At 42.1% G+C, this 106543-nt stretch overlaps 2 protein-coding genes and 1 long non-coding RNA gene across 12 annotated transcripts; 1 reads left to right on the forward strand and 2 right to left on the reverse strand.

Annotated features, from left to right (window-relative positions):
• Nucleotides 1-12265: 12265 nt before the first annotated feature.
• On the reverse strand, nucleotides 12266-17360 carry LOC115598145. Its single transcript, XR_003987424.1, has 3 exons — nucleotides 16714-17360; nucleotides 14038-14176; nucleotides 12266-12454 (listed from the first exon to the last, which is right to left on the reverse strand). It is a non-coding gene; the product is annotated as an uncharacterized LOC115598145 (long non-coding RNA).
• Nucleotides 17361-17502: 142 nt separating this feature from the next.
• UGP2 (UDP-glucose pyrophosphorylase 2) lies at nucleotides 17503-44099 on the forward strand. 2 transcript variants are annotated; one of them, XM_030448455.1, is made up of 10 exons: nucleotides 17503-17604; nucleotides 23940-24067; nucleotides 24598-24705; nucleotides 37256-37441; nucleotides 38899-39032; nucleotides 39659-39956; nucleotides 40945-41142; nucleotides 41296-41538; nucleotides 41952-42056; nucleotides 42997-44099. In XM_030448455.1, exons 2-10 carry the CDS (start codon nucleotides 23954-23956, stop codon nucleotides 43102-43104), a joined length of 1494 nt encoding a protein of 497 aa, XP_030304315.1. In that variant the 5' UTR covers nucleotides 17503-17604; nucleotides 23940-23953; the 3' UTR covers nucleotides 43105-44099. The 2 variants fall into 2 exon arrangements, with proteins under 2 accessions (XP_030304315.1, XP_030304314.1); XM_030448454.1 differs by lacking the exon at nucleotides 17503-17604 and adding an exon at nucleotides 17996-18301.
• On the reverse strand, nucleotides 44009-94929 carry VPS54 (VPS54 subunit of GARP complex). 9 transcript variants are annotated; one of them, XM_030448450.1, is made up of 25 exons: nucleotides 94843-94928; nucleotides 94252-94361; nucleotides 83072-83177; nucleotides 82936-82980; nucleotides 82389-82461; nucleotides 81399-81477; nucleotides 78409-78443; nucleotides 76719-76776; nucleotides 73716-74101; nucleotides 70679-70805; nucleotides 69509-69616; nucleotides 66543-66598; nucleotides 64645-64741; nucleotides 63849-64186; nucleotides 62296-62425; nucleotides 61682-61863; nucleotides 60758-60870; nucleotides 59635-59698; nucleotides 57723-57828; nucleotides 54748-54835; nucleotides 52980-53101; nucleotides 52788-52868; nucleotides 49063-49170; nucleotides 48033-48127; nucleotides 44009-45384 (listed from the first exon to the last, which is right to left on the reverse strand). In XM_030448450.1, exons 3-25 carry the CDS (start codon nucleotides 83079-83081, stop codon nucleotides 45279-45281), a joined length of 2607 nt encoding a protein of 868 aa, XP_030304310.1. In that variant the 5' UTR covers nucleotides 83082-83177; nucleotides 94252-94361; nucleotides 94843-94928; the 3' UTR covers nucleotides 44009-45278. The 9 variants fall into 9 exon arrangements, with proteins under 9 accessions (XP_030304310.1, XP_030304308.1, XP_030304304.1 ...); XM_030448448.1 differs by lacking the exon at nucleotides 82389-82461 and adding an exon at nucleotides 83997-84158; XM_030448444.1 differs by lacking the exon at nucleotides 82389-82461 and adding an exon at nucleotides 83997-84158 and having other exon boundaries at nucleotides 76719-76850; nucleotides 82936-83177.
• Between the last annotated feature and the right edge of the window lie 11614 nt (nucleotides 94930-106543).

Below are 106543 nucleotides of genomic sequence, written 5' to 3' on the forward strand. Positions count from 1 at the left end.
ATCCTCTGCAAGGTGTAATCCAGACAGCATGAGGACAATGAGGGAGGCTTTTCTGCTTTTCTCAAAAGTGTTGCATTTTTTAGAGAACTCTAGCTGTGGCACACATGGTGACCACAGCCCACGCACTGATTCAACAGGGCTGGTGTTGAAATTCAAGCACATCATTGCTCATAAAACAGAGAACCACATCACCCAAGCAGTGATCCATCTCTCTAGTGATGACCTTTGCAGCCAAGCTACATCATGTCTGGAAGCAGCCCTGGAGTTGCTCATGGTCCAAAATGCTCCTCTTGCATCTGGGACAAAGGATGGGTTCAGGAGTCTCCTCTTTCTAGCTGGTCCAGAGGAAACAGAGGCAAGAGGCGTTGCAGTTGAAAAGTATGGAGCCATCTGGGGGAAACAGAGGAGAGTAGCAGAAAAAAAACATCATGGCAGAAGACAGTGGTTGGAGAAAAAGGAGGCTAAGAGTGGGAAATGTCTGCAGAGAGAAGTCTTAGAAGAAAAAGTGAGGGAAGAATGAGAGAAAGTAGGAAATCATATACCACCAAAATTATAACAGGAAGGTGTGTTGATGTATATTTTCATATCTGCTGCAATTAGGACATGATCCAAAAGTGTTTTGAGCTCTGGCTGTGCCAGTCCTTTGCCCCACCCTGCCTCTCCCTACCAGATCCTGGCAGAGCATCTTTTCTGGATCAGACATTTAGACATGTGAGGACAGCAGGAAAGTTTCAGGACATGAAGAAACCTTTACATCCATTTATTTGTTTTAATATGAGATCGCAAAACCATGTAAACACATGTCTCTTTAAATCAGAAAATGCTTATATGGATACATACATATATTTATTTATACATAAGTATCACTTTCCCCATGCAGAAACAGGTCGGTTCTCTGTTCTGCATCATATTTAACCCACAATTTCTTCTAAAGGAGCTATGGCAGCAATCCAAGCCCTAGTTTTATTGATGGAGGGATCCACTCTGACTCCATCCCCTCTCCTACCTCACCAGATGTGGGACTGCCACCGTATTATCCCACAGTTCATGACTGCCGCCTAGCAAAACCTCCCACTGTAGGAGAAAAGTCCTTCCTAAGATCTCTTATTTGCCAACAAGCAAAAGTCACTGCAGGGGTTTTCTGCACCCCACTTTGCCCAAACCATGTGTGCTGGGGAAGAGCAGGACTCCTGGGCAGAAGTTCCGGTTTCCACCAGCCAGGGTCGAGCTGTTCTCCCCGATACCACCAGCTGGGCATACTGGTTCAGCTGGATTTTCATGTTCTTTTACTTATCACAGGTTACTCTGCACATGAGTGGACAGATCTGCCCTGGGAAGTGAGTAAGAGGGAACCTGTAATATTCTGGCTCCTCTGCACAGCCCCCAGCACGCACGTCAATGCTGGTACCCCGGATTTTGCGGTGCAGAAGATGAATGTAGATGTTGCTCCTGTGAGTTAAAATGCAGAAGCTACCTCCCTTCCTCTCTGCTCAGGAAGCTGCTAGGCTTGAATGGAGTATGCTTCCCCATGAAATGCTTTTCCTGCGTTATTTTACTCTCAGAGAAATCTAAACCATTGGCTGTACCTATCTGCTGACTCAAAGCCGAGAGAGATGATGCTGTAATCCAAATGTCACCATGACAGTAACCTTACACCAAGTGACTGGGGTCACAGGTCTCATGACTATTGTCATATTTTTGGAGCTGTGCTTAGCTCAGAGATAAGGCTTCCCTTTGCAGCTTCCTTCCTCTGCCAAGTTTACTGCCGTGCACACTCAGTCCTCCAGCCTGGGACACACCATTGGTGTCTTCTGGGAGGATGCTGCAGGTGGATACAGAGCAGCTTTTGGGCTGCTGGGGCTGGCAGGGTGCTCTCCATTTTGGAGTGACTGATTCTTCCCCATCTCGGGCAAGGATTGGCACCTTCTCCCCAGATGGTTACATGCCATGCATACCTGGCACTTTCAGTTCAAAAGTTGATCCGTGGCCAGTGGACTGATATCTATTGCTGAGTTACTTTGAAACAACATAGGTGGCTCTTTTCCTTTCTCTGTATCAGTAATGTGGAAAAGTTGAGTTCTTCTTTTCAGGTTTGTACCAAGTTTAAAATATGCTTGAAGTTTAGGGAGAGTCCACCCATGGAAGTGACTGCAGTATTGACTCAGAGGGGGCTTTTACTGTCTTGTTAAGGTCTTAAGATAAGCCTGGAGGCACCCACAAATGCACTCCAAAAGGTTTTGTTCTGCTTTTAGTAGATCAATATCAGTCAGATCTTCAGGTAGTTGCCCTCATATACTTTTTTTAATTTTAATTTGTTGTGAAACACCTGTCCCTCTGTGACCAGAAAGATGCTTTGACCTCACTTAAGGGCAGATGGAGCCTTTAAAAGTCCCATCAGCCTCAGATGCTGGTGGTCTGTGACGCTAATCGGTCCCTCCAAGTGGAGATGGACTCATCCCATTTGCTCCAAGAGCACTTTGCAGCATCGCAGGGTATTTTAAGACCAGGTCAGTGTAAAGTGGCTTTTGCATTAAGGAGTATCAGGTCCAAAGATTTTGTAACTCCACTACTGGAATCCTGATAATCAGTTTGAAGTCTCTAATTAGCTGCAGTAATGACTCAGCCCTGTAGACAAAGCTTAAAGGTGAGGGCTGACACACTAGAGTTGCTCCTTTATCTGGGAAAAGATGAGATGTATTGCGCCTTTTTTTTTTTTTTTTTTTTTAAAGAGAGCCAAACAGTGAAGAAATTTACCCTCTCCTCTGGTTTCATTAGCAGCATTGAAAAGCCATGCTTAAAAGCCATATCACTCTTCCTTCTGACCAGATTGTGAGTTTCTCTAAATCAGTTTTTAAAAAAACCTAATTACCCAGCAGTCAGGTTTTCTGAAGGCCACTTCTTATGTCATCCTTTGGGACACGTCAGGTGAGGTCTCATTTTGATGAGGATTGCAGTTTTGTCCAGGGAACCATGATGCCTGGTGACCACTGGGTAACCCAGCCTCCCTGTCCAGCTCCCTCCAGCTCTGGTTCATGAAGAAGTGGGCCTGGGAAAGAAAATATGCCCATCCTGGGCAAATTTAATTAAGACTTGACAAGAGAGAGGAGGAAGTCATTGACAAAGGGGATTATGAAATTTGAAGGGAAGGCTACATTGCCAGCTCTTGTTAAAGTGCTGGAGTTGCCTGAGTTCTCATAAATAGCTATGATTTGCTTTTCAGCAGCATCTACTAATGATTTTGCAGAAGTATCTCATTAAAGTTTATGGGAGATTCCAATCTTCTGGGCCTCTAAAAAAAAGGCAAAATTTACTCCGTGCCTTCAGCTGAATTAATAAGCAGATCTCACCAAACCTCTGCCCCAGGTAATAAGGCCCAGGCTTGTTTCCTGACAAGCTGTCATATTCCCAGCTGTATGGTTTTGTGTCCCTACCTCCCAGCCATTCAGGTGAAATCTGCTGTAGTTGGGCTTGCAAACAACAGATAATGATGGGGATGCTGGGAGAGACTCAAGAAGCTGATGAAGTTCAGTACAATTCTTGAGGTATTGGCCACTTTAGTACTTTGCATTTTAATGCCTGTGGCAAGGTCCTCTGCTGCTGGGTCCTATGCTGAGGAGGTAAAAAAAGGATCTGCAGCAGCAAAGGTGTTGCTGTGCTCAGCCCTACTCAGTTTTTGTCCTGCAGCACCACATCAAACATCCCTGGGGGACTGTGAGGGGCTGCAGGGAGCTTGGGGGGGCTCCACACACTCACTTTCAATAAATAATGCACTCACTATATTAAATGCAGAACTCATGGAAGACCTCTGGAAGACAGACCCCAGCCACACAGAAGCACAGGCTTGTACTCCAGCAGTCCTGCAGGATGCTTTGACCAGCTCTGGATTTGCCCTACAGGGTTTTGGGATCTCTATCCCTGGGAGAGATGGTCCTTGAAGGATCTGGCATGTGGATATTTGCAGGCTGGGGGATTTGCAGCACCTTGCTGAGTGCCCACATGGTGAGAGCCAGGAAAGTATGAGCTACCTGCTAGCCCAGAGCTGGTGGCTGTGGTGAGGTTGGGTGGTGGCTCCACAGCTGGAGGCAGGGTTTGGCCATGCCATGAGGCTGCTGGAGCAGAGGCACCTTTGCATTCCCACAGGTACAGAGGCCCGTGGGGATAAACTGGCACCTGCACTGAGCTGGGAGGAGGTGCCACAAGCTGCCACCAGCAGAATGGGGAGCAGCCCCTGGAGCTTCAGGCTCAGCAGGAACAGCACTGAGGAAAAATGGCACATGCTCTGAAGAGGCAGCATCTGGCAGTTTAATCTCTTCCACTTACTTGTGGCTTTTTGGTCTTGACTTTTTCAGCCTATATACCTTTAAATTAAAAAAATGCCTTTTGAATGCTTTTTTCTTAATTTTTTTCAGTTTCAAACATTCTATGATTCTATGATTCTATGATTCTGAAGCGCTGCCTTAAGGCCCAGCTTGGTGATACATGGACAAGAGATGCACAGGTCAGGCTAGCTTGGCCATACTGTGCATATAGCCCTTGTAGAGTGCTTTCAGCTGCTGCCTGGCCCAGCAGTGGGTCAAATCTGTGCAGCTGACAAAGACAACAGCATAGTCCTCTTGCTGCTAACAGAGGAATGTGGACCAGCGTGTTCACCATTGCAGTAAATCAACTTGTTCCTTTCCTTATTTGAGGCTTCCAGCTGGCAACACCTCATGGTTTGCTGTTCCTAACGAATCAGTTTCCAAGCTTTTTTCACTGAAAGCTGTAGGATTTGGCTCCTCCGTGCAATTTGTATTCAGTGAGAGCCTCTTGCTTCTGCCTGCTCCTCACTGTCCCTTTGCAGTCTCTCTGGAGCCTGATTTTTGGTGGCATGTGAGGTTGTTTCCCACAGCTACAGATAAAGCTTGGGGATCCTGAAGGGATAAACTGTCTGTGTGGTAAAGATAGTCCTCGCCAGTACAGCCAAACTCTTGTAAGTCTTTTCATTTTATCAGAGAATATCTATTGCCCTTGATAAGCATGTGAAACATATCTGGTTGTTTCTGGGTTTATCCAGTGCAGTTATGTTGTGGATAATTAAGCTCACTCATGTTTCACCACATAGCTGAAGGAAAACAGGGTAAAAAACCAGAAAGTGTTTTTGGACAGGTCAGGTGTGGCTGAAGTGGGAAGACTGGCTTTGAAGCAACCATGCTCATATAGTCAAGACCCAAATGCAGAATAGCAAAGGCTGTTGGTTTTTAGCAGCTGCTGATGGGGCAAAATACAGCTCTTGGAGCATGTTGCATTATAAGCTCTCACAATAGGTATAGCCCAAGACAGCAGAGACACCCTGCCAGGTCTCCTTTCCTTCAATAGCTCTGACTCTTTCTGGTGCCCACCATGAGGTTGTTGGCTCATGCTGCTCACTGGCTCCATCTTGTCCAGAAGTCATATCATCATAGACCAGGCTTCCAATCTTGCCCTTTGTTTCTGAGGTACTGAGTGATGATCCCTAGCAATCACTGATTGTGCTTGCCTTGACAAGGGACTTTTGGATTCTCTGGGACAAGGAATACTTCTTCTGGGCTTGTTGTGTGCCTACACTGGGGAAGGTTTAGAGTGGAAGTTAGGGAAAAATTATTCACTCAATCGGTCATCAAGCTCTAGAACAGGCTGCCCAGAGAAACATCATTGGAGGTATTTAAAAGATGTGTAGAGGTGGTTCTTAATGAACATGTTCTAGTGGTGGACATGGTAGAGCAAGGTTAGTGGCTGGACTTGATGATCTTAAAGGTCTTTTCACACCTAAATGATTTTATGATTCTACCACAATAGCAACTTGGACAGGGTTGAGAATTTTAGGAGCCTCCATGAAAATGGAGGGACAGAAAAATCTGACATTTGTGGTATTCAGTCTTTGCAGTTTCTCCCAAAGCACAATTTTACTGCTGGGTAAGAAGCTTAGTCAGGCCCTCAGCACTTAGCCCTCATTGCTGCAAATCCATTCTCCATAAGGACCTCCCTGTGGACACCCACTCCCAAATCTGGGCCATGGAGGTGTGGATAGCTTTGGAGAGGACTCTTGCAAAGTTTCTCACAAGCTGCCGGAGGTCTGCTGCAGCAAAATGAGAAAGATCTGCCTGAGACAGACTATCCCGGACACAGAGGAAGCAGAATAGAGCACAAACCTCATCTCTGCCTGGCTGGGTTTTAGTGCCTCCTACTCACACGCTACGTTAGGCAGCAAATCACTTGGGAGCCTTACGGAAAACCAAAACATGTGTGTGCTGGGATCATCCGCTTCTGCAGAAGAAAACAACTCAGTGTGGTAAATGATTAATGGGAAAAATATTGCACTGCTCCCCTCCAAGCCTCCTCCAGCAGCGCTGATGCCCTCCCAGACATGACGTCTCTCAGCAAACAGGGTGCAGACGTGGTCCCCTCCTTCGCTGCCCAGCTGCAGGCAACGCAGACAAGCATGGGAGGGACTCACAAGCCTTGGAGTCACTATTTCTGATCAAGAAATGGAAATCCCCTTCTCTGTGGAGGTGCCATCATGTCCTCTCAAGACATTTTGAGGTGCAACCATGGTTTCGCCTCACCCATTTTTGCTGGAGACCTCCAGTATGGCTTTGGTTTGGAGAAGAGACTCCCTCTGTGGCATGAGGCTGCTTGATGGCCTCTGCAGTCCTTTTCTCCACCAGTGCTTTGTCCTACAATCATCACCTGGCCCACCAGGAGGGACCACAGTTCCCCTCAGGAAGGTTTTAGGGCCTCACCAAAAGTATGGGTTGCACTTTGGTAAGCATCTCCTTGAAAAAGTCTAAAACACAGTAAATGTGGTTTACAATCAACAGATTTATCACCCACCAGATTTATCATCCAACATTTAAAGAACAGTACTACAGGCAAATTTTAACTCATACCACCCCAAGACTGGGTGGAAAGGACAGTAGCTGATAGTTCCACTGATTTGTGCTGCCACCAGCAAAACCTGAGCAGCTGTAACACATCATCTGAATGCACCTGATACTTCAGGTTTGTCATCAAAGTGAGATTATGGTGGCAATATACAGTGTGGGCATTAGGAATTAATTGTCTGGTGACTTTTCATATGACTTCTCTGTGACTATTTAATCACGTGAAGAAAACCTTTTTGCAGGGGTTGCAGCTGAAACCTTTTGTTCCACTGTAACCAAGGGATGGAAAAGTGGCCTTAATTAAAAGGATTTACAAAGTGCTCTTTCTAGGGAGAGCCTGTGAAATGGATTGTTTCAGTGGAAACGGCAGGGAAATCCAGTGCAGAGCAGGTGAGAACTAAATGAAGGAAATCTCCAGATTTCCATCAGAGAAGGGGGAAAAGAGCAGGGCAGGCTTTGTTGGGGAGTCACTGACCCACCACAAAAATCCTCCTGAGTGTAACCCAGGGACTCTGGGGAGCTTGCCTGGTGATGGACAGCTTGCCAAAAATGCAAGACAGGGAAGAGATGAGAAACATGCTCATTTGTAGCAATAAAGATGTGATCTTCTCCTTTGTCATGTAGACTTCTTTTACAGAGAATGTGCCAATACCCAGCAGATTTAAAGTTAAAACAAAACAGAAGCAGTAAGTAACCAGTAACAATGCTTTTTTTGGAAATGAGCTAGCAGCTGACATTTCTTGCCTTCCTCCTACATCTCCTTAAATAAAAGCACCCAACGGGACACTGGGGACCCAAAGGGACCACATGTCCTTTGCATTTTTCTCCCAGGGGCACAACCTCCTTGTCAAGTGGTGACTCCAGGCTTGAGGCCATCCTGACTTTTGGTCCAGCAAGAGCCTGCCAAATCTCCTTGAGGACACCTCATTCCTCTGCTGTTAAATTGTTGCAGTGTGACCTCATGGAAGTGGTATTTACACCACGTGTTATGTCTATGAGAAGCAGCTGTGGAGAGTCATTCAGCTGTTGGGAAGCCTCATGTTGTTGATGAAATTTAGAGGTGTAGCAGCTTTGGTTGTGTCTTTCTGTTGGATCCCCCAGCCTTCCCAATCCTGTCACCCTCACCTGCAACCACTAACACAAAGCAAACCAGCAGATTCACAGTTTCTCAGCTGGCTGCCCCAAAGGCAGCACTGAGGACAAGGCACAGCTGAAAACCTGGAGATCATCACTTGCACTTAGGGCTGCTCCAGGCCCCAGGGCTCTTGGCACCACCGCCACCATGGGATACGCCAGTCCAACTACAGGGGTCCAGAGTAGATAGGTGGCCTGGAGGATTTGTTACATGCTTGAGAATGAGTGATATTTGGTTCCTTACCCCAGCAGTGGGTATGGTGTACAACCCTGTACCTGCCAGGGAAGGCTGCTGCTGATGTGTCAGTAAGGTAGTGGCTTGGTGCAACCACTGCAAGAGATAAAAGGTACATGGATTCATTTTATGAATTTCAGGAGGAAAAAAGATTGCTTGGATGTACTGTGCTGGTCTTCTGGTTGGTTTTGCAATGTTGCAGGTCTAGGTTTTGGCTGATGAGCACCATTCCCTCTCTGGGACAAACTTCACTGTGCTTCTGCACATAGGCTTGTGAGCACAGGCTACATTTTCTCTCAGAAACAAGCTGCCTGGGTGATCATGAAAAAAAATATATTAAAAATGTGCTGTTTTTGTGGGAAACCAGTTGTGCAGAGCTGGGGCTGGCACAGAAGGCTGGGGCACAGTCCCCAGTGTGCTGGAGGGCAGGGCTGCTGTGCACATGTGGGCTGCTACACAAACACGTTGTTAAATGATGCAAGCAGGTCTTTCCCAAGTATTTATTTTCCTTATTTAATTTGAGGCTTATTGTTTGCATTATGAAACCTGGCAGCAGTTAGAGGAAGCTAGGATCTTGGTTTGGTTTGTTTTTTCCTCTTCAAATTTGACAGCACGTGGTTAATATGGTATCGCAGATGGAAGAAAGAGATACAGAGGTAGTTGTTGAGTAAGTATACAACCAAAGTATGTTTTAGTGATGGGTGGGGATAGAAGATGGACATTTGTAGTATGGATAAATTTACCATCCTAATCTGTGTTTATATATCCCTGTAAATAAGGATTATCCATCTGTTTCACCTTAAGCCTCTGCTTCTTCCCAGCTCCATGAGAATATTGTGCATTTCCTTTCTCATTCAGATTCTAATGTTACCTTAAATTAAACTTACTTTTAAAATACATACTGAAATTCTGTGCACTGCATTGCATGAAGACTAAACTACTGTATTTAGTCACATATGTCTCAACTACTTTAAGGCCATCCCTGTTGTCATAATCTGGGATTCTGTATTAAAATATTTCATTAGTTTCAGTATGCCTTTCATGAATGAAAATAGGAGCTACCTAGAGAGGAGACCAGGCAACTTCAGACCCGATGTGGGTCAGCAGGAATAGCATGAAGCCCAGCAAAGGCAAATGCCTTATCAGAGATGGAGAGGGAGCCATGATTCTCTCAGAGGTTGCACGGGGGAAGGACAAAGGCCAAGAAGCACAAGGTGGAAAGTGGGAAATGCCAGTTGTGGGTTAGGAAAAAACATGTTCTCCATGCAAGTGATCCAACTGGAGTCCAGTGGGGCTGTGAGATCTCTGTCCTGGGAAATGCAAACTTTGGCCCTAATCAACTTGATCTCACAGGGGCTGGAGGAGGGACCTCAGGGGTCCTTGCTGGCCTCTGCTCTTCTTGCCAATCTATGAATCAAAGGAAAACCCATGGTCTATTGGTGGAAAAACTGGAGATGGTATAATCCCTCCTTTAGTCTTATTCTTAACTAACATATTTGTTTTTTCATTGCCAGGTTCACCATGCCCCAGTGCATGTCCTTTCTTTCTGTAGGTTCAACATTTAAGACCAAATTACTTGTCAGTCAAACATCTCTTCATGCTCTGCTTGACCAGGTGGAGCAAGAGAGGACTGGGTAACCATCTCTCTCCCCTTGCCTCTGGCTGCTGGTCTGTCACCAAAATCCTCCTGAGATGTTTCCCCAAATCCACAGGAGGAGTTGCCAGCAGGTCTTGTTCCAGTTATCTGGGCTAGGACTTTTATTAAAGTTTATACGCTGACCTGATTAAGCCAGTGGGCTCATCATTAGAAAGGACAAGTTATAGCTTGTGATGACCAAGGCTGATAAAGCCACTCTTTATTTAGGGGACCCGTGAGGCCACTGCAACTTCATGGATACAGTTACATTGGTCCAGGGGGTGTCATGCCCAGCCTTGGGCTTATCAGGCCACCTGGGGCTCCAGGACAAACCGTGCTTGGCCACGGCTGTGCAATTTCCCATCTTGAACAAGGTTTGTGCTCCCTGCTGTATCCCTTGAGCCCCTGGAGCAGGTCTACTGGTGTGGAGGAAGAGGCTACAGCCACCAAGTGTGGACACAGGTCAGGGAGGCAGCTGCCTCCTTTGCTCCTCCCCATCCTGATGTTTGAAGGGTTCATGGTATTTACTTTTCTTCCCTGTTGCATCCCTCTTGCTGGCATGGGAATTCCAACAGCCTGGTCTTGGTGCCTCTTTGGCAGAGCCTCCTTGCACACTTGGCTTCACCATCAACCCCAGAGCAAGACATTTTGGTGTTGGCATCCCCAGCCAGCCTCAACAGGGATTCTAGGGGTTATCAGAGAGACTCACCATCCAGTGGTTCAGCCCCATCCTTTGCAGACACAAAGTGTTACTGTCACCTCCAGGCCCATGTCAGCCCCTGCAGCACCAGCATGACATCACTGTGCCAAGGTCCCCCACGCATCGGTTGCAGGGAACCTGCCTGACACAGAGATGTGACTGAGCCCACCACTGCACTGGGCGGCTTTTCCCACATGGCATTACTGGGTTTGCACACAGATGTCCAACCACAGCCACCTTCTCTGAACTAGGTCCTGGGTCCAGCCTGGAGGAAAACAGGGGGGGGAAGCGGTGAAGGGCTGACCCGGCTGCAGCCGTAACGATCCTGTTTTCCTCCCAGCTCTCCAGAACTTGGCTTCCAGCCCCAAAAGGAAGAGCACCATGCCAAGAATTTCTACGGCCCTGTCCAACAGAGCGAGCTGACACCTGATTTGCCCTTAATTACAGCGGTGGGAATATGCCCAGGAGCAAATGTGAAAGGGTGACAACCGGCTGGTGATAAGGACAAGAGCTGGCTCCCCTTTGCTGCAAGGACTTGTCCTCAGCACTTGATCTTCTATGAAAAACTAGCAGGAAGACTTTCAGTGTGCGGAGAAGGAGCTCACAGGGTGGGACATATAGAAACCCTGCCTTCACCTCTGCCACGACAAGATCTCCAGACCAGAAAAGGCTTTGTTATTCCAAGGGAAGGCCCCTCGCAGTGCAGCCTTGCACCGAGAGTCACATGTGAGCAGTTCACATGCCGACGTGCCACGAGGCGCCAGGCAACGCAATATTATTGCAAGAAGAGAGTTAAAAATAGACACTGAATTATTCCAGACTTTTTGTCCAGCCTTACTTGCGGAAAAAATAACCCCCATTACCTTGTGAACCCCTGAGGAGCTCCAGCCATTCCCACTGCCACTGAAACCGCCCTGAAAACAGGAGACCCTGCCCTTGCTGCCTCTGTTGTGCTCCTGGGTTGCTATGTTACAAAAACACTTGGAAAGAGTGCTGCAGCTCCAAGCTGGAGCACCCAAAACGTCCAGATGGTCCCCACTGAGGTTGTTAACGGGGGATTTTTAGGGGTGGCCAGGCTTGTTTTCTGATCCAATGGCTTTCACCTGTTGTCCAAAACATGCGCTGTGTGTCCTTGCTTTAAACATGTAAAAGAAAGAGAAAGCCATAGAAATAATAATTTAAAAATTATTTTATTATGTTCTAATTTTATTTTACTTTAGTTTTTCTTCTAATTTGACTTTTTTAAAAATTAAAAGGAAAAGCACACATGATGATTGGCTGAAGAACCTCAACATTTGCCTGGGATGCTCAGCCATGCTTCCAGGAGTCTCCTGTGACAGGAAATCCTGCCTGGTTCAAAGCTGGAGCAGCCTTTCTCTGCTGACCACAGACCACTGATTTTTATACTTTTCTAAATGCTTGGGAAAGATTTCTGGAAAATGTAGTGGCAGGTTTCTGCACCCCATGTTGCAGTCCTTTGATCTCTTTGGGGGTATTAAATTTGTTAATGCAATGCTTAACATCCTTCTTGCCTTATGTTCAGCATGTGCTGTTTTAATTCAACTGCTCCCCAGCCAGCAGAGGCAGTTTGAAGGGGAAATCAGAGCCAGACCAGTGGTGCTCACTGATAAGCTTCTTCTCATTTATGAAATATTGCAGACGGGTGTTGGCCACTGGAAATGAGACCCCGGAGCAACCTGGGATTCTGTCAGATTGGTGTTTGCATTGGCTGGACAAAGAGAAGGCAGTGGAGCCCAGGTGGAATGTGCTCCCCCCTGCCCCAGTCAAGGGGGCTGAGAGGTGGATTTTTATTGTTTCCCAACCATGCACTGTCTCTTCGTGTCAGAAACCTAATTTAAAATAAAAATTAATTATATATTACTACATACAATTATGTAAATATTCTACATTTTATAGATTCATGTATAATAAAATTTACTTACATATGCACACTTATAACCACATATATGCTATGTAAAATCTATAAATTCTAGAATATATAATTACATATAGTAATATGTATTTAATGGCAATTATATAAATATATATTTATATAAAAATATAGAACCTCACAATTGTTTTGGTTGGGAAAGACCTTTAAAATCATCGAGTGCAACTGTTAACCCAGCAGTCCCAAATCAAGTAAACCATGCCTCTAAGCACCATTTTTTGTATTTCAGTTAAAATGCTTTTAGTTCTGTACTTTGTGATTAAAAATATTAGCTTCTATATATAAGATTCAGATTGGGTATTAGGAAAAAGAGTGGTGAAGCATTGGAACAGGTTGCCCAGGGAGGTGGTGAATTTGCCATCCCTGGGGGTATTGAAACACCAGGTAGAAGTGGTGCTTCAGGACACAATTTAGTGGTTACAGTGATGCAGAACAGGTGGTTGGACTTGATGATCCTGAAGGTCCTTTCTAACCATGATCATTCTATGATTCTATGTTTTTAAAATACCTCCAGGGATGGTGACTCCGCCACTTTGCTGGGCAGCCTGTTCCAGGACCTGACAACCCTTTTGGTGTAGAATTTTTTTCCTAATATCCAATCTAAACCTCTCCTGGCACCTGAGGCCATTTCTACTCATTCTATTACTTGTACCTTGGGAGAAGAGACTGACCTTCACCTCGCTACACCCTTGTTTCAGGTGGTTGTAGTGAGTGGAAAGGTCTCCCCTCAGCCTCCTTTTCTCCTTTTCTATATCCCTTCTGCTTTGTTGGATGTCTACACACATTACCTGGGATTAAGAAAACTTCATGATTGTGCTTTCTTTAGTTAGTACTCCAGTCTTGAATTTTTAACTATTACATTAACTTAAATTAACATTTTAACTATTCACATTAATGATTACATGTGAATTACTGGGTGATGAATTAGTTGCAAAATACCAGTATGGGCACTCTTCCATGATAGAATTCTTGGATTTATGTTTATATTTATATTATAGATAAATGTCTAAACATTAAAATATTTAAATAATATAGAAAAATACATATCATATATATATAATAGATATATTTATTTTTACATACACACACATACATATCAGGAATATTAAACAGTGCTTTTACTAAGTGCAAGACCCAGAGACAACAAAACTGGGAATAGACCATTTCAGAGGGCAGCCTTATAAAATCAGGAAAAATATCAAATGCTTGCCCTCAAACCAGGCCCTTTCAGGGTGGCCAGGACTTTCTCCTGGCAGACCCAAGCCCTCAGGCTGCTCCTGCTCTACCCTTATGCCACAAATTAGGCTGCTTCACCTTGAAGGCAAAAAAAAAAGAAACTTAGCTGGGACACCATCTTTCAGTGTGATGCAGAAACTGTTGTAAAGCATCTGCATTACTACTTATATTATGTTGAGAGAAAAAAAAAAAACAACCTATATTTTTTTCTACTATTTCCCAGTCAGTAAATTAAAACGTTCATACCTTGGCTTTCCAGCTACCTCCTGGGCACATTTCCCTGGCATTTGTGCTGTGTCTTTTCCTCCATATACACCCAGATTTTCATTATCTGCTGATCCTGCTCAGCTTGGCTGAGTCATTTAATTGGAAATAGATGAAGTGGCTGAAAAAACAGAGGATAGATGGGAAAATAAATGTCCTCATTGGGAATCTTAATCGGGAGAGCTAAGGAAGAAATAAATGAGAGGGAGATGAAGGGATGATTCTGGGTACCCATGAGAGCTGTTTCACCCCCCCTTGCCATTGTCTGCTTGCCTGCCAGAAATGAGCCCATCCAAAAGCCAACTGTCCCAGCCAAAACCCACCAGCTGAGCCAAAAGCAGGATGGGGAGAAAGGCTGGAGTAAAGGGAGGATGGGACAGCACTTCTAGCTGCATCTCATGTTGGCATTGGCTTCTCAGGTTATGAAGCCAAAGCAAATCACTATTATTGTATGTATTTATTTTATTCATGAGGCGTATTTACAAGGCATTATGTTTCTTAGGCATAAAGACCAGGCACAAGTTCAGGTCTGATGCATTTTTCCAGTTGTTGCTCACTATTATGTTCACAGTGCAGTCCAGTCTGATGTCCCTTAAAGCTGCTAAACCCCGTGTGTGATGGTGACATCAGGCACGGGGAGAGCAAAATCGTATTTTTTTTAAATTTGGGCCATTTCAACCTTCTGTTGTTGGTGTTTCTATGGCTACATAACCTGAAATGTTGGCACAGACAGATCAGCTGTCAGCACGTTGCTCTCTGTGCACCCCAGGTAGGTGTTTTTGGTAGCATTGGCATTAGGAGGCTATATGCATCAGTTTGCACATGTCCTGCAAGAAAAAACTCTCTTGTATTTTCATCTACCTCTTGGGGAATTAAGTTTTTTAAAATAAGGACAGGGACACAGATGACACCAGCCAAAGGTGTCAGGAAGGATTGCTGGGGGTGGACAGCTGGGTACCAGCCCAAACATCTTGATTTATTTCACATTCTTAAAAAAACACCACCAGAGATCTGGGCACTCAGAGTTTTACCAAGATTTGCTGGGTTTGGACGAGCAGATTCCAGTTACTTCCATTCTAAGCAGCATGGTGACCTGACTGACAAGATCAGTGCTTGGTCTTGATTTTTTCCTTTCTTCCATAAAATTCAGTTGAAGAAGGGAGGATTTTCTCCCAAATCCACCAGAGTGACACAAATCACTGGGATTAATTTTATTGCAGGCAGATAAAACGTTATCCTTGTTTATTACCCTGTAAGTTATGCCTGTAATTATCCTGGGAAAGGATGGCTGTAAAAAGGTTTTTTGGTACTATCTGGAGATCATCCAGCTTGAGTTTTTGGCTTGCAGGAGTTGGATGCAGGATCGCAGCAGAGCTGAGCTGTAGGAATGGAGTGCCAGATTTAAAAGCAAAGCACTTTAATTAACAGCACAAGGACAGCAGAGGGGCTGCTCTTGCATTTAATGTAACAGCAAGCTCCCATCTGTGTTTGGACAGAAGGACCAGGATTTTGCTGAAGTCCTGGAGCAAATCAAGGACTTCCCTGCTGGTGGATCTGGGGCAGAAGAGATCCGCTGGGGAGAAGGCAGCAGACACCCATCTGATGGGACAAAATGCAAAGGGATGGTCTGATGTCAAGTGGATTGGGATATAAAATTAATGGAGTGCTTTAGGTCTGGCATGTTTGGTTTTCTTTAAAGCTGAGAGGCAGCAATGGGCAGATCGAGATGGGACCCCTCCAGATGGCTGAACAGATGGGCTCATCCTGGGCACTGCCTGGTTTTCCCCAGACTTTAGTGGGAGCCTCGAGTACCTGGATGAGCCTTTGTACCTGCAGCCATGAGGAATGAAGCCCACACTGCCCATCCCAGGCAAGGCTGCTTGTGTCTCCCATCCATGAACCTCATGGAAACTGGGGTTCAGCTGTACCCCACCAATTTCCATACCCTTCTCCTTGTGGTCATGTGGCACTGGTCTATCTGCAGTTTGACTCGGTGTGGATATAAGGGGCTGTCCAAGCATGTCTTGGTTCCCTTATTATTGTCATAAAGGGTTGTGCTGAAGGGTTCAACCATATATTACACATGGTTTTATATACAAACACATATATACAAGCCCATGCAGAGCTAGTGAGAGGGAAGGAGCATCCTTGCCCACAAAAAAACACAGCAAAGTTGAGTGCACTGCCCACACCACTGGTGAAAGTGGGCTTGGGCCACCACACTGGTTTGCAGAGGGGCACTGGAGGCATTCCCCTTCTGTGAGCACTGCTGTGGGGTCATGCTCCAGCATGGAGCAGCCAGGCCCTACTGCACTTTAACCCCTCCCAGCGAGGCTGCTGATCTAGTTTCTTGGATTCCAGTTTCTTTTTCTCAAATCTAGGAGCTGGTATCTGCTCCCAGCCCTTTTGGGCTGCTAGACTCCAAGCTCACATCTTTCTCCAATGATAAAAAAAACAGGCTGCTACCATGTACCTGCAGAGTGCTCTGTTTATACAGTGGTCAAGGGCACAGGCTTTTCTGCCATAACTGGCTGTCAGCACCTTAAAGGGGGAAATCCAGCCACTGCTGAGAAGCGTGTTCAAGCTAAAATGGGGAAAATATTAAAAGAAAGAGGGAAATACCAGCCAAGGTCTATAGCAATGCTCTGCCTTCAGTACCTCCTTGCTTGCTAAAGACACTCCACCAGTGCAGCACCTCCCCAGCGTTAGATGTTGCAGAGCATCTGGGGCTGAAGGGCTGTTCAGCCGTGGGTGGAGGTGCTTCAGTTCACAGGCAGGTTGATAGATGATTATTATTTACCAACGTCTTCCACTGAATTTTCTTTAACGTTGGCTTCAGGTCCTGCTTTTTGAAGCTCCCACCCTGGAACTGCAGCCGCCCTGCTAGAGCAGCGATGGCTTTAAACTGGAAGGGGGCAGATTTAAGTCAGACATCAGGAAGAAAATCTTCAGTGTGAAGATGGTGAGACACAGACCCTGTGAGGCTGCGGTTGCCTCCTCCCTGGAAGCGTTCAAGCCCAGGTTGGATGCGGCTTTGGTGTCCCTGCCGTGCAGGGGGGTTGGAAGGAGATGACCTTCAAGGCCCCTTCCAACCCAAACCGTTCTGTGACTCCGGGACTTATTCCCAGGTGGCTCCGGTGGGGCTGGAGACCCTCAGGAGAGCACCCACGCCTCGCTCCAGAGCGGGGGGAAGCCGCGCTACCAACCCACTACTGCCAAATCCGAAGGGAGCCACCACGTCCCGCTGCCCCACGGGGACGGTGCCCGCTGGCCGGCTGAAGGCGGCGGACCGGGACCGGGGACCGGGGACGAGAAGCGAAGCAAAGACACCTTTACACCGACCCCGCACCGCCCACTTCCGCCGCCGCCGCGAGGGGCCCGCCGGGAAAACGGCAGAACCCCGCCCTCCGCCGGCGGAGAAGCGGGGAAGGGGGGGGGGAGGGGGAGTGCGGGGGGTGTGGGCGGGGGCACACGCGAGGCACGCGGGTCTCCGCGCCGCCGCCCCGCCCCTCCCCGCCCCCCGCCGCCCGCGGTGCCGGCAGCGACGAGGTGGGTACGGCAGGGCCGCCGCCCCCCCCTTCCCTCCTTCTCCCCCTCCTCTCCCCCCTCCGCCCCCCATCTCCTCCCCGGGGCGGCGTGAGGGGGCGGTGGCGGCGGGGAGGCCCCTCGCGGCCCACCCGCCGCCCGAGGGGGAGGCGGGGCCGCCCTCAGGCCTAACGGCCGCGCAAGGCAGGCGGAGCGGGGGGCGGCTGATCCGACCCGGCCTGTCCCGTCCGGGAGCTGGGAGGAGCCGTGCGGGGAGCCCCGGAGAGGCGGTCGGCCCAGCCCGGCGGGGAGGGGAGAGGAGGGGAGGGCTGGGGGGGGGTGTGAGTAGTGAGGGGGGTGGCGAAACCCGGGGCGCGGCGGGTCCGCCTCTTTCATTGATGAAATTTAAATTCCTCGGGGTTTGCCTCCCGCCCGCCGGCCCGGGAGGGACTGCTCGGCTGAGGGGCCAGCGCGGCGGGCGGGCTGCTCCCAGAGGGGACCGGGGCCGCCGTCTCTCCCTGTTTCCCCGTTTCCCTCCGCCCCGCAGCTGCTCGACTGCCGGCGGCCGCCAAGCTCCGCAGGGGCGCGGGGAGGCAGCCTGCCTGCCCTCCTGGCCCTTCCCTCCCCTGCCTGAGGGGAAAAACACCCTAAACAATCCACTCTGTATTTATAAGAGCAAAGTGTTTGTTTTATTAAAGAGCCAAAATGTCTTTTATAGCAGGTAAGCTGACGTGCTTTGTAATTCTTTTTTTTTTTTTTTGACTTTTCAGCTGTGTGTACATATATCTGGGTTTTTTTTTTTATTATTTTTCGTTGTTTGCTTGGGGTTTTTCTGGGGGGAGGGCTTCTTTTTTGTTTGTTTGGTTGGGTTTGTTTTTTAATCTTCTTTTCAGCAGTCCGCGGTAGAGCTCGGGCAGCCGTAGGTGCAGCAGCCCGATCGGCAGCCGAGTTGCGATATGCCAAAGGGCTCTCCCTCGGAGTGTTACCGGTTATTTTGGCAGCGGGGCCTCTGCCGGTTCTGATCCACTCGGTTCGCTTGTCTCGGTGGCTGGGTGGCCCTCCCGTGCCGTGTAGGCGCACGGTGGAACCTTGAAGCGGCAAGGTTCCTACCCACGGCTGATGCTCCGGCAGGAGCTGGAGTATACGGGGGGATCTTGCACGTGCCAATCTCCCCTCTTCGCTAACCCATCTGATAAAGTGGGGGGGAATAGCACGGAGGTCGAACATCTCCACATTTTGTTTCCCCGCCCCCCCCCTCCCTGCAGAGGCTTGAGTGTATTTTGGCATTTTGTGATCCCGATTGGCTCCGGTGCTCTCCTTTAACTCTCTGTATGTGTGAGTGTGTGCGTACGTGGTCTGAGTTTCAGATTCCTGTATTGCGAAACAGGGAGCCAGCCCACAAGAGGTCATTTGGGGAAGAAAAATTACTTTGGTTAATTTCTCTGGCAGTTTTCTTTCCCTCCTCTCTCACGTTCCTAATGATGCATGTGTGCTTTTTTGTAATGAAACCCGTGCTTGTAGGTTTCGTCAATATAAATCCATGCAGGCCTGTCAACAAATGTATTTCTGCTTGTAGAAAGAAGGAGAGTAGGTCCTTTGCTACTTGAACTTGGACGTTGCAGGCAGCTGAGGGCCTTTGCAGGCTTAGGGAAATTGCTGTCACTCACCTGGTGTGTGTAGAGGACTGTACAACATTTGATGTGTGAATGCATCAACTGTCTGCAAACATCCTGAGGCACCTGGGCAAAACGCAGAGAGCCAGAGGGGAGAAGTGTTGAAGCCACATTGCTCAGCCAACAGTCCTGAAAGCTATCAAGCCACTTCTTGCTGTGAAATTACAAAAATACATTCGGAATTGTTCTTTTTTAATGGAATTTGCTTGTCTCAGCCTATTGCTGAAGGTAGCCATCTTGCAGACAAGTGATATTCTTTATGAAACTGAAAGCTGGAGAAACCTATGTGAAGATCATAACCAGTTTTTAAAAATATTACTTAAGATTAGGCAGTCTTAAAAGCTTTTCTTAGAATTATCTGCGATTTGAGTACTATTTAAGGCAAATAGTACCAAAATATGTTGCCAATGTCTAGTGATATTTTTAGCATGAGGATCAGCTCCTAGAGTTAGAAATCCAGCTGTGTCTGGCTGTAACACCTAAATTCTTGGTGCCACAGCTGGCAGAAACTTTTTTCTGGTTGAAACTTCTGAGTTTGCTCAGGTTAATGTGCTCATCCATTAAGGACAGAGAGAGAGAGCATGTAGGTTTCACTTTACCTGTCCTTCAGTCCAACATAGGCTGACAAAGTTTGACTCAAGTAGCAGGAAAAGAAAAATGTTTGCAAAGGCAGAGTGGGTGTGTTTTGTTCTAGAAATCAAAGTAAGTAATATTTATTAGCATTGTGTATTATATTATGGGTATTTAAGGAGGGTTTTATCCACATCAAGGATAAAAATTGCCTTGAACTTTCAGTGGCATTGGTGGCAGTTAAGGCATTCAATCTGTACCCTCAGCACAGAGTTCAGGGATAGAGCTTTTAAAGTTCAGCCACGTGTTTTAGCTTACTGGCCACCCTTCTTTATTTTTATGCAAGCAGGCTGGCTCCTGTGAGACCTAAATAATTTTCTGCTGCAGGTCTTTCTGTATGGTTATTTGGATTGCAAAAGTAATTACAATTCATAACCCTCAGCCCAAAAGATTCCAAATCTTTTCATGAGAGGCGAGACTTCTTGCTTGATTTGTCCCATGACTTCTTCCTTTTCTGGGTCCTTGTATACTGAGTACCAAGACAGTGAATGAATTACTGAATAGAGCTAATAAATCTTAATGCATTCTGTGCTGTTAATGTAAAATAAGAGGAGGGATGGCAGAAAAGAAATACATTCAAACCCCTAAATAAGGGATCGCTTATGTTCTGTCCTTGTGTAGTTTTCGTGAGGGTGTCCCTTATTTGGTTTCTGACAATGTACAAAGGCCTAGTTTTCATTACCTTGGTCTGATTGATTATGTTTTGTTTTTTCATATGTCAGTTATAAAGCTGTGTATCATGAACCTGCAAATGCTCTGCCATATACTGTAGTTCATGCTGTGAGGGCAGGGGGCAGATTAGCAGTGAGAGCAGAGCACAAAAGCGTGCTAGAAATAACTGGGGGCAGGAGGGTTTGAGTGAAACTCTCCACGTGTCAGACACCACTGTGAACTTGATAAAAGAGCACTCCTTTCTCTACTACTTGAAGAAGTGCTTTTACTGAAGATGGGAAGATAGGATATCCTGGGTGGTCATTTGTGCAAAGTCCAGGGAAACCTCAACTGTTTAGTCTTGTTTCTCTCTTCCTTGATAATTTCCCGCATGAGCTGGTCCCCCCAGAGTCTTCCACCGCTTTATCCTGCTGTTTTCTTTCTTCAAATGAGTGTTCAAGAATATTGGTCCCATTAAAGTGGGTTTACCTTGAAATCTGAGGCATTGGTTGCAAAAGAGATTGGAAGAGGCATTTATTTTTAAAAAATAATTTGGGAGTTTATGGCTGCATGTACCCTTGGAAATCTTCTCTGACCTGACACCCCTGCCTCCCATCCGATTTTTAGAGGTGCAATAACTGCTTTTCATTATAGCCCTAGGAAATATTACTTTCCTGTAGGAAATAACTGGTTTCAGATCTGTAGTTGCACTGGCTTTCCTGCTTCTTCGTTGCTATTAGGGGGGGAAGGAAAATCAACTTTCACTTGGGCTGTTAAGTTTAACAGAAGCTCCTCTTAAAGCACTGCAGTTGTCCTGCTTGCGATAGGCTCAGGTGAATAAATACTTTCTTCCCAAAAAATCTGAGGGGCAGCAACACAGGAACAACTACTGCTGCATTCCTTTGGTTGGAGTGGATGCTGCGGTTGTAGTCTTGCTTTGGGAAGGCTTTGGAGAGTGCCATAGGTTCCCCTCCAGTCCAAATCCCAGTGGAGTTAAGACAAATGCTTAAAAGCCTCTGCCTTGCAATGGCATGTTAAAAGCAGAAAAGCTCTAAGTAGCTATTTCTCTTGGCTGCTTAGTTACAGTATTCAAATTGTTACATATGCAGAATAGATACTTTTCCTGCATCAAGCAAACACCTCTTTGTGGTCTCCAGCTATGTTTTTCTCTTTCCCCCAAATAATAATAGCAACCTTACTAATAATGGTCTCCCCAAGCAACCATGCCCTGGCATATTGAATCTATTGAGTGGTCAACATAAAACCTGAATATTCTCTGTTGCCAAGGAAGAGTGCAACTGTTCTGAGCTGACAGTTCTGGGAGCTTTGGCTAGCTGGGCTTTGGCAAGAAATGTCCCATCTAGCTGGCTGGGCTGTGTGTTCAACACTTGGTGTTTGGAGAAAGCAACAAGTTTGCTTTGCTTCTGTGCAAGGATGTTGGTGATCAGAGGTGTTTAGCATTTGCTCATTAAGTCTTGGAGAATATATTGTATTATAAAAAACTGAAGAAACTAGGATATTATCACGCAGTTACTTTTATGATCCCCTTTTTCTTCTGATTTGCTTGTGATGTTACTTAATCTCTGAATGCTTTTATCTGGTAGACTCAAGTCTTTTTGGCTTTTATGAGCGAGCAAGGTTTTCCTAATTACATGGCAACCTGGGAAAGTTGCTAGCTGGCTCTTCCTTACTTAGCCTCCATGTGTTTAACAGCACAAATGACAGTCTCAGCTGAATACTTGATATTTGCAGAGCTTCTTGTGAGATGCCTTGCATCATATTGGGAGGTTCAAATGTTTTGCAGGCTGATGAACTGTGACAAAGGACCACTCTTGGTGTAACAGACATCCTGTATTGCAACAGGATGCAAGGGGGCATTACAAACCTATCAAAGTATCTCCTAGCAGTTGTTTTTCTGGAAGTTGTTTAAACAGTAGCATCAACCCAAATGTGTGACTAAAAAGTAGCAGTTCGATGTGAAGGTGTTGGACTGGTATAGACCTTCTCATTTCGCAGTAGGAGGAGGTGCTTCCTAATGAAGAGTTGTTCATGTTTTTGAACATTTGACCCGGAAAGATACACCTAGCAAGCTTTCAAGTATTACCTGTTTTTTACTACTAAACGAAGCATTTAGTAAAAGAAAAGATCCTATTGTGCATTGTAGTGTTCATCTTGAGCTGGCGTTTCCCCGTGGTGCACCACACACTGTATGTGCACTGCAGCACTTATCTGTCCTTTTTTTTTTTTTTTTTTTTTTTTTTCCTCCCCTACCTGCAAAACAGTGCAGTCAGGAAAATGGCTTCTGTGGGCTTCAAAGCAAGGATTACACACTGTCACTGAGGCTGAAGCTGTGAAATACTTTGCTTAAAAAAACTAAAATAAAATCAGAATTGCATTAAAATTAACTGCCTCTGGCTTTCTTAGATGTTCTTAATCAAATAGCCTTTTAATGCGTGTTTTAAATAAGTAAACTTTAAACACGGGTTCCTCTTCTAACAATATTTTCTGGCACTGTCACTCTGTTCACTTGCAAAGTTTTCTCCTGTCCCCTTTTTGTACTACTATTCAGGGTGTTTCTAAAATTCAGCTATATTTGGCAATACATCACTCTCTGTTACAGAGAAGTGATTACTCAAGGGATTTGGCAGGAATTAAATTAACTGAGGTCTTTAGAGAATATACTCAGAATGTCTTTTGAGAGTGCTCTCACTACAAATGCTTTCTGTTGGAAAAATAAAGTCATGTTATCTCCCCTTTCTTTCTGCAATGTGGACTTTTTAGAACATTTGTGTATTTACTCTTTTTTACGTTTATGGAGCTTATCACTTTCAACAGCAAAACAAATGCTGAAGTGATAGACTAATTTTCTAGGTTGCTTAGTAACTGAGTTGCATGCTGTAGTGTGAAAATACTCATACAATAAGGTAAGATAAGGGAATATTTACTGGGACAAAATTAAGATGGTGTGAAAGTGCACTGTATAAATAATTAAAGCATATGTGTTTATTTGCTTGTGTGAACAGATGTTCCACATAAAAGATTTTTTTTTAGTGAAAAGTTTTTTCACACTTTTACTTGCTACAGTATATTGATATGGTAGGATGTGGATTCTTGTGTGCACTTTCTGGACACTTCTTGAGATTGATTGGTCTTCTGGGACTTTTTTGAGTTTTGAGAGAAGGGTTGATGTTTTTTGACCCAAACTTAAGGTGTGTTCACCAAGTTACTAAAAACAGAAACTCCAGATTCCTGAAGTGCTAGCACAGTAATAAAATGTGACTAGTTTTATATCAATTTATTAATTTTTAAGACAAAAATTAAGGTTATTTGTAATCTAATTAAGCTTTTTTTTTTTTTTTTTTTTTTTTTTTTCCCCTTTAACCAGTGCTTCTGTTTTTATTTCAGATTTGAGCAAAGCAATGTCTCAAGCTGGCAGTTCACAGTTTCAGGAAGTCATTCGACAGGAGTTGGAGTATTCAATGAAAATAGAGCTTGATAAGATACTTGAGACTGCACCTTCAAATGGGCTAGAGGTAAGGAGCATGATGTGTATTGTAACAGGAGAAACTGCATGTAGGAAATTGAGGCAAATATTATACAGGGAGGCAAATGACAATATCACAATCCTGATTTTTAGGATGTGTTCTGATCATGTGTGGAAGAGTAGCCTGGATAGAATGTCATCAGAAGTTCTATATAAACTGGGTGACAGAGTTATCACTCTCTTTAATCATCTTTAGCAATTAAAGTTTCTATGTAATCTTTAATGGGTTGCAGAAAGGAAGGGTAAAGCTGTTGACCTAAACATTGGGCCAAATTCTAATGATTATGGTTTTGACTGAAGATTTGTCTTTTAGGTATCTATGTTGGTTTTGTACTTATAGTTGTAGTGGAAACGAGCTTTTGGTTTGTTTTAGAATTTTACTTACATATCAGAATGTCTCTACTTCAGGGCTGATAAAGTTACTTTTGTGAATAGATATGTACATCAGTTTTGTAGAGATGGTTCTGTGATTGAATAGGTATGCATTAAATACCAGCATTAACTATTTCTTTTTTGCAGCACACTAAGAAGGACCTGGAAGGATTTAAGAAGCTATTTCATAGATTCCTACAAGAGAAGGGACCATCTGTGGACTGGGGGAAGATTCAGAGACCTCCAGAAGATTCTGTAAGTTGTGAGGAAGTGACAGTCTGTAGGGACCATAAAACTTAGAAATGTTTACTTGTAGCAAATGATGTAGCCACCCATGGAATGGTTACAACTGCTGTGGTTCTGTAAAATCATGTAGGACAACACTCTTTCTTCTAACTGAAAAGTAATTACTTATTGACATATGTTGTGTGTGGCATATGTTAAGCAGGTCCTGCTTAACATATGTATCAAGTTCTTTGGTGCTATTTTGTTAGCAGTTCTTTGAGCAGGAGAGCAAAATGGGGCAGATGCCATTTTACCACTTGGTAGCTCTACTGGAGTAAATAGTAACTTGTGTTAGAGGGGGCCATAGGTAGGACCCTTGTTGTTCTCCTTTCCCTCCTGCCCATGAAAGAAGTGTATGTGTATCAGATGAGACTATTTCCAGCAGTCCATTCTGCTAAATAATTTGAAAGGGACATATGGCAAGTGGGCTGGGTTATATAGCTCATTTAGCAACTTCTGTAATCTGCAGCAGCTCAGTAAAAGCAAGGAATCTGAAAGAAGTAGTTGACTGCGGGGGTTTTTCGAGCTTAATTTTCTATGTTGTTATAACTTCTAACCTGCCACTTGAGCTGCTGCTGAAAAAGCTCTCAATATTTTTTCAGCACTGTTTAGTACTGAAATAAACACTTCCTGTTAAACCTAAACTCATTTTATTGATTCATCAGTAGCCCGAGGCTGTCTTTTGACTCTTGCGTAACTAGCGGTATAGTTGCGTTAGGAATTCTTGCCTTTCCCAGTGTACTGATCTTGGCATATTGCAGGACTTCTGTGTCCTCACACATTTGTGGTTTCTCTTAGCCTCTCTGTGGGGATTCAATTGAGGCTCTGTTTGCAACTGAAAGGCAGGCTGTCCAGTTACTTCCAGAAGAGATGCAGTACTGCTCTCTAAAGTGTTGAAGAATGATGCTGCTTTAGAGCAAGTCCAGGGTTTTTCCAAGACTGAGTGTTTTAACTTCAGAAGCATGTGATGTCTGTCTCTTCTGTCCTGTAACACTGAAGGAAGTGTTGCTCTGGGGAGAAAAACACCCCTTGACTAAAGAGGCGAAGGTAAGAAATTTGAATTCTAGATAAAATGACTTACAAGGAAGGCTGAAGAAAAAGAGGTTGTTTTTAGTCTGGAGGGGGTGAGACTCTGGGGAATGATAAGTCCTTTAAATATGTAAAATGGTAGTTGCAACAATGAAGGGAATAAACTGTTCTCTGTGTCAAGATAAATCCTGGTATTAAATGACAGCAATTTGATGCAAGTGAATGGGCTGCTTTGTGGCAAGGGAGAGCTATTGTCTATTTTATAAGTTTTGCACACCTTTAGTACTAAAACTTTCAGTTTCTTTTAAGGACTGAAAATTACCAAATAGGACAGGAGGGTTGGGATAAGATATTGAAATAGACTGTTGGAAGATTCTCCGGCTAGGCAAGTTGTTTAAATAGAATAGAAGTTAGACAATGGCCTAACTTAAGGTCACAAAGGGCTGAAAAGAGGGCAATATTAGAAAAAGTATCTTACCTCTTCCTCATGGCCTCCACTGGCTCATTCTCATCTGTGTCCCATAGCTATGTAGCAACTTGACCAAAAATGAAAAAAAAAAAAAAAACCCAAACCAAGAAACCCACAAAACCAGAATGGTAAGACTCGAGCAAAATGGCCTCACTTTGGCTTAGGTGACATGAATGCATGATCTTGGAGGAAATTTTGCTTTCTAGCATGAACTCTAAATCAAATAATGATACTTGGTAAGTGTCAACAGAAAAAAGCTAGGGAAAAAGACCTGCAAATGAAAATTCTCTATACCTTCTTCACTTAATAATACATACCTTGTTTTCATATTCCTTGGAAAGTTGATAGAGACTTCCTCATCTGACAGGAGGTTTGCTAAGTGCTTTTAAAAACTGCGAGTAAACTTAATGTGCTTGAAATTTTGTGTATTGTCTTTGTTTTGGGTTGTGGGTTTTCATGTTTGGTGCTGGGGTTTTTTGGTTTTCTTTTGGGTTGTTTTTGCCAACCTCAAACCCTGCTTGTATATTTCCTACCTCCATCAACTTTTTAATATGTACAGTAAGCATACAGTGGAAAGTGAAAGTGTCTTACATGAAACATTTTTCATGTGACCTGCAGTGCAGCTTGTCCCAGATTGTTCTTTGCTGGGAATCATAAAATGACTGGGTAGTTTAGGTTGCTCAAGGCCCCATCCAACCTAGCCTTGAACACTTTCAGGGAGCAGGCATCTACAGCATCTCTGGGCAACCTATTCTGGTGTTTTACCACCCTTATAGTAAAGAATTTCCTCCCAATATCTAATCTAAATCTTCCCTGTTCAAGTTTTAAACCATTGCTCTTGTCCTATAGTTACGCTATAGCTATAAGTTGTGGAGCTATTAGATAAATTTTCATTTATTTGAGACCAGAATTCCAGAATTATCAGTGTAACTAGTATCAGAAAGAGCAGTAGGAGCTTTTATAAGGTGTAAAGAGGGATAATTTAAATGGGCTTCATAATAAAGACTGCAGTACTGAGTTATTTGAAACAGGTATCCATCCAGTGTTATTTTATGAGATGGTGTGATGTTTTGCTGCTTTTGAGAATCTTGCACTGCAAGTGTCATGGCCTAGGAAGAAATTACCTCCCCGTGGTGTGAATTTATTTGCCTGTGATTGTTTTGGAGAGTTTGCTTGCTGCTTGCTCAGTCCAAAGCACTGGGAATTCTGGTATGAGTAATCTTCAGCTGATATCTAGTAGAGCTCTAAGTATCTGTTTAGGTATGTATGCCATGCATGTATCTATGTGTATATATATACAAATATACATGTATGTGTGTATATAATTTTTTATATACTTATTTATATATATATTTACATATATATATATATGTATGTATATATATAAAAGATAAAAGCATCAGAAAATGTGCCAAGCTTGGTTGTGGGTGTTTTAACAGCTAAAAAGAAGTTCATTGCTAGTTTATTGCATTTATAATTTTTGACTTTTAATTTTCTATTTTATGTAAAGTACTTCTGAGTTTCAGGTTAGGTGGGAAAGGTCTTTCATGCCAATACCATGGACTGTACTATGAGGGAGGAGAATTTCTGATCAGGCTTCCATGGATCAGCTAATGTGTTATGCCTTGTACTTTGAATGTAGCTTTTTGTTCTTTCCTGAAGCATCTACTGACAAGCAAAGGTTCTTGTCAGTAAGTTGAAACAGAAATTATGGTCTTGTAGTATTCCTCCATTTTTCTCTTCAATGGGAGATTTCATGCCCGACCTCCATGTTTTTGGCATAGCAATTAATATCAATGTGCAAGCAAATTGTAAACTCCAGACAACAGTAAGAGAAGATTGAACCCATTTCACTCTGTATCCTTAAGCTTTTGACTTGATTTTTCCATCCAGATACTTTGCTTCCATGTGTCCAAAGGCTTACAATGATAGCTGGCTTAGTTAGGACCCATTACTCTTACAGTCTTCAGAGAAGAAAGTATACTTATTCAGGATGCTGGTTAACAAGAAGACAAGGTAAAGAATGTGGACATGGCAAGTGTAATTTAATCTTGTTGATGTAGATTGCAGTGATCTGATTGAGCTGGAAGCAATAGCTGAGTCCTGCTAGGAGTCCTCTGAGGGAACTGCAGTAATCAAGTTAATCTCAGAATAGCAATGCAGAACCTCATGTATGATGGAGGGAGCACACGTGAAGCAATGTGGGTATGAAGGGAGCTTGGCTGGTAAAGGGTTTTTTTCCCTCAGTGGTTGGGTTCTTCTCTGTAGATCATTTTATCATGGTCTATGAACTATACCATGAAGGAAAAGAAACAAAGGTCATGCCCTTATTTAAAAGCAAAGTGTCTTCCTAATATTCAACTCTGGAAACAGATTTTAAGGTTTTACTTGGTGCTGTTGCTAAAACTGTCCCTTGATGCTGAATAAGTTTTTCCTTGTTTTTCTGAAAGTATGCATTGAGTCATATGGATGCATTCCTTTGCAGTCTGCTCATGATGACAACCCTGACCCTCATTTTGTCTGTCTCTGACAAAACCTTACAAACTTTACTCTTGACGTTGTCTTATGCCAACTGTTCTGAAAATCACTTCTGTGACATTGTGAAACCAAAAGATTTTGTCATCTTAGACCAATCCCAAACCACAGTTTTGAGATGTATCTCAAATGAGTAATACCGTAGTCATGCAACTGTAAGCCATGTCATTCCTGCCCCTCTCTGTTCCTGAAATTTCCCAGTTTCCCCAGCAGCACTTACTCATCAAATCCACTGTTTCCAAACCCTTGGAGTAAGAATTGATTTTTATTACCATGGAGTACTACTTCTCCTTGTGTCTATCCTCACAGGTTATGAAGTAGTTCTGTATATGAGTGCCTACATGTGTCTGGAACTGCTAGATGATAGCACTGGCATCCAGCAGTCCTGATGGTGAAAGGATCCTGCTTGAATCTGGGTTCTTGTCATTTTTTATTCTCTGAATTAAAGACCCTTCAAGATCCAGTGGTTCATTGCCAAGCTGTCACTTCCAGTGCCTGTGCCAAAAGAAACTGAGACGTTTAGTGAGGCTGAGTTATAAATTTTTGTGTCGTAGCTGATGCAACATCCAGTGAACTAAACACTTGATGGAAGGCTTGGATGGAACCATTAACTTTATCAGGATTTTACTGTGATCTTTCTGTATTAGGTAGTTTCAGGCATGATAGCAAAGGCATAAAAGGGTAGTTGGCACTTTAGCAAAAGCAAAAAGATTTTGAGGCAGTCTGTCCCTGAACTAAACGACAGACTCCTCTTTTTTGGAGTGCTATATTGTGAGTGATGAAAGAAGAACATAGGGAGAATTGAAAGTTGAAATAATTTTTTTGGCTGTTCAGACAGTGTCTGAACACTGTGGATGTGACTTGCATTACACTTGGCTAAACCTCAAGCCTAAATGTTTTAAATCCATTTGCAGTCAAATACAGAGTGGTTATTGACCTTAGAGTGGACAGGAAGTGATGGCAGGGAGTGAGGATCTAGTAGTGTTTCTCTCCTAAACTGTGCCCAGTGCTGCATGTAAGTTTCTGTAGATCCTGCTGGTGGTGAATGGTTCATTAAGATTTCTGGTGTACCTTCAGTATATTAAAATTACTCTTTGTTTATAGTCTCATTGTTAATGAGAAGAATGGCTGTTTCTCAGGCTGTCTTCACAGCCTCAACACAATCTCTGTCATTGACAAAACACAGAAAGGTCCTGCTTTTTGCACACTTCTGCTCCTGAAAAGTTCTACGAACTTTGGAATGAAGTTTCTACAAATGTCCTCTTTGAAATGGCAGCACTGTGGGTTTTTTTGGGGATCAATCTTGTACTGACAGCATGTATCTACCTTGGCCTTTGAGTAACTAATTTCAGTGTTGAACTCCAGGGAGTAAGGGTCTGTGGGCATGGGGATTGTAAAGATCAGTATAATGACAAAGCAAAAAGCTGTGCTTAGTAGTTTGCACAACAGTCACTTTAGATAAGTGAGAAACTCCCTATTTACAAGGAGTCACATGGACAAGAAAGGGGCAATGGGCACAAGTTGCTCCTGGAGAGATTCCAGTTGAACTCAAGAGGAAAACTTTTCACTCTGAGGAGAGTCAGACATTGGAACGGTCCCCCAAAGGAAGTGGTGAATTCTCCCACTTTGGAAAGTTTTAAGTATCATCTCAACAGAGTGCTGAGACATACCAGATAAACAATAATATTAGAAAGGTTGGACCAAATGATCCTTCCAAATGGTTTCTGACATTCTGTGATTCTATGATAGGAACTAGGAGAACGGGTGCATGTGTGTTAATTCATCTCGGTGTGCAGTTGGAATTGGATATCTGGCCCTATTTCCTACGTTCATGACCCCTTGTGCTGTATCAGCTGTCCTTTCCCTTTCTTGACAAATCTGCACTGGTAACCTTCAGGATCTTTTGCCTTCTGCAGTTTGTTCAGATGCATCCTGCAACACTGAAGTGCTGTATCTACGCCCTGCCTCTCTCATTTATTCTGCATGTTTCCTTTTGAAAATACAGCAGAATAAATGAACTGTGGATAGAATAAACTATGAACAGATGGTATTCCTGAACGGATATGCATTTGGAATGAGAAGGATTGCACTAGATCAAAAAGCTCCAGTTATATTTGATTTTTGTGTATTAACATTCTGCAAACCTCCTTATATCAAAGATCTTTCAATAGTATCTAGAAGATTGCTAAAGGATTTTCTTGTATGTAGAATTGTTTTTAATGGAAAGGAAGGGTAAAAGGAAGGAAAGAGATGCATGACATTTAAAGGCCTTTGAGCTCTGCTGCATGTAAATAATTTTACCTCAAGCTTATAGAATGCACCTCTGTTACTACTGCTTAGCAATACTGACCTTAGCTATTGTAAGGTAGTGCTTAAGGTCTAAATTGTCTTTGTGAAAGCTAGGCACAACTGGTGAAAATGGTGCAGTTTGGAACTGGAATAGTGCAATTCTCTGTATCCTTCCTTTCTCTATCCTCCCACGGCTTCCACTTAGCAATAAATCTCAAAAGAAAAAAAGTTCCCTTCTGTTAAAGGTTCCTTTGACTTGTTCTGTCCTCTGGATCTGCAATGAGTAGATGACCAGATCTGCTATGCAAAGCAGTTGCTTCAGCTTGGCTTGAAGTTGTTTTCATCCAGGTGTTGCTGGCCTCTGTGACCTCCAGATTCTCTCCCTTACCCCTGCTTAATTCCAAATAGCCTCAGAAAACACTGATGGCAGTGAGTGTGCATGGCAGCACAGTGCCCAATGCATCAACCATCCTCCCCTGGACTGCCTGAGGCAGCAATCTGTGAGAACAGATGAAATCATCTTATTTGCCACATGGTCCTGTTAGGGATTGCTGAAGTCTCCACATAGAAAGTGCGGTGGGTGCTGTTTTAATAGATGACTTTCTGATAGATGCAAGCAGTGCTGCTGCCCTAGCTTTGCGTTGTGTTATTTCAGTCATGCTGATGTGCTCTGTTGCATGAACAGAGACATCTGGGGATGCTAAGGCATCACCAATGCAAGACCAGTCTAGCGTGTGCCTCTTTTTGGTTTGCAGGACTGCTTGCTGATAACTAATTGCTAGAGCTGCTGTTGCTGCTGTCTTTGTGCAAGTGTTTTGCTTAGCTCAGTTGCTTCTGGTTTATGGAGGGCATGCCATGTAGCTCCATAAACCTCCCATGTTTAGTGATGTTTGCAGGTCAGCTGTAGCTGATGGGAAATCCCTTGAGGCAGGGTTACATGAGTGAGAAAGCTTTAATTTGTTTGTTGTGAAGTTTGCCAGACAAGCTTCCTTTTGAGTACTGTGAAGTTTGCCATACAAGCTTCCCTTTGAGTAGGCTTGATAACCTGACCTTTTTTATTCAACTAAGGAAAAAGGTACAGTATGTATAACTCATTTTCCCACTTCCTCATACCCCAAGCAGCTGACTTTTGTAGTCCTTGTACTGTCATCTCTTAATATTTCCAAGGGAGCTTTCTTTAGTTCTAAGAGTACACTTGTGTGTGTACACACAGCACATGTGTGTATGATAAGCTGTGTATGTATGTGTTCTGTTTGTTCTCTTTCCCCCTTCTTCCCCCCCACTTCCCCTAAATATTAATGTCCTAGTTCTCTGCATCTCACTTCCTGGAAGAAATAAGCTTCTCAGCTAAGTTATAAATAAAACAACTCTGCGGACTTGAAAGCTTTCTCTGTCTTAATTTAGCTGAATAACTCTATTGCCAGTCATAAGTTTCCTGATGAAGGGCTGTAGTGTTCCTCTGTAACATAAAGTGCTTGTGTAGGCAATCTGAAATGGTCCTTTTTGAGATTGGTAAATGTGAGCATTTAGGAAGTGGTTTCAACATGATGCGTATCAGGGTTGTTCTGACTGCCCCAACTTAGTAACCTTCTCATCCTGGTATTCTTTCAACAGTGGTTTATGCATGTGGCAGGATTATGTTGGAAACCAGGATAGATGGAAGTGACAAGTGTTAGTAGCTTAGTAACCTTTGGATGACATGAACACAGCTCAGGGCCACGGAGAGCAAACTCCACTTGTAGAGAGGTAAGAATTTGAGAATGTATTTGAGAATGCCTAGAGAAATGTAGGCTTCTGCCATTGCTGAATGGAGAAGTGTCAGGAGGAATATTTCCTTCAGACATCATAGGTGCAGTTTCTCACAGCTAGTTTTCCTTATTAAGGAATCCTGCTTTTTATTTGACTTTTTCAGTTGTCCACCTCCTGCAACTTCTGGTGAGGCGGAAAGAAGAGTACAGGGCCCTGGTAGAAACAGTGCAACCATTGATAGGTTGGTCCTGATCCTATTCCTTCTTCCCCTCTTTAAGAAACAGGAAACATCAAGACTGATGTGTTGTGCATCTTTGCTGAAAACCAGCAAGTCAACAGCTACTGTTATATTTCAAGATGTTTTGTGCCTTCCCCACAGAACACTACAGCTTCAAGAATGCAGATGTTGCTGTTTATTTGCCAAAAGTCTGAGTACAGTTAAACTTACAGAAAATATTTTGTGGGTTGCTCAGTCTTTATGAATGAATGTTCTGCATTAAAAAGAGGCACAGCAACAGATTGCTGCCTAAACACCCAGATGCATTTTGTAGATCTCCCAGAATGCCAAGTTCCTAACACAAACCCAAACACTACAAAAGAAAAAAAAAGAAAACAAATAAATCTTTTAAGAGCCCCACCTCAGAGAGGCCTAAGGGCAGATGCCTCTGGAGGAGCTCATGGTTAAGAACTGATGCCAGCTCCTAAGGGTGCAGCAATGAGGTGCAAGGCAGGTTTGGTATGGGGCAGACCTGGATGTAGGGCCAGCCTACATCCAGGATGAGGGCACCACAGCCCTCATGAGAGCAGCTGCCAGGCTGTTCCCTTCCAGGAAGCTGAGGTGCTTGGGTGGCACCATGATGGTGCTTTTATCCCAGGGCCCAATGACACTTGAACTGCTCTGGAGCCATGTTTGGCTGTCCCAAATTTTGCTTGTCCTGGATTGCACATCTTTTAAGCCTTTATTGAAGCAGGACTGTGGAGATGCTCCTGAAGTGCTACTGTTTATATTTAAAATGTGAAGAGGAATGCATGTTTCAATAAGATGTACTGTTTGGTGTTACTGGGATCACTCTTATCTTCTGTGTAGTCTCATGTCTGGGCCCAGTGGTAGAATTTTTACTGGAAAAATGACATTTTGCTTGGTGTTTTATCTCCTGTTATTTCAGGTCTGATTCTTAGGGTCTTTTGCCCCTTTTCCCCAGGACTCCAGTGATTTTTATCTGTCACCTTATCTTCCACCTTCTTCCCTCTTATCAACCTCAGCTGTCTCTTTCCTTACTTATTTCAACCTTCTGATATCTTTGGATGGTGCAGTTGAGAAGAAACGGTTCCATGCCATTTGTCTAGACCAGAGTTTAGCCAAGAAAGGTTGGACCAGTTGATCCTTGATGTCCCCTCTAGCCTGGTATTCTATGAATTTATAATTGGAGGCAGGAAGCTGCACCAGGGTTTGGAGTAGAAAATTAAGAGTGGGAAAAGGCTGCATTTGGGCATAACTAGCATTTTTCGGGGAGGCCATAGAGAGAAAAAAAGCAAGACAAGAATGGATCAGTATTTCCCTTCTGATCACAGTGTTTTGTACCCTGCCTGTGGTTCTTGGAGAAATATATGGCACAATCCTGTTATCTCTAGGCACTGTGTGACTAATTTTGAAGACGTGGTTTTGATTAGAATGGTTATTAAATTTCTTGCTACTGCTAGATAAAGGGACCTTTTTGCCTCAAATGCTGCCACATGCTCACATGGGAAAGCTGGAATGGTAAGACTTTACCATATTGCTTCCCTAGCAGAGTGGTCCAACCAAGATACCTTCAGTAACTTCAACTACCACAGGATTTTGCATTTGCAACAAGATGTGAAGGCTTAAGTTAAGTTACACCTTGCAAGCTGTCAGCCTTTTTCGTAAAGGGATCTTGGAGAGGTGTTTTTAGCCAGCCAGTTAAGAAGGAAGGAGGCTGGTTTTAATTCTCAGTTCAAGGTAACATAAATCTGGAGAGATCATTTTGATTTAGTATTCTTTTTACATGCGTAATGCATTATTGTCCAAGTGCTGTGGTTTATTTCCTAATCATATGATAAAAATTGGAACCGAGACACTATCTGTCAAAATTCTGGGAACTCCTCTAAACCTTGTTTGAAAACTGTCTCTCTCAGAGGTGTGAATCAAGTTGTGGTGACGTAGCTCAGTTTCTAGGGATCAAAGTTCTGGTTGTCTGAAGGTTAGCGTTCAAGTTAAGGCCTTGGCTTGCAAGTTTCCACTCCCATGTCCTTTACTGATCTATAAATATTTTACTGACAAATCCTTGTGCTGGTCAATGAATGAAATGGCTTGTCATTTCTATGGCTAACATAAATGGGAAGCTTCATGCCAACATCACCTGTTTTGTTTATCAGTTAATTTGTTTCTCTGAGGAGAACTTATTTTTAGCAGAAAACTGCAGCAGTGGTTGTGTTACTGCCTGCTACCTGAGCCATGATAACTCACTTTGCCCTCACGTCTCCTGAAAGAGTAGAATAAAAACTGTTTAACTACAATGTCTGCTACTGTGACTCAGATGGAAAGTGATAGTGTGAATACATAAGATTATCCTTTCCATTGTTGCTTTTACAAAATGATAACTTCACACTTAGGATAATCTGTGCACTACTCCTGAAGCCCCTTAATTACATAGGGTTTTGTCATGGGGAACCTCTGCAGCTTTTGAAGACTGGAGAAGTACAGTGTAGTCTGAACTTACTTGGTAGGTGGGAATGCAAGAACGTGGATAAGATCATGAAGTTGGAAATATTTCTATCTTTATTGTGTTGGTTAAATCTTAATATAGAGTCAGAAGGAAGTCTGAATGTTACCTCTTCTCCTGGGAAGAGTTTAGTCTATAGTTGTACCTGTACTCTCAGTAGTTAGAAACAAGCAGCAAAGTTCCTGGTTTTTTTGCAGATTGTAGCTTTAAAAAAAAAATCATTAAAAGAAAGTAATTACAAGGCTTACTTGTCAAGCTTCATTATTTTAGTTGTATGTCTTTGTTTCGATGGGTAGGTATCAGAGCTATCAAAATTTGTCTTGTTCCTGAGTAATACTGCTCACCGAACCAAAGGTTAAGTGAAAACACTGACATTTTTAATGTTCAACAAATGTGTTTCAACAAGGAATCTGGTGTTATTATATTTAATGTTTTCATATTAGTTAAAGATATTTTGGTGAAAACTAAGGCTTTCAAGTTAACTTATCACTTGCCTTTTTGGAGTACATATTTTAAGCACTGGGAAATTTTTCTTAATGGAATGAGTTCAAGGAAAGATGTTCCTCCTGGGCCAGTTTCCACCGTGAATTTCCATTTGAATCCTGGCCCGACTTGCCCAAAGCAAACTCAGTGCTGAAAACTACCCTCTATGTATTTGGTTTTGGAGATCAACTGTGGATCTTACACACACCTTATAAGAACTAAAGTAATTTTCTTGCTGCTAGAATACACACAGCATTGAAACAGAAAGGATTTTCATCAAAGAAAAATCTCCAGGAGGGCAGGCTAAAGGATAATTGTATTGATTTTTCTCTAGCATAATACTTATCATTGCATTGTTGCCTTTGTTTCTTTGATTTAGGTGCTTTGGATTAGGAGACAAGCCATGCCTAGTGCAAGGAATGCTGGCATTACAAACATGATTTTGCTCTCCATCACCAGCCTGAAATGTAGTCCATACTGTATTTGAGCCTATAGGATATAGCTGTCAGCAAGGTAGATGACTTCCTGCAAGGTGTAATGTGAGCTGGATGAAAATAGCAGGATAAGAAGTAGGAACTCTCCTTCTACTTTGTAGCACACCAGGGAGAGATGAATTATTACACTGAGGTAGTGGTTGGAACACAGATTGTTTCAGACTGAGTGAAAGAATTAACCTGTTGCCAGGAATGTTGCTTATGACAAACTCAGTGCAAAATATTAAAATCTGCAAGTTTAAGCTGCCCAGGGGCAAAAAAAATTGTCTTCCCTGTGTTCTTCCCAGTGGTCTGGCTGAAGAGGGGCATCTTACTAAGGAGGTGAGTTAGATGGCTCACAAGGAGGCCTCCCCCTCCTCATGCAAGGAAAAGGGGCAATAAGTGGCATAACCAGCCTGAGTTCTTCCTTATTACTGAGTAAATTTCCTCGAGCTAGAAGAGCAGACAGAGGCCTTTTTTCATCTGGATGGAGCTGATTGTGGCTGGTGTCAAGAAGTCTATAGAACTTCTCAAGAGAAGAGGTTATTGTAGTAACAAATCAGGTTGTTTGTATTATAAAAAATGAGCTTATGATAGCCTCATTTTGCAAATGTACTTTAGTGTCATAAATCATATAAATAAATGTAGGTATTGTTGACAAGTTTTTGCAGGGTAGAAGAAGAGAATGCAATTTCTTTCTAAATATCTGACTGCTGCTTTTTTTTTTCTTTTTGTTTTGCTTTGTTTTACAGATCCAGCCCTATGAGAAGATAAAGGCCAGAGGACTGCCTGATAACATTGCTTCTGTCTTGAACAAGCTGGTGGTTGTGAAACTAAATGGTGGCTTAGGCACAAGCATGGGCTGTAAAGGCCCAAAAAGCCTTATTGGGGTGCGGAATGAGAACACCTTCTTGGATCTGACAGTCCAGCAGATTGAGGTAACTTCTGATGGGCTTTCCCTTCTATGTTGGAGGAAGGAAGACACACAGCTTCTCCTTTATCTCTTCTCCTGTGATCTCTTTGAGATCTTTGAGAGATCAGAGTGGAAGCTTTCCAAAAGGAAGAAGAAAGGGATAGGAGGTCTGATCACAGTGCTAGTGGAGAATTGCTTTGGAAAGAATAGGCATGGAAGGGATGGAGCCATGGACAGTGGAACTCTGCCTACTCCACACGTAATTCAGCCTGTACACACCAACCTGGACAGTGAGGATTGATCATGCCCAGGAACACAAGCAATTCAATGGTAGAGCTGGCCTGGCATGACTGGGCTGGTTTCAGACTCCTCCAAGTGCAAATCCAAGTTTAGCTTTTTAACAGTTTTTTTTTTTTTAATGTGCATTAGAACAAAGCTTTTCACAGCAGCTCTGAGTTCTTTGTTGAATTAGAACTCTCATGCTGGATGTGATTGCTGGCATTTTCCTCTGAAGAACGAAAAGAAAGTAACAGCTGTTGGTGTTGAGAGAGGACATTTCATCTTATGTTTTTAATGCAGAATATTCCTCTTATAGCAGATAATTAAAGAAAGTGGTCATTAGAATAGGAAACTGGCTGTGCCTGTTCCAGAGTTTTTGGAGCAGATTTTGCCTCAATTGTTGTTCGTGTGGAGATACTCTCCCATATATGTTTGACAGTTCTATAGCAGACTTAAATTTATATCCCACTAATGCAGCCCTAATGCAGCACCACCTGTGGGTGCTTTCTCAAAAGGGTCATTGCAGAAGCCTCTTGACACCACCAGTGGTTAATGGTCCCATACACTCCCAGCAGATGAGGACAATCTGATACACAAACCTTTGAACTCATTGAAATACTGTTGTTTTTTTTTCCTCCTGAATGCTCTACCTTTGATGGAACACTGTGGGGTTTTTTGGGTTTTTTTTGCCTTTGCTGTACTCTCCATATAGAAATGCTTTTATGTGTTTCACTTTACAGATGCTCACATAATTAACACTGTGACATTTCATTATGTAGTCTTGATACTATTGTCCATCTTGTAGCTGCCAAAAAGGCTCAGAAGTGCTTACTGTGCAGTAGTTTTGAAACTTTACCCCAACAGACTTCAGTAATTTGGGGAAGAACACGTCTGTTGTAATTGAGACTAGCCAAAAATTTAAAATAATAATTTTGTGGTGTTGTGCTTCTTGAATTTTGAATCTCAATGCAGACTGAAAAACAAAAATTAATTATTTAACATGGGCCTTATCTTTATTACTTACCAGGATTTATTTTCCTTAACCTGTTTTATTACCCATTTTGTTGGCATAAGCATCCCTGTCTTATCTCGTGCATTTGTTTTCACTCTTTTTTATCGAATAATGTATTTCTCCTAAAAGCTTAGGTGTCAAAGTTAAAGCAAATAATACATGCTAAATTTATCATTTTGTTCCCATCTCAGCATTTAAACAAATCCTACAACACCGATGTTCCTCTTGTTCTCATGAATTCCTTCAACACTGATGATGACACAAAGAAAATCTTGCAGAAATACAGTCACAGCCGTGTGAAGATATACACTTTTAATCAAAGCAGGTATCAAAAAACTTCTCCACTTGGGTTGAAAGGAAAAGCTAGCTTGCATTTCCTCACATTCCAAATGTTGTGGGTTTGTAGCTGGAGATGCTGTGATAGCAAATACTGTCTTCTGTACCCGTGTTCAGTCCTATCTTGGGCCTCTCTGAAAGACTGAAACATCAGAGTCAAAGGCAATGTATTAAAATTAGAGGGGGGGAGTGTGGGGAGGGACACAGTTTCTAAGAACTGAATGAATAATGGTGTACTGGCCACTTGATTCCTTGAGGATACCTGGGCTTTGGGTGGAAATGTAGCATCTTCCTTATCAAGAGTGAACTCTGAAGTGGCTGATGGTATCAGAGGCATGCTCTGAACCTGTGTGTCAGTAGAAAGCTGCTTTACAGCATGGTTGGAGAACTGTGGCTTTAATTCTTGAATGAAGGATTGCCTTCTGCAGCTTCTCAGTGGTAGATCAGTATTTGGATGAGTTTTTCAGTTCAGAGTACTTACAATAACCTAAATAGCAGAGCTTCAGATGTTGTATGAAAAAGCCCAAGTGGTTGCACCTTTACTATTGTATTTTGATTTTTCTTTATGTTAGTCTGACATTTGTGAGAACTCAACAAAACCCACTGTCTTCCCAGGTATCCTAGAATTAATAAGGAAACTCTGCTGCCAATAGCCAAGGATGTGTCTTACTCAGGAGAGAATACAGAGTGCTGGTATCCCCCAGGCCATGGAGATATCTACGCCAGCTTCTATAACTCTGGTCTGCTAGATAACCTTATCGCAGAGGGGAAGGAATATATTTTTGTATCCAATATAGATAACTTGGGTGCCACTGTGGACCTTTACATTCTTAATCATCTTATGAACCCACCCAATGGAAAACGCTGTGAATTTGTCATGGAAGTCACAAACAAAACCAGGGCGGACGTGAAGGTAAAGGGAAAATAGTTGTGCCAGGGGTCTGAATGCTTGGCATGTTGGTGAAAACCTCAGCCTCGTATCTCTTCTGGACTCATGAATTCAGACATACATTAAATCTCCTTATAGCTATTTCAGGCACCATTTAACACATCAGTTGTAATCGAATTTGAGATGCACAAAATCAGCAAGTTTATAAAGTTCTAATTCATTGAACAAATTGGATCGAGGTTCTGGGCAAAAGCAGACAAGGACAGCCTCAACTTCACTGATTATTGAAAACATGAGGGATTGCTGCAGGGCACAGCTGTGTGCAAACTGTCACACAGGGGAGACGTTTGGGGATGGTAAAAGCAGAGCACTGAGGGGTGGGATACAGCAGCTCTGTCTCTATGGACTGAAAACTGCCTGAGCTGCCCAAACTGCTTGGCCTTGTACAAAGTCCAGGCTGGACAACTTGTCACATGTATATGGCACCTATCCTGTGTCACATAGCTTTACTTAGCCTCTCCTCTTTTAAATACAAGTCTGGGGAGAAACATGATTTTCTCTGTATCTGTTAGATATTAAGAAAGCTCTTGGTCCCCTAAAAGCAGAGAAATGCACTGTAATAAAACAGTTTGGGTTACTGAAGCACCACTTGTTTCTCCAGGAAGTGCCACAAATACAGAACTGTTAGACTGAATTTAGATTTTGCTCTGTAATCTGGCAAAGAATTGGTGAAGGTGATTTTCAGTAACAGCAGCACTTGCAGAAGATTCTCAACAAATTTGTCATGAAAAGAATTTACTGTCTCGGGAGTGCTGAAACGTGATCGTTTGACAATCCTGACTGTACTTTAAGCGTGCTCTGTAATTAGTAACCTGGTAGCTGAACAAGCAACATGTTTTCACTGAGGTTCAACTTTAAATGCCAGCAAAACAGTGCATCTGTTTGGGGTGAGGGAAGGTTTCTCTGGCACCTCATGAACAGGACTGTAAAATCTTTTCTTTGAACCTTGCAGGGTGGCACTCTTACGCAATACGAAAACAAGCTGAGGTTGGTGGAGATAGCTCAGGTCCCAAAAGCACACGTGGATGAATTCAAGTCCGTGTCAAAATTCAAAATATTCAATACCAACAATTTGTGGATTGCTCTGTCTGCGATTAAAAGGCTGCAAGAGAAAAATGCTATTGACATGGAGATCATTGTTAACCCAAAGGTAACCAGCTAGGGAGATTTTATAGGAAAGAGACTCTGCTGCCTTCAGAAATGAGCCAGTCTGTCTGTACATGCAGAGCTCTGACCTGTGCTCATCTCTAGTTCAGCGTGCTGCTGCCTGCTGGGTGTGTTTACGTGAGCTTTTTTCTTCCAGACTCTGGATGGAGGCTTGAATGTTATCCAGCTGGAGACTGCAGTTGGTGCTGCTATTAAGAGTTTTGAGAACTCTCTGGGGATAAACGTACCTCGTAGTCGTTTTCTGCCTGTTAAGACCACGTCAGATCTCTTGCTTGTGATGTCCAATCTGTACACCCTTAATGCTGGGTCTCTAACGATGAGCGAGAAGCGTGAATTCCCAACAGTGCCTCTTGTCAAACTGGGAAGTTCTTTCACAAAGGTAAATACTATAATTACACTTTGTTTTTATCTCTTTGAATAAAAGTACAGTCTATAGCAATAAATAAGTAAAAAGCAAATTTTACTTTATCTACCTCTGCCCATCTGGGCATCCCCTTTTTTGTTCTGTGTAAAGCACTGTTAGGTTGTTAGAATACAAACTACCTGACATGTGCATGATGATGGGTCCTGCTTTGCCCCTTCATTTCAGGAAAGGGAAGGAGAAATGGGTTGTGTGTGCTCTCTAAAGCTTGCCTTTACTGTTTCTCATAGTTATCACTGACAGAAATGACACTACCATGTTCTTTCAACCAGGAAGATTCCTGAAAAACAGAGCTTCTCAAGAAATTGTCACACTTGTATTAATTCACACATGGGTTTAAAACTGTCCCTATTCTTTCCTTTCTCCAAAAGGTTCAAGATTTCTTGCGGAGGTTTGAAAGTATTCCAGATATGCTGGAGCTGGATCATCTCACAGTTTCAGGTGATGTTACATTTGGCAAGAATGTTGCATTAAAGGTGAGTGTGTACTTGGAATGCTCCTGCAATAAACATGACTGATCTCTGCTCCTTGGTAATTGATCCTTCCAAAATCAGTGCCTTGAAGCACAGTTGGTGGAAACATTCCTAGGAATTAAGTACCTGGCCCAAGGATTGCAGCAGCCAAGACTGAACAGAGGTCCTCATGAATGAGTGCAAGGTGTTACTGCTGCAGCTGCTCCTCTGTGTAGTCCCAGTGAGAGCTGAGGTTTGCTGATGAATCTTGAAAACACCACAGGCTTCACATGACTTCAAAGCAACTCTCACATCTTTGTCCTTTGGCTCCACAAGATATGTGCCCCACCTCCCCTCCAAGGCTGACAGGAGAGCCACAGGCTGTTTCCTTTCAGTTTGGGGTTTGGAATCGAGCCAATTTGTTTCTCTCAAATTTTTCCTCAGGATCTGACCAATCCTAGCAGAACATTGCCATGGTCCTGTGATAGCCTAGGCCAGTGCAGCTGCTGACACAGATGGGTGCAAACTGGGGGCTGCAGCCCCCAGTGCTTGAAGCTGTGTTGGCTGCTACCAGCCTCAGGTGCTCACACACATGTACCAGCTCATTCTGTGTATTTGCCTCATAGCTGTCACAGTGAGCTGTGCCATCAGCTACTGAGGGGGGACAACAGTTTTCCACCAAAGAGCAAACATGCCTCTTCTAAGAAGCCTTTGTATGCTGATAGCATCTAGTATGCTGGTAGTGACAGTGTTGTCAGTATTGCTTGTTAAAAAACTTTTTTTTTTTTTTTTTTTACTGGGGGGGAAAAAGTCTGTGCAGCAACAATTCAGTCTAAATGCATCCAGGATCTGGCCGTGTTAGAGCTTACTGCTCACTGGTCCTCCAGACAACATTGCTCTCTCATTCCAAGTCATCAGGCAATCTGAAGTTTCTAATGAGTTGTTTTCTCCTCTGTAAATCCAGGGAACAGTTATCATTATTGCGAATCATGGTGACAGAATTGACATCCCAGCTGGAGCTCTACTAGAGAACAAAATCGTATCTGGCAACCTTCGGATCCTGGACCACTGAGTCAGTGGAAGGGCACAGTCAGTTCTGGAGACTGTGGTGCTAAACCAGCCTCACGATGGAAGAACCTTTTAATTAGAAATAGAAGTACACAGAGGGCCTCTGCTTTGTCATCTTCACAGTACCCTGCAGTATTAATTTGAAATTAATTTCTCTTGCTTATCTTTTTAAGCAGACACATAGCGCAATGGATGTGCGTAAGTAATGCTTCAGTCCTTAAAGAGATTCTGTAACTCAGTTAATATAACCTTGAAGTGCAATACTGTTTGTCTTGAGGTAAGATGGACAGATCTTCTTTGATAAGAAGTTAAGAGGCTTGCCTCTAACACTTAGTAGTTTTGAATTGCTTGTAACTGCAGATATAAAGCTGTGAAGCAACACATGTGGGACGACACGGTTAGCTACTCATGCAACTTTTTATGAAGTATAAGCGGCAGGCACGGTTGAAAACCAGAAGTTTCACCACTGCTCCATGGCCCGTTCAGACCCCCCTGTATTTCACGTGCTCACCACCCTCCCAACCTCTCTCTCCCCCACAAACTACAAGTGGGATGTCACAGCCCAACTGTACAGGGAGATACTGGGGTAAGGCTGTCAATACCTCCACTTCTGTATAGCGAGAGCGGGAAGTGTTGGTGTCCCAAACTCGCCCAAAGAATCGAATACTTGAGAAAAATGCCTCAGTATCCACGTGTGGTGTTTGCTTTTTCATATCCCATTTAAGACTGGATTTCCTGTTGATATCTTACTCCTTGATCTGCCCTCTTTTTTCAATAAATGGATCATGTTGATGACACCCATGTTCATATTGTCACAGCCATGTATGTTAATTTATCTTCTCTTGAGTCATTTCTAAATTTGTACAGGAACTGAAATCCCTGTCCTGATCACTATTGATTTCTTAATGTTTCTCTTGTATTTACATGCAGACGACTTTATTTTATAAGCTTAGTATAACACTGGTATGTATCATTAAAGAAGTTGGTCTTTAAAAACAACTGTGATTTTATAGCTTTATTTTGACTGACAATTAAGGACATCTGTTGTGCTAACAGATAAGCATGCCTGCCTGAGGAAACCAGAGGCACACACACACACGCACACTGTAGACCATTCTATCATACATCATCATCACAGGGTTAGGCACTCAGACTATGGTTAGGTAAAGAGGTGTGAAGTGAAGTACACAGGCACTTTTACTTAGTACTGGCAGCATCCAGTCTTAAAAGGTAGTATTAAAAACTCTTCAATAAATTAGTTTCAGTTGCACCTTCCTTAATGGGGCAACCTTGTATAAGCAGCCTATAATCTTGAAAATTCTGTGTCTTCCTCTGACTTTATACACAGGGCTTTGTGTCTTTAGAACGGCCCAGCAAAGTCCTAAAAGACTTCCTGTCCTGGCCCTTCTGTGAGGGGCCGTGCTTGCTCCTGGGTTGGGTAGCTGCAAAAATCCATTCCCACATCAGCCTTTCTCCTGCCTTCCAATTCCAAGGAAAGCCACTGTTAACGCTGTCACTGCTAACACTCCTTTCACAACTCCATCCTCTAGGCAACGGCTTCAGCGAACTGACAAGTTCTAAGAAAAACTGTATCTTCAGATGGCAGTTTAGAGCCCAGCCACGAGAAATCCCCTGAAACAGGCCTGCTCCCTAACAAATCTGAATCCTCTATGCAAGCAATCAAAGGACATTTATTTATATAAAGTTCTGTAAAAAAATAAATTTTAGAACAGCATAGTTTCATTGAGAAAAACATTTTCTACAGAGTTCCAACTGCGAGATTTTTATATCGTACCATCATTAAATAAGGTGGGACACCATGTGAATTTCATTGCACTAGAAGAAATGCAAAGCATCTTTTTAATATAAAGATATACAGAGCATTCTAGACAACTACAGCTGTGTTACAGCTATGTGTTCTTTTGGATTTGGTCCAAAGAAACCTGAGTCTGTTTCCAGAGAGAATGAAAAAACATTGCACAGACAGCTGATCACTTGTTTCTTGCTGAAGGACACTGAAAAGATCACTCCCTGCAGCTCACTCTGAGTCTAGTTTCCCCAGCTATCAATAGTGCCCTTTCTTGGACTCCAGTCTTAAGTATTCACCTCACAGTTGTCACGCTGCTTAGAAGAAAGTCGGTCTGTTGTCAGAGCCCGGTGACTGCTCCCAATGGATTATCACCTCTTCTGCTCCCAGATTTCAGCCATGTTTAGGTCTAAGTTGTTAAGGCCTTTCAGAGCTTGAAGGTTTCCAGTGTAAAAAGCTACATCTGAAGTAACCAGTCTGCAGTGAAAAATACAACAAGGTTATTAGGACCTGAACCTATCACCCATCCACCTGGAGCAGTCAGAAAAACCACCGGGGTTTGTTTATGACTCTGGTACACAATGACCACAATGCATGTTCCAACAGTAAGCCTGCATTAGAGGTTTTAAGTATCACTTCAAAACACAGAGCTACAGATGTGGTTTATTTTACAGCAGTGATTGTGTGTAATATGATTACTGCTAGGTGTAAAACTAGTCATAGGAAAGGGAGATGAAGAAATGAGTTCAGAAAACTCAGCAGGAATTGGGTAGTAAAGCTTCTACTCTCTGGCTGTAATCGCAGCCTTATCTTGACTTTAAACCCCTGATTCCATTGCAACTTAGAATATTAATTATTGAAACATTAGCTTCTGTTTCTGGACAGTTAATGTAAAAGCTTCCCAACAGCGCTACTGGTTGCAACAGTTTATACAGAGTTAAAATCCCTCTTACATTGTTGAAACAGATGAGGGGATGACAGAAAGATGAGTGTGGTGTTTCCAGTTAAAAAGCAACAAGAGAAAGGCATAAAAATATTTTCAGTGTAAAAAATTAACCAGGATCCACGGGCCTGGATTTTTACTGTTAATACAGAAACACAAGCAGTTTAAGATAGGATAAGAAAAGCAGTTAAAAACTAGGTCAATGAAGATTGCTGCTGGAAGAGCAGCAAGTAAAATCCAGCATTTGATGTTTCCTTTCTCTAATGGCCCCGGTGACACACTCCCAGAGAGCTGTGTTCTACCCTGAGTAACTGCTGCCATGAAAGAAACCAGCCTGGGGCGTTACTGTTCCCAGCTGCAGCTGAGAGACACCACCAGAACGTCACCAGGAACCTCCGACCAAAAAAGGATCCATTTACACCATCCAGCCCTGAGCAAACAAAACTGGCAGAGTGGGATGAAGAGAGCACAGCAGAGTGTTCAGGACTAACAACCCCAGTGGGAAATGTTCCTGAACACTCTCTGGGTGCTCTTGTTTCAGCTGGAGGTGCTGCAGCCTCTCACTCCTCTTCAGGGTGCTTGGCTGCCTTACAAATGAATTAGTGAGGACCAAAGGCAACGAGATGCTGTCTTGTGAGTATGCCACAAGTACAGAAAATCATCATTTCAGATCAACTCTTTCAAAGAGTGTAAGGATGAATAAGTAAGCTTGAGCAGGACAAGTAAGAATAAATTGGACAGGAATAAAAATTCTTCATTCCAGCAACATTGGAAACATTTCTTAACATGCACCTCTGGCTTCTTCAACCCCAGACAATGCTTTCATGCATGTGGGTAGGCTGGCTGAATTTCACTGAAAATTACACTAAATTGCACTGCAAACAAACACCTCCAGGTCATTAGGAATGATTATAAATCCCACCATTTCAGGGAACAATCCAAGTTACAATAGGATTCAGCCCGTGAGAGGCTGCAGGCCTTCCTGGGAGGTGTGGGATGCCAGACACAGCCTCTCAGGAAAGGTACCACCAACGGGTTTGATGATGGAGGACTGGGCTGAGGCAGGGAAGGGGAAAAGCTCTGTGACTGGAACCTCTGTTTCAAAACATGAGCCAGCAGTGTGCCCAGGTGGCCAAGAAAGCCAATGGCATCCTGGCCTGTATCAGGAACAGCGTCGCCAGCAGGTCCAAGGCAGTGATTCTGCCCCTGTACTCAGCCCTGGTGAGGCCACACCTCGAGTACTGTGTCCAGTTCTGGGCCCCCCAGTTCAGGAAGGATATCAAGGTCCTGGAGCAGGTCCAAAGGAGGGCAACCAGGCTGGTGAAGGGACTCAAGCACAGACCCTATGAGGAGAGGCTGAGGGAGCTGGGGCTGTTCAGCCTGGAGAAGAGGCAGCTCAGGGGAGACCTCATCGCTCTCTACAACTCCCTGAAAGGAGGAGGTTGCCAGGTGGGGGTTGGTCTCTTTTGCCAGACGACTTTCAACAAGACAAGAGGGCATGGTCTTAAGTTGTGCCAGGGGAAGTTTAGGTTGGATATTAGAAAGAATTTCTTTACGGAGAGGGTGATCAGGCATTGGAATGGGCTGCCCAGGGAAGTAGTGGATTCTCCATCCCTGGAGATATTTAAAAAGAGACTGGATGTGGCACTCAGTGCCATGGTCTAGCAACCGCAACAGTGGTTCAAGGGTTGGACTCGATGATCTCTGAGGTCCCTTCCAACCCAGCCAATTCTATGATTCTATGAAAACCAGTTCTGCTGTAAAAATGATTTCTGTATAGAAGCTGCCCACTGCTCAGATGAAATACCCATTTTTTCCTATTTTTACTTTGCTAGCACCATGAGTCATCATCTCTGTTTCAAAACTGCTTCATGAATCATGCAAATCTTGCAAATCAAGCTGTGGCTACTGCTGCCACACAAAAGGAGAAAAAGCAGTCCATGAGCTGAAGAAACCTACAGCAGGTTTCCAGTAGCTCATTAAACTCCAGCTCTCATTCTATTAACAGGCTGACTGCATCCCTAGTTCCTATGGAAAGGCACAAGTCCTCTGCCTTACTGTGAAAAAGCTCCAAATGGGACGTACTAAAATGCAGTGTGGCCGAGTCCTGCAAGCACAACTTTCTTCCAGAAGGGAAGTCTCCTTATTTGAATTAAGCAGTAAAAAAGGTGCCCAAACATACCCATTCAGAGGTCCTCCATCATTGACTACATTTAGGTGGGCCAGCTGCCTCTTCAGGTGAAGTTTGTAGCTTGCGTTAATTCGTAAAAACAACATCTAGAAGAGACCACAGAACCAGAATAAGGAACCATCCCCTTGTTTGCATCACTGCCTACAGAGATGAAATGCATTGCAAACACCTTAAATCACTTAACTTTTGGTTTTGTTTTTGCAAATTCATGCAAATTAATGCAAATCATTTTTCCCTTCTGCCAGTCCTTTGGCCTCCTCCTCTTTCTGGGCACATACAATATGTAACACAGGGGACAGTATACACCCTCATTTGTTACATTTGTGGCACTTGGAGCACACATTCTCTGGAGCACTGATTTTTCTTCCCTGTTGTCCGAGGTATCCAGCAAGGCTAGAAGACAAATTCTGTCCTGCATATAACCACATGAAGCCGTTTTTTCCAAGAAAACACGATATAAGAGTTTGAAGGGACCATTTAATTTAATAGAAAAGAGAAACTACATCACAGTGTGTCTAGTGACTGGGCAAGTCCTTCCTGTCCTTAGATTTAGCATCTCTGCAGCAGCAATAGCTGCAGCGAAATAATGAAAAACCATTATCTGGTACATTTTGGCTGCATAATACATTAAGGGACCTTAAGAAGCCACAAGGGTTGAGAAGTTTTACCAAAGAATTCCATATAAGGACTCTATTTGAGCCTTGAATTGTTGCATTTGTCTAGTATTTCAGCACTAATTCCTGAATTGAAGATTCACCTCTCCAGATATTCAAATTAATCTCAAAATGCTGGAATCAGTGCTTTTGGTGTGTCTCATCAGTCTCCCTGCACATCTGAACACTTAAGTTCAGTGCAGACTGAGCTGTCTTCATGACTGCTGCCAGCCCCTTGAATATGTGGGTTTGCAAAGATTCAAAAGAGATTCCCCACCCCCTACAGATAAAGTAGAAATCCCTCTTGTTGCTGACTTCATGTGCTTTTGCAGGGGAGGTGTTAAAGGAATCTCAAAAATAACATTCACCTGAGTTTGCTCCTCAGGAAGGAGATCATATATAGCTTCATGCATCTTTGCCATTTGCTTGCAGATATTCCTGAAGCATGCCGAAGGAACAGGAGCTTTCACTTCATACTGCAAATAAAACCACCACCAGTTAGTCTTTTCTACTGCTTTAAAATGGTTTATATAGGAGAGTTTCCAGCAGCCCTTTGTGAAGCCCTGTGTTACTCATGATGTCACGAATCAAGGTCCATTCAGAATTTCACAAATCCAAATGGTCTCTGGGCATGAACCAATTCAGCCAAGGACTCGCGTTACACAATCTTTTAGCACTTCTTGCTGTATAAGCTAAGAGTAAGATGCAAAGCAGCATGAAACGGGAGGATATCCCGACTTCATCTGTTCATCTTTGTTAGTTTTGAATCGCTTCTCTGCTCATTTTTTTGCTGGTTTCCATTCCATGAATTACGGATGCAGCGAGAATCGTCGCTGTGCCAGCGCCGCAGATGAGCAGCATGTGGGCTGCTGGAGCTGCTCCTCTCTCTCAGAGCTGCGTGAGTCAATGACAGACAAGCAGCTCTGCCTCTGATGAATAAGCCCCTCAAGTACTTTGTGAGAGAAAACTACTTCTCTATGATCACATGCATCCAGATTCCTGAAGGAACCAGGAAAGGAAAGCATAAAGAAATGGAAACTCCTGAAAATTCAGTATTGGCCATGGAAAAAAAAAAAAATAAAGAAAAAGAAAAAACCCCACAAAAACACTACAGAAATATCTTGGAGGGCAAAGTAGAAAATGTCCCTTCCTCCAGCAGCTGAGCTCCAAGCAGCAAGACACTGGAAATGACCAGGTGGTAAGAGATTGGCTACAAAGGGAACAAAACTCTTACTCCCCACCCTGGGTAGGGATGATCTGAATATAATTTCAAAGTGTCTCTGAATATAATTTCAGAGACATTTTGAAAAACTGTGCCAGGAACACTGAAGGCAGCTCTTCAGCTCCTGGTGGAGAAGCTGTGCTAGAACAGACCCGAGTTAAACACGGGTAGGTCCCCTGTAGCAGTGTGATACTTTCCCACAAAGCCTTGCAAAACTCAGCTGAATCATTTCAACTGAATTATTTACAAACACATTGGAGAAGAAGCTCTCTCTAATGATAGCCTGAATTGTGAAAGAGAACAAAGCTTGCCCGAGTGTGAGAGAGAAAATTAAATGGGGAGTTTTGAGAAAGGAAAAGCCAAACCAATGACCTAATTTTGAGGAGTAGCAGAAAAATAGTGCTTATTGCTCCAGGAGCCATTCTCCCTGCGTGGGACAACTGCACAGCATGCAGGATTGTGCCTCAAGACATGGGAATTAGGCAACAAACAATTTACACTTTACCAGTATGCTGTAAAGACAAAGGGAACCAGCAAGCTGTACAAATGGCTTTTGCATGACTACAGACAATTTACACTCTTCATCATGATGGGGGAAAAGCAGTAGCACCAGAAAGAAACTTAACTTCAGCCCTGCAAGGTGCCATTTTGATCTCTAGCTAAGGACAACAGTGTGTAATACCATAGGGAATCAGAGAAAGATTCACTGTTCTTCTGTCCAAACAGCCACAAGACAGCAAGCACAAACAAACTTTTACAGTTTTTCTAAAAAATGATGCCTTTTTCACTTACTAAATAGCCCTGTTCCTGTTTTATCCCCTTGCCAAAGTTAACAGACAGATGCTGTGAACTGTCTGTGCAGTTGTGACACACCCTGCTGAGAGCGTGGCCTCACCACAACAGCTCCTGTTCCACAGGGTTCCCAGATGGAAGCAAACCCTGGAAATGCAAAAGTAACTTGTCCACATAACCCAAATGTGAGGTCAGAGTCCCTTCTACTGGATCAACCTTTGTCTTCTCCAAAGCAGGTTTCTAGACTGTGCAATGTTTGGTTTTACAGCATGCTGGACACATGCACTGGAACTTGCTTGTTCAGATGTACACTCTTTAAAACAGGTGACCCCTTTATCCACAAGGCACTGAAATATTTGGACTCTCATAAAAACTTATATAACAACACAGTGATATGGTTGCACTGACATGCTCATTTGCAAATTCCCTGGTTTTCTGTTCTTCAGAGCCTTCAGTGCCAAGACTTCATGATTTCAGGAACAAGATAAGGCAAATTATCAGGTGTGCTAGGAATGGAAGCAAACTAACACATGGCCTCCTCTTCTACACTCCGTGGGTTGCATTCACAGGAGCCAGGGGTGGTTCTCAACCAAGCCTTCAAGAGCTCCAAAGGAGAGAAATACTCTCAGCTTACATCTCATGCCAGCTCACACGGGGAGCTGGGCTGTAGAGGGAAGGACAGCAAGGGATGGATACTTACTAATTACCATCAAGAACACAGACTGTGTTACTGTCTTGTTGCAGGCTAACTTGTTTAGTATCAGTAACCTAAATTCTTGCATTTGTCTTTTATTTTCAAGAGATAAAGAGGCAAGTGACCAAAGAGGTAAGTGACTAAAAAGCCATGTTACTTCATAGAACAGATATTTTCATGTGGGGCAAAAACGCCCAAAAGCAGCAGGCCACTTCCTGGGATCTTTAGAAAAGGGCATAAGCATAAACAGGGGGTGCAGAATCCTCGTTTAAATGCTTTGATTTTTTTTGTCCCTAAGTTTAAGTAACACTATTTGATACCCCAAAGAAACAGATGAAAAGAAAAAGCACAACATAAAATAACAGAAGCAGCAAGGGAAGACAGAAATGATTCCTGTTACAGATGCCTCACTGCAGCCCCCATTAGCCTGTTCCCTATCTGTGCTCCACCAGGGAGATGTTGTGCTTCTTGTACACTCCTACAAGGAAGAGGTTGGCCCAGGCCAATCAACAAATCTGACACTAAAGAATTAATTTAGTATTGCTCTTAATTTATTGCTCTTAGTGAGCAGCTTCTTTTTTTTAAAAAAAGAAAAAAAAAAAAGCATCAGATGCATTTGGAGCACTAAGCTTTACAAGTTCACATACTTATTCTGTTGGATCTGTGAGCCCAGGAAGTCTCATCTTGGGGTAGCTTCTGTCAGTGTATTTGGTGTCTAGGTGGGCCAGAGTGAGTGGATCCATCTGAGGATCAGCCTCCTCCACTGACACACAAGTGCTCAAAAATAAAAAAAACCCACACCAACCAAAAACAAAACTAAGGGCACTTCATGGAAAGCCATACACAGCAGGGACTGCCAAGTGCAGCCCCCAGTTCCAAAGTCTGCCAGGATGGTTCTTCCCCTCCAAAAACTTTTCCTTCTCAGCAGTAGCTTTGGTGTTTCCTCAGCTGCAAGAAATTACACACTCCCCAATTCCAAAGAGGCACCGTCAGGAAGAGCAGGAAACAGGAACCAGCTCAGCCTGACTGCAGGCAAGAGCTGTCAGTGGATAGAACTGCATAGGGTAGGAGAGCACTTCAGCTTCTGAACACCAGAGCATCTGAACCAGCCAAAGCACTTCCGGTACTGCTGAAGGAGTACACAAACCACTTTTTTTGGGGGGGAGCGAGGGAGGTGTGAAGGTGACTGACACCCAGGTGGTGAATGTTAAAACAAAACATATTCACAAGTACAGCACAGAGCTTTGTGTTTATACAGTTTAAAGAAGTCCAAATAAGTCCTGATTAGGAAAGCTTAAGATTCCATTTGAAAACATCTGGACTGTATACAACAAGATCTCCAACTGCAATTTAGAGAGCGTACAATTATTTCCATAAATCATTACCTTGGATAACAGTTTGTCAAATAAGCTATCCATTATGGCAACGAGCTTTGCTGAAATTTCAGCTACGTGGTCATGATAATCCTGTAATGGAAGAAAGCAGGTTTTATTTACTATCTAATGACATTCATAATCTTTAGAGCACAATTGACAAGCAGAACTTTGCATTTAATTAGGAAATGTCAAAAGAATTACCTTCGTAATGTGGTCAAAATGCCTGAGCATGCTAAACTGCTTTGGCTGCAGTCGAGCTTCAAAATGAGCCCTGATGATAGGAATGTAGTGTACAATTAGCTGTAGGCAACGTGAAGAAAGGGCTGCAAATCCAGAAGAGAGAGAGGGAAAGAAAGATAACTTTATTATTACACATTAAAAGACATTTTGTATAGACTATATCTTCTTTAACATAAATAACACTTCTGTCACAATTCAGCATGCTTAAAAAAAAATAAAACAACAAGAAAACCCCAACAACTACCAACCCCGCAATACCATTTGGAGAAGGCATTTGTTCCCACTGGGAAACCCCACCCAGAGAAGACACCAGACTAGTACCTGGCTATTCACACCCAGCTTCTGTAAGGTACAAGATAAGGCCACTAATTTTACAAGTGGCTTTAACTGTCTGCTTGACATTCTGAGCCCTGAGCACACAGAGACATCAGAGACATATCATAAAAGACCTGAATCATCAGCTGCCTACCTAACCTTGGCAGCCACATGCTCCAGCCATAGATCTTTCTTGTGCAGGAGGTGCAACACAAACACACTGCCCTGCCTGTGCTGAGCTGGTCAGAGCCTGCTCCTCTCTGCAATAACAGCAGGAGTACCAAAACCAAGCTTCTCCTGCATCCAACAGGGCCGGAGATGGCAGCAGGACACATGATGGTACCAGCATGGGCACCACACTGCCCAAGATTTCTGGTGTAAAGGCTGGATCCACATTGTGTCTGCTTCAACCCAGTGGCCCAGTGGGAGGAAGCCTCTCAACCCATTCTCCTCAAGCTATTCCCTTTTTAAAAAGAAGATAAATGCAGAGTGCTAACCAGGACACTCTGAAATATGGGAGAGGCAAGTTCAAACATCGGCCTCAACCCATCAACCAAAGGCACCTAAATCCAGGAGACAGTTTAAAACTGGGGGTCTTGGGCAGTGTGTCAGGCTTTCCTGTAGCCTGCACCTGCTTCTCTCCAGCTTTTTGGAGTGGATAAGCAATCCTAGCAGGTAACTGGGAGCTGCACACTGAAAACGAGAAACTCTAAAGCCCAAATCATAGTTTGGATTCAGCACACAGACACTGAGCCCTAAGTTACCTGACTGCAGAGGGACATTCAACCACAAAAAGACTCACTGTCCAATTCAGAGCCACCCACAGAAATCATTTGGCATGTTACTGACACACGGTTCCGACCCGCGGGAGCTGCATCTGGGCACTGTGTGACAGAACACTGCACCACGGGGCAGACGGCACTGCAGAGCTCAGCAAAATGCACGGGGAGACAGGGGTTGGGCTGCATTCCTCTACCTACCTAACTCCAGTCTCAAGATCTGACCACTCAGCAGTTTCCAAGCATGCCAAAGCCATCACTGAAACAGTAACTACACCTTCTCCACATCCAAATGTTTCCAGGGAAAACTTACTAGACTGTATGTTTTGTTCATATGTTTCACTCATGTAACACAGACAAGCTTTACATTTACAGGGACCCAGCAGGCAGCAAAAGAATTTGATGGATTTTAGTGCACCCCTTAATCAGACTTAATCAACTCACTAGCTTATATACACATTTTACCCCCTAACCAGCAAGATCTTATCACCCCTCATGCACAGCACCACAACACAAACATAGCTCATCATAAATGCTTAGGGGTTTTTTGTGTTTGCTTTTTCATTTATTTTTCTGCTTGTTTTTTTAACAGACAGAACAACAAGCTTTGACATTTTAAATATAGAAATCCATACCTAGGTTTTTCGTAGTGATTGTTTTCAAACCAACAACTTGTAATGCACCAGCTCCAAGGACTAGCTGGCAACTTCTAGAGTTGAAATACTGTGAGGAAGAAAAAGGCAATGAAAACGCATGCTGACTCTTCAACAGCTACACATAACCACAGTTTAGAAATACCATCAACATAATTTTGCAAGATTAAATATTATGAAGGCCAATACCAGTTTCACATGCTCCTTACTACAGAGGACTCCACAACCGTTAGTTAAAAAAAAACAAAAGGAACTTTTTCACAACTCCTAATGATCAATGGCCTGCAGTATTTTTTGACTCCAGATAATACTAGAGCAGTCAAGGCAGCGTTTCAGTAAAGGGAAGCAGAAATATTGCTATTAAAATTGCTGTTAAAAACACAGCTACTCAGTGATTTCAATTTGCGGACTAATTTGTTTCCCTATGAGACCTCTGGGTAAGACTGCTCTCAGTTCTTTTGTTCTCAGGACGAAAAGCAGCAAGTCAGACTTGCTTCAGACTAGCTATGTTCAGCCTTCAAAAGTGATACAGAGGAACAGCTTCATACTAAAAATCTATACATTGTACCTCTCAAACCAGGACCTTGGATGGAGTGTGGAATCTCACTAGTAGAGTGAAGTCTCCCTACTTTACTACGTAAAGCACAATACCAGACTGGAAAAGGAAAATATCAGCAGAATAAGTTTCTGCTTTGATTCTAGACCTTACCTGTTGCTAATGTTAAAGAAAACTTGAAAACACTGGAGTAATTCAATTGCTGAGATGGCTGAGTCTGTGCTTGTAGCACTATAAAATACTGAGATTAAGAAATGATGCAGAGAAGATGTTACGCCAAGTCAAAAAACAACCCTGTAAAAAGTCTACATAGTCGATGAATATTGAGTGGATCTTCCTAATTTATTTTCAGTAGCAAAGAAGTTATCATTAAATGCACTCAGACCAGCAAAGTCTCTGAAGAATAAGACAGTTCCTGTTAGCATATTCTATCTTGCTTTGGAATTCTGCTCCACCACCAGCTTGAAGACCAGATATTCTAGACCAGCTCTGGTAATACAGTAGAAACAGAGAAGCCATTGCTGTTGTCCCTTCTGCAGTCTCAAACAGAAGTCAGGGTCTGAAACCACCTGACATTCACTTCATCTCCTCTTGAAAAGCAAGACCTTTTCTTAAGCCTCCTGGTGGACTTCAGAAGTGGATCCATGGAGTCAAAGACAGCCATCCTACACAGCCTCCTCTCCTCTGAGCTATTTAGCTCAGGTTAGCAGCAACTCATTGCCTGCGTGGCAGACCATTAAAAACACTCCCTGTAAAGGATGATGGGCACTTGTACTCTCTCCCTGCTTTTCGTAGATATCATTCAGTTACCAGACAGCCTGCAGCAGACAAAGCAGTGAGAAAGCAGCATGCCTGAAACATCAAAAGAGCAACACCCCCTCCTTGTGACTGCTTGGAGGAAAGCATTTCTGGCACCATGGCTGCAAGGCTTCTCTTCTCTGCACCAAGTGAACTCCAGCAATGAAGACTGTGTTTTTGTCCATGCACAGGTGTCATTTCACACTGGTTGCAGCCACATTCCAAAACTGCCTGGAATTTCATTACTTGGGAACACTTTGCAGTTCCCATCACAATAAAGCTTGGCTCTTGCTAACTTCAAAGCTTGCTAGCTATTGTCAAACAAAAAGTGGAGTGAACTGGAATTACACCTTGAGTGGTTCATGTTTTGTTCAAAGTGTAGTAAACGAGGTTTTCTTTTTGCAAGCTGTTCTTGCCAGCTCTCCAACTGATGGCACCTTGCCACCAATTAATACAACAATTAAACAGAACCTGACTTTTGAATATCAAGGAATAAAAAATAACTTACATAGAGCTAGAACAAGATATGGTAGGGAGGGGGAAGTAATATAGAGAAGTTATATCTAGCCAAGTTTGAGGCACCTGCTGCTATCCTGACTGCTGTGAAAAGATGCTGCAAGACTTGAGTGAAGCAGCAGCTGGGGAATCAGAGGTGAAGGGCAGCATCTCTGGTCCCAGACTGACTGATCTGCCTTGGATAGTGCTTTCAAAAGGGAAGGTTTGTGGATTAATCTGAATGATGACTACAGGGAGGAGAGTTCCTTTGTCTGGTTATTCAAACAAGAGCTACTAACAAAGGAAGGTTATTTAAAGGTCCATCTCCTACAGTGTGTTTCCCCTCCCCTGTCCCTCACCTTACGTAAAACGTACTTTTGGAGAGTAGAATCTGCTCATCTTTTATCAAAGATGCTTATGTTCAGAACTCTAATACCTGATACAACCTCTGTGGGAAAGGCAGGAGTGAAAACATTGAAATAAATTAGCTGCTCGGCTTTGGAGCCTGTATATATATGTGTGTAACAGTTTTAAGGTACAATCATGTGGTCCTTTTAATATTGCTACTTACATTACCTTGCAGTGTCTTTGCTTTACCAGCTTTCCTCTTCTCTGGTGACAAATAAATAAAAAAGGTCCTGATCTTTTTGTATTTTACAACAGAAGCTTCATTCCATACTATTTTTCATGGTTCTACTGAGTATTTTTCTACTGACTTGTAAAAAACAGGAGACTGGTTTCCTTCCTGAATATAGGTATATCTCTGTGGCATCAGGTATCAAATTGCTTTTTCCTTCAGCAGCATTAATCCCACATTCAGCCTGGATGACAGGCAGCTATGACAAGTACTACTAGACAGGATTTCCAGTATTACACTTTAAGAAGAAGAAAGATAGCCTCCCCCAAATTAATACATACAACAAATGGCATCTTTAATGCCCTTAGCTTAAAAGGTTACCTTATGCCACAGTAACAAACACAATCGTTTCTAGATAGTTTTTATTATTTATATGAAATCATAAAAGCATGTGAATTATTTCAGAGAGCAAGACACATTCTCTGCCCTGAATGCCCCTCATGAGCACTGATGGTACATTTGGAAACATACCTTCAGTAAATCAGACAGGCGGGTAAGCATGTCAGTAGTGATGGAAGGAATGTTATCCACACACTGGCAGTACTCAAGGATTATTCTTATTAACAGCAATACTGTCCTACAAGAGAAGGAACAACCAAATATGTCATCTTGGTGCACACAAGATGCTGAAAACTCAAACACAGCCAGTCATACTGATGGGAAACCACCTAATGCTATAGATTACAGCAATAAACATAACCACTAACTGATCCAAAGTAGAAGTAAAACATAAAAGAAGATGTACATAAAGATGGTCATAAAGAACATTCCATTACAGAGGGTGACGTGTGGAAAAATATTTAACACATGAGAAAAAAACGTCTAAGAGTCACTGGTATAACTTTTTCATCTCTAAAAAACCTCCTGCAGAATTAGAAGTCTCCATGCAGATGACAGCAAGGGACAAAAAAAAAAAAAAATTATATCTGAAGCTCCTTTCTTACACTACTGTGTAACTCTGGCCAACTTTGAACAAGTATAAAAATCCACAGAATGTAGATAACCACTACTGAAAATAACATAATTAATATGCTAAGGGACTGCAAAAATGGGAGGCATCTGTGAAAAAACAGCACCAAATATTCAAAGATGCTCAACACCTGTAATTTCCTCTGAATTCAGTAGGGATTGGAGTATTTGGGAGCTACTGGATGGAATCAGGCAGGCTACATGAAATCCAGGTTATTTCTCTGAATTCAAATAGACAGAAGGCAGGATCAGATGTTTAGAGTAGATAATCTAACATTCAAAAAAAAAATCTCTTCCTTCCTTTAAGCAGTATGGTGCAGAGAGATGATGATTAATGAACGGCGAATAAACACCTGGAGAATTTCTGGGGAACATCTAGGCTTTTTTTGTGAATACATTTTTTTTAATGAAATGCAATGAAACTGTACTTAGAAGTGCACAGAACTGAAATATTTGCACAATTGTGAAGCTGACAATTGCTCCACAGAGCTAAATACAAGAAGTTTCAAATGTGCAGAGATGGACTATCAAAAACAATCTATTAAGTAACCTGTATCCTCCAAAGCATGTTCAAATGCTCCTACACTTGACCTGAAATGCTTTTTTGCAGTGGTATCACTCGGCTGGCACTGAAGTTTGGAGCCATCAGCTCGTTTCCAATTGAACAGTGATGCATCATCATGAAGCAACTCATAAAATGACAGCTGGTCAAAGACATTATGTAAATCAGAACTTTTAAGTTTGGGGTAAATGAGTGCTAGGACTCTGGGGAATGAGATCTCCAGGTTTTACTCCCTCTCAAAAACCCCCTCATGTATATTTAATGCTTAAGCTCCACAGCCTTTAGAAACACAGCATGCTTTTAAATGAAAGACCTATGTGAGTATCATATATTTTAAAATGTCTTTGATACAACCAGCTTTAAGGAACTACTTTCCAATCCAAAGCAATCAAGACACAAAGAAACAGGAAACAGCATATGCAGCTTCAGAGATAGCCCACATCTTAATTTTGATCCCTTATTCTGAAAAGGATAAGCAATTACTCAGTAGTGGCCTCATGTATTTTTCCAGAGATAACCTATATTGCAAGAAAAAACAACAGTGTGCTTTGAAGACAAACCTGTATTTTCACAACTATGTTTTCATTAAATAATTGGGAAAATTCATATTCAATCCATATTCAATTGGAACCATAAATTTCAGCCTACTGATTCAGAGAAGAAAAAGTGTTTTAATGTACTGAAGATCTTGCAATGTCTTATAACTGTTACAGAAGTAAAGAGAAACTACTCTGTGGATGTAGAAGGTTTTCTTATTTAAATAAAATAGTTAAAGCTGCTAGCATTCATCACAGTTCTACTCAAAAGTTCTTGCCAACCAACCCAACACTAAGAGAAAAGAATGCATCTTACCCAACTGTTGCATATTTTTGTCCTTCAACAATAAGGAATTCAGTTGGCTTTCTCTCTTCAGTAGCTAGACATTTTAGAAAGAAAGAAAAAGGAAGAGCTGAACTAAAAAAAGGTTAAAATAAGCTAGTTTTTGAAAATACAGCACCACCATCAAACCACTGCTCTCTTTTACAATATTTATTAAATATTTTGTCATCCATCACAATTATTACCAGCCATTAAGTTACTTTATTATCTGCTGGGCTTTTAAATTAAAAAAAAAAACAAAAAACAAAGTCTCACAGTCATTTACAGACTTAGAAAGACGTTACAAACAGAAGAAGAAAATCAGAAAAAGTCACTAGTTTTTCTATTATACATTCTCAAATCATTTATTTCCTGTTTTCTTGAATGATGTGGCAAGAGCTTATTTTAAGAGCAATGGTTGATGAGTATTATCTGGTGTTGCATTCCATTACTGGAATGACTGCTGCCTAATACACTCTGTATCTGCTATATTCCTTTTTTCTTTCCCTCTGTGTATGTTTTCTTCCTCTTCTAGTTGTTCACACGTATTCATCATTGCAGTATGTCTAACCCTACAAGAACACATTATGCATTCCCATTCTGCACACCAGAAAATGGAGCACATAGACAAAAAAAGTGACTTGTCTGAGGTCAAATAAGGTTTCTGTGGCAAGGTAAACAATTACATGAGTTTTCATTTCTATGAGCAGCCACATGGGATGCTGTCATCTGAACAGCTGGCCAGTGAAGTAGTGGTAAGGAGCAAGCTCTGCTGAACACAAGAGGGGCTGAGTCCTCAATCCCTTGCAACACTTCATGGTATGTTCTGATAAAGGACTGAGACTACTTGTGTATAAAGTAGCTCCCTTCCTGTGCTAACACTTAAACAGGTTTCCAAAATCATTAAATAATCTTTAAAGGTCATCATAAGGCATCTTACCCCTGGTAACAGAAAAAAAAATTTAAAATAAAATAAAGGTATAAACTTCCTTCTGATCCCTCCAGAAGGCAACAGGCAAACACAGATCAAGAGTGACATCAGAATTGCTCATCACCATTCAATATCAGCATTTGCTGTTAATAAACTCAGTTAGCAGTAGGACTGCAAGATACACACCTGCTGGTTTCTTTTCAGGCAGAGAAATTCTGCCATCTGACACCGAATCGACAAGATCCTGAAACTCGGCAGGAACTTCAGCTTGTTTCCAGCGCTCGTTGTCCAGAAGGAGGCTAGTTACAAACACAAAACAGGAGGCTGAGAAAATTAAATACCTTTTCTTGACACTTCTCCTGCCTGTACTGCCATGGAATCAAAACTACAGTAGTCCTAAAAAACCCAGTGGCCCAAAATGTTACGCTATTCATCTTCACTAGAAAGAGGTGACCAATAATTAACAGTAGTAAAATAGAAAAAAATGCTGTGTTGGATTAGAGATCTCAATTTGTTCAATCTGTCACAGAGGAAAAAATTACTACAATGGCACTGAGGATCCTTATGAGATCACTGTCACTGAAGCCGTGTGTAAATAATTGAATTTAAAGAGCTCTTGATAGATGAGAGCAAAAAACTTGATGCATGTTGCTGGAAGGGATGTTCCCCGCTTGGTGTGCATCTGTTTCTTTTTGTTTGGTTGTTTTTTTGGGTTGGTTATGGGTTGAGTTGGATTTGATTTTGATTTTTTTCTTTTTTTTATTTTTACAACAGTTGAAAGTGAATAATCCTGAGTTTACTTAACTGCTAAGACAGACACACCCTGCCCTTCCACATCAGTATTGAGTATTTCTTGTAGCTTTACGACTGCCCTTATTCAGGTAACTGTGTAAGAATCCAGTTTGAAGTAATTAAGTTATGAAAACAGTAAAGTCTAAACCAATTTAAAAAAAATATTTTACTGTTTTTTTCTCATCACCTGCTCTTAAGTACAAGGGGCTTACTAGTGTTCTAGGCAACAAAATATTGTGTTTGCAACAAAACATGGATACAATTATTCATGTAAGATGACAAAGATCTTCTACCCTCAGATCTTCTAATCAAAGATACCTTAGTTTTGTCTTCCTTTCCTCATGGAATCTATTCACAAATCTATTGGCTTGACTCTGAAGTGCTCCTCTCAAGGACATACTTTTCCTGCCACAGATCTGCTCAGTATCTAAAATAAAGCCTTCCATCAAGCGAGACAGAGCAACAAACTCGTTGGAATTCAGCTTCTCTAGGAAACCATCCTATATGCAAAGAAAACCATTGTAAGGAGACAAAACACGACAAAAATTTAGAGATGTAAAGAAAATAACTAGTCACCATGTCTGAGGGTTATTAGTATTTTAAGATGCACATTATTTAACCCTAAATGGGACAGAGAAAGACTGAAGTGCAAGCAAGATATCTTGTAATAGATAAGCACTACCTGCAGGGAGCTTCAAAGACAGCAACTCAGAATACTTAATTAAAAAAAAAGCAGACCCACATTTCCTTAGAATGACATGATGGTTAATGCTTGTGTGGTCTGTGAACCACCTTCAAGGATCTGTGGTAACAGGAACAGTTACTTAACTGAGAATGCCATTTCAGAGCTCGCACTCATTAAAACATTAAGTTTGGAGTAAATTCTCATAAAAAACTGAGACATCAACACCAGTCTCATCCAAGCTCCTTACCTTTGCTCTTGCCATGAGGAACTTGACTGAACGATCATGGCAGATATCAGAGGCATTATAAAGCAACTCCTGAATATTATTTGCCAGCCTGACAAGCTCCACGTCCGTCATATTCACATCATCACCGATCCTACAAATGACAGAAACAGGTGGTTGAGCATCAATTTATTAAAAAAACCCACAACAGTATTCCTGCTCGTCGGCTGAAGGAAGAAAGAGCCTTGCAGCAGCTGTCAAATGCAGGCAGGCAGTTAATCAACCAAGTGACTTTGTACAGATGGGTTCTTCTAAGCTGCTGTCAATGTCACATCAGTTCCTCTAACAAGGAAATACAACTGCACATCCTTATACTTTAAATCTGCATTCTAATTGCTACTAATGTTCTAAGATAAAAAAAGGTAGAGCCACTACTAATACAATAATATTGCTAACATGTGCTGAGCTAGAATTTACTTTGTTCCTGCAATACGTGAGCACCACAAGATTATGACAGATAATTCACATTTTACACATTTCATTTTAGCAAACTTTGCCAAGTGCACCAGAGCAGTTCACATCCAACCCTCTTCCTTCTTCCCTGATCCTCACTGTAACCCTGGACTCCTCTTCATATTGCATTTCATTTCCAGACACAGAGAGGCCTGAATTTGGTTTGTGCACAGCACATTTGTTTTAAATTCATCTCCTTCAGCCAGCACTGTGATATGAGGAGGAAAATCTCTCTATCAAAACTCTCCATCAATAGTTGCTTGAACACACCAGTAAGGACACTTAGGTACTCAGAAGCTAGAGTGAGTAGTCCACTTGCTATCCTTCAGCAGGGTATGGTTTTGAGTGGTATTTCAGTTTTGCTTCAGTGTTCTGTAACCAAACATGGCTTTTCAAGTGGCTCATTCCTGTGTCCCACACGCAACACACACTATGTCTGGTTCTCTCAAAAAAGGTAGCTCTGACTTCCAGCCATAAAGAAAGAATATAGAGTAAGGGTGCCAAAAAGGTCATAACTCTGGGGTCAGGCGGTGCTATAGTGTTTCAGTGTTACCAAAGCATTGAGATGGATTTATTTAACCATGCAAATCAAATAGTTTACAATGAACAGATTTTTCTATAGAATTTATCAAGGTGAAGTCCATGCATCCAGCAAAAAAATCCAGAAAAAAAAACAGCCTTAAGGAACATGACGAGGGAAGAGAAATGCTTCTGCCTGGTAAAAGCATGATTAAAAAAATGAGTCTTTCCTGTAGGCCTTCTTGTGCTCTCTACAGAAGCAGGCTCCCAGTATAAGAGATAAAGAAGGCAGCCATCCCACTACGCACAGAGCTGAAAGCAAGGCAATAAATAACACAAAGGTGAGCTGGGGACAATGCAGTCTGAAGGCAGTCTTTGGGGGTGATGGTTGAGAGCCATTCCCCTTCACTTACCTAGAAAAGCACATTCCTCCAAAGTAATTTTCGAACTGTGTCATCAGAAGTAACTTCCTTCACCTAACACCTTGTTTCTGACACCTTGCAAAGCTGAGACAGGCAGCAGAGCTTTTTTACAGAGATACTTACATCATCTCTACTCCTCGTGGAGTAACAGAAGACGACGTTTGCTCTTTGCTGGATGAGGAATCAGTCGTGCACTCTGGCTCAGAGACTGAATCGCTGCTACAGGGCTCACTGTTTGGGGAAGTGTTTCTCTGAGAGGTAGTGTCAGCTGCTGCAGGCAGGAGGTCCCCTTCACTGAAGGCATCACTGATGAACATGCCTTCATGAGTCAGGTAAGCCACTTCTGTGTCCACCATACTGTCCTTAGCAGAATTCTTTTGCAAGGTGTCCTCCAGGTCTCCGGTTTTTTGGTTCTTGTCTAGAACCAAGAAAACCACGCTACGGATAGTACTTAATGTTGCCTACAACCAAACATAACTTTTATTACAAAAAACCCAACATCCTGTGCCACAAGCTTGCACTATAAAGAGATTAACCTAAATCCTGGCCTTGTTTTCTATTGTTTAATTAGCATTTGGAGGCAGATCCATCTGTCTTTGATGGTAACCAATATCAGATCTTTCCCAGAGGCAAAAGAAACCTCATTTGGAGACATTTGACAAATACAGAAGTTCTATCCTAATTCCTAGAAGCCTGAAATGGCTGTAATCACGCACCAAGAGGTGTTAAATCCTTCCCATTGCTTTCTTTATTAGCAATAATAATTTTTGCTCCGGATGCTGATATTCACATATCCTTCTTTAAATCAGAAGCTTGAACTCAATGAGCAAAACCAACACCTTAAGACTTCAAATGGAAAGTGACTTCACTCCATTTTATGTCTGAACTATGTGAAGCTTTTGGTAAATGAATGCCTTACCTTTATTCTTTTCAGGAAGATGGTAAACTTAGAAAAAATATTCTTCAGTAAATCAAACCATTGAGGAAAATTCATCATCCTCATCTGGTCTGCAAGCCTAAAAAAAAAAGAGCAGTGTTCAGTAAACAGCAAGTGTTTACTGACCACAATACCTACTAGCATATAAAGAAAAAAACATGCTTTAAATGGAACTCTAAATATAATTAATTCTGTGTACTTTTATCTGGCAGAACAACAGACATCATCTAAACAACAGTCATGATTACCAGAATGTATGCAAGTGGAATGGGAAGGAGGTATACAAACACAGATCATACTAAAAAAACAAAAGCCTCGCATTTATTACATAGTTTTTCTCTGGGGCATAATGCTCTTTTCCCTGGAATAAGCAGGTGTTAGCAACAAGGCAGAGGGGGTAATAACATTTTCAGAAATCATATGGAAAATAAAAATTACCAAAATAACTTAAATGAAAATATTTAGCAAGTGTTACAAAAGCTAAGTCCATTTTGTTGCATTGCAATGAGACCACTTCTGCTATTAAAGTGCAAGTCAGCTATTTGTGGCAAAGGGCAGAAAAGTCATTGACAGAACAAAAGTTAAACTCTGTAATACACAGTTAGAACCCAACTGCAGAATAGTAAACATTCCAGAGTGGAAACCAAATATCAAATGTTTAAAAATGACCCCATGCCCAGTCTTCTCCCAGTCTTGGTATGAATCCCATGTAGATTCTGCCCTTCACTTTCTTTATCAGCTGCTCTGGTTTGATTATATTTAGGCACCCTTTTCCTGAGCCAAATGAAAAACAGAAAAAGAGAAGCTGGCACGGGCTTCTGGGACTGGGGCCTTTGGAGGTGCCTTGACTAACCCCTGCTCAGCACAGGTCCTGCTAGATCAGGTTGCTGTGCCCAGCCCAGTCAAGGCTTGACTGCACCCCAGGACAGAGACTGCATGGCCTCCCCAGGGCTCTGCTCTAGTGTTTGACCATCCTTGTAGGGAACACATTTTTCCAAAGATTCAACTAGTGTTGCAACATCTTCCATCTATGCCCATTACCCCTCATCTTTCTCCTGAACACCTCTGAGAAAGAGCCTGGCTCTGTCTACAGCTCTACTGTAACGCTCCCATGGGATATCTATGGGCAGTGCTCTCCAAAGATTCCCCACCCCCAGGCTGAGGGGGGGGAGAAGCCCAACTCCCCTGGCTGCTCCTACTACACTCCATGCTTCAGTTCTCAACCAACCCAGTGGTCTCTACTAGATCTCAGTGTCATGCTTGTTCCTGGAGCTGCTGGCTATGCTAATGTGACCCAGGCTGTGGCTGCAAGGACACACTGCTGGTACATGGCCAACAAGTTCTGCACCAGGACTCCCGGGTCCTGCCCTGAAGCCAACCAGCTCTTGCCTCTCCCCTTGCTGGTCCTTCCAAAACACAAGACGTGGCATTTGCCTCTGATGGGCTTTGTGAGATTCCTTCCTACCCATTTTTCTTTGGTCTGAAATTGTCTGATCTCCTCTCTGGATTGCTCTTATTCTCATTCATGAGAAAGGTACTAAACCTACTGACACCTTTTAATACAAAATCCCATATTATGATAATAGGGAATGCCTTCAAGTAGCTATGAGCTCATGCTTCAGATACTGAGTTCAGATATTCACAGAATTTATTTTAGAGTAAGGTTAAGGTAACATTAGAATCTGAATGAGAAAAGGAATATAGATTATTCCATAGAGGCAGACAGAAGCAGAGACCTAAGGTGAAAACAGAAGGATAAACCTTAATTACAGGGAAATTTAAATACAAATTAGGTTGGTAAATTTATCTATGCTAAAAAGCATCCATCTCCTATCCCCACCCACAACCAAAAAAAAAAAATAATCTGGCTGTATACTTACTTAACAACCACTTCTGTATCTATTTCTTCTATCTGCGATACCGTATTAACCACACACTGTCAAATTTAAAAGGGAAAAAACAAAACAAAACAAAATCTTAGCTTCCTTCTAACTGCTGCTGAGTTTCATAACATACACAATAACCTCAAGATAAATAAGGAAAAGTAAAATAAATGTGAAAAGACATATTTGTATCATTTAACAACTTGTTTCTCTAAACACAAAAAAAATCAAAATAAAACCCCAGAACCACACCCCCCCACATATCTATTTGCAAAATACAGATGATCAAAATGTTCCAAACTGTGTACTAAGCTCTGAAGGGCACGCTGGCTCCATCTCAAAAGCACCTGGCTTTTGAGCACAGCTGCTAACCACCATTTCAGAAATGTCTCTCAGCTCAGGTTCTGAAGAACAGCAGTAGCCATATTCTTCCCTTTTCAAAAGTGACTGATTTTGGAAAATGTAGGTTGATTTTTATTTTGTTTCTTCCTGCTTTAAATACAGGATTTGGGAACTAACCTATACTGGAATGAACAGCACCAGGGAAAGTGTGGAAGCACACACCTACACTCTGCCTTTCAACACTTCAGGGAGACCCAGTTTTCACTGCTGTCCTAGCAGGCATAGTATTTGCTGTCTGGCTGTCCTCCTCATCACTTCCAGGGCACTGCCTGCCTCCGTTTCTAGAGTTCTCTGCATCTCCCTAGATTAGACCATATCTTTGTTGCCATGCTGTGGCCTTTCCTCAAAGGACATTTGCTCTTCAACTGTTAAACACAAAACTGGCCAATTTCTTCAGGTCTCCAAAACAACTGATGTTCATCCCAAACCTATCTCTTGTTTTAACAGTGATTTGCTCAGTTGTCTCTTTTTGTGTTACTACTTGTAAGCCATTTAGACTGAATTAGGGGTTCTCCCAAATGTCAATCAATAACCTGATCAAATAAGCCAGTAGCAGCACACTAAACTCATCTTGCTTTAAGTGAGTATGGACAATCTAAATGATGACTGATGGCCACCATATCAAGCTACAGAGATTTTACCTGCATTCTGCATAATGGTTATCAGAATAGAGGCTTCTTAAAAAACACACCTTGCTCTTGAACTAAGCAGCTCAGTGTTTGTAAACATCTGCTCTCTCACCTGCCTGGCAATAAAGAGCTACTAAAAAACTGACCAAAACAGATCAGCAATGTGTTTGAACAGGAAGCACATCTGAGATGTGGGAAAGAAAAGAGCTTCCTTTACTAAGGAAAAATTTCTTCAAGAGTTGAGACAATGGGCCACAATGCAAACATATTCTACAAACCACACAAATACTTTGATCCTGTTTAAATTTCTATTTGATAGAAATTTACATTGGAAGTTGATTAAACTTTGTCAATTACTGAGCAGAGGTGATACCTGAAAAATCACAACATAAAGACAAACATTCCCAGCTGAATGGAAAAAATACCTTATGATAAAAAGGAGCAGGAACACATGGAGCACTACCTGCCTATTACCTGATTAAAGAGAGAATTTAAAGGAAAAAAAAAATCTCCTCATGACTGCTGACACAGGCAAATGAAAAGCCAGTGGAGACTGATGGGCAGATGAACTATTTTATCCTTGTATTAATTTATGGAGTTTTTTAGTTTGTTGGTGTTTTTTGTTTGTTTTGGTGTTAAGCTTCATGTGAAGTCTCAGAGCAGCTGTACACAGCTGTATGCTCTTGTTTTCCCAGGCTTACAGTAATACAGCATGACTAAAAAGCTCTCCACTGAGTTTTCAGTGAGCATGGCAATGACCCAGTCCAGCATCTCATCACCTTCAGGTGGGGAGAGAACAAGCAGCTCAGGGCAGGGGTGCTTAACCTTAATTTGGGTAGCAAATCTGGCTTAAAACAAAATACTTAACAACAAAACAAAACTCCCAAGCTTTTAAAAGTGTGAGGTTTTTTTAGTTTTTTTAAAGCTTTTTAAAAGTTTTTTAAAAGCTTTTCCCAGTCTGTTTCATAGGACAGCATGCTATACTATGAGATCAGAGGAGGCTGCCTTCATCTGACAGCAAACCCTCCACCTGACCATCTCCCAGCCTTTGAGATACAAATCAGAGGTGTCTTCAAGAGACATCAGAACATGACTCTTGAAATAATCATAGACTTTTAGGGCAGAAAATCACCCTTTACACAATATTCTCACACATGCATGCAAAAAACCAAGATGTGTAAAATTAAAACTACCAAAAGCATGCTCACAGTCTTTAAGTTTTTGTTTGTAAACAAAAGCCATCTTGTCACTACCCAAAATATTCTATGCATTTTTCCCCAAAGAAGTAACCTGAACTTTGCTCATTGGTTGGTTTTATCTCCAACGATTTTCAGCTTGAAAAGAAAGATACATTACCCTAAATGGCATACAACCACAGCAATAGGGAGAAGGATTAATTTTTAAAATATTTTTTTACAGGAAAGTACTTACACCTTTTTCCTAAATTTATTCTGGTCTCTTAGAAAAGGATGTTTGCAAGCCTTTTATCATGTGCCTATACTAGGTGCATGCTAACATCTGATTCTCTTCATGTATTTATGCTAATAATTTTTTGCTTCTTCGTTTGGGGGGGCTGGAGTTTTCTTGGTGTGGGTTGGTTAGTTTTTTTCTTTTTTAATTTGAAACACTGTTGTGACACATTTGGGAAATGCATGTGTTAAAAAACACAAACAAAACAAAACCAAAAACCTAAGATAAAATCAGGGGATTCAGAATTATAATCACAGAGAAAGCTGCGATACGCTGTACTTCTGCAACCTACTCATTCCAGACCTCTCTGCATCAAAGTCCTTAGTGACTGCAAGCTCAGCTGCTCTAAATGAAAGACCATCAACCACCAAAAAAACTTCAGAGCTGGTTGTAACTATTTAGAAAATGAAGTGTAAGGGGTTGAGGCAACCTTGACAAATACACCAGAAGAGTTTGGCTTACCTGTTTAATTATGTTCTTTGCAGTAATAATCATTTCATCTCCATATATTTCATAAAAATTTAGCTTTCTTTGTTTTAAAAGTCCAAATACTAATGACACAAGTCTCTCCTATCAAGGAGAAAAAAACAGAAAAAACCCAACACACTAAAAATATCAAGGTGAGGACAAGAAACAGTTTTAAGAAATTGCACAGCAGGAAGAAAGTTCATGTATCAAACACATAGTGAACAGTATTTAGGTCAGTTAAGTGCCTTGAGACTAGTGCCATGATTTAACTACACAAAGTTCCCAGTGGCAATACCAGCTAAGAGAGTTCCTTCCTCCCATCCCCTTTCATGCTTGTTTCTCAATTGTGCTCATCCACTTATGCTTAAAAACATGGATATTTCTAAAGATCACTTGCTGAGTTTCCTTACCCCAAGCAAGAATGTCACTACATACAATTGCACCAGCACAAATGAGAGGTTATCACATTGCAGCATGGAGGTAGGAAGAAATTATAGTGCAGAAATGGAAATATTTAAGTACTATTGATATCCATAGTATTTTATTAAACCCATAGATGAAAAAAGACTAAACAGTTAACAGGGTCTAGCCTGTTACAGACAAAATTTCAGGCAAAATCCAGAAAAATTGTCTTCAGGATTGAAAGCAATCACAACAGCTTAATCTTCAGATGTTTCTGATTTTCAGAGGCACAAGGAATATACATATGTATGCAAACACTGTAAATGAAGCATGTATTCAGGGCCACCATATGCTTGAGATAAGCACTCACATGCACAGGGAGTTGCATGTTGTTCTCATTCTGTCTATCAGCTTTCATTGCAACACTGACATTTTACAGGTAAGAAGATATGAGGGTCCATGTTCTTTTCCACTTACACATTGAGGTTGAACTCATTATACATTTAATCAATGAAAAAAAGAAGAGATTCTTTCGAAAAAAAAAAGGAGGACTGTTGTGGTTCCATGAGTTTTGTTGCAAATACTAACTTAATGGGGAAAAAGAAAGAAAAAGGGGGGGGGGGAAAGGTTTGGATGAGAAGAGAAACAGTATAAAATTATAATATTGCTACTAGCGACCTGTGTTAATTAGATGGTGCTAATTAAGTATGTTAAAGATGCAAACATATTCATAAAGAGAGTTTATTTCAGTAACAGACATACCTCTTCTAGAATTTGGCAATCATCTTCTAGGGGTCTATTTAAATCATTGCGAGCATAAGTTGAAAACTCTGCAATCATCATTTTATCTATCAGCTTTTCCAGTTCACAAAGCTGTGAGCCAAGATGCCTAAGAAAAACAGCCATTGAGATATGAGCTAAATAATCAACCTGAAAATGAATCATTAGTTCACAGATGAAGAAAATAACCATTGCAATTTCCATGCAATCAACATTGGCTTAATGGGAGGCTGAAATCTTTAACTTCTCAGAGCATTTTTCAGAGGCACCATCACCTTGCAGCACAACATATGGACTTGCATATTGATGGAGGGTAAAACTGGATGCAGGGCTTCCTGTTTTTCTTTTGTTTTGTAAGGTGCAGAGTAACTCTCTTCTCAATGAAGTGAACCAGAACGTAGAATACTCACTGCTTTTAAGTATATGGGTGCTAAAAAGGAGTACTTATTTCTCTCCTCCAGTTTCTCAGTTCATCAATCCACCTGTTCTTCCACTTCAAAACATCTGAGCTTTTGATGTGATCATAGATTTAATTCACATGACTGAGGTACAATAATGGCTTCACATTACAGGATGGCTTTCAGAAAATGCAGATATGTTTCTAAATTTGTCATTTTTATGTTATTCTAAACGAAAAATATTTTTCCATATACTGCAGATTTTAAACCATATTTTGCAGACTGTTTTCATACAGAACAAGGGTATTTATTTCTCACATCAGAATTATCAACCAGTCTTGAAAACTGAAAAACTTCTAGCGGAGAATTAGAAGTGGGAAATTGAGATATCAAGCACTCCAGATTTTCCAACTTACACCAACAGCCAAGAGCATCAAGTACCTGTAAAGATCAGACTGCTTTACTCCCTTTTTTTTTTTTTTTTTTTTTTTGTCTTAAAAGGAAAAGACACTACCACTGAGAATTAACAGGAGCTGTGATATTTTGGATAAAACTGGGTAGGATGATCTTGCCTGGCTCACTAGCTTTAATACAGTGCTGGATCATTAGCCTGCATTCAGTGGTAAATCTCTTCATCTTTCCATTGCACATTATTTCTCTAGACACATTAAATACAAAGGCCACTGCCAGACTTTGGAACAACTGTGCTGGGCTTCTCAACTGCACTTGCATCTCTGGTGCAGGTGATGACCTAAACTGCATTTAACACACCTTTCTGAACCTTCAATATGCAAAGCAGCAGGGACATTTCTCACTCCCATCACTATTTTTAACTCTACCAAACCAACCAACTGAATGTTATTCACAGAAATAACTTTTTACAGACAAGATTAATACTTACCTGCAAGGATGTTCCACATCTGGGTGTAATTTTAAAATAAAGGCACATTCTTGGGACATCATGTATACTAATCACAACCACAACAGAATTGCACTCTCTGATGACGTAGCATGGAGGTTACTTGATTGCAAAACACAACCAATTCTGATTGATACTGTCACAGGGTTGTAGAAGTACACTCACTATCATCAAGGTAAATGCAAACGTGACTCGGTCAAGGGCTGTGCACCTTAATCAAGTGGCTAAGAGCAGGAACAGTAAAGAGGAAAGAAACTGCACAGAGGTGTCTGAAGATGGACTGTCTGATCTAAAAGAGAAAGACTAACAGTTTCTAACAACTTTCCTCCCCCTAGTTTATTAACTCTAACTTTTTTTTAAATGCAAGGTTTTATAAAATACTTTTTCTGAGATAATTTCTACATAAAATTTGAGTCTTTCTGAACCGGCTAGAAGGGGTGTTAGAGGAGGTGTTCTGAACAGAGGGACAAGAGCAGTAACTGTATAAAGTTCTGAATATCCATGTTACAGTTACTGAGCAACCACCATGTTTTAATTATGGAAGCTGGTAACAACCAGGTTGCAGGTACCACATAACCTCTACACACAAAAAAAACCCCAAGCAAACAACCCCCTCCCAGCATCAACTTATAAAACTAAGTGTTCATCTCCTCAACAGGCTGATTCAAGTCTTGGACCTGATTTAGCATACACTACTTCTGTCAGCATCATACAACAGAGGCAGATCTGCATAGACACTTTTAAACTGTATACAACCCTTATGATAGCTTATTTTACAACAGCTAAAAGGGTTCTATTGTAATACTGTAGATTCTACTCCTGCATATCACAGAGGACCTTGCCTAGTGTAGCAAGTGCATTCTCCAAGTGGAGCTCTAAGCATTCTCTGTTAACAGAAGCAACACCACAGGACCTTGGACTCACTACTTTCTGCCACTGTTGAAAACACCAGTGGAAAACCAGTAACAACAGCAGCTCAGGCAGCATCTTCCCACTGTTTCTCCCCTTCTCAAGTTCAGCAGCTCACAGAAATGGCAGAAATTGATTTCTCAGTTGGACAGAAAAGCAGAAGCATCTCCTGGCCACTGTCCCATCTGACCAGCTGTCAACCTCAGACCACGTTTTGAGCCATGGCTCGACAGCTTTGCACTGGGTTTGCTCTCAAAGCTTCTTCCAGCCCAAGCACAGGCTGAAGGCTGACTTATTCAATACATGGTCTGTGCATATTCCTGTAATAACACATGCCTAGGTCAGTCCCTTAAGACAGGGACCCTGGGTCAGTCACTAAGGACAGTGACCCCTAGATCAGTCACTAAGGACAGTGACCTGGAGTGGACCTGTGTAGCAAAACCTGCATCTCTGGGGTGCTGCATGCATGAGCATTGCAGACCACCAGAAGGAAACCATCTCTCAGCTGTGCCTACAGGCACTGCAAGATGATGGTACAGCCACTGTCCGGCTCTTATCTCTGCACCCCTAAACCACAAAAATGGAGCAGAAAGCATCTACATGTTAAAAGTTCATCCCCTCCCCCAAAAAAGAAAAAAAAAAAGCTCTGGCATATGCATTAGTCACACTGACATTTTGTACCATATCCTCCAAGAATAAACAAAGGTAAACCAAACCCTTTTAGCCAACATCAAGTGTTCAAACATATTTTATCTCTTTTTACATTTTACTAGTTTCCTAGATGATTACCTACCGGAAACTGTGAATGCCTTGAAGCTCTTGCTGTAACACCTCTTGTGTTGTAGCTATTAAGTCCAAAGCTCCAACAAACTCAGAAGTAGACAGCAGCAACTGTACTGTGGGCTGTGTTTGGTGTACAGTAGCCATTAATTTCAGTTTATTGTATGCTTTTATGCAATTATTTCTGGTGAGTGACAGTCTTAAAACTCGAAGTGAGCCTTCACACATTACTTTATCAATTTTGGAGATTTTCTCTCTAAGTAATTTTACAGCCTGGGAGGTTTTCCTGAGGTAGTCCTGCAACTCATGCTGAGAGGTCATTGCATGAAAAAAAGCTTCTGAGCGCAGAGAAATCTGATGAGCAATATTGACTTCCACAATGTCCAGATAATGGCTCAGCTAGAAAGAGGACAGAGGAGAGAAAATTAACAGTATCGTTATGATAAGTAAGGTTATCACCATGCAAATCTACTATCAGGGTGTTTGTGCTATATTTTGAGGAAATTCAGCTCATAAAAACTAACCCCCTTTATCAGATTAGTAAGCAAATAGCTACCTGTTGTGGTTTGATTTCTTTTTTTAAAAAAATTAGCTCAAAATCACTTTGGGAAGGCTGACTTAATGCTTCTCTGGCTTGAAAACTATGAGGTAGTAAAGCAAATAGTTTTCAAGTATCCAAGCTTTGATGCCACAGGTTGCACACTGACAGTGTTACAATATGGCCATTAACCATAAGACAACTCTGGATACTGGCTTTTAGGGAAGAACACCCGCAAATACACTGCATACACTTTGGGTCAGTGAAGCTGCTAAAGATGCAGCCCAAGTGTACTTGATGACATGGCTTTGGAATGGCTCTGTTCATTTAGGAGGCTATAGCATCCTATCTGTAGAAAAATCCTCAGGATATTTCTGGCTGTACTTGCTTTTTGCCAGCCAGCTGGAGTTCCTACTAAATGCATTTCATGGGCGCTGGCACTGTGGGATTCCCAGAGACAGAGTATGCCTACATGTTTAAAATCTGAAATTCAAACTCTCTGTAGAACAGCCACCAGACCACTGGGTTACCCTGATTATTTGAGCCGTAAAAGCTGTGTTCTGGCTTATGCTGAATATGCAAACTCAAAGGACTGAGGCATTAGGATGCTCATCTGAATGCTAATGCTCAGATGACCTGGTTTCTAAGAGGTAACAAGTACTCGAACCTCATGCTGAATTTCAAAAGGCCCATAGAAAGAAAATCAGCTGGAGAATGTTTCTTTCTTATAGCTATTTTCAAGCCACATGCATTTAACACCAGGGATTTAACTAATATGCAAAGCCATCTTTTTAAAAACGTTTAACCAAAACCATTCTCCACCAAACTGCTGTAAGTCACCTAGCCACAGGGATTAGAGAAAGTGGTTTTATGATCATTTTTTCATGTGATTGTACCAACCAGATGCCCCAGGTCCCCTCACTACACTAAGAGAGGTAAAATAAACAGAACAAAATTATAGTACCTGCCTCAGAGACCTTACAGTTCCAATGCAGAGTAAGACATGGAAGGAGGTAAGGAGGAAAAAAAATAGGGGAAATTGTTCAAGTTGGTCAGCAGCAACACAAAAGTGCTAATAGCCTAAGTACCTGTGCTTAAGGCAGACTTTCCCAAATCCTGTTGAAAAATAGTGCCTGGAGAAAAGGATAATTATGTGCAAACTGTCTATTTACAGGTGTTAAGTGTAAATCTCATGTGGTTCAGAGCCTTCAAAAAAACCAAACAAAAACCAAACAAAAACCAAAAACCAAACAAAAACAAAAACACCACCAAAAAAAACCAAACCTGAAAAACTGGGGCCTATTTCAATTACACAAAGCAGTGTAACAATTTGTTTCATCTCTGCAAACTAAGTGCAGCTCACAGCTATTCAAAGCCTTATTTTCACTCAATTGCATCAGAGGGCTCTGGGTTTCCTCACTGAAAGTCCATGAAGTGTCCGTTCTCCTGCTGCTTGGCTCACTTTCCAAGTTTAAAGCATATGCCAGACACTGTTTTTTCATTTTTGGACAGCAACTCTGAAGAAGTATTCCTCCAACTTTAGGTGTGGAGGACAACCCAATGAAGGATCTAGTTAGCCTCCAGCAGAGCTGTGTCTATGCCTCCTGATCAGGGAGAGCATGAACACTAACTCCTCGGAATTTGGAAACATCTTTCAGAAGATCTCATGTTATTTTTCCTTAAGGAACCTCACTGCTTTCTTTTTTTCACTTCCCCTCCCCAGCTCCCAGAAGCTTTAGTAGGTTAAACAGAAGGGAAAATAGTTAGAACATAGGAAAAAAGTTAGAAAATAGGCTCTATTGCTATTTAATAATAATATTTAATTTATGGTAGCTCTATTTGCTACCATAAAAATTATTAGTTATGGGATTTTCTACACTATGACTACACATCTAATACCAAAAAAACCCAAAATTAAATGAAGACTTCTGTTTCCAATATGAAATAAACAGTTTTGCTTGCATACTCTCCAATGCTCTCAAGTCCTTTGTGAAATGCAAGAACAGATCAGTGCAAATGACATGACAACAAAAGAGGAAACCCTTATGATTTAGTATTTCTTTTAGCCCAGAAACCACAGTGCCTTGAATATGGAGTTCTCCTGAGATGTGAGAAAGCAATAGTTTTAAACAGAGTACAACCTCTAGCTTTCCTTCCTTAAGGACCTGCTTTCTCCCTAACAGCTTCCCATCTCTGAAGTTCTCAATATACACCTGCTCTTCTAGGTTTTAGTGATCATGAAGAGCCAACTTTTATGCTATATACAGATTATTTTTTTCCCATATTTGATAAATACATTTATTTAGCAGAGGAAAAAAGTTCTCTTTTGGTAAGATGCTCCCTGCTTTGTTTAGCAACAATCTGCAGCCTGATGTAAAAGGAGAGCTAACAAAGCCTGCAACAGGGATGTCTCAACAAACAGCACAGAGCAGCAGCTACAGAGTTTCTCTGTACAGTGAGCCTGTATCAAAGCTGTACCTTTTCTTGAAGTAACTTGGAGGAAGCTGCGTCACGGTTTCCTTTTCCACCAGCAGTACTAAAATGAGACCATGGTAAAACGACATTAAATGTTAAGGGATCTTCCAAGGCAAAATCTGGTTTCATAAAAATCTGAAACGGAGAAAAAGAAGAAATAAATACACCTCTCTCACAGCTACTTTTTCCTCCCCAGTTTGACACACCGCCTGCCTCATGAAGCTAACAGGGATCTATTTTTGTTGATTAAAAAAAAAATTTTCATTTATCCAGGAAAAAAAATTCATTCCAGACCTTATAACCAATTTACTTTACATCTGAAAAGCTTGTGTGACCTGACAAAGCCTTATCTTCATAAGAGTGGAAGTTGCAGCTCCAAAATTACATCTTATCAAGCACTCAAGATGATCTAAACATCCTGAACATGAAAAAACAGGCGGCATTAAAATGCAGGTAAGTCCACTAAAGGATCAGAGGAAACAGGGACATCCTGCTGCTGATGTGCTTGTTTCTGAGGCCACAGCTTCTATCAGTCTGAGGATACAGCAGGTGTCAGACTGCAGAAAGTGATGCCTGGGAAGCAATGGAACCTCATGCTTATCTCTTTTAGTACAGTGCATCAAACATGCTGATCACAGAAAAAAAAAATCAGTAACTTGTCACATTAACTCTGCACATATCAGAGAAATATTCATCTCAAATTCTCTCTGATAATCTTACTTTCACTTGACAAGACTGGTTCAGACTTTAGGCTTCCAGGCAGACAATAGCATGCTTTTGCCTCTATTTATAAATTGTAATCTTAAAAGGTTGAACATAAGACTGTAGTATCACACCACACTCAAACATGCTTGTTTCCCGGACTTTAAAATTGCAGTGACATCTATTTAGGTGACAGTCTACACAACTGGCACAGAGATGCTGACCCACACTAACACTTTGACTTCTTAAATGTATCTAGAAAAAAAATACTCAGACTGAAATGGAATCTGGAGTTGCTTCTTTTATGAACCTGTCACAAAAAACCCACATCAGATATGCTGCGAGCATACATGCAAGAGGGCTTTGCTCAAGGATACAGGGAGTTACACTTAACACTAAGTTGTACAGTATGCAATAGCCAAGCCTCTGTGAAACTCTTCAGTTTCTCTCTCCTCTTGGAACAGAGTGACTAATTTTGCCCGGCTCTCAGTTTTTAACTACTAAATATTAAAAAAATAACAGTATTTATAGTCTACTTTAAGTAAAAGAAAAATCAAGACCATGGGAAACAACAGCAACAGAATGGGAAAAGGGAAAAGGGAAAAGGGAAAAGGGAAAAGGGAAAAGGGAAAAGGGAAAAGGGAAAAGGGAAAAGGGAAAAGGGAAAAGGGAAAAGGGAAAAGGGAAAAGGGAAAAGGGAAAAGGGAAAAGGGAAAAGGGAAAAGGGAAAAGGGAAAAGGGAAAAGGGAAAAGGGAAAAGGGAAAAGGGAAAAGGGAAAAGGGAAAAGGGAAAGGGAAAAGGGAAAAGGGAAAAGGGAAAAGGGAAGATTGTTCTTAGTATTTTTAAGTTCTGAGCACTGCAGATACTCTTGAGAACCAGCTCAAGCAATCAGCTTGGACAAAATTTCTACAAAGAAGAGAGTATGTTCCTATACTCATGATTACAAGTGAAAAAAACCTTATAAAAGCTTACAGTGCACAGGAACCATACCTTAGGTACTTGTTCCAGATCTGTCCTGGATTTATCTAAAATTAAACAAAATACAAGTAGTCATTCATAAGTAAACAATAGAAAACAACTACCTTGAACACTATGAAAGAGAACATTTTAAAAACAGCAGTGCCAGGTTCTCCACAGAAGGAAGACAGGGAACAGTGACTGTAAATTAAAATGAATTGTTCTGACTGAACACGAGGAAAACCTTTTTCACCATGAGGGAGATCAAACATTGGAGTAAGCTGCACAGAGAGGCTACATACTCTCCATCCTTGGACATTTTCAAGGCCCATCTGGATAAAGCCTTGAACAACTTGACCTGACCTCCTGGCTGAACTGGCTTTGAGACAGCAGTTGCAGTGAAGACCTTCTGAAGTGAAGTCCCTTCCATCCTGTAACATTCTGATTCTTTGAAACACTTTGTTGCCCTTCGTAGTTCAGGTCTCTTGCTCAGAGAGCCTGCACTCAGGTGTTTTGACAGCAAAAATGTTATACAAAGCCATCTACTCAGCACTTCACATTCCTCGTTGCACTGTCCGATCAACTGGCAAGGGTCAGTGAAAAGTCCCTCTAACAACACAGCAATCTTAATGCTCCAGATTGAAGCTGCCTATGTAAAGGCAATCATAGACATATCTCCTGCACAGCACTTGGAGGATGGATGCACAAAGGCTGACAAGAAGGATGAACAAGGGCTCAGGACAGAGTCTCAAGCACACTGAGAAAGCAGCACAGAAGTAGCCCTTTCCTTGAAGTAAGTTGATCTGACAACTGCAGAAGGTGAGAGAACTGGGCTGGAAAACGAATGCATCATTGTACCCAGCAGAACTTGAAGAAAAGGCAAATTCAGACTTTTGAGTCAAATTCCCAAAATTCCCTTTTCTCACTAACTTAGTATGCATTATGAAGAGGGGGCATACTGGAGGCCAAAAAAGGTGGGGAATTTAAAAGCAACAAGCCCATAGCTTAGCTGGACAGTCTACTCATCCCTGACAAACATGGTTAAGTGCTACATCAGCAGTGCCTCCAACATTTCTCTCACCTGGTTGGTTCTTATTTGTTTTTTCTCTTACTTAATTTGTATTGAAATAAATAAGGCAACCTAGGAATCATTCTGCTGCCCTCGGTCTTTGGACAGACCACTCTTAAGGAGCGAAAGGCCAAGTTTTGTGGGCTGGAGTTAAAGGAAGACAGGCAACATTAAGAAAAGAAATTACAGAAAATAGAGTTTCAGTTTACCAAATGATGCTTCTACTAGGAACTGCCCTTTTACCTGAGAAGCTCCCAGGTACTTTAGCGACAGTAATTTTCTTGTTTTAGAAACAGAAGACTCTTTTCAAAATTCATTAAATCAAAGCAGAAGAAACTTCTATTTTGCATTATATTCCATGAACAGACTCATTAAGGGACAGCTATTCCAGAAAAACACCAGTCACAGAGAAACTCTACAGAAGGGCTTCCATTTGCATGGAAAAGGAAGAAGAAAGACAACTGAAAGAACTTGACTAAAAGGAACAAACTAGTAAATGCTTCTTGCTGCATTACCTGTCAACATTGATTTAGACAAGTCTGATGAAGCAGTGACAGGTGAATGAACCCCCCCATGCGAACTTTTTTTAGAAAAGAGATTAAAATAAAGTAAAATATTAGAAGTTTGCTCCAGGTTTATGAATGTTTCATTTGCTTGCCTTTTTCATTTTACCTCAACTTCCTTTATCCCGTTTCTTATTAGCTGAACTACTTCTATAAAATCTTAGCATTCAGCATTGCCACAGCTGCAGACACCAAAAAAAGCTTGCCAGGTAGCCTTTGCTAACAGTAATCAGAGAAATACTAAGCAGAGAACTGTCCAGAGTAGAACTTCATGAAGTTCAACACAGGAAAAGGCGAAGTCCTACACTTGGAGAGGAATAACCCTAAGTACCAGTACACAAGGGGCCTACCAGCTGGAAAGCTCCTGGCAGGTAATAAACTGACCATGAGCCAGCAGGTCACTCTTGGGGCAGAGCATTTTGGGTTGCATTAGGCAGAGCATTGCCAGCAGGTTGAGGGAAGGGGCTCCTCCCTCTCCACTCAGCACTGGTGAGGCACCCGGAGCAGTGTGGCCTGTTCTGAGCCACAGTACAAGACAGATCCTGCACATGCTGGACCAAGGCCAGCAAAGGGCCACAAAAATGATTAAGAGATGAGGGCAATTTTTCAGAGAATGAGAGCTGAGAGTGTTGAGACTGTTCAGCTTGGAAAAGCTCAGGGGGAATCCTATCAATGATTTGAAGTATCTCATGAGAGGGTCTGAAGGAGAGAGCAGGCTTTTCTCAGTGGTGGCCACTGACAGGGCAAGAGGCAATGGGCAGAAATGGATATGTGAAAAACTCCATCTGAACACAAACACTTTTACTCTGGGTGATCAAACACTGAAGCAGGCTGCCCAGAGAGGCTGTGTAACCTCCATCCATGCATAAATTCAAACCCTAACTGGACACTGTCCTCCCATTGGTGACTCTTTTTGAGCAGGTGGTTTGGACAAGACCATCTTGAGATATCACTTCCCACCTCAGTCATTCTCATCCTCATGGAGGAGAGACAGGAATGGCTGAGTGCTGCCATTATTCATTGCAAAGTCAACAGCAGCCAGAAATTTGGTGCAATGGTTTCACTGGATCTTAAATAAATTGAATGTAAGGAATTAACAGTGCTAGGGACATAATGACCTGCCACGAATGCAAACATGCCAAGGAAAAGTTTAAGAGCAGGTATCACAAGTATTTTGACCTATAAAATATCAGCTGTGGTCATGAACATTTCTAATCAACTGTATCAAGGTTTTCAATTATTATTAAAAGTAAATCAACAGCAGCTATTATTGCACATGAAGACATTGAGCAAACAGAGATGATCCCAATGTTACAACATTCATTAATGTTATAATTTATTGATAAAAAATTAACTACTTTTCAATGACTAAAGGAAGGTTTTGACTGTACCGTGGGTGTGTAACAGAGTCCTGTCAAAGGTATCTTTAGAGGTACAAATATTCTCACATCTGTCATGAACCTTCTCCCTCTGCAAGAGAAAATATATTATTCTGAGACTTAAAAATAAAAATACACACAAAACAAACAAACAAACAAAACCAACAAATGATTTTATTTGAAACAGAATATTCAAAACATTTTTGGTGAAACTTAACTGTTATGCCAAATAATTGTGACAAGTTCCCAACAGTACTTTTAGTCTTAAAAGCTCAGATGATGTCTGTCTAAGTTAAAGGTACCAAAAATTTCAACCTGTAGTTTATATATAGTTTTGTTTTTTTTTTCCAGTAGCTTTACAGGTCTTTACATCTCAAGAGAAAATGAAGACAAAAGTTATTGAAGAGCTGTAATAACTTCTCCAGATCAAGTGTAATTAGGCATCCAAACATTTATTTGCTACCTAATCCAGAAATCATGCTAACATAAAATGAATGCTTTTTTCATAGCTAAATTAAACTGGATCAAAGTAGAAATTGCTTCCACATGATACTAATTATTTTGTTGCTGGAACCACATTGTTTCATCATGTGGAGCTCCAAATTTTATCTTCTAATTTTATCTAGACAACCAGAGACAATAGTGCTAAAAAACTGTATTTCTGAAGAACACCAATGTTTGCTAGATCTCTCCTAGAAGCTACATCGGAGGTCAGCTACCTCTTCATTCATTTAGCAGTCACTTAATTACAAGCCAATTTTAATGGATAAGCTCTTAAGTGTTGAATGCGTGAACTAACGGCAAGAATTCCATCACAGACAATGCACTTTCATATACTTTACCTATGATTTACACAAGTAACACTTTCTGTAGTCAATTTTGTACCAGCAAAAAAAGAAAAAAGAAAGTTACAAACCAAGGAAGCAGAAAACAGTGGGAGACTTCTACATGTTCTTTCAGTTACAAAAAGAAAAAAGAAAAAAAAGAATACTACATACTTACTGACACCTGTATTTTAAGAGTTTGTAGAAGTCTCCTACTGGTCCTGGTGTCCTTAGATGTAGCTTAAACTTTCCTGTTACAAAAGAAATTATCAAGGTAATAGGCCTATTTAAAGTTTAAAAACTTCACATATAAGTGTTTAAATTAGTTTTTAAGAGTCTTTATCTCCGATCCTTGCAGCACATAGTCATGTTTTTTATATCTGTTCCAATAGCCTGAAGATGCTGTTGCACTGTAGAACCCGATCATTAAACAACCTTACAGGAAAATGATTAATAATCACAAAGAATAAATATGAACTGTAAACCCTGGTGAAAAGCTCGATATTCAGAAACACAAATATATAAAAAATAAAGACACTGCCACACTACAAATACCGAGATTATAAAATAAGAAAAGCCTAATGGAAAGACAACAAGCACTGAAGAGCAAATTAATTCCCATCTAACTGTATGAGGGACTACAAGGAGTAACAATCTCTAATTAGAAGGATCTCAAATCTCTTCCTGGCCTCTAGTACTACGTGCATCTAATTTTGGGTTCTTACCGGAGTGATTTCCTGTTGGTATGATGCAAAATGTTCCTTGGTGATCTGTGGGAGGTAGAATGAAGGCGTGACTTCAGTGTCCACAAAGTCCACTCCCCATGTTTTTGTAAAGAAATCAGATTCCCTTTTTGCTAACCTAGGATCATTTAGTGCTGCTGGTAGATTGACTTTGGAATGATAAATAGTCCATCTGTGCTGATCCAGAACTAGAGATGGGCTGTCACATAAATTACTGGGATCACCTAAAGCACAAAAGACAAGACAGTTTAAGTAAAGTTGTATTTTTTGCTAAATAAGCAAGCCCTGTTTTCACAGTTACACAGTGTTATCAGAAGTATCTACGCAAGAGACATGGTATTCTCCTGCAACACTTTAACTTGCATTTCTTCAATCAGATTAACCAATACAAGTCTTGAATAGCAGTGTCTTCACGCTCATTAAAGATATTTAGCTGAAGAACATTAGCATTTAGAGAAAGAATCTTCCAGCACACCTATTTTTAAACAATCTGAACACAATCTGATTTACCACTGAAATTAACAATATATTTCATAATTCGTAAGATCCATCCCACCCCACCTGCCCCTTATTCCAAACTAAGCTTTAGTATACCACAGCAGCTATAACTGTGAACAAAATCTGGTTTTATAATAGAACTAGAGATGTATGACAATGCTAGAGATAGTTCTTGGTCTCTTGCTTCCAATGCAAGAGAGTGTTTCACAGAAGTATTGCAGCAAGATTTCAAGTATGCTGGACAGATCTGTTTACAGGCTCTCAGAGAATTTACCTACTTTTTCCCTGTAGTATTAAGTATGTATCATAGCTATGATGTGAAATCACACAATCCCATCTATAATGGGGGCATCTAAAAACAAGCAGCAAATAGGAAGTCTCTCCATTGCTCCAAAATGGGTGGTATAAAGCAGAATTACAGCGTACTTTGAAATAAGACTATGGCTTAGTACACTACTCCCGGTATATGAGAAAATTTGACTGTACAATTGTAAGCAGATTAGCAAATTTAACTGCATTTTCACTCTCTTTAACACCAACAATACCTGTGGGTTCTTTGGGACACACATCAGGCAATGACTGTGCAGGTCGAAAGCGTTTTGTGGCATCCACTTCCTTTTTAAAGAAAGCATCACTGCTGCTTGACTGAGGCACTGGTGAAGAACTGTGGCTTGATGCCATTGCATAAAATCACCACTTGGTAAAAGCTAAATAAGAAACAGTAAATATCAAGGTTTTAATACAGTTCTGGTCACAGATTGTATCAAAACAATGACACTCCATCAGCTAGGTAGTATTTTTTTAAATGGCAACACTTTAACTGACCTACTTCAACAGCAAAAGGGGAAAGTTTCTTCTAAATGAAGAAAGGCAGAATATAACCTCATAGCCTGTTTCCACCCACACCTCTAGGTTTAGGAACATAACTTGAACTTTCAGACAGCACCAATAAAACTGTATTTTAAAAAAGAAAGTCTCTCAGGCACTTCTTTTCTATTGCCCTAACTATTGCCATCATAGTGCACACATTTACAGTAGAACTTCCTCACAGAATAATCTGGAAACTGAGGTAGACAAACGTAGAGCCTTTCACCTCCTCTTCCCTCCTACCTACCTACTATCCCCAGTGACTGCAGGGAGCAGATCACCTTTTGCATCTGCAAACACAAGCCATGCTCAGGAGGGTTTAACCACAGTGCATTATGTGCTGCACTGAAAAAGGCCACAGGTGCAGGTGAGATATCCTGTGCACTCCTTTTGTGGCAGTGCTTCAAGTTAGGACCCCAGCAACAGGAGATGCACTGGTGTTTTTCCAAAGGAGGAGGTCTGCAGTCTACATTCTGAACTCAGACAAGCCCAGAAACAGCTATCCACAGATAGATCATTAATGATTTATAGTTACTGAGATAATCAGATTTCAGACAAATCAGAATCTGAAGAACACAAGCATACTAGGAAAGCACAAGCATATACTGTGGATAGAACGGGTATCTTTCATCACTTGAATCAGGAAAACTGACAATCCAGCTTTTCATGGCTGCTTAGTAAACTATATTTTAGCATAAGAAGTATTTGCAGAGAGCAGACAATTAAAACACAGATCAAATAGCCCTGGAATAAGGGAAGTTTCACTAATTTTCAGTTGAATTTTAAGTTCCCAATTTGAAAATTAACAGCATTAAAAATTTTACAGAGCTTAACAGCATAATGAGTTCTTTCCATCTTTAGGCAAGGCTGCACTTCGATCAAAGTATTAGTTGAGTCAGTAGTAAACTGCAAAACTATTGAAGACTTGAGAGTTTATTAAAACATCCCCATTACGTACAGCTCAAGGAGTGCCTGTTCAAAGGGACTAATCTGAATCTTTGCCTTTAAAGAGAAATAAATGCATCTATCAAGATCTTAGCATTTAACTACCAACCCTTCAGGGACACCTAAATTACTTACTACCCTGTGAAGGAGCACAAAAAGATGAAAGGCCTATTTTATCTTCAGTCACTGAAGCAGGCACCAAGAGATGAATGTACGTCACCATGTCATCTTCTAACAGCATCTCATATATTACAGCAAATCTCATTTGGAAAAGAAAAAAAAAAGTTCAACTTTCTAAACAAGGCTAGAAATGTCCTACAAAACAACTCTGAAGATGAGATAAGATATGTAGAGCTATAATTGAACATCACAGTGATCAAGCCCATAATGACTAATGACCATGTATTCTGGCCAAAACTCTGTCCATTGGGTACCATTCCTGATGTTCACTTGTCTCTTGCCCTTCCTGTCCAGCACTACAAGACAAGTAGGATAATGTGCTGTCATTGTCGGTTTTAGAAGTGTCTTTTAAAAGGAGTGGAAGTAGAACAGAACCCTTTCAAAAATTATGCACAAGGATTGAAAAATCTGTCTCCTGGGTTTTCTTGGGAGAGGATTCCCTTTCTTATAGTACAAAATCTTACTAGTTGAGATACAGAATGACTGCTCTAAATGGAAAACCAGAAGTAGTCAAAAAGGGGAGAAAGCCTTCCCAGCTATCTGACAGACCTTCTTTAAATACTACAAAGCATCAGTCTCCGATGCTTTGAGGTGTTTTTGTGAAAAAGCTAGCTTATGATAACAACAGAATTTGATCATTTTAGTATTCTTAAAAAAACACACTCAGTGCCAAGTTATAAACTCTCCTAAAGGCATACAGTAAATTTCTCTGCACTTGGAATTGCTTCAAAGTTCTGTATTTGCAGATTTTTTTCCTGAAAAAGCCTCTGTAATAGGACACGTGGTCTGCTCTATCCAGATGCATGTGCAACAATGGCAGTTTGTAGAAAGCACTGAAATCTTGTAGCCTTGCTATCAAGTCTTTCATTAAGCCTCTTTCCTTTCCCCGTAACAAGGTATTGCATGAAGGTGTCTTGTATGATAGCGATTTTCTCAACTACATAAATCACAGTAGAGAAAATTACAACTGCACTTTGCCAGTGTAAGATTTAAAATAAATTTAGAAGAGAAATTAACACAGACGACTAGTCCAAAGGGTTGGACCAACCCCAGGCACAATTAAAAGATGGGCTGAGAGTAGCCCAGGAAAGAAGGGCTTGGGGGTGTCAACTGATGAGAAGCTCAATATGAGCCAGCAGTGCATACGTGCAGCTCAGAAGGTCAACCAAATCCTAGGTTGTATCAAGGGGACCATAGCCAGCAGATCAAGAGAGGCGATTCTCTCCCTCTACTCAGCACTTGTGAGACCCCCACCTTGAATACTGTGTCCAGTTCTGGTGTCCCCACCATAAGAAGGACATAGATCTGTTGGAAGGAGTCCAGAAGAGGGCCACAAAGATGATCCAGGGGCTGCAGCACCTCTGTTACAAGGACAGGCTGAAGGAGCTGACATTGTTCTGCCTGGAGAAGGCTCTAGGGGACCTTATAGCTGCCTTCCAATACCTGAAGGGTACCTATAGGAAGGCTAGAGACAGAGACTTTTCATTAAAGTGTTCAGCAACAGGACAAGTGGAAATGGATTTTAATTGAAAGAGAATAAGCTTAGACTGGATCTTAGGAAGACGTTCTTTAGTACAAGGGTAGTGAGACTCTGGAACAGACTGCCCAGAGAAGTTGTGGATGCTCCTTCCCTGGAAGTGTTCAAGGTCAGGCTGGATGAGGCCTTGAGCAACCATGTCTAGATGAGAGGCATCCCTGCCCATGGGAGGGAGGTTGGAGCAGATGATCTCTAAAGTCCCTTCCAACCCAAGCCATTTTATGATTCTTATGATTCAATACCTCAACTTTTCAGAAACAAACTATACCTACACTTGCACAGATAATTTTTATTACTTATTACTTATTACCCTAAAATATGCACAATGCCTTTGTACACTGACAAATCCTAGAGCAAAAATATACAATAAAATATCAAAGCAAGCAGTAACATTCAAACTATTGAGTGGATTTCCACAAGACAGAAGGATTCACAGGCATATGCCTTCTTAAATAACATGCAATATGATGCTGTACTAAATTATTCAGAGTTAACAGCTATTCTGGTAGCCTCATAAGTCAGGACCTTATGGATAATTAACCTAAATGAGCAGACCCATTTGCACAGGAATAAATCCATCTGCACTGCCCAAAAGCACATATTCCTCACAAACTGCAGTCCTTAAACTAGCCAAGTAAGTACAGCTTCAGAGACAGACAACTGCACAGAATTACCTGAACTCAAATTACAAAGCAATATGTGACAAGTCTATACAAAGACAAAAATCCTGCCCTACACCTGAGCCCTTCTGTGTACACTAAGCTTGCAGACAACAGAAAAAGGAGTTTCATTCGTTCACCAACAGCAGTTCTGCATGCTACATTACTAAATATATTAATAGACACATGAATCTATAACAAGCCTTCTGAATCAACATTTTTTAACTTGCAAAAATATATAAATTTGCTGATTTAAACACACAGAAAAGAAACTCAGTGTTAAAATTTAACAAAACTGCTGCAGAGTATTTTAACTCATTCAAGTTTAAAAGCAGATGAAATGCAGGCAAGTGTAGTCAAATGCACAAGCTGTGCAGAATGAATTATGAAATGGTGAGTCCCCCGAGCTCCCTATTTAGAAGAGCATATGTGCAGCAATAAGAACATGCAACTGTGTAACTTAATGACATCAATATTTAAATTACATACAATTAAAACTGGGTTAGATTAACTCTGTTCTCACCAGTAATCACCATAATTTACTGACATTTTGTCTAGCAATGAGTACTGAATTAACACAAAAAAAACCTTCAGGGGTTAGATACAAGAGTAATGATGGAAATACTTTGAGGATTATGGTTATATTTGCAACATGCCTTCAATATATATAAAATCTATTTTGTACACACTGTATTAATTTCCTTAGTTAAAAATATTACAAGGAATTACACTGTCACTTTAATGACTTAAGATGTCTGAAGTTAAGCATTAAAAAAAACTTTAAAAAATCAACCATCACAACAATAAAATAGATTTGATTATTTGAATTCATGGTATTCTTACAGTCTGAACACATTAAGTATTTCATATTCAGCAATCTTACAGCTTCCTCTTAAAAAAAAAAATCCTTGTTCAATAACATGATTAGCAACTCTGATATGACAGAACTGTATGACATATAGCATGGAATAAAATGACTGTGATGACAAACATAATAACCACAGGCTTGGATACTGTAGGGTCAGCAAAGTAGAAGTATCTGTGCAGTTAGTAATGTATTAACCACATGAATTTTAAGAAGCAACTTCTGTGATGACTCCTCTGACTCATGAGTTTCATACCTGAGCTTTCCAGTTAGAGAAGCAACAACGAAGTGTATTATTCAGAAGTAATTGCATAGGATGGTTATAAACCTTGAGCACGTGCTTGTTTTTCTTAGTATTAAGATGTGCACAAAGTTCTTCAGAAACTGCCTCTCCATATTCTCAGCAGTATTTGCACACTTTGTTTTTCAGATGAGAAGTCCTTGCAACCAAAACATCCAGTATCATCTCTATATAAACACAAAGTAAGATAGGCTGCAATCTAAACATTGACTATTCATGGATATTGACTTTGTAGTTCCTCATTTTTGGACAGATCTCCACTAACATTATCAACCAATTTTCTACTTCCCACTTAAGGGGTTAACAGCTTTACATGAGCTAATAATTTTTACTGGGAATTTTCATGTGTGCAGTTTGGTTTGTAAAGCTGTAATTTGTATTAACAATACAAACTACAATTTATGAAGCCAGTATAATCCCTGAAAGGTGCCTGAAGGTTCCTCAATTTATGCTTTAAACAAATTTGTATTTCTCCTTCCTCCGTTTTCTCCCTCCCAAATGAAAACAAATCTACAAACTACGAGTAATACCTTCAACTTAAATTGGCAGTATTTTAAGTTACATGGTACTGCAAGGTGAACCCAGGAACATGGATCTTATGAACTCCCACCCTTCATACAATTCACAGAATCTGTTCTCCAACCTGGATTTTGGCTTAAAAAATAAGTGACATCTGAGAAGCACTAAGCTTCCACCTGCCCACACAACACTCAGCAAATTTTCCTTTAAGTATTCCCCACTGTCAATGATGAGCCACACTTGGACACCAGTACTTCTCAAGAGGTACACTGTGCATCCCAAAAGTAAGGTGAGAAGTTTCTCTGTGAACAAGTACTGCAAGCTAAAGTCTCTCCTGCTTTTCATGGCCTTGTCTGGCAGCAATAGAAGGAAATAAAAATATTTTAAAGTCCTGTTCTGGTTATCAAAGACTCTTTGGAATAGAAAACTATCAGAAGCCACTCACAAGTGCCTCTAAAGCAAAATATTTCACCATTTCTAGAAGTAACAAATGCTGGAGATACTTAGTAAGGAAAAGGATACCTGAAACACAAAAGAGAAAAATGAACAAGCAATTCCTCAACAGCCAACAACATGCCTGTTACTGGTCTAATATATTTACTCTGTCCTCAAAAGTTTAGGTTTCCCACTCTATTGCTATGCAGTTCTTTTTGCTAACTCAACAGGATTTAACCCTCCAACAAGGAAACCATGGTATGACCAAAGTAAACACCACCTTTGTAAGACAATGTGAACCAGCCTGAACTAACACAAGCTTTCAATTTCTTTCAACCAGCTAATTCCTCAGGCTGAAATTTCTATGCTTGTCCCTGTGCCTGAAGACAGACATCCCTCTTTAAGCGTGGGAGCCAGGAAGGTCAGCTTTCAGCAGGAACATTTAACCAGTTTCAGAAAATGAGGTTAAGGCTGCAGAAGCTGTTCAGCTAACCTAAGCTCCTGCTGAACACCTATTTCCACACTTGTCAGGGGGATGACACAGCTAAGAGTCAGAGGACAGCTGTGACTAGTCCCCACAGCAAGCCATCTACATTTGGTGCACACTCCAACATCATCAGACCTCCTTACACAACTTGAAGAGGAGCATGAGTCAGCCCAGCCTTTCTGAAAGCCTAAACAAACTTTTATTTATGTTCAGACACACACATGTATTTTTGTACATTTCACACATCTTTTAATAGTATCCCACAACTCATTTTCCCACACTGAGAGTGAACATTCCCCTCAAAGTTAGAGTGATGACCATACAGATTAGCCTTGCTGGGATGAAAGCAACAAGGAGGCTATGCACAAGTTATGTGAACTTTTCATTGCCCCTGCTTAGTTAGTCACAGGTACTGATATGATCCAGCATATTCTGTAGTTCCTTGGACAGCTCTGAGCTGAGCCTAACAGTGCTACTTTCTCAGCAAACTGCATAAATGAGGTATGTAGAAAAGCAAGAGTGTTTAAATAGCTTAAGGAGCAATGCCACCACCCTACCCTTAAATCATTTTTCATAATGCCATCTCAAAATTCTTTCCTCAATCAGGGCAACAGGCAAGAAAAAAAAAAGTAATCTGACTACAAGGAAAGAACAGGACAGCTGCACCCCAATGAAAAACACAGTGGGTAGACTACAAGACCAGGGTAAAACAGCATCTGACTTTCACACTACTATATTTTGTACCAGCTTCTTTTGACCTCCCCAGCTGCAGCCACCTGAACAGTAGATTTAAAAAAACAACCAAACCAACCAAACCACAAACCTGCAGTTGAGCTTCCCATCTTTGACACAATAATAAGATCCTCTGATACAAATTACCCCAAAGAGCACTGTCACTGAATAACATGTTGTTATTCGAATGCATGCATGCAAAAGTTATTACACAAGTGTAAATATTGTCAGAAACAGGAAAGTTGTTTATCTCCCTACAGACAAGCTATCTTAAAAGTAGTATTTTACTTTTATTCAAGTATTCCAGAAACCTAACTTCCCCATGCTGAACACTAATTTGAAATCAGAAGGCAGCTTACCTATGTTGGAGGAACAGACCTTAATGATGCTCATCATGCATCAAGTTCTTCCACGCCAGGGGTGGTCAAATCATTCAGAAATAATTAACAAAGCAGTAAAAACATGCATCAGAAAAGAAAAGGCCTTGTGGTTTGTTGTCCACACTATCACACAAGATGAGAGAAATTTCTTTTGCACTCTTTTTTTTCAGGCATCAGCATTACAGTGTGAATTGCCCCCTTGGAAAATGCTGAAATATGAGCATCTCATATAGATCCGCAGATGTACATGCAGCTGAACAAGGATCAAGGAACCCTGGCAGACATTCCAGATAGAAGTCTTTCAAAGGCAGAGACTGCAGAGCAGTGACATTTTGAGGAAAGGCAGAAGAACTGCACCAGCCAGAGCAAAAATTCTAACAGTAAGGTCCTGACTTAATGAAAGGAGCTCAGTATGAGCTTGGGGCAATTTGTATCAATATCAAGTTTCCCTGGGCAGGATCTCCACTTCCTATCTTCAGCAGGGTTAGGCTCAATTTATTAATCTAAAACTAATTTTCTAAAAATGGGATTTTTTACAATGGGTTTTTTTTTTTTCCAAAGCCTTGCCAAGGCCCGGAATAATTGCAAGTAGCTACAGAAGTGCCAAAAGAAATATTTAATAGTTTTGACATTATGCAAAAAGCTGAGATCAGGGATCATCCAAAGGTAGGCACAGCACACCTCATAGAGCAGTCTTGACATAGACTGTCAGTCTACTAGGAGGCAGTAAGTTACTCTGTAGGGCAAGTACTCAGCAAACAAGATCATCCAACCTTTACCTTGGTGAGCACCCCTGTGTGCCACCCACGCCTGTTGATAGTTCTTGTATGTTAATGGCTGCACAGCTGAAGATCAAATGAAACAGATCACCTCTTTTTGCACTGCTTCCTTCTCATCCCTCAAGTATCTTCCACTTACAAGAAAAATAAATATTTCTCTAAACACAAAAAACCCAAAAAACCCGCCCCAGTATGGTTGTTACATTCAGAATGGAAAAAAAAAAAAAAAAAAAAGTCTTGCACTGCTGCTTACAGCACCTGTGTAAAATTAATGGGGGAACTCTCTGCCATAAAGCACCAGATACACTGCTTCAATTCTAATAACCCACTTAAACACACACACATTCAAAACTGCTCCTTTTTTTATGAACTGGATTAATAGTTGAAACACCTGGCCTTTTTTCTGTCCAAGGATATGCGTTTTGGAACATCTGATCTGTAGATGGACCTGCCATTTTCTCAATATGAGGAAAATACACTAAGGACCCTTGAACTTTTGAGAAGAATACTCAGATCACCTTTTAAAACCTAGGTAAGGTAGGTGCAAAAAGTTAAAAAGAGGGTGAAGACAAATCTTAGATGTGCTGGTAAGTATTTCTTTGGACTTAATCATATGAGGTTCTAGAAATATATATGAAAAACATCCATTCGTGATCACCCTCTTTCTCTTTGTGCTATATTCATAAAATAAAACAGGGAATAAACAAAATAAAATAGAAAAGATCAAGAAGAAAGAAACAAACTAAATGAAACTGAGTCTCCCAACTGGAAGGATGATGTTTGTAGCCCTTTACTCTTCTTGAGAAACTGGCAGCTCCTCATTTCTCCACAAGTCTGAAGAAAACAGAAGTGGCTTCCACACAGAGTTGCTGCCCCAAAAGAAGAACTGATACCCCCATTTCCCAACTTCTTCCAACTCAAACTGCCAAAGTGTGAGGTCTGAGGTCTGCTTTCCCCACTCTCTCTAACAGCTCCTGACTTGCTCAATTTTTGAAATGTGTCCCCTTCTTGTCCCATAACATCTGTGCTCTCAACAGGAAGGTGAAATTCCCCCACATATGCACCAGCCTCCTACTACAGAGAAAGTCAGTACTGAAGACACAGACACCCAGACACACAGATCCTTTTAGTGACAAATGGCATGGGAGAAGTAGAACTGCTTATCACCATGCCTTCACACCTCACTAGTAAGGCTGACACACAATGCACAGCACCTTTTGCTCAGACAGCCATGGATCTCCCATCAATTCATTTTTGGCATTGTTTTCCTTCCAACAGAAGCACCATCCTATGCTCAGAGGATTTCAAGAAATCTATAGTTTTTGTCTATACTACAGTTTGGGGAAGAATCACACTACCTTTTAGGCCAAAGTAGCAACTACTGCAGCCACTACAACAGTTAGCATACTGCAGTCAAGTTTTTTACCAAGAGCATTTTTTCACAGGGTTGCAAAGCAGCCGAGATTTCACAGGGCCAGAGCTGTACAGAATTCCACAGGACTTCTTCTCACTCAAGACTCCAATAGATAGTATACAGAAAGGGTACAGCAAAGTCAACACACCTCCCATGCTTTAGAACTGTCAAAAACATATAGGCAAATCTGTAGTAAAATAAATACTCTGATCAGCTTTAAAATAGGCACTGTATGTGTTTGGAATCACTTGACAGCGATAAACGTAAATCCTAACTATGTAAGAAGATAAACGAAAAGCAGAGAAGGAAAGGATATTCAACAAAATTCTAAAGCCAAAACTGAGCCATAAAAGAGAAGGAAAGTTATCTTTCTGTTGATTGTGCAGATATTTCACAAGCACATATGGGTATTTATTTCTCCCAACCGGACATACTGCGTTTGAAAACTTACAATGAGGAAAGGTAAGAAAAGACATCTATAAAGCCAGGAAACATCAAAATCCTAAACAGTCTTTGGAACCAGCAAATCCTTTAGCACTCAGCACAGCCCAGTTGCCTTTAACTCAGGTGTCATATGCCAGCATTACAGAGAAAAACCCTAAACGCTTGCTCCCAACGTTACTTCCCGATGGCAGCACCGACTCCCTATAAGAACCGTGCCCGACGAGCGGGGCATGGCCGGGTGCAGCCTCGGCCGTACCTCAGCGAGAACACGCCGGGAGTATCTCAGGGAGGCCGTCGTCATATCTCTCCCCGTCGCATTCTACGGAAAAAAAACCTCCCGGCCTCGGAGCACTGCGCGTCGGTGACCTGCAGGAGAAAGCCCACATGAGAGAGGGCCGCGACGGCAGCGCTCAGGGCGGCCCAGGGAAGGCCGGCGTACGGCGGGCACTTCCACACACTCGCCTCCCTGCCGGAGCCGGGAACCGAATTCAGACACCGCCCGCTTCCCACCGAAGGAGAGAGGGGGAGGAGGGAGAGGATAGGGGTTTACCACGGAAATACAAAACGCAAAAGGTGCACGAAGCGGGGAGAACCGGGCGGCACCCTCCGCGCCTCGAAGTTGGCGCCCCTTCCTTCCCTCACGCCCTCCTCTCCCCGCACGGCCCCAGGCCGCCTACCGTCCCTCGCCCCTCGGAAGGCCCGGCCGCAAAAACAAAGGGCACTCGGGAGAATTTAACTTTCCCGGCCGCTCTTCGGGGAAACCCCCGGGCCGCAGACGGAGATGGGCAGGCACCTGCGCCGGCGGCCTAGCGGCGGGAGGCCGGCCGGGGAGCTCCCCGCTGCCTACCTGCGGCGCCGGGCGGGCGGCGCGGCCTAGCGCGGCGCCGGCGCCTCCGCAGCGACACGTCGCTCCCCCCTGCGGAGGGCAGGGCAGGGCAGGGCAAGGCAGGGCTGAGCAGCGTAGGAAGCGGCCCGGGCGGCGGAGACGGTGGCGGCGACAGCGGGAGGGGCCAAAGCACCGCCTCTCCCCGCTGCCCGGGGGAGGAGCCGCCGCCACGGCTGGCGGAAGGGGCTGCCCCTGCCTGGCCGCGCTGGGGGTTGCGGTTCCGTCCCTTCGGGAGAGGCTGTACGCTGGGTCTGGGCAGGGGGGAGGCTGCAGGGCTGAGGTGGCGGTATCCCGCCCTGAGGATAAACGACGAGAAGCTGTGCCGGGCCCCACGGGCGAGGCGCCGCCATTTGGGTGGCCCCACAAGGGCCCCATGGGTGAGGTGCCACCATTTGAGAAGCCCTTCAAGTGTCCCACAGCTACAGCACCCCCGTCCCAGGGGGCGAGGGGCCCCGTGAGCGACTTGCACCTGAGGCCCTGCTATTTGAGAAACCCCAAATGTACCCTATGGCCAAGCCCCTGCGCTGTGAAAGTCCCCACGTCTGAGCTTCTGCCATTTGAGAGGCCCCACAAGCACCCCATGGCCAAGGTGTTGCCACCTGAGAATCCCTATGGCAGTGCTGTAGGGTGTGAGAGACCCTACAGCAAAGGCACCAACATTCTGCATTGTGGGACTCCCACAAATGTGCCCTGGCAAAAGGAGCACTGTGTCCTCAGGGCTGTGGTGGCCTTATGGCTTCACTCTACACCGATGGTGAGGAGAGGAAGGGAGCAGAGCCCACAGCAGTTGAGCTCTGTGATGGTGATTGCTCCTGCATGGGTTTCAGCCACAGCTGCTGCCCTGCACAGGGATAAAGATAGGTCAGGCTCAGAGACTTTAATCAGTCGTTGTACCCAGCAATGCCCTGCCTGGTAATGTCTTTGTTAGACTTACATTTTAGGCTGTAAATCTTCATCAGGCCACAGATAATGCTGAAATATGCTAGGTCCCAATTAAGCCTCACGCCTGATTATTCTTGAAACACACTTAAATTCTTGACCGTAGTCCTGCAGCAGTCAACAGCAGGTATCAAAACACAGAGAGCTCTGGTTAATTAATAGCAGTAATTCCACTTGTGTTAATGAGCAGAGGCACATGAGGCACAGATGTGGAAATCTTTGGGCTGACACCTGGACTTGCAGCTTGCTAAACTTTTCTGTCTGTTCCTGTGCTGACACCACACAGACTGGTGCCAGCCCAGCTGGGGTGAAGTTTTTTTGCTCCTTGGATGTTGATGCTGGCAGATGTTTATTGGGTACAATTTGTTTTGCAGACTCTGGACCAATAAATCCCAAAGGCTGTCACTAGAATCAGGTGTCTGCGAGTCACAGGGAGCTTTCTAAGGCTTCCTTGAGAGATGCATCTGACATGACCTGTGCTCATCCTCTGTTTTGGAATGCTCCTTTTTCGGGTAGCATGATCCTGTCTTCAGCTTTCCTCTTCTCACTAATGTTCTAACAGCAACAGAAATCTGCTGAGACCTGTAATGACCCTATGCTGCCAGACACTGGTGCAGTAGGCTGGGCTTTTTGGAAGAGAAAGAGTAAGTTGTAGAGAAGAGAAAAATGCATACCTACACACAAAAGATAAATAAATAGCAGGAAGAAAAGACAAGAGAATTGTGGAGACACTGTTCCCCATACAACCCTGCATTAAGTATATTATTTGCTCTGTTCCAGATGCTGGCTGTCTTGGGGAGGCTGCATATTGTGGTAGCAGTATCCTATTTTATTCCTCCCACGGGTTTGCAACTGGTTTGTATCAAGCCAAAGATATGCACTAGCACTGCTACCACAGACCATGAAAGTCTAACCCCAAAGCATAACCAGATTTGGGACATTTGAAGCACAGACCCACGAGCAAGCCAGTTGCTGTGCATCCCACAGCGGAAGCTGTGGTATCAGGTGTGTGGGTGTTGTGCTCACAGGGCAAACTGCACCTCAGCTTCACTTCAGGGCTGTGTTTTGATAGTGCTTTGTCTCCAGCAATAAGACTGACACAGTCACAGCTGAGTGTTGTTGCTGATACCACACACTTAAGCTATCACTTCCAGCTGGACTGCCCTCCAGCCTCACATTAGGAGCAGTAGGCTGAGTCACAGCTTTTGGACCCAAAAAAGGAACCTCCTGTGTCACAACTATGTGTGGGATTGGCTGTCCCACCCAGCTCCCTTCCTGAGGTGATGTGGAGCTCTAATCAGTTGTTATCTCTGGAGATGTTAGGACAGTGCAGAAAGGCACACCTGAGAGAAGTGGGTGGGAGCATTTCAGTAGCATTTATCCTTAGAAGAAATGTGTGGCTGTAGTTTTCCTGCTTTCACTGCTTAATTTCATTTTCTCAGGCCACCACTCATCTGAATGCATGCATGGATCCCCAGGTTTCAAACTGTGGAATACTTGATAATGCCATGGAGAAAAAAAAAAGGATCTCAAGATACCTCCTTTGCAATTGCTTCTCTCTCACTCTCCTATCTGCATGGCCCTGGTTGGCCTGATGCTACAAAGCCAAACAAACTCATCCGCACACCACACGGAAGTGTGCAGATGTGATGGAGATCAGTCCAGGACTCTTCTCTGAGATAATCACAGCACACATGGCAGCCCTAAATTGTGCCACTTCACAATTTACTGAGGTCATGGGGGGGGCACCTTTGACTCCATGTCATTTAAGGTTTGCGTACAGCTGTTTTTCCAATAAGCAAAATGTTCTAGCCCTGTTTGGAAGTGGTCATTTCACACCCAGGTGGAGGTTTAGGTGTTTTTAATGTTGTTGCTATTGTTGATTCATGTTAACAACCTAACACCACAACAACTCTAGGTTATCCTGCTCTGGCAGGGGGGCTGGAGTAAAAGATCTCCAGAGGTGCCATCCAACCCCTAGCATTCTGTGGTTCTCTGACCGTAGAGTGAAACCTTGATGTTGTGGGTCCCATGCGTTTTGCATCGGAATATTCCTGGCAGTTTTTGCAATGTCTTTGTGGCTCACGACTCACACAGCACAAAAGTTTTCATTGCAAAGCTTACTGAAAGCAGAGCTTAACGTGCTCCTCTTGTGGACTGAAGTGCTGGCTACTCAGCCTGGCCCCCTGATTGCCACTCATGTGTACATGACAGCCTGGAAGACGCTGATGTAAGCTGAAATAGCACTGTTGACTGCTTTGTGTGCAAGGGTGCAGAGAAATCTGATCTCAGTTACTCTGCAAGAAGTAACTGATTTAAGATTTTAAGAGTTTAATGAGCAGAAAATATGGCACTACCAGAAAGAAATGCTAGTTCAATATTACTAATACTTCATAAATGTTGGCTTCAGGGTTTGACAATATGATGACCACTGATGCACCATCCTTACATCCATTATAACTCTCCTAAATATACTTTAGGAAATAGAGATACACCTTCTCAAGCTTCAAAATACCATCCCTGGCTTTCTGAGGTGCTGGAATTAATATCATCTCAGCATAGTTCAAACAGGCTTTATTGGAAGCTGCAACAGCAAAAGCAGTAAATAACTCATGTTAAATATTAAATGCTTGTTAGGAAGCCAATGGGAAATTCCTTCCAGCAACCTGTAAATGTCAGTGACAACTTTTCACAGCATCTTTTCCACTACCTGGCTGTCCCTACAGCCTCAGCTGCGTGTAGGCTGCCAACACATTTGACATAGCCCTCATAGGGAAAATGTGCTGTTTGTCTGGGGTTTTTTTTGTTGGGGATGACATTGGTTGGAATGTACCTCTTTTAATCCCCAAAATATGACACAGTTGCAGTGAAGTAAAAGGTTTTGAGCACAGCACAATACTGATTGCTGTACATAGATCCAGACTGAAGAAAGACTGAGTTTGCAGAATTTACTCACGTGGATGAAGGCAATGAAATCTGAGAGGCTGTGGGAGGGTCAGAGGCTCTATTAGCTCTGTTGTGGTTCTGCTTTGTGTTTACTTACTGTTGCCTCAGACAGACCTCAGCAGGTTGAGGATGGCATCCCAGCCTCGCTGCCTCCTCATTGCTCTGAGCTGGCTGGAGTTGCCTCTATGGCTCCTGTGAGCACTCACAAGTGAGATGGAAAGGTTGGGTTTGCCCAAATCATGTTCATTGTTTGCTTTCAGTAGTTTGACTTTCTGGAAAGGGACAGGGGAGTATCCACATAACTATTTTCCACTGGCAAAGAGACAGATGGGAGTGGATGGGAAGGAGGGGAAAAGGCAGAAAGAAAGGGAATCCCCAGCAGAGCAGCATCTGCGGGTGATTATGAACTACAGTCACTGTTAATGAAGGGAAAGCCCTTCCCAAAGCTTCAATGGTCAACCAAGTTTCACCTCTCCAGCCCTATGGGTCATCCCAAGGTTGAAGGTGAATGCTGCAGCATGGATGCCATTTCCAGTGCCTTCTTTGGAAGAGTCATGGGCTGAGATACTGGCAACTGCAATTTATCTTGTCCTGGTCTGCAAACGGAGCTGGAGCCAAGTCTAGTTGTGCAGGACTGACCTCAATACTCAGCTGGTGACGTACTGATCTCCAATCTGAAAGCATCTTCATCCATGTCAGGGAGACATCCCGCTGGGTTAATCTCTGTCATTCACTCACAGCAGCTTTAAAAAAAATTCTGCATGAATCGCTTAGCATAAAATAACCTTTATGTAGAGCTGGACTTACCCTTCAGTTGACATTTGCCCAAGAAGTACTGATCTGGATGAAAACCTCAGGTCTGTGTTTCTCTTTCCCCAAAGAGGTACTTTCAAATTCACAATGGTTAATTGTGCCAGAGACACAGGGGAAACCAAAACCTCAAAGCGACCTCTTATCCATGCGCCCTCTCATGACCTTTAATATTTTCCAGTTGCAGTGAAGAGTCTTGTTATCTGCTCACACAAGTAAAGTAACAAATTGTTTGATTTTCTGCCTTAATTGTTTGATTTTCTACCTTCTGCTTCATTGACTTTATCTCCAAATTAAATGTTGTTACTGTTCTGCTGCATTTTCTATTAACAGCAAACCCCTCTGTTCCTCTTGGGAAGCATAAAGTAATGCAGCGTAAGATTTGTGGAACAGAAGGAAAGGGTGACAGATGTGCAGTTACCTCCTGCTGCTTGCTTTTCTGTCATCTTTTGGCTAAACACCACAGTGACACTAAAGATGCCAGTCCAGCCTGAGATATCTCCTCCTCCCGGACTGTTGGATACTCAGTGGGTGGTTTCTAGTGACTTTGAGAAGAAAGGCTGCTTTAAGCCATAATAAACTTCCCCAGGGCACACAGCATGGCTGATCTCGTGAACTCTCATATTTTCAGTCTGAACATCCTGACAGCTGTCTGCAGATAAAAATGGGCATTTCTTTACCAGCAGAGTTTGGTGTGGAAATTGTGAGTCAGTCAACCATAGTTCCCTTGGTGTGTTGTCTATCTACCTCCTTGAGAACAACTTATGTCTGTAAAGTAATGATTTTACAGCAGTTCTTCTAACTGCAGGATTTCAGTTATCTTTGCTACCTACTGATTGCCAAGGGCCACGCTGGCTTTGGTGGTGACTCAGTGCTGCCAGTGTGTTAGTGTCCCGGTGACATGAAAAAACAAACATCCTTATTCCTGTGCATGTGGCACAGAGTCCTGCAAGAGTCTCCTAGGTAAACAAGTTTGATCTCCAGCATTCTTAGCCAGGAAAATTCTTCTACCACTGCTTTTTCAGATATGTGATTTAAACTGGCATTCACAAAAAAACCAACAGAAATGTGACAGGGTTTTTCCCTACACTTACTCCAGTTCAGGAGCCTTCTGCCAAATCTTCCTGGGAAAGAAACAGTGTGTTTTGTGATGTAAAAAATAAACAGTAAAAAGAAAAAAGTAGCTCAGTGTTTTCCCAGATATGTGAGAGTGCAAGGGACAATAAAAGGTAAGGAAATGCGTATTTCTGCTCAGTGGCATTAACTGGTAGCCAACTATTGTAAAAGATAGGATTCACGAGTGTTTTAGAAGGTCCTTGCTTGCAGGGTCCTGGTACTGCTAGCTTTCAGAAACTTTGACAGAAAACCATTGCTCAGTTTGTACTACAAGTGAAAAAAATGAACAAGGTTTTGGGATCCATAAGGAATAGAAGGGAAAATAATGATTAACTTTAATTAGAGAGGCAGGTGCCCCAGAACCCTGAGTGTAGTCGGCAATTCTATCTCTGAAAGAGCAGCTTTAAGCAACGATGGGAACAACCAAACATCAAGGAAAAACTCTCCTTGGAGGAACAAGGGATATAAAAGAAATATGTGAGATAATGAAGACTGCAGAGAAAGCATAAAGAGAGTTTCTGCCCTTCTTGTCTTCAGTGATGTGAAGGGATATTAAGACTGAATTTTTCATGCCAGTAGCGGGGGAAACTTTTCCATGCCTCATGTAAGTGGAGCATTGTGATCAATGCCACAATAAATCTTTCACGTTAAGAGCTTAGAAAGATGAAGAATGGGATGGCAGTTTTATAGGGCAACATTAGTGTCTTTCAAAAAAAACCACACCTTTGACTATATTGAAGATTATTTTTATTTCAACAAAATACTATCCGAGCTCAGGATCAGACCCACATAGAAAAGACAGCCAACTGGCTCACCTCAATGCTCACGGGCCACCACCTGACATGCTGTATCCTTTTGCTAGAGGCAAGATGCAGGGCAGGATGAGTGCCTGGTGTGACCCTGGGGAAAAATACCCACATTTTCCTTCAGAGATAAGAATGAGCTGGGCCACTACTGCATGTTAAAGCACACAAAGTGTGAGAAGGGGGCTGTCGGATGGAAAAGTATCCGGCTCAGGGAAGGCAGAGGAGATGAATGGCTCTGTCTTGGACAGTTTCTTAATAGACTCCGTCAAGACACTGTCACAAAATAAGGACAGCCCACAAAACCAGGATGCCAAAATATCTTCCATTGCTCCTAAATGGTAAAGCATTTTTGTCTCCATGTATGCAATGGTAGCAGAGCTCCTCCTGCCTTTAAGTCACTCTTCAGCACACTCTGCAGATATATCTGCATTTAACCCAGTTTCTTCTTGGTACTCTCAGACTCCAGTCAAGAGACTGTGTAAAATTAAAAGCTCTTGCTTCTGTATCTGAAGTGAGCACATTTTATCAGATAGCAGCTTATTCTGATGAAGTGGAGTACATTAATACCTGAGTCATCAGGGGCTCTGGCTTTTTTTATGTCAGCTTTCTAGGCTAGCTTTGTTATGTGCAGCACTCCCTTTGAATTCAGCCACTGCCACCCCGACATTACAAAAGGAGGGATTCTGGTGGGATGCTTTCAGGGAAGTGTAATGGGAAACAGTCTGGTCTGAGCAGCAACTCCAATATCATCAACCATTGACTCAAACAGGGTTTTGCTTTTAAATTAAATGGTGACATGGGAAGTTACTGAATATCAAAACAAGAGATTCTCCTGTCTGGAAACAAGGAATCACAGCATGAGCACCAGACCTCCTGATGTGTATGAAATTCACCTATAGCATTTACGTCATCCACAGGGATAAAGGTGCCTTATGAAGCCTTTGCTGGGTGTGAGTAAGTCTTGTCCTTTTGCAGAGTGTAGACTCTCTAATTCTGCTGCTCTTAAGATACTTCTGAAGAAGTTCTTTCTCTCTCATTTCTTTTTTCTTCCTGCATCTTATCCTGAGTGTTTTCACCAATCTGACCCATTACCTCTCTTTTATTGGCATCTCTCTCTCTGCCTGCTCTCACTGTTCAGGCTTGGGTACCCACCAACTTGATCTGACCATCTCTTCCAAATTGCTTGATGTTCGACTTTCTGACCACTGTAACAAAACACAGCCAAAATCCAGACCTCTGTTTCCAACCATCCTGGTATCCTAGGAACCATCCTGATATCCCATGAACAGTGAAACCTCTTGATGTTACTGGATTTAAATGCGCTAGGTACCATCTGGCAGAAGGATAGAAAAAAGCCTACAAACACAGCAGGTAGGCAGAAAACACACAGCCCAAAAGTTTTAAAAGCTACATCTCCTAAGTGCATACTTTTTCTCTGACCATGCATGAGAGGAGGTGTTTGGCTCTTAAAGGACTCCAGGAGCATGAATCCACCAAACTTGCCACTTCACACCCATGCAGTACATTTCTTTTTACAAAACAAGCAGGGTGTCAGGAGCTCCTCTCCTTTGTTCCCAACTTCTTCCATGCTAACTCTGTTTGGAACAATTCTTTCTGTCCTCTCAGTCTATCTTACTCAGGCAAACTAAAAGATCTTGTTTCTGAGATTGCTTGTGAAACAAAGCATGCAGTTTCAAAGCAAATGATGATGTGGATTGAGAAAAAATTACAGAAAAATCAGACAAAGTTGATGATGTCTGAAGAAGATACCAAGCAAGCAGGGCTGGGATCTTAAGGACTTGCAGAGATGCTAATTCCATTCTACTATTATCACAGGGCATCGGTGATAAAGATTTAAAGATCAGAGATACAAGCCCTGAGCTATAGGTATTTTAACCTTTGCTCTGTTACAGGTTGCAAGATACAACAGTAAAGGGTACAGCCACAGGGATCCGAACCAAATAATGCAAAAGTGGACAAACTACCTTATTGTTGTATTTGGTATTATACACATACCACTGTGAGGAAAATCACACATTTTTGTACATTTTAAAATTCTGTAGATGAGAGGCTGTAGAAGTATCATGAGCACCTATATTAAATTGAGGAAGCAGAACACTGTCCCCTCCCAGCTGGCTCCCCCAGCCTGAGCAGTGCTACAGGCATCACTGCTTTAGTCCCTGTCTTTGTCTCTGCCCACTTCTGACCTCGACTGGAAATATCAGGGATTAATACAGATGAGGGCCACAGGGATGGTTCTTTTCCTGTAAGGGCCTGATTCGTAGGGATAGGTAGTAGCTGTTAATAGGGAAGTGATCTGTGTGAGAAGCATCAGCATGCCTTTAGGCACATAGTTTATCTTCACTGGCCTTACCTTGCTTCTGTTCCAAGCTCATCACAGCTTCAGCATGACTATTATGATTTGATTTAGGTCAGATTTATTTCCAGCAACTGCTTTGTACTACAGCAGATGGCAGCCTTTCCCCAGATTTCCAGAAATGAAGCTACCTGGAATTCAGACAATGCATGTCTTTTCTTGTCTCCTGGTGTCTGCATGCCACAACTGAGCAACTGGATTGAAGAAACTATTGAAACAAGATCAAAATCACCTCCTTGTGTTTGCAGGGCTTGGCACCAAACCAGAGGTCTGATCAGCTGTTGCACCACCACTTTATGCGTCTAGGACATTTTTCCCTTCCAAATTATATCAGAGTTCAAGATAAAAGGAATTAAAAATCCACCCCAATTCATTTTTCACCCTGACAACAACACATAACAGAAAATACATCATACTTTGCGGGTAGTGAGTCAAAATCAAAGGGATATTTTTCAGTGCTTGATTTAACAAGATGTCCATGTCATATTAAAAAGTATCTCTGCTAAAAGACCTACAGCAGCTGGCTGAATAAACTGTGGTGTGGGCGAGGCCTCAAATTACTTCATCTGCTGGTGACTGTTCAAAAGAGCCTCAGATCTGCTCAGTGGATTCACCCAGCCCTGAAAAGCAAGGAAAAAAAGTGATTAGCACACTTCTGCCCTGCCTCTTTTTATTCCCTCCACTGGGAGCCAGAAGAGGAATGCTTACTGGGACAGGTTTTGAGATGACCACAGGCACACCAAGCTCTTTTTAATACTCTCTGCATCCTGTGAAAGCATTTCTTATGACCATATGGCAACTCCCTTGTCTGTGCTATGTTTTTATACCTACCTGGCTGGTATTAATCAGTCCCAGTGGTCTGTTTCATAAGCACAAGGGAGGTGCAAAGATGTCTTCTTCTGGGAGGTTGCTCCTGAGGCAAACACAAAAGAACACCAGTTTACTTCTAGCTGAAGGCAGAGCCTTCAACTTCTACTTTTTATCCTGCTTCTGTTCTCACAAAATATGTTAATGGCATCCAGATGCTTATTAGCACACTTCATACTAACAACCAGAGACAGGAAATACAGGCCAGATGAGGAAAAAGAACCGCTTAAACAATAGTGAAGAGACATGAGAGGAATTCAGAATCAGCAGGGCTGAGTAAAATTTACTCTGGAGCCTTCAAGAAACTAATCAAACAGTTGTCAGCAAATAACTTCATAAACTCGGGGGGACAGCAGAGGTCCCACAGGACCAGGGAACCTATTATTGATATCTAGGGGGACATCCAAATATAGCATTAATTAATCTTAAAGACCCACGTGATCCTAAAGCAACTGTTACAGGCTCACCAAAACAGTTCCATTTCTCTCTTTGATAAGGCAGATGGACTGGCAGCTAGGAAAGGGAAGTCACAGATGTGCTGTATCTTCACTTGAGTAACTCTGGCTCATGTGGTCACCAAAGGAAGTGGTGTAGACAGTGTTACTCTGAGGTGACCAGGCTAGAGATTTGTCTCTACTTAAGGTGTAACTTTCACCACGTCCCTTGGTGTGGCCCTGGCAGCCACTGCCATGGGACCTTTGGCTCCCAGAATCTGGCCAAAAAAGTGGGGGCTGTACTTCTGTGCATGTAGAGTGAGGGATAGAAGACGTGAGGTGAAAGAGTTCATTTCACACAGGAGATAATAAAATGACCCCCATTCCCCTACTTTATACTCAGGGTTTTGGTGTTCAGGATCATCTTTTCCTTACAAGACATGCATGCATGCTACCTACCCCCAGTTCAGCTTTTATTGAAAGGAGCACTTAAAATACTCTTCCACCAAGCAATCTACCCAGCCCACAGAGACTGTTGCAGGCTGCTACTCACATCTGCCCCTCAGAAGGGCCTTTTCATCCCTTTGAAAGCTGCCCTCTTCTTTCCCAGCTCCGGAGAGAAATGTGTCTAACTAGAAAACTCAAGGCCATTACACTGCAGTTCCCCCATCTTCCTGGTTGCATTCATTATTAATAGCTCATCATTAAATTTTAATAAATTGAATATCAGAGGCTTAAGGCTTGTTAGGCACCTTCCCTTCCCTCCCCCCACCCGCTTTTTTTTTTTCCCTTCTAGGCCCATTTGTTGGACAAGTTCATTCAGTGTCATGCAAGGGAAGCTGTTGATCAATAACAGACATACCTTCTGCAGAAAGTTGTAACATTTTTATATCCAGACTCCACACAAGTGCTTGGAATAAAAAAAATATTTTGCCTTGGGCTGCTTTTTCTTTTTAAGAAAATAAAGCAAAAAACCCCCCAAAGAGTAGGTCTTTGGTCTCAAGCTGCTCTTCAGTCAATTTTTTTAACATGAGAGTTGAGGAGTTCTGGCTTGGTTCATTAACAAGTTGATTTCACTGGGAAGAAGGGAACAACTTGGCTTCCTGTGACTGTGTAGGCCAGATCCTAATGCAGGAGCTGCTCTGCCAAAAGCAGTGATTTAGGGGTGCTCCAGAAGAAGTACAGATGCCTGTGGCAGGGATGGAGCAATTCTGCTGCTACTACACAGAATACCCTGAATGCAATGCTGGGTTTTTGAGTACCAACAGCAAAGGTGGGCTATATATCCCCACTCTGGTAATTCCCACGGCTGCTCTTCTCTTCCCCTGCAGTGTCCTGGGGAAGCCAGCCTCTGACATCCCACCTTT

This window comes from Calypte anna, chromosome 3 (assembly GCF_003957555.1).
Source record: "Calypte anna isolate BGI_N300 chromosome 3, bCalAnn1_v1.p, whole genome shotgun sequence".
Classification (NCBI taxonomy): Eukaryota; Metazoa; Chordata; class Aves; order Apodiformes; family Trochilidae; genus Calypte; species Calypte anna.

Coding starts and splice junctions, on each gene's coding strand:
- UGP2 (XM_030448454.1), top strand. Junction 24,706..37,255: donor AGAGACCTCCAGAAGATTCT/GTAAGTTGTGAG, acceptor TTTGTTTTACAG/ATCCAGCCCTATGAGAAGAT. Junction 39,957..40,944: donor AAACCAGGGCGGACGTGAAG/GTAAAGGGAAAA, acceptor TGAACCTTGCAG/GGTGGCACTCTTACGCAATA.
- VPS54 (XM_030448446.1), bottom strand. CDS start 84,132: ATGGCATCAAGCCACAGTTCTTCACCAGTGCCTCAGTCAAGCAGCAGT. Junction 78,444..81,398: donor GACTCTGTTACACACCCACG/GTACAGTCAAAA, acceptor GTTTAATTTTAG/ATAAATCCAGGACAGATCTG. Junction 53,102..54,747: donor AATCACTACGAAAAACCTAG/GTATGGATTTCT, acceptor CTGGATTTGCAG/CCCTTTCTTCACGTTGCCTA.